This window comes from Leptidea sinapis, chromosome 17 (genome assembly GCF_905404315.1).
Source record: "Leptidea sinapis chromosome 17, ilLepSina1.1, whole genome shotgun sequence".
Classification (NCBI taxonomy): domain Eukaryota; kingdom Metazoa; phylum Arthropoda; class Insecta; order Lepidoptera; family Pieridae; genus Leptidea; species Leptidea sinapis.
Window position 1 is genome coordinate 1,395,867 of NC_066281.1, and position 128,937 is coordinate 1,524,803.

General features: G+C 36.3%; 6 protein-coding genes and 1 non-coding gene across 10 annotated transcripts; 3 read left to right on the forward strand and 4 right to left on the reverse strand.

Moving 5' to 3' along the window:
• Window positions 1-14,398: 14,398 nt before the first annotated feature.
• On the reverse strand, window positions 14,399-39,622 carry LOC126969142 (peroxisome biogenesis factor 1). Of its 2 annotated transcripts, XM_050814455.1 has the most exons (13): window positions 39,358-39,622; window positions 38,615-38,833; window positions 36,822-37,929; window positions 33,556-33,796; window positions 30,615-30,768; window positions 29,951-30,119; window positions 28,942-29,087; window positions 27,427-27,614; window positions 26,114-26,173; window positions 24,919-25,105; window positions 23,356-23,514; window positions 17,377-17,495; window positions 14,399-16,846 (listed from the first exon to the last, which is right to left on the reverse strand). In XM_050814455.1, the coding sequence occupies exons 1-13, from the start codon at window positions 39,448-39,450 to the stop codon at window positions 16,759-16,761; spliced, it is 2,931 nt and encodes a 976-aa protein (XP_050670412.1). In that variant the 5' UTR covers window positions 39,451-39,622; the 3' UTR covers window positions 14,399-16,758. The 2 variants fall into 2 exon arrangements, with proteins under 2 accessions (XP_050670412.1, XP_050670413.1); XM_050814456.1 differs by lacking the exons at window positions 14,399-16,846; window positions 17,377-17,495; window positions 23,356-23,514 and having other exon boundaries at window positions 25,028-25,048; window positions 26,103-26,173.
• On the forward strand, window positions 24,179-24,252 carry Trnas-uga (transfer RNA serine (anticodon UGA)). The gene has a single exon. It is a non-coding gene; the product is annotated as a tRNA-Ser (tRNA).
• Window positions 39,623-40,054: 432 nt separating the features above from the next.
• Window positions 40,055-57,994, forward strand: LOC126969143 (G2/mitotic-specific cyclin-B3). Of its 2 annotated transcripts, none has more exons than XM_050814457.1 (8): window positions 40,055-40,203; window positions 40,413-40,721; window positions 41,534-41,811; window positions 52,649-52,865; window positions 54,166-54,420; window positions 54,780-54,935; window positions 55,275-55,449; window positions 55,849-57,994. In XM_050814457.1, the coding sequence occupies exons 2-8, from the start codon at window positions 40,422-40,424 to the stop codon at window positions 56,010-56,012; spliced, it is 1,545 nt and encodes a 514-aa protein (XP_050670414.1). In that variant the 5' UTR covers window positions 40,055-40,203; window positions 40,413-40,421; the 3' UTR covers window positions 56,013-57,994. The 2 variants fall into 2 exon arrangements, with proteins under 2 accessions (XP_050670414.1, XP_050670415.1); XM_050814458.1 differs by having other exon boundaries at window positions 52,652-52,865.
• A 6,383-nt stretch (window positions 57,995-64,377) lies between these two features.
• Window positions 64,378-84,319, reverse strand: LOC126969289 (P2R1A-PPP2R2A-interacting phosphatase regulator 1). 2 transcript variants are annotated; one of them, XM_050814673.1, is made up of 5 exons: window positions 84,247-84,319; window positions 83,712-83,893; window positions 76,279-76,378; window positions 72,839-73,032; window positions 64,378-72,068 (listed from the first exon to the last, which is right to left on the reverse strand). In XM_050814673.1, exons 2-5 carry the CDS (start codon window positions 83,816-83,818, stop codon window positions 71,765-71,767), a joined length of 705 nt encoding a protein of 234 aa, XP_050670630.1. In that variant the 5' UTR covers window positions 83,819-83,893; window positions 84,247-84,319; the 3' UTR covers window positions 64,378-71,764. The 2 variants fall into 2 exon arrangements, with proteins under 2 accessions (XP_050670630.1, XP_050670631.1); XM_050814674.1 differs by lacking the exon at window positions 84,247-84,319 and having other exon boundaries at window positions 76,279-76,375; window positions 83,712-84,217.
• Window positions 84,320-87,666: 3,347 nt separating this feature from the next.
• On the forward strand, window positions 87,667-93,560 carry LOC126969192 (uncharacterized). The gene is made up of 6 exons (XM_050814510.1): window positions 87,667-87,817; window positions 87,887-88,108; window positions 88,520-88,682; window positions 91,847-92,089; window positions 92,626-92,854; window positions 93,241-93,560. The coding sequence occupies exons 1-6, from the start codon at window positions 87,801-87,803 to the stop codon at window positions 93,426-93,428; spliced, it is 1,062 nt and encodes a 353-aa protein (XP_050670467.1). The 5' UTR covers window positions 87,667-87,800; the 3' UTR covers window positions 93,429-93,560.
• Window positions 93,561-93,629: 69 nt separating this feature from the next.
• Window positions 93,630-95,728, reverse strand: LOC126969191 (phosphatidylinositol-glycan biosynthesis class W protein-like). The gene has a single exon (XM_050814508.1). The coding sequence runs from the start codon at window positions 95,191-95,193 to the stop codon at window positions 93,886-93,888; it is 1,308 nt and encodes a 435-aa protein (XP_050670465.1). The 5' UTR covers window positions 95,194-95,728; the 3' UTR covers window positions 93,630-93,885.
• A 1,549-nt stretch (window positions 95,729-97,277) lies between these two features.
• LOC126969122 (putative uncharacterized protein DDB_G0271606) lies at window positions 97,278-120,639 on the reverse strand. The gene is made up of 6 exons (XM_050814433.1): window positions 120,507-120,639; window positions 102,918-103,026; window positions 101,055-101,264; window positions 100,278-100,505; window positions 99,380-99,574; window positions 97,278-97,674 (listed from the first exon to the last, which is right to left on the reverse strand). Exons 1-6 carry the CDS (start codon window positions 120,515-120,517, stop codon window positions 97,513-97,515), a joined length of 915 nt encoding a protein of 304 aa, XP_050670390.1. The 5' UTR covers window positions 120,518-120,639; the 3' UTR covers window positions 97,278-97,512.
• Window positions 120,640-128,937: the final 8,298 nt, after the last annotated feature.

Consider the following 128,937-nt stretch of genomic DNA (forward strand, 5'->3'; position numbering starts at 1 on the left):
CTCGAGAACCTCCGACACGATATCCATATTGCTGAAAACATAAATGTTTGCGGCAGCCCTCTTGGATTTAAAAAATGATCACCAAATCGTTCTCTGCACCCTCGAGAACCTCGGGTACGATATCCATATTGCTGAAATCATAATTTTGTTCGGCGGCCATCTTGGATTTGAAAAATGATCACAAAATCGTTCTCAGCACCCTCGAGAACTTCGGATACGATACCCATTATGTAGTTATCATACTTTTCAGCCGCGGCCATCTCGGATTTGAAAACTGATCACAAAATCGTTCTCTGCACCCTCGAGAACCTCGGATACGATACCCATATTCTAGTTTTCATACTTTTGAGCGGCGGCAATCTCGGATTTAAAAATGATCCCAAAATTGTTTTCTGCACCCTCGAGAACCTCGGAAACGATATCCATACTGCTGAAAACATAATTGTTTGCGGCAGCCCTCTTGGATTTCAAAAATGATTACAGAATTCTTCTCTGCACCCTCGAGAACCTCGGACACGATATCCATATTGCTGAAAACATAATTTAGTGCGGCGCCCCTCTTGGATTAGAACAATGATCACAAAATCGTTCTCAGCACCCTCGAGAACCTCGGATACGATACCTATAATGAAGTTATATACTTTTGAGCGGCGGCCATTTTGGATTTGAAAAATGATCACAAAATCGTTCTGTGCACTCTCGAGAACCTCGGATACGATCCCCATAATAAAGTTTTCATACTTTTGAGCGGTGGCCAACTTCGATTTGAAAAATGATCACAAAATCGTTCTATGCACCCTCGAAAACCTCTGATACGATATCCATAATGTAGTTATCATACTTTTGAGCGGTGGCCATCTTCGATTTGAAAAATGATCACAAAATCGTTCTCTGCACCCTCGAGAAACTCGGATACGATACCCATAATGTAGTTATCATACGATTGAGCGGCGGCCATCTTGGATTTGAAAACTGATCACAAAATCGTACTCTGCACCCTCGAGAACCTAGGATACGATACCCATAATCAAGTTATCATACTTTTGAGCGGCGGCCATCTCGGATTTAAAAATGATCCCAAAATTGTTTTCTGCACCCTCGAGAACCTCGGACACGATATCCATATTGCTGAAAACATAAATTTGTGCGGCAGCCATCTTGGATTAGAAAAATGCTCACAAAATCGTTCTCTGCACTCTCGAGAAACTCGGGTACGATACCCATATTTTTGTGATCATAATCTTGCACGGCGGCCCTCTTGGATTTGAAAAGTTATCACAAAATCGTTCTCAGCACCCTCGAGAACCTCGGATACGATACCCATAATGTAGTTATCATACTTTTGAGCCGCGGCCATCTTGGGTTTGAAAAATGATCACAAAATCGTTTTCTGCACCCTCGAGAACCTCTGATACGATACCCAAAATGAAGTTATCATAATTTTGAGCGGCGGCCATCTAGGATTTAAAAATGATCCAAAAATTGTTTTCTGCACCCTCGAGAACCTCGGACACGATATCCATATTGCTGAAAACATAAATGTTTGCGGCAGCCCTCTTGGATTTAAAAAATGATCACCAAATCGTTCTCTGCACCCTCGAGAACCTCGGGTACGATATCCATATTGCTGAAATCATAATTTTGTTCGGCGGCCATCTTGGATTTGAAAAATGATCACAAAATCGTTCTCAGCACCCTCGAGAACCTCGGATACGATACCCATAATGTAGTTATCATACTTTTGAGCGGCGGCCATCTTGGATTTCAAAAATGATCACAGAATTGTTCTCTGCACTCTCAAGAAACTCGGGTACGATACCCATATTTTTGTGATCATAATCATGCACGGCGGCCCTCTTGGATTTGAAAAGTGATCACAAAATCGTTCTCAGCACCCTCGAGAACCTCGGATACGATACCCATAATGTAGTTATCATACTTTTGAGCCGCGGCCATCTTGGGTTTGAAAAATGATCACAAAATCGTTTTCTGCACCCTCGAGAACCTCTGATACGATACCCAAAATGAAGTTATCATAATTTTGAGCGGCGGCCATCTAGGATTTAAAAATGATCCAAAAATTGTTTTCTGCACCCTCGAGAACCTCGGACACGATATCAATATTGCTGAAAACATAAATGTTTGCGGCAGCCCTCTTGGATTTAAAAAATGATCACCAAATCGTTCTCTGCACCCTCGAGAACCTCGGGTACGATATCCATATTGCTGAAATCATAATTTTGTTCGGCGGCCATCTTGGATTTGAAAAATGATCACAAAATCGTTCTGTGCACCCTCGAGAACCTCGAATACGATACCCATAATGAAGTTATCATAATTTTGAGCAGCGGCCATCTTGGATTTCAAAAATGATCACAAAATCGTTCTGTGCACCCTCGAGAACCTCGGATACGATACCCATAATGTAGTTATCATAATTTTGAGCGGCGGCCATCTTGGATTTCAAAAATGATCACAAAATCGTTCTGTGCACTCTCGGGAACCTCGGATACGATACCCATATTTTTATGATCATAATCTTGCACGGCGGCCTTCTCGGATTTAAAAATGATCCCAAAATTATTTTCTGCACCCTCGAGAACCTCGGGTACGATATCCATATTGCTAAAAACATAACTTTGTGCTGCGGCCATCTTGGATTTGAAAAATGATCACAAAATCGTTCTCAGCACCCTCGAGAACCTCGAATACGATGCCCATAATGTAGTTATCATAATTTTGAGCGGCGGCCATCTTGGATTTCAAAAATGATTACAAAATCGTTCTCTGCACCCTCGAGAACCTCTGAAACCATAACCATAATGTAGTTATCATAATTTTGAGCGGCGGCCATCTTGGATTTCAAAAATGATCACAAAATCGTTCTATGCACCCTCGAGAACCTCGAATACGATGCCCATATTTTTATGATCATAATCTTGCACGGCGGCCATCTCGGATTTAAAAATGATCCCAAAATTATTTTCTGCTCCCTCGAGAACCTCGGGTACGATATCCATATTGCTGAAATCATAATTTTGTGCGGCGGCCATCTTGGATTTGAAAAATGATCACAAAATCGTTCTCAGCACCCTCGAGAACCTCGGATACGATACCCATAATGTAGTTATCATACTTTTGAGCGGCGGCCATCTTCGATTTGAAAAATGATCACAAAATCGTTCTCTGCACCCTCGAGAACCTCGGATACGATACCCATAATCTAGTTTTCATACTTTTGAGCGGCGGCCATCTCGGATTTAAAAATGATCCCAAAATTGTTTTCTGCACCCTCGAGAACCTCGGACACGATATCCATATTGCTGAAAACATAAATTTGTGCGGCAGCCATCTTGGATTAGAAAAATGATCACAAAATCGTTCTCAGCACCCTCGAGAACCTCGGATACGATACCCATAATGTAGTTATCATACTTTATAGCCGCGGCCATCTAGGATATGAAAACTGATCACAAAATCGTTCTCTGCACCCTCGAGAACCTCGGATACGATACCCATAATCTAGTTTTCATACTTTTGAGCGGCGGCAATCTCGGATTTAAAAATGATCCCAAAATTGTTTTCTGCACCCTCGAGAACCTCGGACACGATATCCATATTGCTGAAAACATAATTGTTTGCGGCAGCCCTCTTGGATTTCAAAAATGATCACAGAATTCTTCTCTGCACCCTCGAGAACCTCGGACACGATATCCATATTGCTGAAAACATAATTTTGCGCGGCGGCCATCTTGGATTAGAACAATGATCACAAAATCGTTCTCAGCACCCTCGAGAACCTCGGATACGATACCCATAATGTAGTTATCATACTTTTCAGCCGCGGCCATCTAGGATTTGAAAACTGATCACAAAATCGTTCTCTGCACCCTCGAGAACCTCGGATACGATACCCATAATCTAGTTTTCATACTTTTGAGCGGCGGCAATCTCGGATTTAAAAATGATCCCAAAATTGTTTTCTGCACCCTCGAGAACCTCGGACACGATATCCATAATGTCGTTATCATAATTTTGAGCGGCGGCCATCTAGGATTTAAAAATGATCCCAAAATTGTTTTCTGCACCCTCGAGAACCTCGGACACGATATCCATATTGCTGATAACATAATTTTGTGCGGCGGCCATCTTGGATTTGAAAAATGATCACAAAATAGTTCTCTGCACCCTCGAGAACCTCGGATACGATACCCATCATCTAGTTATCATAATTTTGAGCGGCAGCCATCTTGGATTTCAAAAATAATCACAAAATCGTTCTCTGCACCCTCGAGAACCTCGGACACGATATCCATATCGCTAAAATCATAATTTTGTTAGGCGGCTATCTTGGATTTGAAAAATGATCACCAAATCGTTCTCTGCACCCTCGAGAACCTCGGGTACGATATCCATATTGCTGAAAGCATAACTTTTTGCGGCGGCCATCTTGGATTTGAAAAATTGTTCACTTAATCGTTCTCAGCACCCTCGAGAACCTCTGATACGATACCCATGATGTCGTTATCATTCTTTTGAGCGGCGGCCATCTTCGATTTGAAAAATGATCACAAAATCGTTCTCTGCACCCTCGAGAACCTCGGATACGATACCCATAATGTAGTTATCATAATTTTGAGCGGCGGCCATCTTGGATTTCAAAAATGATCACAAAATCGTTCTGTGCACTCTCGAGAACCTCGGATACGATACCCATAATGTTGTTATCATACTTTTGAGCGGCGGCCATCTTTGATTTGAAAACTGATCACAAAATCGTTCTCTGCATCCTCAAGAACCTAGGATACGATACCCATAATCTAGTTATCATACTTTTGAGCAGCGGCCATCTCGGATTTAAAAATGATCCCAAAATTGTTTTCTGTACCCTCGAGAACCTCGGACACGATATCCATATTGCTGAAAACATAATTTTGTGCGGCGGCTATCTTGGATTAGAAAAATTATCACAAAATCGTTCTCTGCACTCTCGAGAACCTGGGATACGATACCCATATTTTTGTGATCATAATCTTGCACGGCGGCCCTCTTGGATTTGAAAAATGATCACAAAATCGTTCTCAGCACCCTCGAGAACCTCGGATACGATACCCATCATCTAGTTATCATACTTTTGAGCCGCGGCCATCTTATATTTGAAAAATGATCACAAAATCGTTCTCAGCACCCTCGAGAACCTCGGATACGATACCCATAATGTAGTTATCATACTTTTCAGCGGCGGCAATCTTGGATTTAAAAATGATCCCAAAATTGTTTTCTGCACCCTCGAGAACCTCGGAAACGATATCCATACTGCTGAAAACATAATTGTTTGCGGCAGCCCTCTTGGATTTCAAAAATGATCACAGAATTCTTCTCTGCACCCTCGAGAACCTCGGACACGATATCCATATTGCTGAAAACATAATTTAGTGCGGCGCCCCTCTTGGATTAGAACAATGATCACAAAATCGTTCTCAGCACCCTCGAGAACCTCGGATACGATACCTATAATGAAGTTATATACTTTTGAGCGGCGGCCATCTTGGATTTGAAAAATGATCACAAAATCGTTCTCTGCACTCTCGAGAAACTCGGATACGATACCCATATTTTTGAGATCATAATCTTGTACGGCGGCCCTCTTGGATTTGAAAAATTATAACAAAATCGTTCTCAGCACCCTCGAGAACCTCTGATACGATACCCATAATGTAGTTATCATACTTTTGAGCCGCGGCCATCTTGGATTTGAAAAATGATCACAAAATCGTTTTCTGCACCCTCGAGAACCTCTGATACGATACCCAAAATGAAGTTATCATAATTTTGAGCGGCGGCCATCTAGGATTTTAAAATGATCCAAAAATTGTTTTCTGCACCCTCGAGAACCTCGGACACGATATCCATATTGCTGAAAACATAATTTTGTGCGGCAGCCATCTTGAAATAGAAAAATGCTCACAAAATCGTTCTCAGCACCCTCGAGAACCTCGGATACGATACCCATAATGTAGTTATCATAATTTTGAGCGGCGGCCATCTTGGATTTCAAAAATGATCACAAAATCATTCTGTGCACTCTCGAGAACCTCGGATACGATACCCATCATCTAGTTATCATAACATTGAGCGGCGGCCATCTTGGATTTCATAAATAATCACAAAATCGTTCTCTGCACCCTCGAGAACCTCGGATACGATACCCATAATGTAGCTATCATAATTTTGAGCGGCGGCCATCTTGGATTTCAAAAATGATCACAAAATCGTTCTGTGCACTCTCGAGAAACTCGGATACGATACCCATATTTTTGTGATCATAATCTTTTCGGTGGCCATCTTGGATTTTAAAAATGATCACAAAATCGTTCTCAGCACCCTCGAGAACCTCGGATACGATACCCATAATCTAGTTTTCATTCTTTTGAGCGGCGGCCATCTTGGATTTGAAAAATGATCACAAAATCGTTCTCAGCACCCTCGAGAACCTCGGATACAATACCCATGATGTAGTTATCATACTTTTGAGCAGCGGCCATCTTTGATTTGAAAAATGATCACAAAATCGTTCTCTGCACCCTCGAGAACCTCGGATACGATACCCATAATGTAGTTATCATACTTTTGAGCCGCGGCCATCTTGGATTTGAAAAATGATCACAAAATCGTTCTCTGCACCCTCGAGAACCTCGGATACGATACCCATAATCTAGTTTTCATACTTTTGAGCGGCGGCCATCTTGGATTTGAAAAATGATCACAAAATCGTTCTCTGCACCGTCGAGAACCTCGGATACGATACCCATCATCTAGTTATCATAATATTGAGCGGCGGCCATCTTGGATTTCAAAAATAATCACAAAATCGTTCTCTGCACCCTCGAGAACCTCGGATACGATACCCATAATGTAGCTATCATAATTTTGAGCGGCGGCCATTTTGAATTTCAAAAATGATCACAAAATCGTTCTGTGCACTCTCGAGAAACTCGGATACGATACCCATATTTTTGTGATCATAATCTTTTCGGTGGCCATCTTGGATTTTAAAAATGATCACAAAATCGTTCTCTGCACCCTCGAGAACCTAAGATACGATACCCATAATGTAGTTATCATAATTTTGAGCGGCGGCCATCTTGGATTTCAAAAATGATCACAAAATCGTTCTCTGCACCCTCGAGAACCTCTGAAACCATAACCATAATGTAGTTATCATAATTTTGAGCGGCGGCCATCTCGGATTTAAAAATGATCCCAAAATTGTTTTCTGCACCCTCGAGAACCTCGGAAACGATATCCATATTGCTGAAAACATAATTGTTTGCGGCAGCCCTCTTGGATTTAAAAAATGATCACAGAATTGTTCTCTACACCCTCGAGAACCTCAGACACGATATCCATATTGCTAAAATCATAATATAGTGCGGCGGCCATCTTGGATTTGAAAAATGATCACCAAATCGTTCTCTGCACCCTCGAGAACCTCGGGTACGATATCCTTATTGCTGAAATCATAATTTTGTGCGGCGGCCATCTTGGATTTGAAAAATGATCACAAAATCGTTCTCTGCACCCTCGAGAACCTCGGATACGATACCCATAATCTAGTTTTCATACTTTTGAGCGGCGGCCATCTTGGATTTGAAAAATGATCACAAAATCGTTCTCTGCACCGTCGAGAACCTCGGATACGATACCCATCATCTAGTTATCATAATATTGAGCGGCGGCCATCTTGGATTTCAAAAATAATCACAAAATCGTTCTCTGCACCCTCGAGAACCTCGGATACGATACCCATAATGTAGCTATCATAATTTTGAGCGGCGGCCATCTTGGATTTCAAAAATGATCACAAAAATCGTTCTGTGCACTCTCGAGAAACTCGGATACGATACCCATATTTTTGTGATCATAATCTTTTCGGTGGCCATCTTGGATTTTAAAAATGATCACAAAATCGTTCTCTGCACCCTCGAGAACCTCGGATACGATACCCATAATGTAGTTATCATAATTTTGAGCGGCGGCCATCTTGGATTTCAAAAATGATCACAAAATCGTTCTCTGCACCCTCGAGAACCTCTGAAACCATAACCATAATGTAGTTATCATAATTTTGAGCGGCGGCCATCTCGGATTTAAAAATGATCCCAAAATTGTTTTCTGCACCCTCGAGAACCTCGGACACGATATCCATATTGCTGAAAACATAATTGTTTGCGGCAGCCCTCTTGGATTTAAAAAATGATCACAGAATTGTTCTCTACACCCTCGAGAACCTCAGACACGATATCCATATTGCTAAAATCATAATATAGTGCGGCGGCCATCTTGGATTTGAAAAATGATCACCAAATCGTTCTCTGCACCCTCGAGAACCTCGGGTACGATATCCTTATTGCTGAAATCATAATTTTGTGCGGCGGCCATCTTGGATTTGAAAAATGATCCCAAAATTGTTTTCTGCACCCTCGAGAACCTCTGATACGATACCCATAATGTAGTTATACTTTTGAGCCGTGGCCATCTTGGATTTCAAAAATGATCACATAATCGTTCTGTGCACTCTCGAGAACCTCGGATACGATACCCATATTTTTATGATCATAATCTTGCACGCCGGCCATCTTGGATTTGAAAAATGATCACAAAATCGTTCTCTGCACCCTCGAGAACCTCATGTACGATATCCATATTGCTAAAATCATAATTTTGTGCGGCGGCCATCTTGAATTTGAAAAATGATCACAAAATCGTTCTCAGCACCCTCGAGAACCTCGGATACGATACCCATAATGTAGTTATCATACTTTTGAGCGGCGGCCATCTTTGATTTGAAAACTGATCACAAAATCGTTCTCTGCATCCTCAAGAACCTAGGATACGATACCCATAATCTAGTTTTCATACTTTTGAGCAGCGGCCATCTCGGATTTAAAAATGATCCCAAAATTGTTTTCTGTACCCTCGAGAACCTCGGACACGATATCCATATTGCTGAAAACATAATTTTGTGCGGCGGCTATCTTGGATTAGAAAAATTATCACAAAATCGTTCTCAGCACCCTCGAGAACCTCGGATACGATACCCATAATGTTGTTATCATACTTTTGAGCGGCGGCCATCTTGGATTTGAAAACTGATCACAAAATCGTTCTCTGCACCCTCGAGAACCTAGGATACGATACCCATATCAAGTTATCATACTTTTGAGCGGCGGCCATCTCGGATTTAAAAATGATCCCAAAATTGTTTTCTGCACCCTCGAGAACCTCGGACACGATATCCATATTGCTGAAAACATAATTTTGTGCGGCAGCCACCTTTGATTAGAAAAATGCTCACAAAATCGTTCTCAGCACCCTCGAGAACCTCGGATACGATACCCATAATGTAGTTATCATACTTTTGAGCGGCGGCCATCTTGGAATTGGTAAAATGATCACAAAATCGTTCTCTGCACCCTCGAGAACCTCGGATACGATACCCATAATGTTGTAATCATAATTTTGTGCGGTGGCCATCTTCGTTTTCAAAAATGATCCCAATATCATTCCCTGCACCCTCGAGAACCTCGGACACGATATCCATATTGCTGAAAACATTATTGTCTGTGGCAGCCATCTTGGATTTCAAAATGATCACAGAATTGTTCTCTGCACCCTCGAGAACCTCGGACACGATATCCATATTGCTGAAATAATAATTTTGTGCGGCGGCCATCTTGGATTTCAAAAATGATCCTAAAATCATTTTCTGCACCCTCGAGAATCTCGGACACGAAATCCATATTGTTGAAATCATAATTTTGTGCGGCGGCCATCTTGGATTTGAAAAATGATCACAAAATCGTTCTCTGCACCCTCGAGAACCTCGGATACGATACCCATAATGTAGTTATCATAATTTTGAGCGGCGGCCATCTTGGATTTCAAAATGATCACAAAATCGTTCTGTGCACTCTCGAGAACCTCGGATACGATACCCATATTTTTGTGATCATAATCTTGCACGGCGGCCATCTCGGATTTAAAAATGATCCCAAAATCGTTCTCTGCACCCTTGAGAACCTCGGACACGATATCCATATTGCTGAAAACATAAATGTGTGCGGCAGCCCTCTTGGATTTCAAACATGATCACAGAATTGTTCTCTGCACTCTCGAGAACCTCGGACACGATTTTCATATTGCTAAAATCATTATTTTGTGTGGCGGACATCTTGGATTTCAAATATGATCACAAAATTGTTCTCTGCACCCTCGAGCACCTCGAATACGATACCCATAATGTTGTCATCATAATTTTTCGCGGCGGCCATCTTGGATATTAAAAATGATCCCAAAATCATTCTCTGCACCCTCGACAACCTCGGACACGATATCCATATTGCTGAAAACATAATTGTGTGCGGCAGCCCTCACGGATTTCAAAAAGGATCACCAAATCGTTCTCTGCACCCTCGAGAACCTCGGGTACGATATCCATATTGCTGAAATCATAATTTTGTGCGGCGGCCATCTTGGATTTCAAATATGATCACAAAATCATTCTCTGCACCCTCGAGAATCTCGGACACGATATCCATATTGCTGAAATCATAATTTTGTGCGGCGGCCATCTTGGATTTGAAAAATGATCACAAAATAGTTCTCTGCACCCTCGAGCACCTCGAATACGATACCCATAATGTTGTCATCATAATTTTTCGCGGCGGCCATCTTGGATATTAAAAATGATCCCAAAATCATTCTCTGCACCCTCGACAACCTCGGACACGATATCCATATTGCTGAAAACATAATTGTGTGCGGCAGCCCTCATGGATTACAAAAAGGATCACCAAATCGTTCTCTGCACCCTCGAGAACCTCGGGTACGATATCCATATTGCTGAAATCATAATTTTGTGCGGCGGCCATCTTGGATTTCAAATATGATCACAAAATCATTCTCTGCACCCTCGAGAATCTCGGACACGATATCCATATTGCTGAAATCATAATTTTGTGCGGCGGCCATCTTGGATTTGAAAAATGATCACAAAATAGTTCTCTGCACCCTCGAGAACCTCGAATACGATACCCATAATGTTGTAATCATAATTTTGTGCGGTGGCCATCTTGGATTTCAAAATGATCACAAAATCGTTCTGTGCACCCTCGAGAAACTCGGACACGATATCCATATTAATGAAAACATAATTGTGTGCGGCAGCCCTCTCGGATTTCAAAAATCATCACAGAACTGTTCTCTGCACCCTCGAGAACCTCGGACACGATATCCATATTGCTGAAATCATAAATTTGCGCGGCGGCCATCTTGGATTTAAAATATGATCACAAACTCGTTCTCTGCACCCTCGAGAACCTCGGACACGATATCCATATTGCTGAAAACATAATTGTTTGCGGCAGCCCTCTTGGATTTCAAAAATGATCACAGAATTGTTCTCTGCACCCTCGAGAACCTCGGACACGATATCCATATTGCTTAAATCATAATTTTGTGCGGCGGCCATCTTGGATTTGAAAAATGAGCACCAAATCGTTCTCTGCACCCTCGAGAACCTCGGGTACGATATCCACATTGCTGAAATCATAATTTTGTGCGGCGGCCATCTTGGATTTCAAATATGATCACAAAATTGTTCTCTGCACCCTCGAGAACCTCGAATACGATACCCATAATTTTGTCATCAAAATTTTGCGCGGCGGCCATCTTGGATTTCAAAAATGATCCCAAAATCATTCTCTGCACCCTCGAGAATCTCGGACACGATATCCATATTGCTGAAATCATAATTTTGTGCGGCGGCAATATACACTGATATTTCTTATTGCTAATTAAAATACTAACATTTTCTTAATTTATATCTATCTCTAGTTTTTGTTGCGTCTCATATCTTTCTTTTGCGTGAATTGGACACTCCAGTAGGACGTGTTCAACGCTTTCAGCCTTTCCGGGTTCGCATGGGCATGATGGGTTCTCTTTACACTTGAATCTATGCCAATATGCAGCGAACCCACCGTGACCCGTTAGTATCTGGGTTAAAACTCCAGTCGTCTCTATTTTTCTAATAACTTTATATGCAATTATTGCGTCCGGGAAGAACATTCTCGTCGTACCTGCAGTGTCATTGTTTTTATATCTCCAGTTCCATTTTTCAAGCGACTCTAATCGGATTTGTCGCCTAACAAATGAAACTGGGCAGAGTTCGTATTCTGGTTTCTTTTTTGAGTTAGTTGCCTCTTTTGCTAGCTGGTCAGCACGCTCATTTTCCAGTAGCCCTGCATGAGCTTTGAACCAGAAAAAGGAAACTGATTTGTTGTGTTTTTGCAAAGTGTTTATGTATTTCTTTATTTCTATGGCTAGAGGATGGGTAGTGTGGTGACTGGTGATAGTCTCAAGTGCTGATCTTGAGTCACTGTATATGCCGAAGGTGCTTCCCGGGTTCCTCTCTATTTCTCTCATAGCTTCGCGTATGGCAAAAAGCTCGGCCTGATATACTGTGCAGTAGGATGACAGCTTAAATTTTTTACTTTTGATTTCATTGTCGTCACTCCATTCGGACAGTGCTGCTCCGACTTTGTCTGCTATTTTGCTGCCATCCGTAAATATGCGCACTTGTTGATCTTTATTTGCTTCAACCTCATTTTGACTTTCTAGGCAAACGAACTTCAGGCTCATACGTTCCGCTGGGTGAGAAAGATTTGTGTAGGGCTCCCTCTACCTCCCTGTCGCAGAGTGCTGGCTGGGGAACACCCCTCTTTGCCCTATACAGAACGGCTGCTTCGTGAATCCGTAGGTCTAGGGGGAGTATCCCAGCCAGCACCAGCGCTGCATTGAGGGAAACGGTCCGGTATGCCTTGCACAACTTTTGCTCGAAACCTCTTTGTACAGCGTTTAGGTTCTTTTGAACGCAGATTTTATCTGCTGCTTCCGCCCACGCACCTGCGGCATATAAGATGACTGGTTCTACTACTGCTATATAGATGGTTCTTATTATTTCAGGATGAAGTCCCCAACTTATTCGGGCTGTTTTTGCTAATTTCTTATAGAAGATTAAGGCTTTTTTACATATATTTCCAACATGACTATTGAAAGTGAGTTTATTGTCTATAGTGAGTCCTAAGATTTTGACTTCCTTAACCATGCAAATGTCGATCCCTCCAATGTGTAGACGTGGGGTATCGTATTTGAGTTTGTTGGTAAAAGTCATCGCTTTAGTTTTTTGCGGGGCAAATTTTAACTTGTTCCTGACACCCCACGCCCGCATTAATTCGAGAGCGGCATTAGCATGGCCTTGGATTTGACTAGCGGTATCTCCATCGAATAAGACGACGACATCGTCTGCAAAAGCTTGGCAATAGTGACCGTTTCGTTGTAGTTCCTTAAGAAGCGGATCCAAGAGAAAGTTCCACAAAATAGGGCCTCCAATCGATCCTTGCACGCATCCCTTGCTTGTTGATCTCGTGACTTCTTGCCCCCCGTATCTTACATTCACCTGTCTATAATTCTGTAAATAACTGTCAATTATGCGTCTTAGGTTGATTGGGCACTTTTCTTCGGCAAGACGGACCCTGATTGCCGGCGCGCGCTGTCAAAGGCTCCCTCTATGTCTAGTGATACTATTGTGATTATTTTGTGTTGCGCTAGCTTTGATCGTATTTGGTTGATTAGGACAAAGAGAGAGTCCTCTGTGCTTTTTTGGGGCATAAATCCATACTGATGTTCACTTAAGCGGGGTAGAATGTGCCATTTCAGTCTGTTTACTATCATCTTTTCCAGAATTTTACCCATTATTGGCTGAAGTCCAATCGGTCTGTAGGATTTGGGCTCTGTATAGTTTTCCTTCCCGGGTTTCCTGAGAGCTACTATCGTTGCCTTTTTCCATATGACTAGGAAGTAGCTTAATTGCAGGCATCTGTTTGCTAGTGCGAGGAAGATTTCGAGGTCATGATTTATGGCATGTTGACATATGTCTGCTGTTAGTCCGTCAGATCCTGGGGCTTTTTTGGGATTGAAACTCATTGTGGCTACTGCAATTTCTGTCCGTGTAAACAGTGGGTCATAATATTCGTTGTCATCTGATGTGTTTACTTGCGCAGCCTGTGTCCTTATGCTTCTGTGATCTTCATTTTCAATGGTTTCGTCATCTACCGGGAAAAATGTTGTGGCTAACAACTGCGCAGATTCTGTTTGGTTATATATACATAAATACAAAATTTAAAATACATTTTAAAATAAATTTCTTCCTGAATATATTTAAAAACTTTAAAAATACAAAAAATAAAAATAAACGGATATAACTCAAGATAACGTTAACGGTTGCACTGCAGCGCCATCTCTCTTTTAATTTGACGATACGAAATAAAAGAACAAGCCATTTTAACGATATTTATTTTGTAACAGAACCAATCATAGCACCAATATAAAACATAACAAAATGGCCACTAACATAATATATAAAACATGTACTTAAAACTCAACCTTTCGTTTTAACAACGATAAATTATATATTAGGTATATGTGTCAACTAAAATTATACAATACAAATAAAAAGTATTTATATTCAAATTTGGTAAATGGGTTTAGCACAAAAGCATCAAGCTATTTACATATTTTGTGTTAGGTTATAACATATAGTACCATAGATATTGTTGGTAACAACTACCCGAATGACGCATACCATTTTTGACATTAGACATACTATGGTCTGATTTGTTTAATCCCAGAACTGAGGGATATCACTTAAAAAAAACAACAAATTGTTTAGACAGTGAGTTGTTCCAGCACCAGAGAACAACAAGAAGTTAAATACATTATTTAAATTACTTTTATCCTTCTCTTTATATTGAATATTACAGTATATGATATATTTCTGAATGTTAATAATAATAAATGTTAAACAACATACCGTTACGACCTGTAACCAAATCATTACAATAAATAATTTAAAAAAAACTTAATATTATACCATGAGTGAATAGACAAGAATAAAGAGAAGTGGCTGAGATGATTATTATCAACCCCTGAACTTTCATCACCGATTGGTCGCTTCATAAATTCTCGCGCGCAATTCAAATACCTACTTCGTGTAGTATCAAAGTGACATTTGAAGTTTCTTCTAAAAGATCAGTTTATGCCAATTCACCTTGACTTCAACGTTAAAAACACTGAGAACATTATATATTTTAAAACTAGAGTTTTGTTCGACGTCACCTTGTCGTGGATCACAGCGAAACTCTCTAAGAAAAAACCGATTCACTCGATTGTAGGAAACGTGCAGTCATTGATAAATTGACAGATGACGGTTATAATCTTGTAAAAAAACGGAGATAGCCGAATTCCACTACGTTTTAAGCAACCGTTCGCTTTCAAACTTGCCGAATTATAATTATATAATAATTATAATTATACTGTAATTACTACTATGTCAAACTTACATCAAATAACTGCATGTGTCATACTAAACTAAATTTTAATAATTACTTAGGCATTCCCGCCTCTTATTAGTATTTACATCCTCTTTGCAGATGTGCCGCAAACGAGTTAACGTGTCCGCTTTACCAATATAGCAACAGGGAAGTTAATCTTTCTACGTCTTCACTATTAACACACTAGTCACTAGTAGTTTACACATTACTGATCTTTAAACGTTTATTATTGATTTGTCCTTAAATTTAAGGGTTTAACTTAAAGTTGACTATGAAGTGTTTGTATTAGTTATTAATGCATTTAATTATTTCTACCTTAGATAATTTATACGTCTAGATAATATCTTGCTGTTAGACAACCGATGAAAACAGGCCAGGCTTTATGACTTTAGTGTGCGTGACAAGCTACGTCTTACACTCGCGGTTTGTATGACACTTTGGGTTAGTGTGCGTGTATTGCTCAAAATTGAAGCTAATTCTAAATTTAATTTTTCCCAGCTATCATAATCTATCTAGACGTATAAATGATCTGAGATTTCTACGTAACTTTTCTGCTTTTTTTGTGATCAAAAAACATAATTTTAATGTAATTAATAAAAACTCTTGTATTGATCATTTTTAAACACTGACAAATTGTATTCAAATCGCTAAACCCCGTTTAAAAAACTTGTCAACCGATAAACCCAGTCTTACAAAACTATCCGGCTTGAACGCCTTAGTCCATACTATATTTACAATATATCTCTCTCATATTTTTGGAAGGCTTTCAAAATCGTCTCAATTCACCCCATGACGTGGTTCGTTTAGTGCCGGTTTATCTGATGAGAAAATTTACCTTGTACTCATGTACCAGTGGGAAGCTCCTTTGCACAGGATGCCGGTTAGATTATGGGTATCACAACGACGCCTATTTCTATTGTGAAGCAATAATGTGTAAACATTAACGTGTTTCGGTCTAAAGGGCGCCGTAGTGAAATTACTGGGCAAATGAGACTTAACATTTTATGTCTCAAGGTGACGAGCGCAATTGTAGTGCCGCTCAGAAATTTCGGGTTTTTAAAGAATCCTGAGCTGCACTGCATTGTAATGGGCAGGGAGTATCAATTACCATCAGCTGAACATCTTCGCACTTCCTTGTAGATCTCTCATCCTATTAAGTAAATGGAGTCACAAGACTTACTTAATACTTTTATGGGATAGAAGAAATATCAAAGGAGTTACAAGAACTTGTCGTTGTTTAAATAGTTGGTCAGAAGATGATCTAACGAGCGAGATGTTGGCAGATCGCAGAAGACAGCTGCATCCGCTAGGCAAGAGTGACTCTCTGCCGCTGCATCTGCAGCGACATTGCCCGCTGCTCCGTAGACAGCGGCTCCCCACGAAACCTCTTGTAGCTGAAATTTTTGTTTGAAGTGAAAACTTGATGAAACGACAGTACAGTACGAAAGCACAACGACAGTGAAAAGAAAAACAAAACAGACACATAAATTCATAAGATACGTGGTAGGAAATGAGATAGGAACCAGACGAAGCACAACGACAGTGAAGAAGATATTGTTTTATGTATCACGCGAGTATATATCATGAATGTATTCTGACATCATGCGCACGACGACACCAGGAGAACATAAATATGGTAGCGATGGTGGTGATAGTAGTGTTTTTCGGCGGCTAATAGCGGTTGAAAACATATGCCATCCTAGCATCATGTTCCAGGACTTCATATGCAGTTTAGAGATTCATCCACAATACAGGTTTCACTTCTAACATGTGTACTTTGTACGCACGCTTAGATTGTGAACAAGCTTGAAAAAAAATTGTTATTAATTACCACCATATTATAATTGCATAACCTATTACATAACGCTAGAAGCATCATGAATTTCTAAAGGAAATTAAAAATAAATTTACTAAAGGTTCTCACATCATATCGTAGAACATTCTCTGCTGGTGGGAGAGGGAAGGTTTCGTTTCAGACAGCGCGCTCTCAATGTCTTCCTTCGATATCACCACAGACTCCAACTTCCTTTCCTCACTGCTCACCTGAAAGTTGTGAGTACAATCAGACTTTGAATTTAGATTTGTTACTATGGCAACCTACTACCGCACGTCGGCTTCAAAGAATTAACCATTGGACGCGTAGGCGAGCCCTATTCGTTTTTACCCCTCTGATCTTTATAACCTCAGTATATTATTAGTATATTGCTTAAAATGGCGCCGGCAGTGTGACGCAAGATCTCAAATGAAACATTATCACAAAAATTGGCAGATACACTGCTTTTTTGTCAGACAAGTCAGCTCTTCGTAACGTTTTGGGTTATGTGACGGATCTTTCTTTGGGTTCTTCTAGTGCGTTCGATAAAGTGAACCACGATATACTTCTCTCAAAATTAAAATTCTTTGGGATTCATGGTAATTTATTAAATTTGTAACAGTCTTATTTAAATGACAGAAGGCAGAGGGTTACTTTAAACAGGTACAATTAGTTAACCTTTTCCTACGTCAGGCGTTCCTCAGGGCTCACATCTTGGTCCAGTACTTTTATTAATGATAATTAGAGTAAATGTTCAATGTACGCAGATAATTTGAAAACCTGGATAATATTTGCAACTGGTGTAATGTACATAAAATGATTCTTAATCCGAAAAAATGTGTCCATGTCAAGATCACTAAAAACTCAGACTGCATTATATTACGTCGTTATTAATTATCCTTTGGAACAGACAACATTAATAGAGAGTTTTAACAAACAATAAAACTTACCTATTATTTTTTCTGAGATATCCGGAATCCATATTGAGTCAAAGCCTTGCTTTTCAAGCGTTTTCGATGCTAGCGACATTTATCTCCCTTCCGGTTTGTGCGTGCAGTGCCACCTAGTGTTTCTTTTACGGACTAAAGTTGTTAAGTTGGAATGACGCACAAAATCTTTTCCTCATTATTAGACTCAATGTACCAGGTAGACATTACCTGGATTCCGGATATCTCAGAAAAAATAATAGGTAAGTTTTATTGTTTGTTAAAACTCTCTATTATTTGTTTCGTCTTCGATATCCGGAATCCATATTGAGTGATATGTTTATTATCTCCTGGTACTCTTTACGATGATGCTATAATGTGTTGTTTACATAAATAAAATTAAATGAAAATTAATTAAAGTCGATATATTAATTATTGGTATACAATAATTAAAGATCAAAATATCATCTATTTGACAGCATCAAAATAATTAGATAAGGAAAGGGACTCCTGATTATTAACATTAGGAATGATTTGTTTCTGATAGTACTTCCGAAATGTGTGTTCTGATTTCCAATTTCCCGTGAGACAGAATCTGATCGATGCTAAAATTTTCTAACCAGTTTAAGGATCCAACTGCCGAACGAACTGAACCAGGTGGGGCGTTAATTCCTGTATCTTTAAGTGCTGATTTTACCCAGCCCCCTATTATTGTCCTCGTAGCAGGTCGTGGACTACGAAATGACTGTAGTTGCCTTTCTCACGGCGTTCCTGTGATACCTGTATCAGACGTCTAATCCAGTACACACAGCAGATCTTTTGGTTGGTATTCTTAAGCATTTTCCACCCGGACTGTCTGTGATCAGCCTTATCAGTTTTCGAGCCGAATACTGGCCAAAGCAAGACTGAATCACCTTCATCTATAAAGTTTCCTGAGCCTATATGCAGCAAGGTGAGATCATGGACTCTTCTGCCGGACGACAATAATAACAAGATTGCAGTTCGTTTAGAAACTTCAAACATATTATTTTCATTAGGATTGACTTTAGATAAATGACTTATAAGAATTTTAGGATCCCAAATAGGGGGTTTTAAAGATTTTACTCGTGATACCGAAATTGCTTTTAGTATATGCTTAATAAAGAAATTTGAAGATAAATTCATCGTTATTGGTGATATTGGTAAAAGTTGAAATCACGGATTTATGAACAAGTATAGTTCTATAGGCCAGTCCTTCTACATTGTGGAGGTAAGCTAAGTATCGTGCCACCTCTGTAGTAGAAGGAAATTTAAAATTTGTTGAACCCTTAGCACACCATTCTTTCCATTTTCTCCATGCTGGCGCATAAGTGTTGAGTTGATTTTCGCCAACTGGATAGCAATAAGGCTTTATCTTCTTCTGACCAATCCTCGATTACCTCTGACCACCCAAAATCAGCCACGCTTCCAACTGGATTTCTTGTATTCGAGGTGGATGCATCCACGTCCTTGTCTCTACCAGTACTATGTGAAGATTTGCAATGCAAAACGGGGCTTGTATTGCTCTGCGCTGGATGTCGGCTATCCAGAAGGATCTCGTCCATTGTGGGGCTATCAATATGTAAAGACCCTGAGCCTCGTTTAAGTGCTGCAATACCAGAGGAATCAAGTTTGGCGGGGGGAACAACCATGCTAGCCGAAAGTTCCATTGTTGACAAAACGCATTGTGAAATAGAGCTTGACTGTCTTGAGTGTCTCTCGTTACGTAACAATCCACTACATGTGCCGTATTTGATGCAAACAGGTCCACGACTGGAGTTCCCCACATCTGAAATATAATTTGAGTGGCTTCGTTTGTCAGATGCCATTCGGGCAAGAGGCCCCTTTGGCGTGACAAGGCATCTACTTCGACATTGTACCGCCCCGGGAAGTACTGAGCTGTTATGCATGTGTCCAACTCGTCTAGGAGAACCAGTAACTTCTTTGTCAATTTGAGTAATTTCTTTGACTTGGTCCCACCTTCCTTGTTGATATAAGCTACCACTGTGCTGTTGTCGGTTTGGATCAGAATGTGACATTGGGGCAATTGATCCTTCTTTTCCGATATTGCTGCAAAAACTGCATATAGCTCTTTAACATTTAAATGCCAGCGTTTCTGTGTCTCTGTCCACTGACCTTTGATCATGGATTGTCCAACCTGAGCACCCCATCCCATATCGGAGGCGTCCGTTGTTAGGAGATGGGAGAACGGGGGACTGTGAATCGGTGTCGTACCGGAGGCTGCGTTGTACCACCATTTCATTTCTGTCACGGCAGGTTCTGGCAACTGAAACGGTTGGTAAGGGTGTAGTTTTGGAAGCTGTCGACTGTAATATTGAAACGTTCGACAATGAAGCCTTCCTCTCCGAATCACAAATGTGGCAAAGTTGAGTCTCCCCAGTAGGGACTGGGCCTGTTTGAGGGACCAACTGCCTTTCGACATCTGTTTCTGAAGTGCTTTGCGGAGCGTAGCGCACTTCGGCTCTGACAAGGATCTCGTGTTGTGTTCGGTGTCCCATAGAATTCCTAAAAACTCTAATTGACGAGTCGGAGCCAGAACAGATTTGTCGAAATTTATCGTCCATCCCAGTGTCTGCATGAAGTGTACTGCAAAAGCTATGTGATCGTAAAGTATCCGGCGATTTTGATTTACGATCATAAAATCGTCGAGATATACAACGCACCTTATGTTGTGTGACCTTAGATGTTCTGCGATCCAGTTTGTCACTGTGGCAAAAGTTCTTGGTGCTGAGGAAAGGCCGAAGGGTAAGCAGGTCATCTGGAGCAGTTTCCCTTTGTAGCTCAGTCTCAGAAATCTGCGATGTTCTCTGGCAATCGGCACGTGGAAATAAGCCTGGCTCAAATCTAATTTTGCCATCCAATCTCGATTCTGTAAAAACTGTGGCACTCGGAAATGGCTGAACAGATGGAATTCCTTCGTTTTTAAAAATTCGTTTAACTTTCTGAGATTGAATATCGGTCGAACCGATCCATCCGACTTCGGGACAAGAAAAAGGGTTGAAAGGTAACTGGGAGAAGTTTCCGCTTCCTCTAGAATTTGAGACTTGAGCATCACTTCTATTTGTTGGGTCATTGGAACACTCTCTTTGGTTTTGAAACATTCCAGTACTAGACGACTTGGGGTTATTAGGGGTGGTTTCAACATAAAAGGGATGCGCATACCTTTTAAGATTTGACAGACATGCGGTGGTGCTCCAATTTCTTTCCAGATATGATAATATTGCTTTAGACACCCACCCCGAAATGCTCGCGGGTCATGCACGGCGGTTGAAATGTCTAGTCGGGGAGTCAGAACGGTGCTTTCTTGGTTTTCCATTCTGTCGTCCCCTCGATGATGCGGATCTGTTATCTGAGAATGATTTTGATTTAATAATTTTTCCTCTTTTAGAGCTGTTACGAAATGGCTTTTCATTCAGTTGCTTGCTTGTGGAAGGCTTAGGAATATTATCATTCCTCTGAGGTTGCCTAATTGAACTGTTGCTGTATCCCTGTGTTGTACGCATTGCTGATCTGGCGGCAGACAATTTCTCGGCCCCCCCAATTTTTTGAATCAAGATATTTATTTGTTCGTTATTAAACAAATACTCTGCGGATGGTGGGATTTTCCTCAGAGCTTCAGAATGATGCTCATCAGGAATTTGTTTAAGAAGCAGTTCGCGACGGTTCTGAATGGTATCAGCTCGCCTACCGCAAGCAAGTTGTATTAAATCATCCGTAATTTTCATGTTAGTAGAATCTTTATTAAACGATTGATTAATTTTTTGAAACAGTGAAGTAGGTGTTAGATTTGTTTCCTTATTTGCAGACCAATCAATTATTTCTTGTAATATTTTACCCAACTCATCTTTTTGTGTCAAAAGAGCATTCGTCATAGCAGAGAAAGAACGTTCTAAAAGATATTGGCGATATTCTTCAGTGGATTGAGAACCAAAACGTTTTAACTCGTCATTAATTTCTAGTTCTACAAATCCAGGTGTCGTAACGTATTTCTTTTGTACTTCAGCAAACCGTACCGAATTCCATTCCTTACAATTAAATCTTTAGTAGATGACTCGGCTAAAACCAGTTGATTTTTATCCTGATCGTTATTTGGGGGCACTAATGAGAAACTCGAACACGATTGAGAACCCGATGTCTGCATTGAGGGTACATCAGAATTTAATGACGTAATCGGAACATTATTTCAACACGACGTTGCAACCTCTAAACAAGATTGGTTTTTTGTATGTGAGGTATTCGCAGAATTAAACTGATTATTAATCATATCTGATTGAGATTGGGTAATGATATTTGTTAAGAAAGCAACTTGTTGTGATAATAATTCAAATTGGGAATCACTTACTTGGCGCACTCGTTTCAACTTACGAATGTGTGATTTTCCCTGCTGCTTATCGGTATTTGAACTGGATTCACTCTCCGAACTGGAACTCGATGACGAATTTTTTTGCTACTTCTTTCTTCATATCTTCTTTTATTTGAAGCACTTATATTTCCACTAATTGAATTAGGCTCCATTTAGAAGGGAGACAAAGTAGAGCTTAAATAACTTTTTTAAATTTAATTTGCTTTACTAAATTAGCTAGATCGATGTGAACGCAACGAAAAACGACGCTATAATGAGGAAAAGATTTTGTGCGTCATTCCAACTTAACAACTTTAGTCCGTAAAAGAAACACTAGGTGGCACTGCACGCACAAACCGGAAGGGAGATAGATGTCGCTAGCATCGAAAACGCTTGAAAAGCAAGGCTTTGACTCAATATGGATTCCGGATATCGAAGACGAAACAAATAATTCGTAATCTTGGTATACTTATAGACAAAAAACAATGTTTTATTCAACATATCGATAACATTACCCTAAAGTCTTGGAAAATGCTGGGTTTTATAAAACGTACCTGCAAAGATTTCAGAAATCCATTTCCAATTGCGTGTGTGTAAAATGTAGTCCATACCAAAGCATTGTAAGCTTTGGTAGTATAGATTTTAAGAGTTTGGTATCCCCAATATAATGTTACCGGCAATGTTAACTAGTTAAAAGCAATGTCACTAGATACGGTGTCCTTCAAATCGAAATACAAAATGAACTTGAATTTTGTACAGTTGTATTTTATGAGTTGAACTCACTAAGAGCGACTCGAGCTTGGCCAGCTGGGCGGTGACCAGCAGCGACTTGAGGTCTGCGGGGGAGAAGCCCTCGGTCCACGCGGCCACTTCGCGCAGGTCCACGCGATCGTCCACCGACACACTGCCAGCCAGCGTTTGCAGCACCTCGTAGCGCTGCTTCTACACGACAACGGTACAGGTCGAAGAGGTGAATGATATTCATGCAACTGTTGTGTAATAAGGGGTATTAAAATACGAATGTGGGTGGTTAATAGTATCACATGAGTGTTTTAATACCTAATTATCAACAGTTGCATATAAGACTTTATCTACACCCATAATATGAATGCTCTAAAAGATTCTGAAACAGTTAGCTTACTGCTAACATTAAAATAGACAGTCCTAGTTAATACTAGGTTACTACCTAATATCATCCAAAGGAGTGTTATTATGAAAACGGATGATATAATGTTGTACTGAATTTCATTACAACACTCGTTTGGATGATGTAATGGTTTTTAGGACATTGGGTGTTTTAATGTTGGCAATAAGCTAACTGTTTTAGAATCATTAAAGCATGAGTGTAGATAAATATTTCTACAATTCATTGATCTTCTTTTTTATGGAATAGGAGGACAAACGAGCGTAAGGATCACCTGGTGTTAAGTGATCACCGCCGCCCACATTCTCTTGCAACACCAGAGGAATCACAAGAGTGTTGCCGGCCTTTAAGGAAGGTGTGCGCGCTTTTTTGAAGGTACCCATGTCGTATCGTCCCGGAAACACCGCACAAGGAAGCTGTTCAAATGAGACTTGAACAAAATTTACGATCCATGCTTAACTCGAACGGTTAGCTCTGTTGGTAAGAGCGCTCGGACTGAACCCGAGAGGTCGCGGGTTCGAGTCCCGCGTCGTTCATAAATTTTGGTTACAAATTTAATTTGTATAATTAAACCCGGAAGTGAGGCATAACATTTTAAAATAACAAACTGTTTAGATCGTCAAATACTTTTATATTAATGTATTAATTGAAGATTGTAATAAGGGTAATAATGACAACTTATTCAAAATGCTGCACTTATTAAGAATAATTGACATAATGGAAGAAGGTGAGGGCACTGGCGTTGGGTCAAGTGATGTGAAGTTTTCACCGTCGCCCACACTCTGTTGCCACGCTACAGGAATCACATGTGAGTTGTTTCATTTTAAGTTATTACAAGGCGCTTTTATATATCATTCCAGGACTTGGTGGTACTGTACCTAAAACTTCCTCCAAAAGAGGCGGAATGATGGAGTGGGACTGACAGGACATTGAAAGCGAACCTTGTTTCAAAATTTAACTGGCTGCGCTGACCTAGCCATTCCAATTTATTATATAAATATTTTGGCGTTTTTGTCATTATAATACCAAAAAGAAGCGTGTTTAAATGAAGTCGTCTATGAGCATCCATATTTAAAGTATTTGCTTCATTGAGGTATGGAGAAATCTGTTGTCGGGCTCAGCAAATTGTACTATTTGTATTGCATTCGTTGTTGTTGCACTGTTTGGCTTAGTTAAAGTTGGATACTTGTATACGCCAGTACCTCGTGCGGCAGGCCGCAGTACACGTGCGAGTGCAGACGCCCGGGTCGCAGCAGCGCGGGGTCCAGCAGGTCGGGGCGCGAGGTGGCCACCATCACGGGCCCCGCGGCGCCGCCCTCCGCCCCGTCCAACCTGGCCAGGAGCTGGTTCACCACGCGGTCCGTCACGCCCGTCGAGTCGTGCCCGCGTCTCAAACATAACTTACATTCAGAACAGCCTAGCGACACTCTCTAAGAAAATACTCAAACAAGCAATTATATGAAACGTGCAGTGATTGATAGATGACTGCTATAAATTCAAAATATTTTTTAATGAAAATAGGATTCAAAATTCACTTATTGGACATAAAATACTACCACCCGTTCAAAATAGACTGCCTCAGACCTGAGAAGAACGTGCGCACTAAACTCAGTGTTTTTTTTTATATAAAAATATGGATTACAATGTACAATAAACATTTATAATAGCCTGAGGGTGTTCGCTTCATTCCCAGTCTGTGGTATCATTAAGAAAATCGTTTATGCTATAGTAACCTTTCCCACACAAACGTCTTTACAAATGTTTTTAAATTTCGTAACACATTTGATTAGTACATTTTCTGGGATCTTATTGTAGAAAAGCATATACATCGCCCAATAAAAGACTTACTAACTCGACTTAACCGAGTAATAGGCATCACAAGTTTATGTTTATTCCTCGTGGTAACATTCTGATTGTCACAGTTTCTAGCAAATTCTTCAATGTGCTTATGAACATATTCAACATTCTCAAGAATATATTGGGAAGCAACAGTCAAAATGTTTATTTCTTTTATTTTTCTCTTAATGAATATTTAGGACCTAGGTTATAAATATCGCGAATAGCCGTCTCCTGCATCACAAAGATGATATTAATATCGGCCGCACTGCCCTATAATATAGTAAACAACGGAGATAGCCGAAATCCACTACGTTTTAAGCAACTATTAGCTTTCAAACTTGGCCGGATTATACTTCATCGCCATATTGTAATTACTCTTTCAAACTTATGTCAAATCACTGCACGTTTCATACTAAACTAAATTTAAATCTTTACATAGGCAGTCCCGCCTACATCACAAGAAAAGGACGATATATTATCATTCGTCTGTCTTCGGAAATGCGATGATTGCCGAAAGACATTAAGAACATAGAAGCATGTCACTTACAATATACTTACTTGGGCGCCAGACTGTCGAACTCGTCAAAGAACAATATGCACGGCCGCTGCATCTCCGCTCTGAAACGAAATATAATGTTGCCACTTCTGAGGAAAATGTTGATCTTTATGTTTAAATAAACACTTTTAAAGGATGAAAACGCGTTTTATTGTGTTTTTACATTAGATTTTTGCGTAAAAGTTACATTTTTATTATTATTTTAGTTAACCCGACGTTTCAAGACCTTTCCAGAACTCGTTTTCAGGGGGATTGAAATTAAACGTTATCTTTATGTTTTTATTTATAATGCGCGATATTTAATGCATCTACTGTGATTTTTATAACACTTTCAGATAGATAACTACTTCATGGGCAGGTCGACAGACAGAAATTTCTCTTCATTTATTTATTGGAACAGTTATACCATCATACATTGTTACTCAATTATAATTACAGTGCATGTTTAATAGGTGTATACAACATTATTTTTCAACACACTTGCTGGTACAGTAAGCCTTATAACATCGTTCTTAGGGCCATAAACCGAACTATAACACACTAGTGCATAATAGAATTATCCCTACAAAGTCTAGTTAGTACCTAACTGCAAATAATATGAGAGTAAACAGAGCATTTTCAATTTAACCGGGTAATACAGTTTTTTTTTGTAACAACAAAGAGGTTTTATGTCGCTGAAAATCCATTTACATTTTTTGAATAATATCATTTCGAAAATTGTACATTCACTTATTGACCAATCTAGGCAATACATATTTTTCCTCGCAAGTATGTATGAAACTCGTGAGCAACTTGCTCACTAGACACTCGCCTGATTTACGCCCTCGCCTACAGCTCGGTCTGCAACCCGAGTCCATCGCGTCCGCGTCACTTGTATCGCCATATACTATTATCTACACACATGCTTTAAATACTGTATTAAAGATTCTAAAACAGTTAGCTTTTTGCCAACATTAAAACATCCAATGTCCTAATAACCATTACTTCATCCAAATGAGTGTTGTAATGAAATTCAGTACAACATTATATCATCCGTTTTCATGATAACACTCCTTTACAATTTAGATGATATTATGGTTACTAGGACTGACTTTTTTAATGTTAGCATGTTAGTAAGCTAACTGTTTCAGAATCATTTATAGAGGATTCATATTATGGGTGTAGATAAAGTCTTGTATGCAACTGTTGATAATTGGGGATTAAAACACGAATGTAGATATCAGTGAGTTATGATTATTAGATTCAACGGTTCTACCTATTGGTACTTGTAGGTAGAAATACCTAACTGTGTACACCTAATAAAATGATAACTTACTTATCAAACACATCTCGTACCGCCTTTTCGCTCTGCCCAATGTACTTGGAGAGTAGCTCGGGCCCTTTGACACAGATCAGTCTCATGTTGGTGAGCCGCGCCAGACAGGAGCCGATGTGGGACTTGCCTGTGCCCGGGGGCCCGTACAGCATGATGCCGCATGACTGCGACCTGAACAGCGCCGGGTACTGGAACACGGTCTCATTACCATTAGCCGCGTACTGACTGAGCGAACAGCTGCCCACGGCAAATCCTCGCTCGTTGGAACGTTGTCAGTTTTTGTCTATGCTCAAAAGCGCCTCGGAAGTTTGCCGCGCGCACTCAAGTCGGTTGCGTTTTGCCTTGTTCTACCAACGATGGAATTTTTTTCTGGTCCTAATAGTAAGGTTTTCCTCAATGTTCTGAACACAGAACTTATAATGCGAAAGGCGTTCTCCATAACTCTTTTGCTCTGGACAGCCTGTAATTTGTTTTCGTTTTCCTTTTTGTACAAGTCGGAGAAATAATATAATGGCAGTGGTGACTATAGCTTTCCGAACGTAAAGTCTCATGCAAAACTGGCTTATAATATAAACCGCGTTAGGCACTTCGACTTCATGATAAGCTGAGAGCTCGATGCTGGTTCAGCCTGACGGTGGCTCTGCAAAAACTCTATAGGCCGAGGCGGCCTACCGCGGAAAACGTCCGGGGCTTGTTCGCGAGCCATAAATTTTATTGTACGAATTGAATTTGAATGTATTTAATGACATTGTAACCATATTTTTATGAAAAAAAAAAAAGAAGCCCGCTGAGTTTCTTGCCAGGGAATAAATTGTTATTTCTTCCTCCATGTCCCACGGTACTGACTATACTTCCTTCACTTTTTCCACTTGCGTTAATACATAAAAGTGTCACGAAAGCTTTTTTATTATTTATAGTTATTTCAGCTACTTTTCAGTCCATTATAATCTGATCATGTCACACCTTAAGCCATCATTTCCCAACATGTCTAATGTAAAATTAATTTAGTATCTGGGTGAGAGAGCTATACTGGTGAATTTAGATGATTCATTGCTTTACTGATACAAAAATAGTTGAATAGTTGGCCTAAAACATTGGATAAGATGGAGCTTCATGCGAAGGGAATGACATAGATGAGTAATGACTAGATTGGTTTTTCATTTAGAAATTTCATCAAAACAGACAAACAAATCATTATAGAAATTCTAGAGATATGTGAAAATTATTTACGACATTGCTCATAAAGTCACAAACAAAATGTGCCATGGTTACAAGAGGTGTCCTCCACAGTGCGGTTTTCGAAGAACTTTCTTCCACGTGCTACAAAGCTGTGGAATGAGCTTCCTTGTGCGGTGTTTTCGGGACGATACGACATGGGTACCAAAAAAAAGTGCGTACACCTTCCTTAAAGGCTGGCCACGCCGTATGAGCGGCGGTAATCACTTTACACCAGGTGACTCGTACGCTCGTTTGCTCTTTTCTATAAAAAAAAGAGGGATGCACAGTCATCCTTACCATAATGGGCCAGAATATGCACTCAGTCAGCTGTCGCTTGACATCCTCCATACCTCCCACAGGAGCCCAGATATCAAACTGCTTGCTCTTCTCACTCGCTTCACTTGGTTCGTCTATGAGTCTAGGCTTGACGATATCTTCTTTCTCTGAATTTTTTTTAATTAAAGACACAAATTATTTTTGTAACCAAAATTTATGAACGATGCGGGACTCGAACCCGCGACCTCTCGGGTTCCGGCAAGCGCTCTTACCAACTGAGTTAACCGCCGTTCGAGTGACACATGGTTCGTAATCTTGGTGTTCGAGAGGTCCCGGGTTCGAGTCCCGCAACGTTCAAAAAATTTTGGTAACAAATTTATTTTGTATAATTAACCCCACAAGTGAGGGATATCCCTTAAAAAATAACAAATTCTTATAGACATACAATAAAAAAATGTAGAAATTTTCAGTCTCTACGAATCAACAAACTATCTGGGAACATTAAGAATTATAATTTAATATAATAATAATATTGACACACACACACACACATACACAAATTATCTTGCCCCGAACTAGGCATAGCCTGTACTATGAGTACGAGACAATAATGTTATATTTAATACAGTATACTTACTTAAACATACAAAAATACATAAGATACATCCACGACTCGGAAACAAACATCCATATTCATCATGCAAATGATTGCACCTACCGGGATTCGAACCCGGCACCTCTAGGTTAGTACTCAGGGTCACTAACTATTCGGCTATATGGTCGGGTAATAAGTACGCTGTACTCTTTTTTCTATGTTAACAGTCAAAGACGTGAAATTTGTTTGTAAATACTTTCATTTTGAAACTTATTACATCCAATAGAAGTAATATAAAGTTATTGTATAGATACATTTTTTTAGATATTTATAACACTTGATTTACTTTTATATTTTTTTTTACTCATAGGAATGTAACTAAGAACGTCTTATATGTTTAATAAGTACCTATAATAATTTTATGTAAAGACATACGTTTCTTCTTCACCGCTTTAAATATAATCTTATTGAGGTAGTCGATCACGTCCCGCACGTTGGACCCTCCCGTGTCGGCCGCCATCTTGATTACGTCATCGTCTTCCACAACAAAACAATCACGGATCTTGTCGTTCAGCAGATGTCTCAACAGTTCAGCTCGTTCTTCCTGTTTCATTAATATTTTACTCGTTACATAGAAATTGTTGACAGATAGAATTCCCAAAATAGACAATCTATATTATACGAGTATATGTAATCAAAATGGTCTTTGTTTGAGGCTCAATCACGCCTAAGCCACTGATCGTATCGACATGAAACTACCACCGTTCGATGCGAAATTTATCCTAGATGGTGTATCACTACTTCGAATTCCAATGCTCCTTTATTAATTTATTTCCTTTTAAAATTCTCCCAACGAAGCGGGCAGGAACGGCTAGTGTATATATATTATAGTATACCCAGTAGGTAGGTAATATTGGAATTTGTATTTTTTTTAGATTTATCAAAAACAAACAATTACTCAACGTGTAGTGCTTTTTTTTCAAGCTTAGTTGAAAATCCCGAAGAAGAACTATGAACAATTTCTATCATGGCAAAGGACATGGCCACAACACTACACCTCCCATACTTTTTCATTTTCGTGGCGAAGCTTTTTTATTACCTGATCCAAAGACGGCATCTCAAAGTGCGCCGTGAACAAGGGTTTCCCGCCCAAGTTCCGCAGCGTGGGATGGAGCGCGGGCATGCCCAGTGACGTCATGAGAACGCACACGCCGGCACACGTCTGCAGCAACTGTTTGATCCCAACGGCTAATCTGTAAATGTTCAAACATGACAGAGGTAGACATGGGAGCAGATACAATACTTTTTAGGGATCCGCACCCCAAGAGTATCTAACAGAAACTTTAATATTAACTTTAAGGTTTATCTATACTAATATTATAAAGCTGCAGTGTTTGTTTGTTTGTTTGAACGCGCTAATCTCTGGTACTACTGGTCCGATTTGAATGATTCTTCCAGTGTTGGGTAGTCCATTTATCGAGGAAGGCTATGTTTTTTTTTCAAAATTAGGGATCACAAGGTGTAAAATCGAAAACCTATTTTTGCGTGCGCTGCAAAAACTATTGACAATAGAACAAAATGATGTACAGGCTATAATATAGGCAATATTTTATTACTTATAAAACTATCGCGTGAATTATACTTTATATGGCAAAACAACGTTTGCCGGGTCAGCTAGTAACTGTTATAAACCTGAATGAGAGCGTATATTAGAAACTCAAAAATGACGAATTCTAAGATGGCCGCCATGAAAATGAAAAAATATGTTTTAGAAAAGAATTTGAAAAAATTACATGTACACAAATAAAATTTGATAAACAAAATTTTATGAACGATGCGGGATTCGAACCCACGACCTCCGGCGTTCCGTGCCGGTGCTCTAACCAACTGAGCTAACCGTTCGAGTACCGCCTCGTTATAAAATTCTGTTTGCTTTGTTCAACTCTCAGGTTGTGGCTTCATCTACAGGATCTACTTTACAGTTGATAACCTGCTCAACCCCAATATTTGCATATTAGGAAATTGACTTGAGATGTCGCTGTTGTAAATCTAAACAATATGTTATGTTTTTTTTTTAAGTGATAACTCTCACTTCTTGGTATAATTACGCATCAACAACATATATTTTTCTCTTTCTAACTCGCCCACACACCCATTTCATTGCTACTGGCTGCTACGATGAAATACGAAGTTGGGATTCCGAACACGATCTGCGATTTCATCAAGGGTTTGATCTGTGATTTTCAGTCAGTGAGAACATAAGTAGCGACGTATAAAAACACATTTCATGCGAGTTTTCACATTTTATTCATGACACGTTTCATACTTAGTTCGCGACAATTCGATAGTCACCTTCCGGTGAAAAAGGCACCTTGTCTTTGTCATACTATGCTACATGCTTACAAAATCATTTGTTATTAGTGCTTCTTTCTATACGAGAACATTCGAGATTTTATACTTACTTTTATAAATAGAAGAGCACCTTGGTTCGTGGATTCATTTTGTGACAGCGATTAAAGTGAAAGTTCGGCGCGATACCTATACAATCGATGCTAGTGGTATATTGGTACAGAGTATATTACTGACTGCTGCGACGTGCAATAAAATTAAATAAAATACTTTTCAAAGGATTAAAACTAGTGTAATTGAAAGTTCCATTTTTAAGCAAAACATTAAAATTACTGTTTCAATTATACTCGTTTTAATACTCTGAAAAGTTAAATGTATAACACTCGCGTTTATCAAAGAAAATACTATGTGTGATAAATTATTTCCGGAGTCAAACTGGTGTTTTCCGAACCTTGTAGTCCTGACGTAAGTGTTTATTTATTCACCCATACCCACCTTTAGCTGCAAAGTTGCGGCTGCCACTGAAGTTGACAATAGCCGAGGCAGAAACTTAGTAGATTCCCTTTTATACAAATAAAACTGAAAGTAAAATTTTATGAACGATGCGGGACTCGAACCCGCGACCAAAGAGTTGAGCAAAGCATATAAGATTTTACCAACGATATGTAACTCAAACGGTTGGCTCAGTTGGAAAGAGCGCTCGCACGGAACGCGAGAAGTCGCAGGGGGCCTACTGCTAAAATCGATATTCGATATATCGTGGCATTAGTTGTGTCGTATCCTACTCTTAGTTACATCGTATTCAGTGTCGAAACGATGATTGAACGAAACATTATTCGATATTATCGGTCCTAACCCTACTCTTAGTTGAAAATGTCAGAGACGAATATTTGAATTCGACAAACAATCAATCAAACGTCATTTTTACGATAATCTCAATGACACCTTATATGCTGTTGTTGCTATTATCATTTAAAGTTGTATAGATATATTTTCCATACAATATACATACTTAATAAATAAAATTAAAATAATTATATATGATTTACTATTCAACAGGATTTATTTACTACCAAGTAATTTAAGTCATTTTATTGATCGTTTATGCGTAGAAAGTAATGCAAATGACTGCTTGAGAAATAGGAAGTCGATGAGAAGGGTTGAGTTACTTTTTTTAACATTTTATTATCCGCAACTTTTGTATTTTTTATTCAATTTTAAATGGTCATATTATATACATTATTACATAAATTTTGAATATTTACATTTTGTGTAAATGATGCAATTGGTGGTGCAATCTGGCATGGTACTATGCGCCTAAGCTATGTTTTAACTTTTGACACTTAGCAGCGACATAGCACAGATTATACTAAGTTTGCGCATAATTCATTCACTCTAACATCGTAAAAAAAAATCAAAATATTAGTCTATGGTTACGATGTTGTTACGATAAACGATATGGAATACCAACATTTGTTAGAGTAGTGTATGTGCCATATATTCGGGTTATTATCGTATCGTTCCGAATATATCGTTGTCGATTTTGGGAGTAGACCTCCAGGTTCGAGTCCCGCATCGTTCATAAAATTTTGTTTTCAGTTTTATTTGGGTAATCAATCCCAGAAGTGAGAGTCATTTTAAAATCACTTTAAAACAAAATATTATTTCTTGAAAGTAAAAATAAAACAAACCTTTGGTAGTACGCGATATCCTGAGGAGTTGCTCCCTCCATGTTAGGCGGCACGAGAGCGTCGATGTCGTCGCAGATGAGGACGGAAGGGCTCCGCTGCTGGCACATGAGCACCGCTCTTCCGAGCACCTCCGGCACATCCTTGCGGCCCTTGAGCGACCGGCACTGCACTATGTGAGACCACAAAGTCAGCTGCTTCTGGACTGCGTGGCACAGTGCTGTTTTTCCCGTGCCGCTTGACCCTGTAACATATACAGAATAATATTTATACATATCGATATAATCGAATGGCGACACGTATCGGAAGACGCAGTGTTGCTAGGCCCCTCACAAGATGGACCGACGATCTGGTCAAGGTCGCCGTTGTTGGATGAGGGCAGCGCAGGACCGATCGTCGTGGAAATCTTTGGGGGAGACCTTTGTCCAGCAGTAGACGTCTTCCGGCTGATGATGATGATGATATCGATATAAGTATACCTACGAATTAAAAGACTACATATATATTAATAGATAATACATCAATCTTAATTCCTGTGTAAAACACTTGAAATTTTACTTCTAAAGGGTCTTTCAACAAGAACTTTGTTTTTTAATTGTGGCAAAACCAACAACATGACAGCATTGAAAGTTAGTTTTTTGACATATTATGTAGATAGTAGATGATGTATATATATATATATATATAGTAGATGCTTTGGCAATTGTTACAATGAATTCAATTTCGCCCGAAAATCGCATTAAAATTATTTAAACCCACTATGAAAATGGTGGTTCTGTTCAAATTACATTCCGTAAAATTCGTGACATTTTCGGACAACATAATCGTCCTTCTGAGAAGAATTTGGTCGCTAAATTTGAGTCGACAGGCTCGGTACAAAATGTGCCAACACCAACGCGTGTTCGACCGGGCCGTTCAACTGAAAACATCGCAGCCGTGAGCCACAGTGTAGAAAAAGATTCAAATTAGTCAATTTCTCGACGTTCTCAACAACTGGGTTATACCAAACCACCACATGGCGAACTTTGCGTAAAGATTAAGCTTTAAAGCCTTACAAGATTCAACTAGTGCAGGAATTGAAGCCAACCGACCATTCACATCGCCGTAGTTTAACTCAATTCATTCTGGAGCAACCCGCTGGTTTTTCTGAAAAAAGTATTTTTTCAGACGAAGCCCATTTTCACTTGTCAGGGTACGTCAACAATCAATATTGCCGCATTTGGGCTTCTGAAAACCCTATAGCGATTATTGAGAAGCCTTTGCATGCTCAACGTGTCACTGTATGGTGCGCTATGTGGTCTGGAGGCGTGATTCGGCCGTTTTCTTTCTAAGATGAGGCTGGAAATGCGGTAACCGTCAATCTATCGGGAGATGTTAACAATTCAATTTTGGCCTATCATTGATGACATGGATATCACTGACACGTGGTTTCAACACGACGGTGCCACATGTCACACAGCCAATGAGACGATCAATTTATTGCAAACCAAATTTGCTGATCGCATAATTTCACGAAATTCAACTGTTAAGTGGCCATCCAGATCGTATGATTTAACACCACTGGATTATTTTTTGTGGGACTATCTTAAGGACAGAGTCTATATGGAGCCAATCGAATAGATTGCAGCCTTAAAACTCAAAATCTGTGATGTGATAGCCGAAATAGACCTAACATTTTGCCAAAAAGTGATGAAGAATTGACTTCTGTCAGCGTGGTTGTGGTGGACTTTTGCCTGATATCATTTTTCATTCATAATTGCCGAACTTTTCTCTTTGTAATACAATAAAAATTTGAATCATCATCATCTAAATTTTTTGTTTTATTTTATTTTAGAAAACAAAGTTCTTGTTTAAAGACCCTTTACAATAATATTAGTGAAGTCTTGATAATGTTCATTTACTATAAAATAACATTTATATAAACTTTACACAACTTGTTATTTTTAATACCACTTATTTTTTGTTACCAAACAAATTTAAATTAATTAAAAAATAACAAATTGTTTAGAATTGAAAGAGCGACATCTGAAATCAATTTCTTGTTATGCAATTATTGGGGTTGAAGAGGTTATCAACTGTAAAGTAGAACCCATAGAAGAAGCCACAACCTGAGAGTGGAACAATTTATAAACTAAACATCACTGGTAGGTGTTAACTTTAATAATATAACTGGATGTTTGTTTCAGTATGTTGTATTATCATCTACACATAGTAAATTATCAAATAGTACACAGTATTAAACTTGATTTATCCTAATTGGCCATCATAACAAATTTACGTTAAACTCAGTTTCAGGTGGAAACCACCATATGTTAGATTATATCACCTATCAACAAGTGATCATAAGACATCTTTTAAAAACTGGCATAAATTAGCAAACTTTAATGGTCTACAATCCAGTTGATTAGGTCTGCAGATATCTATTAATTGATTTAACTTAAGTTAAAAATATTAAAACATTCGAATAAGACAAAATTACTAGTTTTTAATGCCTCGTTTAGATTGTTGGTTAGTAATTGTAAATAAAGTATTGATAAACTAGAATTGTGGGGTATGCCCCTATTTACGCCTTTATTTATTTTCGCCATTTTATTTAAGTGTTTGTAATTTGTTATTCAGTTTAATGCGAGCTTTCGGAATGTCTGGAGTGTTTTACGCAGCCTGAGATTGTTTCAAGTTTTTGTTGAAAAAGTTAAAGTTGTATTAATTAATTTAACTTTCTTAAAGTTCAAGTGAAATGTTTCAATCAATTTTCATCTCTTCGCTAATAATTATGTTATAGTTAAGAGGTTGTTTACGAGAAGAGAAGTAACAGCCAACTCGCCGCCGTGAGATATGTTGTCGTTCCTTGGGATCAAAGTATGTAGTCTAAACACAATGTTTTCCTTTTTCTTATTTAATTTTGATAATTATTAGTTTCTTTGAAAATTTCTTTTTTATAATTTAGGGATTTGAATTTAATTATTAATTTTACTATACTTCTATGTATGACTTGTATTTTCATTTATTTCATATAAGCTGTGTCCATACTGTATATGTTTTCAGTGAATTAAATATTATTTGTAATAAAATGATGTAGAGAATAGAAATAAAAATATGGTTACCAGCTCTCACATGGCGTCAATATAACACATATACATACCAAGTAAGCCTGTAATCTATTTTATTTTCATATATTATTCTTAAAACAACTTAAGTTTACTCTAAAACATATATGCACATTCAAGCTGCCTGATCTCATAATAAAATTATAAACAATGGGTACATACCAGTTATCAAAATATTACTTTTAACTTCTGAGGCATTTTTGAAACTAGCTTCTCTATAGATTTCAAAATATATATGCGAAACTACTTTTTCTACTAATGTTTGCACAGATTTCATTGATGTGCAGTAATTTTTATAATCATATTCCAAATTTGACGCCACAGGTTTTGGTATAACAAGATCAGCATCACTCAAACATTTTGCGGATACTGTACAGTGTCGGAATGATTCTGAATTCAGCATTGTGTATTTTAACCTCTCTGGCTTCAGTTTAAATTTAAAAAAACCATTACATATATGTACATTTTGCTTCACCATATTGTCATTGATGAGGAACTTTTTACCAGAATGTGTATTATCCACTACACACTTCTTAAATCTTTCTATAACTTCAGTTTCTGATTGCACTGCATCTGTATATGTTATCAAATCAATATGCTCTGGCTGTTCAGCAGAATCACCAACAATTGTTAACAACACTTTCATTCCATTCTCAAAATTGACAATAGAGTTCAGAGACTTTGGTATGAGCACAGTTGGTATATCTCTATTGTATATTTCATGTGACAGAATTCTAAATATAACATTATCTACTGACACAATTTCTACACAAATATCTTCTGTATGTTGGTTGCCAATATCTTTATCACTCTCTTCATTATGTTCTTGTAAAATTGAAGGAATAGTCTTCATTGTAGCTAGAATTACTGTCCAATCCTTATAAGAATCACCCAACAGATCGTCATGGATAAAAACAGTATAAGGATGTATTAGATTTTTCTTTCCATCACTATCTATTATTAAAGTTCGGAGGACTAAATTCTTAGGTGCATTTAGATATGGTTGAAGCATGCCTTGATTAATTAGACCAATGTTGTTAAATTGATGATTTTCTTCAGAAACTGGTTTAATAGTATCTCGCCTTTGATGGAATGTATTAAAAGCATCTATCTTAACAACAATTCTACTGTGGTTTACAAGCAGTCCAGTTTGATTAGGAGTAAACACAATTGGTAATGATGTGGATATCCAAACTATAGCTTTTTGATTTGCAACAACCAGTCTTAATTGATCTAAGATTCGTAACTGAAGAACTTCGGCGTTGTGTTCCTGAAAACAGTATAAGTACATAATTTAAAGATATCTGAATGTAACAAAATGACAAATAGTTATCCTATTTGACAAGTGTTACTCATAAGTAAATATTATATGAGTTGATGTTGATATATGTAATATTTTATGTAACTCATTGGTCAAGTTTTTGAAAAAGAGTGTCACCTTTATTGTGATATGTGCCTTAACAGAAACAATAAATAATGAGGGAGAAATGCCCCACTTAATCAAATATATAAGTTCTACTAAAAATATGTGATTTAACCCTATAAAATTGGCAGTGCCCCAGAGCATTAGATGTTACAGATACACCAAAACTGAGTGTGTCGTACGGCACACTATTCCCTCACCAAGTTCTGATCCTTATTTTGTTTATAAGATTATTAGATTTATTTTGCATGGTCTTATAGCTTGTTTCAATAGCTTTCAGATAGATTCACTCAAATCATCCAAATTATAAGCAATCTGATAATTAATACATGCAAAATAATATGCATTAATAGAATACTGAGCGCACCAAAAACACGCCGATCTGAGGCTTATTGCGCGCAATCAGTTTCCCGGAACAGAAAGCTTAATAGCACATGGTACATTATTGTTTTATATAAAATCAATAATAAAAAGGTTTATTTATATGGAATAAAGGACAGTTATTAAAGTGATTTAAATACATAATACATACCAAAATCTCTTGATCATCTGAACTGTCTGTATCAATATACAGCTCATCTAGAACCTTCACATCTCCACAAGGAGATACAAACACTTCTGAGCCCTCTTCAAGTCCCAATAGCTTGCTATGCATTGGGTTCAAGGCAATACCACCTTCATGTATATTATTACTATATACTAACCATAATGACAGTTTCTTGTCACCAAAAAGCACTTGGACACACTGTGACTGAAATTTAAAAAAATGTTTGATTAATTAATTTGTTGTTTTTAAAGTGATACCCTCACTTCAAAGATGAAAACACAAATAAAATTTGAAAACAAAGCAAGACTTGCAAGAGTTACATCTCAAGTCAATTTCCTGATATGCAAATACTGGTTGAGCAGGTTATCAACTGTAAAGTAGATCCTATAGATGAAGCAACAACCTGAGAGTTAAACAAAGCATTAAGAATGCACGGAACGCGAGAGGTTGTGAGTTCGAGTCATGCATTGTTCATATAATTTTGTTTTAAAATTTTATTGTTTAAATGATTGTTCATATATTATTATGTACATGATAGACTTTTGGGTTCATATTAACAACTATTAAACATTTAAGTAATTACTAACCAATCAAGTAATAATTAGTATCCTTGAACTATGGCTTACTGGATACAAAGGTAACATAACCTTAAAAATATATGAAATTATTATTCCAATAAAAAAAGAAATTACGCAATATTTTATATTTTTATTTTAATGTCAACTTACTTGTACATTGTTAGTGCTGTACTTTTGATTTAAATATGCAAAACAAGTCCTTTCATGAGTAAACAACACTTTTAGCCTCAATCCACCTAACATTTTTATAGCTTTTACCCACTTGAAATAGTATAATTATAATCAATGATTAATTCAGTTCAGTTGTATGAACTATAAACCAAGTACCAAATAATATCATATGCAAAGTCAGGACAAGATTGGCAAGTAGATAAATAAATAACAAAATAATAGTAAATACAAATTGGAATTTGGATCTGATTTTGACAGCAAAACGTTGACAGTTGACACGAAGTTTTGTATTCCAGATGAACTGCTTCGTTACACGATATTGTGAATATTTTTATTTAAATTTCCTAATCAATACATAAAATAATTTTTTTAAATATTTTTCCAAGCATTATTGTTTTGTTTTACTTCACCATACTTTGGTGACAATCAATTCATTTTAATAGTTTTAAAATGATACAATATAAAAAAAGAAATATTTACGACTTATAAGTAATCAAGTTATTTAATCGATATTTTAATGATAATTTTTTATTGAGCATTGATACAGTTGTACATATTAAATGTTAATTACGTTTAATATAATTTCGTAAATACAATGTATTGTCGTTGGTAGAAACGTAGCGCTGAATACTGCTCTATCATTGGCTGTTCAGTTAACCAATAGACATTCAACGCAACGGTTTTGTAAATTGTAATTTACTCTATTCGGTTGCGAGTTGAAGTAACGAATTTTAGATTTATTTTTGGTTTTGTAACTTTTCAGTGTCGTTATAACTTTAGTAAGGAACCAATTAAACGAAAAACGGCCGCAGCCGTCTAAGTTTTGTAAGTATTTCCTTCTTTGTACGGATGTCTAATGGCGCCTTGAAAGTAAAGTTTCCTTCACTTGTTTTGCCTCCATGTTAGACCTAGATTCACTTGAAATTCATGTCGTAATTTGTATTTTTTAGTTGTTGCTACCTCAAAGGTTCGATTTAAGTTTAAAATTAACTAAACTATAGTAAAAACACGTGATAGATATCGGTTATTTTCAGTTTATTGCAATGGCGCCAACACGGTTGGCACCGAAGCCGATTGGCGTCAACGAAAACACAAACGGCATCCTAAGCCATGGGATCACGACAAGGAGTAAACAGCTGGCTACTCTAAAGGGGTACAAAGATGGTCTGAAGGTGCCAAACAAGCGAAAAGCTGATAGTCCGCTGAAAGACGCCACAGCAAAACGGGCGGCTTTTGGAGACATCACCAACGCTTGTAATAAATCCTGCGTTAATCATGAAAAAGACAAAAGCATGGCACTTAAAAAAGTTACAGTTGAAAGCAAAATGCTCCCTGCAGTTAAGGTTATTTTATTTATTTTTCTAGTTTATTGGGTAGAAGATATTATAGGTAAACATTCATAAATAGGTGATGATAAAATATATTGAACACTTGAAACTAAAGTATTGCAAATAATATATCAGTGATCCAGCTGATCCCACAGTAGTAGGTATGGTACCTCTTTATAGGGTCAATGAACTTTCCCTCCAAATTTATTTTTCAGAATCTTAGTCTTATTTTAACTTCATTCATTTATTATTTAGTATTTATTTTATAATTATAATATGTTCATGACTTTTTATGCTCATCAATGCACAGATATACTAATAAAAATAGGGGGTCTCTTTGGTGATATTTAATCTTATATTATATAAACAAAAAGTAAATATCTATATAATATCACAAAAAGTCAAGTAGCTATTCCGACAGTGATGTGTATAATGTGACTAATGTGTGATGATCAGATGATGCAATACCCTCTGATGTGGGAGGGTGTTGCAGAGTACCAACTTCATATTGCCACAATTCTGTTAATTCAACAGTTACTTAGAAACCTGGCTGTGACTAATCAAATATAATAATGATAAGCTTGTTTAAGTTTGTGTTATTGTATTTTTAAAATATAAACCACATTATATTTTAAACAAACAAAAACCGAATTCCACAAGATGACAGAATAAAGGTGTTTTCACTCATTTCTGAACATTAGTAAAATAAAAATACTTCCAAAGGTTTATCTGTTCTTTCCTATGTAATCTATTACTAAGTTTAATAACTCATTTCTCTATCACAAGTTATAAAGTATTCCCAATTATATATTTTAAAAATATTGCAGAGCATCAAACCTCCAACTCTAACTTCTCTGGTAAATGGTAAAACCTCGAAAGCAAAACAACTGCATAAAGTTGCTTCAAATGCTATAGAGAGTGTCCATAAACATTTCATCAAGGATCCAGTAAAGCCAATAGCTACACGGGCACAGAATGGGATCCTCAAGAACATCACAAGGAAATCTCTGGACAAGGAGAGCCAGAATCAAAGTACTGGCTCTTCCAAATCGATCAAGAGTGATACTTCGGAACCATCTCTATACATGACAGCTTTGGAAAACAAGTAAGTAACTATTGACGTATTTCAGTGTAAAAAATTATCAATCTTATTCGGAGGGTGTGTATATCTAATTTATCCTGATTTAACTACAAATATCAAACTTCTGATTTCCCTATATGAGGCAACACCTGTATCATCTTATTATTACCTTATGTTGGTATGGTGATTTGTAACAGGGCTAATAATAATAATACTAAATGCCAATAAAACAAAATTTAATGCATATAATCTTACTAATCAGTTTTAATTAATACCTATTCTTATTATTATTATTTGGGGCAAGATAATTTGTGTAAAAAGTGTGTCGATATTATATATATATACAGTCAAAATCTGTTATAACGACATCGAAGGGACTACTCATATTGAGTTGTAACAACCGGTGACAGGTATTAATAGGAAAGATAATATGTATATTCATGTAGGAAATTAAACTGCATTTTGTTTACTTCAATACAAACATATAATATAAAAGAACAATATCATTATTCCATCATTTTTGTATGCATAAAATCTGTAATTTTAGTTTGTTTGAAACACTTCTGTCGTGCATACACATTTTGTAATTCACATTGGATTTTAATCAGCGTATCGTCACAATTTCCCTGCATGTGGAACTCTTCATTAAAAAGAACAATCTTTCGTAATACACTAAACAGCATTGAGACCGTCAATCAAAGTTGGCACTGTAAATTGTTCTTCCGAGTCTTCCTGTTCATTTTCATTTTCCTCTTGAACTTCACGTACAATATCATCCTCCGTAGCTGGTGCACAAATTGCAATAGACTGATCTACATCAATGAACTCGTCTGTTTCAGTAGTAGATAAAGCAGGTCGTAAATTTTGTGCTAATTGAGCCAAAGAAATATTGTCCTCTTCATCGTCATCAATCACATCATCTGAGGTTCTTGTTATAAGACTTGTAAGATCTTTAAAATCTGCATGACCAAAGCAGTTAGCTATAGTTTTTTGTGAAACTTTTTCCCATGCTTCCGATAGCATCAAGATGGCATCAAGAACCGTAAAGCTGTTCTGATTATTACTGTCAATGCTTTGTATTAACTTTAAAACTTGCAGTCTTCTATAATGAGATTTTAAACATCTTATTACACCTTGGTCCGTAGGTTGCAGTACAGATGTAACATTTGGTGGTAAGAACACGAGTTTAATACACTTCAGATTAGTAACAGCCGGATGAGCAGGACAATTATCAACTAAAAGAAGAACTTTCTTATTGTTTGCTTTTAATTCAGCGTCCCAGTTTCGTAACCATTTTTCAAAAATTTCAGATGTAAGGGTATGTTTTTAAAGCATCTTGGTTTCTTAGATTTCCCAATAACTAAAAACATCCTTTTACAGGATCCTGTCATATTTGCTGCAACCATGATCGTTAGTCTCGTCTTGGACATTTTTCCCCCCGAACAATTCTCTCCTTTGAATTTTAAAGACCTGTCTGGTGTCATATTGTAAAAAAGTCCGGTTTCGTCTGCGTTATAAATGTCTTCTGGACTGTAGCCTTCGCATAATGTAGGCCACTTTTGCGTAATCCATTCGTCTACAGCATCTTTATCCACACTGGCAGCTTCACCACTCATTTTCCCGCCGACAATGCCATGTCGAGCCCGGAAACGTTGAATCCAACTAGACGAGCAAACAAAATCTTCACCAAAACGTTGAGCAAAATCGTTTGCTTTTTGTTGAAGAATTGGTCCATTTATTGGCACATTATTTGTCCTTTGATATTTAAACCACAAAGCTTCCTCAATCTTCGTATGCCGCGTTGTTCTGGCTCGTTTCATTTTCAAAAAATTCTTGTCGTAAAGGATTTGAATTTTCTCCCTTCCTTTCCAAATGGTTGAAATTGTCGAGTGAGATACACCATATTCTTTTGTCAGGTCTTTGTTTGGGATTCCTTTCTCTAGCTTTGAAATAATATGCGATTTTTCTTAGATACTGATTTGTTTTCTTTTTTGCGACATGTTACAATTTTCACAGTTAACTCAACAATAATGTTTTGGTGCGTCTTGTGTAAAGATAAGTAACAAACTGACTTAAGAGATATGACGAAGCGGGCCTTGAGGCTACGGCATGCATGTGCTTTGTTTCTATGAATTACAAAAGACCCTAAACTTTGTTTACTTTTATGATAATAGCCATTGACTATTATACTGTGCCAGATGTGGATACAGTTACCTATTCAAATTGTTTACAATACAGCTGAGCCGGTCGTTCTACAGATATAATTCTCCGAAAACATTCACCAAATGTGGTCGCTTAATGCGGTATGTCGTAGTAAACAATGTCGTAAAAACCAATGTTTTAGATAAGGCGGTCATATAACATTCAGCCAGGACCTTTGATTTTGGTAAATTTAACCGGTATGTGGTTCTAAACGATGTCGCCATAATCGGTTTTGACTGTATATATATAATATTTCATCATTATTAATTATATGATATCCTTTAGTAATTTGTAATACTAATAAGTAATTGATAAAAATGGAAAATGCTAGAAAAACACTTGACATGTTAAAAAAAATGACATCTGTGAAAGTTATCTAATGTTGTTTGTTAAGTTTTGCAATTACTTTGACAATTTTAATTTAATTATACATTGTCCAAATTTTTAGTTTAGTATGAAATTGGTGAACAATTAATTTTGTTATTAGCTTTAGATTTGTCATCAACCTTATTTACCCATTTTTTTTTGTTGAATTAAACTGCTAGATCTTATGATACAATTTATCGAAAAGAATAAATAATGATGATAATATTATACATCAAAATAGCTTTATGAATTGTTAATTTTCCTCGACTTGTTACTTGTTAATTCTAAGTACAAATAATTGATAATTAATTTAATTTTTTTTATGTTACTATCACATCATCAGTATATGATTTTCTTTGATTAACGTTAGTGGTAGCACGCACTGCGAATTTTATTCGCGCGGTTTCTCCCGCAAAAATCTGTGACATATGTAATTGTATGAAACTGCACGCACTTGCGGAATAAAGCTCGCGCGAATATTTTACCGCAAGCAATCCGGATTTTTTACAATTGGGCGTGACCGCTCAGTCGCGTATTGCTTATGAGAGAAGGATGTCGTGCTCTTCGCCTTCAAACTAATCTAGTATATAAAATTCTCGTGTCACAGTGTGCGGGACCGAACTCCTCCGAAACGGCTTGACCGATTCTCATGATTTTTGAGTGCATATTGGGTAGGTCTAGAATCGGACAACATCTATTTTTCATCCCCCTAAATGTTAAGGGTGGTCCACACGATATTTTTTGTTTAATTTTTTTGACTTTATTTTTTAAATTTGTTTGATTATGAGTCAGCATTATAAAATACATACAACTTCACCCATCTACGATCAACAGTTACTTTTGTATCGCGATTTTAATATCGGCAATACAACGTTTGCTGGGTCAGCTAGTAATTATATAAATAGCATGATGATCAGAACACACACACACGCACATATTGAATTTTGAAAGAAACCATTCCAAAATTTATTACATTTCATTAAAGCTATATATACAGTATGGGACCAAGACGGTCACTTAAATGTTGATTTTTAAATTATGACAAATGACACGAACGGTTGACTCAGTTAGAAGAGCGCTGGGGCGTAGCCCTAGACGCGTAGGTTCGAATCGCACATCGTCCGTAAATTTTAGTTCAAATTATTTTTTTTAAAGTTATTTTATATATATTACTAATAATAATAAGAAATACTTGCATCCATCACTTAAACAATAAACTGACTGTGGATTGATGCCGTTACTAACAGTCACTCTTTTGTGGCTAGCTTACACAAGTTGTTTGAGTATTTTGTTGGATTTTAATATTATACACTTAAAAATTTGGCAAGTTATAAGTAATTGTGTTGTGAAACTACGATTTAAGTACAAACTAAGTAACCACAATCTATGCAAATAAATAAATATCATTTCATTTAGACTAGCTATATATACCTTAATATAATTTAAAATTCTTAAGCTGCAAATATGAAAAAGAGTCACCATATTTTAATTGCCACTTCTCCTTAGGGCTCCACTTTTACCAAATGTTGGAAAACGGCAAAAAAACATATATTAAATATGTAAAATATACCACGAGGCGTACTAGCATCACAATACATTGCCTATTATTTGCGCGATCACATATCTAAATATGTATATAGAATCATCATCAAAACCGGTCAAGCCGTAATTGAGTTATAAAAGTCACAGGCATAAATTATAATGAATAAGAAATGTAGATTCGCATCGGTGAGTAGTAAAATTTATAGTTTTCATAAAATTAAAAAAAACATATGTACAGACAGAGCAGTGGCGTCTTTACGACATTTTCTTAGGGGGGGTAATAACTTCAAGAAGTCGCCTTGTAACTGTAAGAGAGGGTTAAAGGAAAAAAAAAACAGCAAACACTTTTAATAACACTTTATTATTTGTAATTTTAAATCTCTATGTAAAATAAAAACACTTTACAAAAATAAACTTTAGGGTTTTAAGGAACATAATGGTTATTAAAAATTATTAATAGTAAAGTAACATAAACGTAATTTTTTTTTTTGTAATTTAATAAAATACGTAAGAATGATACATAATATCATAAATATAAAATAATTAATTCAACAGATAAAATCTAATTTTCTATTTTTTTTCAGTAGCAAACTTATTAATTACCGAATCAATATTAATTTCAACATTTCGGTGTATGTATAAAAGAGCTAAACTTGAAATTATTTCTTGGCCCATTGTTGCTCTCAGCCAATTTTTTATTATTCTAAGTGTTGAACGTAAAGTAAAAGTAGAACCTCCTGTAAGGTTAAGTGTAAACAAAAAGTTCGTTCTCTTCAAATTTCGGTGATAAATTCCCATTTTAAAACGGAGATTCAAATAAATGTATAATTCTTATTGTTAAAAAATAATTGATTGAAATAAATCTAACATTTTCGGCAAGATCCAACGATATTTACGAATCTAAAATTCCATTTTCTCTAGAATGGTTCAGAATAAACCTGTTTTATTTGATTTCCTGCACCAAAACAGATATTTCATAACGAGAACTAAGACAAATTTTATGACTAAAGAATTTTGTGAGAAAACGTTTTTGAGTCAAAAAAACTTGGTATACCAAGTTCTCTGACTTTTGGAAAATTAAATGCGCGGAATGGGAAAGTCGGAATTCTCGTAACAGACTTGGAAGGATATTTAAATCTGATTTTCGATACAATAATTGAATTATGACTTTGGGAACTAACTACTACCGAACATTTGATTTTGTTTTCTCTTTAAGATTCATCTATTCCATTGTTTTTGTCAAACTTCAAATTTTATTTGAGACCCGATTTTCGTTTTTGTTTCCTGATTTCTGGGGGAGGTAGTTACCCCTATTACACCCCACCCAAATATTAATTAATTTCCGTTCGCTATTTGTAGTAAAAAAAATAGTAATAATTTTTCCTCCTCCAGTATGTTTTGATACGTCCTAATAGATACATAATACAAGGCAAAACAAATATGCGCTGTTGTACATTTACATGCGTCTTGGCTGAGACCTGAGTATAAACTGACACAAATCGCGCGGATTGCGGAATTTTTACTGAATTGCGTGATTGAAACTTATTAGTTATTACTGAAAGGATGCTTCCTAAAATGTGTAAAAATGTAAAAACACAGTTACAATACACACATTTTAATCCTTTTAAAGTGTTTTATTTAAATATAATATGAATATAGCATAATTTATTCTACAGTATTGTATAGCATCACCAGCTGATTAGCCTAACCTAGCCTAAAACTGATTTCCAGTATGGTTTCTGTCAGGGTCGCTCAGCTTGTGATGTTCCTATATATCTCACCCATAGATAGGTAGAAGCGGTTGAGTTTAACATGGACTTAAGTTTTCACATTGATTATAGCTCTTACGTCTGGGGTAATTGGATGATATAATCTTCATTGTATGTGTATTGTGATCCCCAGTACCAGCTTCTTCCATTATGATAAGCTTTTGATACTTTGGCATTTCGTACATGCTCTATATATATGTATATCATGTGCAGGATGCACGCACTATATAACGGGTGCTCAAGAGACATTCACATTACATTGATGTTTGTCATTCACTAGACACCTACATAGAATGGTCTGCTGGCTGCTTTTTTTCACGAAACAAAGACTTAGGGATCTTCAGATCTAGAGAAATCATCTGTTCACCTATGCCATGTACGAGGGGTGGCTGATATAAAATCTACTTTGTTAAAGAAAGTTTTGAAAATCGAACTGGCCACTGCAAAATCATATTCTATATTTATTCCTTTTTCAAAATTATGACGCTATTTTTTTTCGCTTGCTTTTGTTTTTTTGGCGCGGCTTTGATTTCACCATGTCGAAAGAAAATTGTAAAATGATGAAATTTGAGCATTGAGCAGTGATTAAATTCCTAAGTAAAGAAGGAAATACGCCTACGCAGATCAGAGAGCGCATGTTAAAGGTGTTTGGTGATTCAAGTCCTTCTGAATTCGTCATAAAGTTTTGGTCGAAGCAATTTAAACATGGCCGTGAGAGCCTGGAAGACGACCCACGTAGTGGAAGGCCAATTTCTGCTGTTACCGCAGATAATGTTGAAAAGGTGAAGAACCTGATTCTTGCAGATCGGCGAATCAAGCAGTGGGATATAGCCAGAGATGTGGGCATTAGCAAGGAACGAGTTCATGAAATTATTCACGAACATTTGGGCATGTCCAAGGTGAGCGCGCGTTGGGTCCCTAGAATGTTGACCCCCTTTGACATACAAAGGCGAGTAGAATGTTGTCAGGCATTTCTAGACCTGGTCAAAGGTAAAGAAGAAGAGACTATCTCTCGAATTGTGACCTGTGATGAAACTTGGATTCGCCAGTGGTATCCGGAAAGCAAACAAGAGTCAATGCAATGGAAATTTAAAGGAGAAAAGCCGCCAAGGAAGTTCAAGGTTCGGCCGTCGGCTGGAAAACTAATGGCCACCGTATTTTGGGATGTCGAAGGGATTTTGATGATAGATTATTTGCCTAAAAATACAACAATGAAAACTGAATATTATGCAAACTTGCTTGACCAGCTTCGTGAACAAATCAAAGAAAAGCGGAGAGGCAAACTCAGCAAAGGTGTTCTGATTTTACAAGACAATGCTCCTGTACACACAGCCTTAACGGCGAGGTCAGCCCTGAGCAAAAACGGCTTCACAGAAATTAACCATCCACCTCATACTCCAGATCTGGCTCCCTGTGACTATTTCTTATTCAAAGATTTAAAGAAAAAATTGAGGGGTCGCAGATTTTCGACGGACGAAGAAATGAAGGAAGCTGTGACTGACCATTTTGACGAGCAAAATAAAAATTACTATTATAACGGCATGATGTCACTTATTTGCAAATGTCATAAGTGTATTTCACTTGCAGGAGACTATATAGAAAAATAAAAAAAAAACTAGCCATCAAAGTCTTTTCTTTCATAGTTAGGTAGATTACTTATCAGCCTCCCCTCGTATGTATCCATCAAGTGAGCCAAATACCATCCATGTCCGTTTAACCGCTGTTTTATAAATAAATCCACTTAAAATATTTCTAAATACTATTTAAAAATATTTTATCAGGTCATTATAGTGTGGTTTATAATAATAAGACAAAATAACAGAGATACTTATTATTCTCAGTTTTTATTAAAGTAAACAATTTGCGAGTGGAACTTTTATCTTCCATGTTATATCAAATTGAATGATACCTACTTGATATTATTCCAAGGCTGCTGAAAAAGTTAATTAAGTAAATGTCGCGCGTCGGTGGCGGGCGTAACGGTAGACGGAACTCTTACCACCACGGAGCCACCAGTTCGATCTTCGTATCCCGCCATGTAGCAATTCGTTTTTGGTTTTCGTATGTAAGTTTATTAAACGCTTTATAAGGTCGGCAACCATCTTATAACTGTTGCAAGAGTATGATTTGTTGTATGATCACATTACACTACCAGACATCACGTCGAAATGCTAAATTCCACCCGCATCACGTTGAAGTCTGGCATTCTACAACAGCGCGTTTCGCAAAAAAATTCTTGCAAAACCACGCACGCCCACTTTGTGGGATTAATTACCTACGGCTAATGTTTTCCCGAACAGATACGATTTAGGGATCTTCAAAATCATAATCCAACCGTCAAGTCCGGCAATGCATCTATTGACCCCTGGTGTTGCGGGTGTCCATGGTAGGTAGCCTCACCACTCCACATCATGGCATTTGCCCCCTCTTATATAAAAAAAAAATAGTAAATGGTTTTTTACATTACTTAAAATCTACCAGTCGGAATCGGTCCGAATTGTATTCAAAATCTAAGTTTGGTCAAGTCCTTTCGGGCGCCAATCGCGATGAAATCTGTAGAGCCGTGAAGTTATAATAATTAATGATACGAAAAACGGGATAAAACCAATAAATTCCCGATTATTGAAAATTTTTAAGCGGGAATTTAAAAATACCATCAGGTGATATATATATAGACCGAAAATAAAAAGGAAGGGGAGAAGAAGAAAGAAGGGCCTTCTTGGCTAGTCTACGTATTATTCGGTTTATAATAATTATTGTAAGCATGACGTCGTAGTAACCATCCTCTAAACATTTAAATGGATTTATTGTACTAATAATTACGGAGGTCCAGTTAAAAATAAAAATCAAGAAATATGTCAATAATTGATGATTATGTGACAAACAGGTAGGTAAGAAAAATAATCGCAAAACATTCATCATATGGGGGTTATCCTTTATTTTTGGGATCGTAGCAAATAAATCCATGTTTCTTCACCTGTTACTGTGTCCAGTTTGTATCTATTAGCTTGAGTGGAGTTGATTTGTTACTTCGGTAATTTCCTTTGCAAGGACATTGTAATAATTTTATAGACATATTTTGCGGTATGGATATATTGTATTTTTAGCCAGTTAATATTTTTCGATAAATATATTATTTTTGAGCCAGTTGATAATTTGCGGTAAGGATATGTATTATTTAGCCAGTTAATATTTTGCGGTATGTATATGTACTTTTTGGCCAGTTGATATTTTGCGGTATGGATATGTATTTTTTCGTTGAAAACGTATATCATTATTGGCAAATATCCATTTGTCATGAATACCGAGAAGCAAATTTAGGTTTCGTTGTTATATAATTATGTTTATTTATAATTATTTATTAAATCAATCCTTCATCCTGACAAGACCTATTGCGATACAGGCTTAACCTTACATATAAAAACTATCGTATATAAACATAAAATCGTAAAATAACTGTGCATTCTATGCCTAGGTACTTTTTTACCTAGTTAATCATCCTCAGTAGAGACAGGAACTACCCCAATTTGGAACCCGTTCAGTGAGCTAGCAAACAAGTCAATCCTTTGTTAGAGTTACCGGGATTACGAACAGCTTCTATCGCGTCCGCCTCATCGCGCGTCCATTCGGTACCAACAGTACTATTCGCTTTTAGATTATATATTTATGTTAGTTACTGGTCAGAGTCGGATAATATGATGTGATCAGGTTTGAACACGGACCTTGCTGTCTAAACCAACATGACATGACTCATTAAAGTTGAGTTCCTCTATTTTGGTTTTTAAATGTTGCTACCACTATATGCGAGTTCTATAAAAAGGCATAAAAGGCATTTATTTTCTCAAAATTGATTCCTTTAGAATTCTTTTTGATATATGACATAAAGCGGCCTTAGACTTTGCACAAACTTTACCTACGTAAATTTAGCTGAGTGTAATATAACGAGAAAAAATAAGAAAACTGGAATTATTACGTTTACGTAAATACGTAATTTATGTTTTCACACTTGCGCAAAGTTAATTTTCTATAGTACACTAGCTGACCCAGCAAACGTTGTATTGCCGATATTAAAATCGCGATACAAGTGTTGATCGTAGATGGGTGAAAATTTGAAGTTGTATGTATTTTTTAATGCTGACTCATAATCAAATTTAAAAAGAATGTCAAAAAAAAATTCGTGTGGACCACCCTTAACATTTAGGGGGATGAAAAATAGATGTCCGATTCTCAGACCTACCCAATATGCACTCAAAATTTCATGAGAATCGGTCAAGCCGTTTCGGAGGAGTTCAATGTTTAACACCATGACACGAGAATTTTATATATTAGATTTTATGACAAATGCTCTTATAGTTAGGTTTACGTTAATTTTTTTTTCATTTACAAATAAAAGTGTTGAAATACAATCCTCTCTATCTGGTAGTGCTGTTCATCGTAAACTTTTAGAGAACTTTATCTGTGAAACTTTGTGCCTATATTATATGGGATTGGGAAACCTTCCTGTTCAATACTTATAATAAGTATTATCACTTACCCGTCACAACACATGCAAGCTTGTGTAGTTATTTTTGTGGAGTATTTCATTAAAGCAACATTTTAAAAGTATAGGACAATGTAATCAATCACACACACACACACTCACGCATTGTTCCCGTCGGGGTAGGCAGAGACAATAGAATGCCATTTGCTTCTATCCTTACAAACCTCACGCGCTTCCTCTACATTCATTACTCTTTTCATACATGCTCGTCGGTTGCGGGTGCTTCGGACCTCTCCTTTTCTCAAAACGTCCCCAATTTGGTCGACGAATGTTCTACGAGGTCTCCCGCGACCGACTTGCCCACACACACACACTTGCCTTATATATTTGATGCGTCATTCTTTTTTCACTCATTCGCTCCACGTGTCCAAACCATTTCAGTCCAAACAATGTAATCATAATAAATTAATATTATATTTACTTTAAGTACACTTTTTGTCAGCAGCATCAATGAAACAACAAAAGAAGAATGCAAGACTATCAGTGAAAAATTGGACAAAGTTAACTTAGATGACTCGATTCCATCGCTCGATGATGATAAAGAGTCCCACCCTCAAGTTCCTGAGGGAGTGGTGGACTTTGATCTCGAGAACTGGAATGACCCATACCAAGTGTCTTATTTTGCTATGGACATATTTAATTATTTAAAGAGTAGAGAGGTAAGCTTGGCATATCACTATCTCAAACTAAACAATAAATATGTAACAATACGATTACTTTTTTATTATATACCTTATAGGTTATGGCAAGTCATCCTTAATTAGTCATAATCATGGCACCCGTTCGATGACATCAGACAAACTTGAAGTACCTAGAGTAAACAATTACTTTGGCGATAGAACTTTAAAGAAAAGGATACCATATCTGCTTAATAGTTTGCCAGACGACATCCGACGGGAACCAAACAAAAATAAATTTAAAAAACTATTGAATCAATATTTATTGTTGCAGTAACATTTGTAAAATACGCTTTAAGATTTATTTTATGAGACTCGCTCGATCCTGTAGACAAACTGTGTAAACAGTTTTACAGGACTTTGTACTGTATGTTTATAAATAAAAATAAAACGTTTTACCCACAAACTTACTCTACTAGCGTAATAGACAAAAACTTTCCTCATTACGGCGAGACTATATTTAAAATGTTAATGTGTGATAGTTTTACAGATGTGTTAGTGAAGTGTCTAGCTGTAGTGCTACTTTTGGTCAATACCTATGACAAATATTGACAAACGGCGTCATATTCACGTGTACAATATTTTATTTTCTTACACATATTTTTTGAAATGCTTATAATGTTAATAAAATAGTGTTTACGGCGTTTAAGAAATTTTATATTTTATTGCATATGTTGTACGAAAACAAACATTATTTACACGTGAAATGCTTCTTTAGTTGGATTGTTACTTTATGTAAATTTGGGTACCGCAACGGCACCTGTTTTCTACCCTCAAGCAGTTAATGTGTAAGCATTATTGTGTTTCGTTCGAAAGGGCGGCGTAGCTAGTGAAATTACTGGGCAAATAAGACTTAACATCTTATGTCTCAAGGTGAAGAGCGCATTTCGGTTGCCGCTCAGAATTTTTTGGGCTTTTGAAGAGTCCTGAGCGTCACTGCATTGTACCTAATGGGCAGGGCGTATCAATTACTATCAGGTGAATGTTCTGCTCGTCTCGTCCTTTTTTCATAAAAAAATGTATGTTAATAACGCAAAAATATAAATTTTGCCGGATTGTGTTGTACAACTACCAATTTTTAGAATTACGGAACCAAAATTCAAGTACTTAATTAAATAAATTTCATTACTGTTTATATGTATGTATACAACAACAATTAAAACATCCATAGTACCAACACCATTGTACTGAACTATATTCCCGCAGATAATCGTATGGTCTATGTGTTCTTGGTTTTAGTATTGTGTCAATATAGAAATAATAATGACTCGTTTATTTGCAGCCACTCTTTCCAATCGACGATTACCTTCAGCGAATGAAGGGCATTACGTCCTGGATGAGAGCACTCCTCGTTGACTGGATGGTGGAGGTGCAAGAAAGCTTCGAGCTGAACCACGAGACACTGTACCTGGCTGTGAAGTTAGTCGACCTCTACCTCACTCGTTCCAGTAAGACCAAGCCAGAGAAGGAGCACCTGACAAAAGAGGAGCTGCAGCTACTTGGTGCTGCTTCACTCTTCATTGCAGCTAAGTTTGACGTAAGATATGCTTCAAGTTGAAATAAAATAACTTAAACTACATTTGCGTAACAAATACTTTTTTATTTGTAAATTATTTTTTAATATCTTGACAAGACATTGATATGATACACTCCAAACACAACAGTGCAGTGCTATTTGAGTTTTCATGAAATCTTAAGGTCTTAGTAACACGACGATTGCGATCGTCATGGTGCCCTTCAAACCAAAACAAACTATTCCTTACACACAACTGCTAATAGGGTGCTGATGGTTCGTCCTGTACAAAAAAGTCACCCACTCTAACATTATATTGCTTGTCTTTGTGATCATCAAAATTATTTGATCCAATTTATCATTTTGTCTTAATTTGATTACAGGAACGAATTCCGCCTCTGGTGGACGACTTCCTTTACATCTGCGACGGCGCCTACACGCTCAGCCAGCTTCTACGCATGGAGATTAATATTCTCAAAGTGATTGACTTTGATCTGGGCATTCCACTATCCTATAGGTTTCTCAGAAGATATGCCAGGGTGAGGCTTCCTCTATAAATTATATTTCATATTCATATTATGATATGGTTGACCAAAGGTTTTAAATATTTCGAATTTCTGAAAACACTGTATATCATAATATAATATACCTGTACATATGTTTTTGTTTCACTAATAAATAGTTGCAATATTTTTTTTATAACTCATAATTAATAATAATTATTAATTATTAGTCTCATAATTATCTGACAACTACAAAATTCGTTTATTTCTCATAATATGTAGTAATAATTGAAATAGTACAGCAATAATTATTTCAAAAAATGTTAGACTACAGTTGGGAGGCAGTAGCTCAATCTATCAAATCTCTTGTTGTAGTGTGCGCGAGTGTCGATGCCGACGCTAACGTTAGCGAGGTTCGTGCTGGAGCAGTGTCTGTTGGAGTACGGGCTGGTGTCGCTGCCGGATAGCAAAGTGGCCGCCGCCGCGCTCTACCTGGCGCTGCGAATGAAATCCATCTCGCACTGGACACCCACTCTGCAGTATTACACAGGTGTGTATCTCATGTAGAACAGTGTGAAGACCACTGTCAGCTGAGCAATACAGCCGTCTTACGAAAAAAGTGGACTGTATCAAATGGAACCCGGAATAGATCCGATGAAGCTTGCACTGGCGGCGACACTTAATCCGGTTGGTTCTGGCGGTTTTTAATTCCTCTTCACAATTCATTTCGCGGCGCGTTAATTTGCGTGTTGCGTGCGAACGGGTTACTTGTGCGTGCGTGCGTCAAGGATTCGACTGCTGACACTGGTTTGCGAGCGGCTGTCGATCCAAAATGGCGCGGTCAAGGGGCATAACAGGATTAGATATGTAGCAGGGACTAAAAACTATTTTCTCCTATCACTTTTGATTTAAATTATTTTCGCCTAACTTATTTGTTTGTATGTTTCAGGATATACTTTGAAAGATATACTCCCCGTGGCACTAGCACTCAACGCAACTATGCACAAGAAGCCCAAGTCTGCCATAAGTACAGTTCGCAACAAATATTCACATACAATATTCTTCGAGGTGGCCAAAGTACCACTTGTTGAAGACTCCGTGCTGACCAGCTGAGTATTGTATGAACTTCTTGTGGGATACACTGTAAGTCCAGCTAATTAAAGTGTTCTAAGTGTTAAGTATTACAAGTCTCACAGTGACAATGATTATTAATATATGGTGTGTGACAGTGGACAATATAATAGCTCTGTATTTAATGTGAATCACATTTGTATTTTTTTTATTATACAATAGTAGTCGATAATTAACCAGCGTTTTCAGAAACCCAAATTTTTCCTTTAGTAATATGATGGACAATTAACGAAAGAATAGTTAGGATATGTTTTGTATGTAAACAATATGTTGAAAGTGCAAATGCTGATAGCAATTGTCCACTTAGGGATACGTGCCAGTTGATGCATTTAATAATTAAGACTGATGTGATGTGGTGTACTACACTAGTGTGGTCACCTAAGTTTACATCTGGGGTGACTGATTTTAAATTTAAATTGTCATTGTGACTGATATGAATCTTGTTGTGGCATGTCTCAGTAACGTTAAGTTGTAAAAAAAATATGAGAAATTCAAAACAAACAATATGTATGTGTATATGTAATCATGCTTAACTGCGAAGAAGCTATGTGTTAGACAAAGTTAATTTGTGAGAGTTAGTGTAACTATTCATTTATTAACACACATTGTAATTGTTTAAAAAGTATTTCATTGAAATAATTAAAATCATAGTCATAAGCTTACATTAAAAGTGTAAATAGTTGCAAATTATCAAACTGAGACAGTCATTGACCATATGTTATCATACCATAGATAATGTAACATAGTTAAGTTAAATGTGCCATATTGTATGGCTTTTCTGGACCACCGATGAAACATTGAGCGCGATACTTTATTAGGTTGGGTACGCTCTGTTTTAATTTACACAAACCACTTTGTGTTCACTATGATGGGCATCAGTATCCTTGTCTCATAGGATGTAGTGTTGAGGTCTTCCTATAGGAAAATTGTAGGTAATAGTGGCTTTGTGTGTAATATGTGAATTTATATCCGTTATAATATCACTCACTTTTTCTTACAATAATTTTTAATTTGTTTATGGAAAACTTGTTGAATCATCAAAATTTTTTTTTTATATAATATAATTTTATGTTGATTATTTTGTATATATTTTTTTGGATTATTTGCAACACTAAATTTTTTCCGCTTAGTGTGCATATGATTTGAATAGTCAAATCATTATTAATATGACAGAAATCTATCTTTACATAATGTCTGAATGTCACTAAGTAAATACATCAAAGCACACACACCTTTACAAGTAAATTGTGAGATATTGTGTTTGGTATTCTGTGCGAGCGAATGTTGACACAATATCCGTCAGTGTTTTTGAAATAAGTTATTTTTAAGCTTTCTTTCATTTCAATATCACTAACAATTCCAATGAATCTTTGACGGCTCGGCTTGTAATAATGATTGTATTAAGTGTAATTACACAGAAAGTAATCACACAACATTTCTGATATTATGAACTTGAATTTGTTTCTGCTCAGGTCAGTGAGCAACTATCAATATATACTTTGTAATCACTATTTATTTTGTACAGAAGAGACAATAACTAATTTTAGATAACTTTAAAGTAATATAATGTAACATTCTGATTGTTTTGTTGTCTACTCCACTTGCTTCCAACAGCAATTATGTTTTATATTGGCTATGTATTTGTATTTGGCAAACTTTGCTAATACTTATTTTAATTATTATTACTTAATATTATTATTATTAATGGATTTTGTAACGTTTTAATTGTAATTTACATAGTAATTATTGTGAGATTAATGCTGATGTCTTATGTTTTGTAATTTATCACATTTTAAAGAGTACAAATACAAAATATTGGTATGTTATTATAATGTTGTTTCTCTAATTATAAGTTTTAGAATAATTAGTTTTAACAACTGATTCTTTAATGTAACTTGTAATTGAACTATACAAATAATTGTGAGCCGACACAGTCGTGTAAATAAAAGTAATTTTGGTTTGATTATATTGGTCTTATTTACATTTTAGTGTCAATCACAGCAAAACCAGTTGTGTGTCAACTTCCTCTGAATCCTCGAGGTTAGATATAACAGAGAGTCGGTTATCAAACGATCACCGCAATGTGGATGTTTTTTCCAGTTATAGGTGCAATATTTTCCTTATTTTTTGTTCAGTGTGTAGTCCTCTCAAATATGGAGACGCATAAAAAAAGTTCTAGGTAAAAAACGTGAACACAAAACCTAGGAAGTAAATAAGATTTTTTTTTTCTTTAAATGTTGCTGTTTTATTCGCTTTCGTCCTGAGTAGGTTCCCAACAAGTACAAGTAGATTATTGTTTGCTTTAAATAATCAATGTTTTATAAATTATTCACCGTAGTTACCAACTTGTACGATTTTTACCATATTTTTTTTATTCGAATGTTGCTGGTATCTACAGTACCTACATAGCAAGTATAGTATTTCGTACATACCTAATAACATGTACGGAACTCTTCGTGGGCGAGTCCAACTGGCATTTGTCTGGTTTTTGAAGCAAAACTTCTTGAGGGGCACTCGAATTTTTTATAAGTATATCACCATTTGGGTACCTACCTAATTCTATATTTTTTTTATTTATATGTATGAATGTTTATTACCTATAAAAAATATGTTTCACAACAATTCTTTAAATATCTGGACCCGAAGATTACGAAATCACAACAATTTTCGAAACCTTTACACATAGTTACACCTGTTTCCATCACAAATTCGTTCATCACCAGACTCAGCTTTTTCACTATTGAAATATAACATTCTTGAATCTGATGATGATGATGGTGTTTGATATATAATATATTTGAAGCCTGAGAAGAGTCGTGATGCGCTTGGCTTTTTTTGTGATTTATCCAAGGCTTTCGATTGTGTTGATCACGAAACATTAGTCAGAAAACTTCACAATTACGCTATTAGGAATATAGCATTGGACATAATGACATCCTTTTTAAATTGTAGACTACAAAAGGTGGACGTCAATGGAAAGCGGTCTTTTGGATCAATCATTAAGATGGGGTTCCACAGGGCTCGTTTTAGTACCTTTTCTATTCCTGATTTAAATTAACGATCTCCCTCATATCGCTATAGATAAATATCGAATTGTGTTGTCTGCTGATGATACATCACTCATATTTATAATAATCCTGATTACCAAATTTTGATGATGTTAATAATAAAGGTTTGAAGCTTATTACTTAATGGTAATAAAACGAAGTCCATTAAATTCACTTTACCTATTTTAACAATTATCAATCGATGTACAAATCTATTACAGCTTAAAAACGAGACATTATAGTTGATATCTACCGCTGTTTTTCTTGGAATAACGTTAGATGCTAAACTCCAATGGGACCCAAGAGCAGACTTAGTTCTGCTGCATACGCAGTAAAAGGCATTTATTTTCTCAAAATTGATTTCTTTAGAATTCTTTCTAATTTCAGTTAAAACAATACCACCGCTTCGGAAACAATTATCGACCGCTTAGATATTCAGCTATGTAGTAGTAGCATTTACGACAGCTTTTTTTTAATAAAACATTATATTTAAATCATACACTCACGCCTTGCTCCCGTCGGGGTAAGCAGAGACAATAGAATGCCACTTGCTTCTATCCTTACAAACCTCACGCGCATCCTCTACATTCATTATTCTTTTCATACATGCTCGTCGGTTGCGGGTGCTCCGGACCTTTCCCTTTCTCAAAACGTCCCCAATTTGGTCGACGAATGTTCTACGAGGTCTCCCGCGACCGACTTGCCCACACACACTTGCCACATATTTGATGCGACATTCTTTCTTCACTCATTCGCTCCACGTGTCCAAACCATTTCAGCATTCCTTGTCACAACATCCTCTTTCAAACTACAGCGCGCTCGTATTACCGCATACGGAATTCTATCAATCAATCAATGATCGCATCTCAACTCCGTTAATTCTGCTTTTATGCTTCTTCTGCCATACCCAACTCTCACTCCCATACATTAACGTGGCGACAAGCACTCCATTATTTACAGCCATTCGCGCTTCTATTGGGACAGTCTGGCCGTTTATAAAGGCATGCAGCGCTCCATTCACACAGTTTCCCGCAGTCACTCTCCTTTCAATATCGCCTTCATATCTTCCGTCTTAAGAGTTAAAAATAAGTTTATAGATAATGCCTGAACAGCGACTAGAACTTTATTAAAAAGTGTATACATTTACCCTTAAAACTATTATGTATCTTATGTAAAAAAGGTTCGTTCCCTAACAGACTGATAGAACTGCAAGATTGGTTTATTTTAGTTACTTTCACAGCATTATGTTACATGGTATATTATTATGGGTTAATGCTGCTGATATTGATTCTATTTTTACGCTGCAGAAAAGAATTCGGGCAATTTGTAGTATCTAAGATCGATCTAATTATATATTGAAATTTATTTAATTCGCGTCCATTGGTTGTCGTTCAGTAGACATATGAGTTACAAGAGGCTTGGTAGCTGAAGTAGATACAAATGGTCTATCTGACCCGCTAACGTCAGGGTGTCGAATTTGCGTGACAGTGTGCGCGCGCATCGTAATAATTCACTCTGATAATTTTTCCCTAACGCGCTAAAAGAAATATTAAGTACTTCAATAAAGTCAGAAGTGGAACCTGTTGTACCTTGGCACTATGTGTACGAAATTGGAGTAGTCTTGTACCATGGTCAGTAGACAAGGTACATTTTTTTTAATTATTTCACATTCACGTAATGTTTAATATTCCTAATAAAATATAAAAGCTTTGTCTCATTATAAAAAAAGAAACTGAATAACATTCTGATTTTTTCAGAATTTATGAGTTTTTTTTTGTTAAATATGTTATTTAAACGAATAAAACGGTTTATGTTCAGAATACTTATATTTTCCATAAATTACCCCCAATTCATAGGTACATAGGGTATGTGTACCTTGACCATAAATCCCTTTTATCGATTTAGTTTAATTAAAACACTTGTAAGTATGAAATATACATTTTGGTGGTGAATACACAAATAATTGACCTTTCAAAATAAGCAAAAATCGTTTGAGTACAGTTCGTCAAATAAAAATAAAAATCTTAAAACTGTCTTAGTTACAACAGGTTCCCTATAGTTTCTCAAACAGTTGTATAGGTTATTTATTATGGGATGTAACAAAAATAAAAACTTTATATGCATTGTGATTTAATCACTTGAAAATGAGATGGTATTTCGTCGTAGCTTCGACAAGCTTACAAAAATTACAAAACATATCTAAGTAATATACAATATAGATACATGTTAGGTTAAGTTTTGATATCAACATGGAGAACTCTAGAAATATACAAATTAATTCACACATATTACAAAATATAAGCCAACTAAGTTAAAAATTTACACTTTAAATATTATAACTTAATAGCAACCCAGAATTTATTATAAAATTTAAAAAATTACAATATTATTTTCAAACTATACACAGATAAAGAATTATTGTTATAATTCCATTTTTAAAACAAATTATCATAGGATTTATACACAGACTGTGGAAGTTGCATATACCTAATCTACTAAGTATATAAATATAATACATGAATCTGAATTTGAATTTTTTTGTGAAATTTTGTGCTTTGATACCACATAACACCATTCTACGATTATTAAAATTTTTGTCTTTTTGTTTTTGTACACACAAACGACTTACACGATCATAAAAAAATTGCAGTATAGCTAGATAAAGCCATAATGGGCTACTGTATAAAATAATAATATTTGATGACTGTATTGTGCCCGCTACTTAGTGCACTTAAATTAAATATAGCTCATCTTCAGGAAATATTAAAAACTTCGGAATAACACCCAGCCTAGGCTTAATAAAAAAAAAAATGCTGTGCCCGCTACAGATCGTAATAATTATGAGAAATAAACTCCCAACATCGTGGAAAATCAAAAAATTAGAATTACTTTGTGTGTGGTAAGAATATGAGATTACGTAAAACATAGAATTTAGGTTATATATTATGCTTAGATAATTAATTTGTCAAGATAGTCTCTTGCTGTTAGACAACCGATAAAAACAGGCCAGAAATATTAGTGTAGTGTGCGTGACAATTGACTTACACTCGCGATTTGTATGGCACTCTATGTTAGAGTGAGAGAGTTGCTCTAAATAGAGGGTAGTTCTAATCATAATCGTTTCTATGTTTTCACAGCTGTCATAGTCTATCTAGACGCATAAATGATCTAAGATATTATGTTTATTGCATTACGTTGGCTATAGTAATTTGTTTTATCATTCCATGTGTATGTTAAGTTTGTATGTATGGATGTAATCTATTTTCATTTCTATGATATGCATATTTTATGTCGAGTCACTATAAGAAACGTTATAATTAACGTGACCAGGTGTCCCGTTTTGAACGGGACTGTCCCTTTTTATAATTACGAGTCCCGGTGTCCCCGTAATGAACTCTGGGACGCAAAATAGTCCCCTTTTCGGAAATCGCGCGAAAACTTGAGTAATTAGTCGAGCCAGCGGACGGCCGCCGCACTTGCCGGACGCGAGCGAGCGGTGTGAGAGAGCGAGACCGCGCGTCAACGCGACCTAAGAAGACGTGATTGGCCAAGACGTCATCGCGCGATTCGCGCGCACTTTGTTGACATGTGTTTGGCAGATTTTATTCTCGCATATCTACGACTTCTCGTTATTTGTTGTTATTAGTTTGTTGTTACTGTTAATAGTTGTAGTCTACATGAGACACGAGACATGCGCGCGTACGAAATCAGAAGCTATTATTGTAAATGTTATGGCGCCTGCAGCGATGATAGAATTAAAAAATGATCTTGATAAGTCCAACTATATTGCAATACTAAACGACGCTTCAAACCACGGTAACAAGAAAATATACCCAATTGTAGTGCGATTTTTTCAACCTTACGTAGGTGTGCAAGTCAAAATTTTAGATCTCCAAGACCAACCAGGTGAGACTTCTGATATCATTGTCAATTATTTAAACCAAGTGTTGACCGATAATAATATGACAGCAAAAGTTGTGGCATTTTGTGGGGACAATGCCAATGTCAATTTTGGCGGCCCGGCTAGACGAGGAACTAACAATGTGTTAACGAAATTGCAATCATTTTTAAAAAAGCCATTAATTGGCATAGATGTGGCGCCCATGTAATTCACAATGCAATAAAATCTGCTGCAGACGGGCTACCTTTAGATTATGAAAGTATTATTGTGAAAATATATTAATTTTTTTATATTTACACGATTCGAGTTGAAGCTCTAAAGGAGTTTTGCACCGAAACTGGAGTGGAATATCAACAAATGCTCGGCTATAGCAAAACCAGGTGGCTTGCTCTTATCCCTGTCTTGGAAAGGGTTTTAAAAATGAATCAGCCATTAAAAAACTACTTTTTAAGTATTGAAAAATGTCCCCTGATGCTAAAAAACTTTTTTGAAGATCCCACAGCCGAATTGTGGCTTTATTTTTTACATGCTCAGTCAGCAAGTTTTCATCAAGCTGTATTGAAACTTGAAGGTCAGACTGTATCGGCAATTGAAGCGGCAAAAGAAGTCAATCAACTAAAAGACAATTTGACTCAGAAACAGACCAATCAATTTATTCCATTTACGGTCCGTCAATTCATGGTGAAATTGAAAAAAAATGGTACTGATATAGATGAAGAGTTTGTGAAAAGGACAGCTACAGAATTTTATAAAACAAGCTGTGAATATTTGGAGCAGTGGACTTGCTTTCTTACCAAAGAAATGGAGATATTTTATTGAGCAGTTTTAAAAAAGGTCCCTGAATGGGAAGTCGTTCAAAAATGTCTCGACATATTAATTGAAAAGGAATATATTGACTGCAATAAGGATACAGAGGTTTTTGATGAATTTTCATTGATTTCTAAATATATTACTTTGCAAAAAGTATCCGAATGGAACAATGTAAATGTTTCCGCGGAAACTCGTTGGGTGGAAGTATTCAAACACTTTCACGCTAATTATCTACAGCATGAAAACTTTTCTATATTAATTGAATATATTTTATGTTTACCTGCTACAAATGCACCAGTAGAAAGAGTATTTTCTATGATGAACAAATTGTGGACATCTGAGAAAACCCAGTTACAAATTTCAGTTCTAAAGGCGATGTTGATATTAACTAAAGTGAATATTAAAAAAACTTGCGAAGAATTTCATACTTATTTGAAATCGTCACCAGCTATACTAAAGCAAATTTGTTCTTCTGATAAATATAAATATAACTAAGCTAACTAACTGTATAAACACTTACTTTTTTGTGAATAAAAAAAATTAAACGGTTTATATTTTTAATGACCTGAATCATCAATGTCCCGTTTTGAGTCAAAAAATAAATTGTCAAGTTAGTTATAATATATGATCAAGAACATTCCTATCCTGAATATCTAGAATTATTTACTTAATTCACAATATTATTCATAGTTTAAATGTTGACTACTTGATCAGATAAAACTAATTTCTTCCGCGAATCTTCTTTAAGAAGGAAATAAGTGCCCAACATTCTTGCTTTATGTGAGACAGCTGGTCTCAAAAGTAAAATTGCCTTTTTTATCAAACGTTTTAAAGAAATTCTGAATGTTAGTACTTACAAAGATATCTACAGAAGGGAATGCTGTTGCAAGAAAAACTTATCAGTTTCATTGTGCTGCTCCTAAATCAGTATTTATTATATGCGTTGCACTAATGTATATTGGAACATGTTGCCAATATTTTACAATCGAAGGCTATTGACCACATACGTGAATCATATCAAGAGGATTATTACTCTTATAAAAGATCATCGTAGACAGAATATTTTAGATATTTCCAATAATCCAGATGAGGCTCCTTTGCACAGGATGCCGGCTAGATTATGGGTACCGTGAAGCAGTAATGTGTAAGCATTATTGTGTTTCGGTCTAAAGGGCGCCGTAGCTAGTGAAATTACTGGGCAAATGAGACTTAACAACTTATGTCTGAAGGTGACGAGCGCAGTTGTAGTGCCGCTCAGAATTTTTGGGTCTTTCAAGAATCCTGAGCAGCACTGCATTGTCAATTACCATCAGCTGAACGTCTCGTCCCTTATGATCATAAAAAAAATTAAAACGATCAGTCATTATTCTTTAGATTCCCAAATATCTGGACTCCAACAGTGTTTTTCTAATCAAAATTTACCAGCTCTTCGTGTACTGTCAATACATCCCAGTTAGATGTTAAATATGACAATTATTGATTTCAAAAATCGCAAGATTTCTTTCTCTTTTAGAGCATGGAGCGGAATTATGGTTTGGTAAAAGCTGTGGAAGAATAAAGGTATGGAAAGAGAAAGTCTAGAAAATTTGACTATACCAATGTATTAAAGGTGTCGAATACTTTTTTCGGCAACTAAAAAGCCACACTTATTTCGTTGGAACCGTGAACAACAAGTAATATAGAAAGGTTCTTTTCCATCCTGCGACGTGTCAAAACGTGGCTGAGGTCTACGATGACCGAAAACCATATAAACGGACTATGTATGTTAAGCGTAGGTACATCGAAAATTGTCAATAAAAAGAAAATATTGCACGATAAGATTTAGAAATAAGAATAAATCATATTTCATAGAGTTCAAATGTAACACCTGACGATGGAATGATCCAGTTATAAGTATTAAGTGTCGTATTTAAGTTAAGTAACTATTTAAATTAACAAAATTATGTAACCAACTTGACATTTTTAATTATTTTGCTAAATACATACATTTCAATTGCTAAAACGAAATGTTCTTGCCTCGTGTTCGCGTCCGAGCGTTCTAATAAGCGTATACAATAGACTTTGAACATTACTGCCACAAAATAAGGTGTTAATTTGAATGAATGTTATCCGAAGTTAATGTATACGTATATACAACGCCGCTCGGACATTTTTAGGCCACCTTTTAATAGGCGAGTCTAGTTGCTTATTGTACGTCAATAAATATCGGTTATTCACGTACACAGTTCATTATTTGTTCCTTATCTTCTATTAACATGCTGAGAAAAATTTAAGTCCAGACAAAGTAGCAGGCACAGCTAGTTTAAAATATATTTAGTTACATTAACAATTTGAATGGTGTTCAATAAAAAAAATACTTATAAGTTAAGAAAGAATGGAACACACATTGTAGGCCTCCGATATAGTCCATTATTGGTGGTTATTGTTTAAATCGGGTGGAATATTAAAAGAAAAATGTAAGCTAAAAATAACACACAGAATAAGGAGTGCTGATTGATTCAGATAGTTGGCAGACAAGAATCTCAAGACCATTAAAACAGATATCTCGCATAATATTACGCGTAGCTAAGAAGAAGCTAATTAAATGAGCAACTGTATTTTGAGAAATACATCTTAAAGGTTTGTTAATTCTAGAATCCTCCATCAATCATACATGTGAATGAAAAATGAGCTCATTCAGGCCGCCCTCTTGAGGTAATTCAATACATACCTACTGTACAATGTAAATTAACGAATACATTCTTAACAATGTTAGTTTGTGGAACTCAGGGGATATCTTCATTACAATATAAGTGTCTGTAATGTAAGATATTTTATCTACACCCATGCTTTAAATCCTCTATTAAAGATTCTGAAACAGTTAGCTTATTGCCAACATTAAAACATGTTCTAATAAACATTACATCATCCAAAAGAGTGTTGTAATGTTGTACTGAATTTCATAACAACACTCCTATGATTTTTTTTATCCCTTCAAAGAGTTTCAACAAACAGCCACATACTGATTACTTGATGCGTGGTATCTGTATGAATTTCAAAAAAAGAACATTTTCGTTTACGCGCGCTCCACACTCCCAGAACGTCGCGCACCGTAAAAAAAAAGTAGGTTATTCGAATCGCCGCCATTTTTCTTCAATATTTTTATTTTTTTTGTTCACAAAAAATGAGCGTTTCATTTTAAATTCTGCAATAGAACATTATATTCGAGTGAATTTTAATTATAGCACTATACAAAATGTAAATTACTACTAAAATAAATAATTATTTCATTAATACTTACTTTATTTGTATATAATCAGTAATGGGTGATATTAGGTTACTACTAGGACTGGTGTTTTAATGTTCGTTTCCGAATCTTTTAGAGGATTCATATTCTGGGTGTAGATAAAGTCTTGTATGCAACTGTTGATAATTAGGTATTAAAACACTCATGTGATACCATTATTGGATACCACATTCGTGTTTTAATACCACAATTTTAATTACACAACAGTTGCATAAATAACTATAACACAACGGATACATACTTTACAATATAAGGTATGTTACACAGTGGATAAAATGCTTCACTACGTAATAACACCAATATTGGCATCACTTATTATAACTGAAATAACATTACAAATTATTTATATATTCTCCATTGGATGTTGCTATTAAGCCAAGATTAAAAGTATTCTACAAGTGTTTGTCTTAAAAAAATGCTTATCAGAGCCGAGTTAAGAATAGTTTAAATTATTATTAGGAAGTAAAACGTTATTCGTGCAATATTAGCCTTTATAAACTAAAAAAAATAAAATTTTGGTATATTTGCAAGAAAAACATTTACATACTGTATAATAATGCAGTAGCACCTCTTAATGTGGAACCTAGCTAACTCAAAAACCTCCAATAATGTAAAATCTTCCCCCCAAAATCTCCATTAATCGAAATCTGGCCTGAAATATATATCGAAATAATTAGTAGGTATATTATATAATCGACTGCCGAAGACAGCAAGCGTCGCAAATATGTCGGTCACTTCGTCCGCAGGGCCCAGAGGCGCGGAGAATGTACAATACGCGCCTCAATAGAGCTACTGGAAACCACTGGCATCTATTTAGACTTCCACCACCAACAAAACTAAACTGACTTATTAAAAACATTCAATTTTGCAATTTAATTTATTATGACGCTTTTCATTGAATTTTAACATATAACACACTCGTCGTCGAATTCGACATGAAGACGAATCGAACGACGATCATTTTCTCTACTTCACCACGTACTTTACTAGAACAAAGTTCATTCTCATAGTAATTATGAAAGAATCTGCAAACCATAAATATAAACCTTAATAACTCCAAAACGAACAATAAAACATAAAATTATCATAAAATCTGTGACAACTCACTGTTGCATAACAACATCCAATGAAATCTACCAATATGGTATAATCAAAACAATACTTATTCAGTGAATAATGAACACAACGAAAACAATTATTACAAACGAGCCCGCTTAAACATAACAATAATTGATTACACAATTAACACATTTATACATGCTTAAAATAATTTAATTACATATGTGTACAATAAATGTGTTTAAAACGCGCTTATGCTACTCAAAGGCCCTATTCAGACAGGCGAATGATAGCGCAACGTTTGATTCGCGTCGTTCCTGGTTAGGCTTGTCAACAAGTTCAAAAACGTTATTGATAAAGCTCTTTAAAATATGAGCCATCTCATTTGTTTCGGAATGTCTAGAAAAATCTATCGAAAGTAACTCAAATACTATTAATATTTAAGTTATTTTGAAGTAGAATTAATAAAATGTATATAAATATTTTAATAACTTATTATAATCAAATAATTGTTAAACATAAAAAAATTAACACAATTTTTTATGTGTATATACATTCGATACATTTTTCTAGGCACGTTCCGAATCGAATAAGCCATCGCTTATATTTTTGGGAGATTTATTAAAAATTAACACGTTTTTTATCTTCTTGACTAGCCTAGTTGTTCTATCAATTATATTTATACGCAAATCTTGGTAACTAGCACAGTCAAATCGATGATTTTATTAAGTTCAAAGTTATCTATCAATACTAATGTAATAAATGTAGCTATTAATGCTATTCGCAATTAATTACTAAAAATAATAATATAATCAATCCATACAGCAGCATTTCGCACAATAACAATAGACGCGAACTCGACACAACGCGCATGTTTATTCGCCGGTCTGTCAGGGCCGTTCATTAAATAATTTCCTAGTAATGATATAAAATGAATGCATCAAGAAACATGGATCTTGAATTCTAAGGCGGGATGACGCGAGCATAACTGCTCCGTAAACTAATTATAATAATGGCTATATTCCCTTAAATATTAATCTATACACATCACCGCGTTCAACGGGAGAACGGACCTTAATATTATATTACTATAAAGTTGATGCTTTGGCTATAAAAGGGCACTCGCTTATTCCTAGACTAAGTCGTTTCGTGTTCGTAATTAGGAACTTAAGCCGCGGGCTACTCACTTACACCGTACTAAAAACCGCAGAAAAAATCTATTTTTCTCTCTGGTTTCCTCATTTGGTACAGAGGGAATATCTCTGTTTATAATAAATATTACCGGGTAAGATTTAATCAACGACAACAACACAATTACGTTATTTACCCACCAATACCAACCCCATAATTACCTCAAGTAGTAGGTACCTAGATATTTACGCATTTATATACGAGGGACAAAAATTTAAAACTTCACTGAATTCAAATTTAAACTTTTTAATAAAATGGCTGCTATTTAAAAGTTCATACCGTGTGATACAATGAATTCGACGAGAGAAACGATTTGCTCAATAATTATTACTACAGTCTTATGACTTATGAGGCAAAGCATTAATCAGCAACCAAGTTAATATGACTTCGATTGACATTTTATGAAGAAACCCCCAAACCGTCGCCACTGTTAATAACTGGTTGCAATGTATAATTTGCCTAATGATATCTGCGGAAGACGACGTTTTACGGCAACCTAAACAGCGTGAGTGCTGTCCACGACTTATAATTCGACGATTCACGGAGGAGGATCGACATGGACTGGATTGGTCCGTGAAACGCTTGTTGTACCGAAGGTACCAACAGGGGTGACTTGAACAATGTGTTTAATCAAATGCGATGTTATTAAGTTATTAGGACTTTCTTAAGACATTGTGAACTTTATTTAAATCTTCGCCGCCGGTGAACACCGCGCTTTCCGTTTGTCTACCGCGCACTAAGAGCGCAAATTCTCAGTGATAGACAAGACGGGACCGCGATAGAATCACCCTGATGACAAATTGATGAACTACGATGAACGAAGGCCGCAACACCGATTAATCGTTAGTGAAGCCGATGTAACTTTAACTTCGAGACTGTAAACATTTGTATTTTAAAATTTGCCAGCAAAAGTAAAAAAGGGGATAAGATGATTCATTGGAAGCATGGGTCAATTTATGCTGGAGTATCAAAAGACTAAATGGTATGTCAGTTTCTGGTGTTTGTTCATCATTTGCACTGGAGAAAGTTTGAAAGGAGAATGCTTAGTGAGATGAGATTAATGAGAACTTCATTGGCTTGCTGTTCAATTAATGAGTAAACCGCATGTCAGCTTTAAAATAATAAACAGTAACAATATTATCCCTCGCATTTTAAGTAAAAATAAATATCTGGCACTATAAAAGAGAGACAAAACGCTGCACGGTTTAGGCGTTGTATCGAGCATTATTTTTCTTGTCACACCTTTTCATTTGAAACTGGAAATTAGTTTTTGAATTTGTGTGACGTCACCCAGATTATTATGTGGATGACACCAATAAGGCTACCACCGCTAAACTATTGAGCAAATAACGAATGCATGATCATGCCACGCTTTCGTCACAATACAGTAATAGAACAGTACTTTATCTTCTTACTAAAGCACCCGAATCGACGCACGCACACATACACACGATTTACACAATCTTGGGAAGACAAAATTATTGAGTGCCACGCCGTGTACCGCCGAGACTGGTCGCTGTCCGAGTTAAATTAGGTTCGCCGCGCCGTCTCCGTCGTCAATCTTTTTGTATGTACCAACCCTAGCGTTCCGGCCAGACGTAGGTATAAATTTCAAGTACAGCGCTGAGTTACGCTACTGTTCTAATACTTGTATTGTGCCATCATCCCTATATCTCAAGCATTGTGTAGAACGTCCATTGTTGTCGCTGATGTACGAAGTATATGACTGAAGGAAGTCCACGTACAGGCAATAAATGGTCACGTGGTTAGAACTAGACATAAAAACTATTTCAATGGCAATACATTACAATAATACACTATTGACTTCTTATAAAAATTGCAGTTTCAGCAATTTGTGTGTACATCATTAAATTTCAAACATTGGTTCTATCGCATCGTATATTCGTTTCATTATCTGCTTGTATTTTACGTACAACGAACAACTTTTTGATGCGTTGACGAACAACTTTGTTTTGTATATTATATTTAAGTAAAACGCTCGGAAAGATTATTAAAAAAATGAAAATTAACTGATTCATCTAAAGTCTGGATGAATCAGAGAATAAACTATTTTATACGTGTCATTTATTACCTAGAACGTCGCATCCATTGCGTGATTTGTTTTAACTAAATTTGCACTTATCTATTTGTGTTCAGACTAGGACCAAGTTCCAATAAGGCTTCAAGTTCCTAAGCTGTTCCACATACAATGCAACGGTAGTTCATAACCCGGTCAAATCTAAACATATAGGTATATCCTGATAGTGTTGGACTCATCTAATGCTCTTATAACTTAGTGGAAATCGAACCAGCGACCCACATCTACATGGTGTACCAACAAGCCTATCGGGCTGAATGGCTTTGAACTGGAGTCTCCAATAATAAGACTAAACCATTCCAAAAATTTTGACTGTCTATTCCGTCACCTCGGACGGTAATATTAGCTGGGGCTGGAAGGTTTATGGTTGTCTTGATCATGGTTCATCGGCTGACTGCTCGGTGAGACCGGCCTGAAGGTGCACTCCAGGGAATCCGAGTCTGGGGTACCGGGGGTGGAAGGTGTTAGTCTGCCAGTGCACATACGTTTCGACATAGAGTTCTCAAGGTCTTCACAGCGTCGCTTCCCCACCAGTACGTTGGGGCGGCTGACGGGGCTGAAGCTGGACGCTCGCAGCGGGTTGGGCGAGAGACTGCGGCGGGTGGTGAACTTACGCGGAGGAGATGGTGATACCACTGTTGAGAACCTGCCCACAAATTTACACTTGAACAATGTGTAATTGCTACAATGTTAAGCTTACGTACAAAATCTGCTAACATCCTAACTGTAAAATTTATGTCCTAAATTTAGAATGAAGAATAGGAAATATGATCAATTGCATTAAAAATCACCTACTAAAACTTAATTTTTCCCAACTATTATGATTTTGATTTTTGTCAACAATGCAGTGGCACGTGTCCTCATTTAGCTTGTTTATTATTAAAACTAAAACGTTTTCAAAAATATCATCTTTTTGATGCTATAAAAGTGATAGCTTTGCAGTCAACAGCAACTGATTACGGTAAATAAATAATAATATATAAATTAAAATATGTAAAGTCTCGGTTCGGTTTTGTTTAGAGACTGACTCCAAGCAAAACCGAACAATACATCAAAATGCAAAACACCACCAGCGTCACGTTGACGTCTGGCATTCCACAAAGTGGCTGTGCGAGGCAAGAAATTTCTTGCAAAACGCGCGTTTTGTGGAATCAATTATGGGCTGCTATTTTCCCGAATCGGTACGACTTAGGGACTTTCAAGAAAAGAGATACTCCCACCTTGAAGGCCGGCAACGCATCTCTTGACACCTGTTGTTTCGGATGTCCATGCACGGTTGCCTCACCACTCTCTATCCCGTGAGTCTCTCGCCCGTTTGCCCCCCTTTATACAAAAAAACGGCAAAACTACTTGGCGGCAGACAATCTCGTCCTGGTCATAACGTTTTGTGGGTTAATATTTGGTGGGGTCGCTCACCTGGGCAGCCTGGTGGGTGAGTGCGCCAGGCCCGCCACGATGGTGAGGTCCTCGTACGACTGCCCCATCTGCATGGCGGTATGCACCTCCCTCTCATGCGCTACCTCCCGCGTGTTGCTCACGTCGGCGCATTCCTCTGCGCGCAGCTGATTCACGCGGGGCGTTAGCCGCCGACCGCACGCGCCTTGTGTCAACTATATTACACCACATTATTACTAGTTATGTAGATTTTCTTCAATAAAACAATTTTTACGTGCAATTGTAAATTTAATTCGAACTTTATGTATTTAATGGATCTGATAATGTATTGTATTGAGATGACTAATGTTGCCCACACGTCGTGGCCGAGAGAGCGATCAGGCGAGCCACCTCGCACATTTTCCCCTCTGGATCCTGGCTATGTGCTTGTGTCTCAAGCGTCGCGGCGATATGCGTGTGCGTTGGGAGCGCACACACGTTCCGATTTGTGGAGAGGAGCGTTAACACTAGTGGCGGATTTACCAGCAGGCCGAGTAGGGTGAAGCCTAAGGCGGCAAATTTTTTATTTCGATTTACAACTTGAAAAAAGAAATTATTATACACACTCAAAATACGAATTTCCAAAATTGGAGAGAGATTAAAATATTTAACAAAAATCGAAATATAGTCCTATAAACAGTGCTAAATAATAAATATTTCAATATCTCTGCGTAAACAATTGCTAAACGCTTTATTAATTATACAATAATGATCATGAATTATTAGAATAACACAATAGTGATTCGAAATTTAGCAATTTTTAACCGACTTCAAAAAAGGAGGAGGTCTTATCATGACTGCTGAAGCAACTTTGAACCAAATCAAACCAAAAGCTTATTGGTTTAAATTAATTGAATAACTGATATTAGAACGATTGCGACTTCGAAAATTTTTGAAAACTTGCGAAAAAATTCCTTTCACAAAATATGAAGTTAAACAATTTGCTGATTAGAAAATAGAAAAACTGGAAACGGCGGTAATGGTTATTATATGGGATGTTTTTTGGAGAGAATAAATAAACTGAATGTCCAAATTCAGACTTCTAAAATAGATTTAACTTCCGTTGTTGATCTTTACGAATCACTCCGTAATTTTTTCATAGTTGAACGTGAGAATTTCAAGTACTTCGAAGAAAAGGCGATCGAGTTAAGCTTATCGAAATAATATACAAGAGAGGTGAAAAAAAGACAACCATAAAGAAAAAAAAATATTTGAAGAAACCCCTGATGAAGATATTGGAATAGCTGCGAGTGGTTACTTCAGATCTAACACGTTTCTCGTTGTCATAGATAGACTCATATCCGAGTTAGAATAACGGCAAGAGGCTTATCACAGATTTAACGAGAAACTTTCATTTCTTCCCAAAATTTTATTACAAACAGTTCTTACCAACAGTTCTGACGGAAAAAGCCAGGTTTTTAGAAAAAATGTATCCTAATGATTTAGAAACAGACTTAACACTAGAATGACTTAATTTATTTAGCATCTCTCAAAGCAGGTCTAGAGGAAAGGACTCATCGGCGGTTTTCAACATTACATAATCTATAGTATCAACAACGGTTTTTTCGAAAGAAACGTAAGCTTGTTTTTTAAAGTCTACACCGCTTATAATAATGTTAATATCTTAAGCTGAATCTTTAGATAACATTAGTATAGGCATTAAAATTTGCAGATATATGAACTGAATTGAATTAGGACTCAACTTGTACTTCTGTTTGTACTATTGTGTATGTATTAGTGTATATATTCTCTGTTGGTGCAATTAATAAATAAATTATGAGGGTGGCATGTTCACTCTGTGATCACACCGTCAATAAATAAATAAAGATAAGAAAGTAATGCTGTCTTCAACAGTCCGTTCGTTGTCTGAATGCGCATAATGTGCCAGAAAGGATAAAAATATGTAGAGCCGACAAATAATAAAAAAATAATTCATTTCCAACAAAGAATTTAATATGAACGACGTTAAGGATCCTTAATCCTTATAAATGTATGATTCTAACTCGCACTTGACTGGCATTTCATTCATGCCAGTTTTTGCCACTTGCCATGCGGAATTCACGTTTCAGTGTCGGTTTAGACGCTTCTTGCTCATAGTGATGGGAAGGACCCACAAAAAAATCAGCGCATTCAAATGTACATATCACACTAAGTGTTCGGATTGCGCAATGATATGTCAAAAATTACTTTATTTACGGCGTTTTATAGGAGATAGGAATGTGATATACATATTATTATGATAACACAATCAAATATCGCAATTGTCTCGCATTATTTGAGTTATAGTTTTAAACTTTCGCAAACATTTGCAAACATTCAGCAGTGCTTCAGTGGCTAAGCTTAAATTTCGTTAATTTAAATAAAAAAAGTGATATTGTACTATACGTTAAAGACGTGACACAATGGAATGGTAAAAAAAATATGGTTCCAGAATAATTTAAATTGTATATTGTTAGTAATATAATAAGTCCACCTGCCTTCAACCAAAAACGCATTAAAATCCCTTCTTACTTTCAGGAGATACGATGTCACGGACAGATTTTGTGATAAATATCAATTTTTAGAAGTCACTGACACCAAACTTCCCTTAATAGTTAGAAGTTAATTCATATGAAACAGTTTGGTTTTATTAGTTGTCGTTTATTTACGGATGCAGGTGTTGATAATGTGGATTTTGAGTCCTGGGAGGAATTACAAAATGCGTTTGGTATGTTCTGTGATTTATCTAAGGCTTCTGACTATTTTCAACATTCAGCGCTGGTCAGGAAGATACGTCAGTATGGAGTAAAAGAAACTGCGCTCGATCTACTAATGTGATATTTAAATAATAGAATTCAGAAAGTCGACGTAAATGGCAGGCAATTACCTGGTACCCCCCACAATATGGGGATACCACAAAGGTCTATACTTGGACCGTTCCTCTTCCTTATTTACATTGATGATGTGTTACGAAATTCAAAAGAATTGTTAGAAATTTTAATGTGGTAAATGCTATCTACTATAACAAGATGAAAAATCTGATAAGCTCAGATAATTTACACGTCTAGATAGAGCCTCGTGCTGTTATGCAGCGCCAACAGGCCAGTTTTATTACTGTAGTGTGCATGACAAGCTACATCTTGACTCGCGATATGTATGGCACTTTGTTTTAGTATGCGTTCGTTGCTGAAAATAGAGGTTAACATAACAATTCGCCGCTATTTTTTCGACGTCTTCACAGCTGTCACATACTATCTAGACGTATAAATTATCCCAGGCTGATAGCAATAGTAGAGTTCTGCCTCGAGAAACAAAGAGACCTTAAAACTGAATTTATGGAAGGAGTAGTGCATGCACTTCCATAAGAAAAATACAAGAGGATCCCACTAAAAATAAGTCGCCCTCCTGGCCTAGTCCTAATCCCTGCTATAATATGGACTTACAGGTATATTGATAGCAGCTGATAACGGACTGCAACTAATGCTGTTGCTCCGAGTCCGCGGCAGGCTATTGTTGGAAAACATGCTGAAGAATGATGTACTTCTGGAACAATGATATATATATTATTAATTTAATATAAAGTAAAGTAAAGTATGTATTTATTCATGACAACACATTATATACATAGTAAATTTAACAAATTAAAAATAGGATGTCATGAAAAAAACCCACTCAGCATTATTCGAATTGAAATAAGGATCACCCCAATTCCAACACTGATTTTCAGTAGGTACCTACCAAGTCGACCTGTTGACAGCAGCCGTAGACAACACAGTTACTTTTGTTATAGTAGTATAGTACAAAAAGAGAAGAGACTAAAAAGATTGAATTATAATGGGAGTTTTAAAAGTTTATAATATTAAGTAAATATATATATATATATATATATATGATATATGTATTTTGTTTTTTTTTTTAATTTATTATTGAAGCTGTTTATTTTCTGGTTATTATTATTTCTATCTCTCTGAACACTTTTGTTTCTCTAATAGAAGATATTTTAGTTTAATATATTATTTAGTTTTTTTATTGGGTTAACAATTAAAACAATGGTAGATCTTCATAAGAACCGTTTCAATTTGGTTAGTTGCAGTAATAAAACTGATAACAAAATTTTATAAACGATGCGGGACTCGAACCCGCGACCTTTCGCGTTCCATGCGAGCGCTCTGGCCTGTCAGGTTATCAACTGTAAAGTAGATCCTGTAGATGAAGCCACAACCTGAGAGTTGAACAAAGCATGCAAGATTTCATAAACGATAAGTCACTCCAACGGTAGGCTCAGTTGGACAGAGCGTTCGCACGGAACGCGAGAGGTCGCGGCTGCGATACCCGCTTCGTTCATAATATTTTGTTTTCAGTTTTACTAATGTAATTAATCCCAGAAGTGAGGGTAATCACTATAAAAACATAACAAATTGTTTAGGTGCAGTAGCTAACAACTAAGAGCTTTAGGTGGTGTGGTGTTATAGTAGTCTATGTGACTATATATGTATAATGAAGGGCGGGAAGGTTAAAAACGTATTTTTGAAACGACGACCCTTAGCTGGTCTTCGACTGCGTATATCGACTTCTAGAAGTCTCCTTCTGACAGTCCATACGCTAACACTCACATTTCTAACATCTTCAAGATTGTTTTTGATGTTATTGTAGGTAGACTTCCGATTTCGTAAAGCTTAGCTCACGATATATCCCGGTCCTCTTTTCAAAGAACTGGTTTCTTGAAACCTAGTCCAGGTCCTCTGAACAGTGGAACGACACCTAAGCGTTCCGACATATAACATTGAGTACATCCTTCTTGAAGAAGAGTCACTATATTACCAGCGATAAGTAATTATCTTGTCTGCCATACGATATAAAATTTGTCACGAAAAACCAATTTAACATCAACATAAATTCATTACAATTACAAAAAACTCTTTTTAAACTGCACAATATCAACCCCGAAAAACTTTGGGCAAACACTCGAATCCAATAGAATATTTTTAAATAACTTTGAAATGTTCAAATTTGGAACATTTTATTTTACCTGCCAGTACTTTTTAATACGTAGACAATTTCTAAATAGTTGCATGCATAGAAAAGCTGTTTTCTTTAACATTTTCCATAGTTGTCAGAAAATATTTTGGTGTCCGTTTTTTTCTGCAATTCTGTTTAGAAATACTACAATCTTAACTCTTAAACATCTTTCAGGAATTTCACTAAAAATAATTTGTAAAACGATAAAACTGTGAACGTTAATTACAATAGAGTGGCAAGAGTTTCTTTTTACTTCTTCTCATTAAATCTCAACCTTTTACGAAGTGGTGGTAAATAGTAAAACGTTTAACTTTTGAAATTAATAAGTGGCCTTTCCCTTGACATTAATGAATAAAGTGATTTTGATTTAATTTAATACTTTTAATGTTTATACCCATACATATAAGTTAAAACTATAGATACCTTCTTGTACTAAAGGTCTGGTAAATGAAGCTTCTAAGCCAGGGGTTAGAAAGTAGTTTTAGGTGGGGTCCGGACACTGTGGGAAAATTTTAACGTATAAAATATAATAATGAAGTGCTATATATTTACTGTATGGTTTCAAATTAAATCAGATTTATAAAACACATGGCCTAAAATTAATGTGAGAAACTGAACCGACAGTCTTAAGCCAGTTTTTTATAGTTCGGTTTGCTCTTCGAGAAGAACAACATATTCGAATTAAGTATGTCTTCTAGGGCGTTAATCTCGAACCCATATTTGTTTTTCAAAAAATTCATCTTTGAGAATAATATTTCACATATGTATGTCAATCCAAACATTGTGGCGAAATTGGTAGAGCTATTTTTATATAATTTTCATATTTTTCTTTATCATATTTAGCTTTAAAATATTAAATAAAAAAATAAAGATATAGTATACACAAGGGTGCACATAGTTCGACGGACAGATAACCGTTGGGGCAGAAACCTTCAATAGCGACCACGTACTGGAAGACGCAGTATTGTAGGCTAATAAGATAAGATGGACCGACGATCTGGTCAATATCGCCGGAATACGAAGGATGAGGGCAGCACAGGACCGCTCGTTGTGGAAATCTTTGGGAGAGGCCTTTGTCCAGCCTGGCTGATAATGATAATGATGATCAGGGGCGTGCATATGATATAGGCAATTAGGCAGTGCAGTACAGTTAAAGTCAATTTAGTTAATTTAGTGGCGTTTTTTTATTACCAAACTTCTATTGAACACCCACTCCACAATTTTGCCTTACACTAGATACTAAATACCTGCGGTAAGCAATCTTTGCTTTTTCCAAAGCTCAATAAGACACTGTTGACATCGTGCGCGTATTTAAATTAACTTTATAAATAACCAAGCGTTAAAAGTAGTTTAAAAAGTGCAAATACATATAAAACTAATATTAACATTCTTGGGTAATATAAGAACTAAGTGTTAAACCTACTAGCATTAAAAAGTATAAAATACGATACATCAAAAGTGGCTCATAAGCCGTTCAGAAGTGGGCATCAAGTCGTGAACAGTGAAATATACTACTGTTGTGTGTGAATATTCATCAAAACTAAGATAATTACCTATTTTCAAAGTAGAAATACCAATTCTATTCAAAATCCCATGTTAATGGTCCATATGCCATTGTTTTAAAACAATAATTGTCAACTATAAACTAATGACAAAACTACTTGAAGTTTCTGACCTACTACCCAGTACCTAGTTACTAACCCTGATGATGATACAATATTTGGCGGTCCGAGGTTCGACCTATCGCAGTCCACCTGTTGCCGATAACTTAAACACCTAAACTTATCTAAACCTTAAACACTGACTTGAAAATACAGTGAGCAATTATAAAGGTCTTATTCAAACATTAAAATAATTATATATATTTAAAAGCATCACATAAATGTAAAGATTACACATATAATAAACACACACCTACAGCATGCATTATCAAAAATAGCTTTGTTATCAAAACACATACCAACAGCACAATAACATTAACTACAAACATTTAAATAATATAATTGATTCACAATAGTCTTTACTTCACTATATACTATTACTTCAGTTATTTATATAGTTTGCATTATAATAATAATATTGACACACTTTTTACACAAATTATCTTGCCCCAAATTAAGCATATATAGCCTGTGTTATGGATTACAAGACAACAATATATTTAATACAATATACTTACTTAAACATACATAAATTCATATAAACATACATATAAACACACATTTAAACATCCATGACTCGGAAACAAACATCCATATTCATCATATAAATGCTTTCACCTACCGGGATTCGAACCCGGGACCTATTATGTTCTATAGTATATTGCTATGGGGTAATGCACTTATGATTTTTGTGCTGCAGAAGAGGGCTATTCACGCGATTTATAACAGGTCCTAAAGAATCATTGAGAGCAAAATTTAAAGAAATAAACTTTTAACAGATGCCTCTATAATGTTAACACCAGGACCAAATGTGAACCTATTATGTCTACTACTCGGCTTAGTCTACCAGTAGGAGACTCCCTTGCACAGGATGCCAGCTAGATCGTGGAACCACAACGGCGCCTATTTCTGCCATGAAGCAATAATGTGTAAATATTGGCTGGTGAAATTACTGGGCAAATCAGACTTAACATGTTATGTCTCAAGGTAACGAGTGCAATTGTAGTGTCGCTCAGAATTGTTGGGGCTTTTAAAGAATCCTGAGGGGCACTGCATTGTGATGGGCAGGTCGTATCAGTTACCATCAGCTGCACGTCCTGCTCGTCTTGTCCCTTATTTTCATAAAAAAAATCGAATTTAGTCTTTTGTGGAGCGAGTGTATTACGAAATTCTACACAATTGTTAAAAAGCGTTTGTGTTGTAAAGGTTACTATAACATACATGACTTTCTTAATTATACCACATATTAGGAATGGAGAGATCATCCTCAGGTTATTAAATATTAAATTTTATTGTATGATATTACATTGTCACCATATTTTTGTTTTCTCAGGTCTGAGGCATACTATTTAAAATGAGTGGTAGTTTTAGACTTTCAATAAGTGATATCATATCCAATTTCAAATATAAATAATAATATTAATATGTATATATAATATCATATCAATAACATATAAATCATTGCATTAATTACACACACATTTCAAATTTTCCAACATGTTTGAATTGCTTTCTTATGATAGACAATAAGTAGGGGGCATATATTTTATTAGAGGGGGCAACGGTTAAGAGGCTCACGGGATGGGGAGAGGTGAGGCAACCGCCCATGGACATCTGCGAAACCTGGCGTCTAGCGTTTCCAGCCGTTAAGGTGGTAGTATCCTCAATTCTTGAAGATCCCTGAGTCGTATCGGTTCGGGAAAACATTAGCCGGTAATTGATTCCACAAAGTGGTTAAAAAAACTCTCCGTGATATTAGTAGCGCGTAGAGATATGAAATCTAATATATAATAACTATATATTTTGGTTGTTATCTGCGTACAAACGATACCAGGGGGCAAAACAGAACTCAGAATGACAATCACATAATCCTATCACATACAAATTTTCGCCAAGATCGTTCAAGCTATTTTAAGTTATAAAGGACAAGTAGACACATAGACACACACATTAAAAATAGATAGGATAAGTGTAATTGAGTCGCAAAACGTTTCTTGAAAAGAAAAACATCGAACATAGAAGATACGCTAATCGTACGTGTTGCTAAACAAGACCCATTTAAAGTCTCCAACCAGATTAAAAATGAAAGTTTTTCGCCTGATGACCCTAGAAACATCTCCTCAAAACTGAAACGCCGAAGATTAGTAGAAGCCAAATTGTTTGGGAAGGTTTCACGAAAGAAGAAGGTAACAACACCGAAAAAAGGGTTAATAAGGAAAAATATATTAATTGGACGGTACGAGAATGGAAAATAGTTATATTATATTCAGATGAAAAAAAAATATTCAGACGGATAGGGCTATGTTAGACCTCTGGTTTATTAGATGCTTTTAATTATAAATACACAAGGAGCATAGTTAAGGTGGCTACAACATCAAAGTATGGGGACAATTTTCCGGATGTGGAGTTGCACCTATTCGAAAGATTGTAGGTAGAGGACATAATGATTTCCTACTCTGACGACCATTAATCTGTAACTTGGATCTTTCATGGTAATGACCCTGAACACACGCCCAACAGTGTCAAATGCCTTATTAGGGAACAGTGTACTTCTGTCTTAGACTTGCCTTCAAATAGACGGGAGTTTAAACCCTTTTGAAAATCTGTGGTATATCGTTAAAAAGAAAGTTTCGAACAAACGCAACTCCAGTCAATAAGAACTCTTTGAAGCTTTTGTGGAAGAATGGAACTCAATCCCCTGCCATGTCATTGCAGAGCTGTCATTAACAATAAAGCCTCCGCAGTTAAATAATAATTATAACAATATTTATTCGCCTTTGAACAGTATTATGTAAGCAATATATTACAGATTACTTATTCTTAAAAATGATATAAGTTGTTACTGTATTATTCTGTTGTTTCTTATTAGATGTCCATTACTATTGATTTCTAAAAAGACATTTAGCTGTTTGTACAAAATTTTATGTTAAAATGGCAGTTGTTAAGTAGTATTTTTGTTTGTTTTTCTAATAAATGATAAGGCATTAAATATATTTTATGCAAATTGTTGTTTCATTTTAATTTCCAAATAAAAAGTGCTACTACAAAGTTGCTACAAATCTTGTATAATGTTTAAGCTCATGTGGTTGCCCCATTTAGTACTCTTTACGATACCTAGAGGAACAACAATTGAGCAACAATTGCCAGTACAGTTTCCGTCAAGGTCGCTTTCCTTGTGATATTTTTGTACAATACCTACCCATAAATGGGAACGAGGGGTTGATTCGAAAGCACAGACATTAGCAGTGAGTCTGGGCATAACCTTTGATCAAGTTTGGCTTAAAGCACTCATAGCTTTTTGGCTGATCGGAGCACCAAGGATTTCATTGACTGTGTATGCTCCGAATTAAAACCCATAAACACTTGACCAAATATTTGCTGCAAATTATCACGAAAAATTATAGCACAAATAGCCTCCGCAACTTAACCAAATTGGTGCTAAGAAAAGAACATATTGCTGATAGTATCCAGGTTTGTGTCTGTATGTAGCATAACTAAGTACAAATTTAAATTTTTATTTGTATAAAGTTTTAAGACTTAATTTTCAAAGCGAAATGAGGATACCTTAATACTGGCATTTATAATTAAAAAGGAAAATATTTAAATCACACATTTATCCTTGAGTGAAATGAGGCAAGATAAAAATTTAATAAAGGAACTTAACAAACTGATTTTTTTGCTTGTCTGATTCCAAAAACATTTATTGCAAGTCTCTGAATGTGAGTGGGTACCATAGGAGACTATTTAAACCAGACCAAAACTTAACAAATGACTTGCAAATTATTATTATGATTTACCTTACAAACTAAAAAATTTATAACATGCTAAATGTACAAAAAATAGATCTTATTATGGCAACATTAAAACAAAAAGTTTATTGTATCTACAGGTAATAGTTAATTAACTATATATCTACCTATAAAAATAAATAATTAAATAGCTATAGGCGTGTTTTATATGATATTTTTATGATTTTTATGAACTAATTAGCCAAAAATATAAACAGGTTACAGAGGATTTAACATCAACTTATGTTTGTGTATCTATAAACGATGTAGTCCAATTAGCAAGCAAGTTATTTCATGAATAAATACGCACATAGCACCCACGGGCAAATTCATCAGCAGCTGTCAAAAATAGTCAATCAGTGCAGCAACTTAACAACAAGGTACGTAGGAGGTGTATCAGTACATTACCTGGGAGTAGCACTAGTAGTGGGCGAAGTGGCTGTTGTTGAAACTGCCTCGTTAATCAGAGGAGCACTGCTGCACCTTTTCAATATGTTAGGAGTGTCCACATCCATTATCTTACACCGAACATTCAATGACGTTTCGTGTTGTTAAATCGCATGGAGCGCCGATCGCCGACACGATATCAACTGTTTATATAACACTGTAAGTGCACTTAACTAACAACTAAAACACTAAATACTCTACTAAGTGGGATACACACATGTCGTTTTTCATATATTTACAAATAAATACCTAGTAAATAAAAAATCAAAATCTACTCTGAAAAGTAAAAAGGCACGAAGCAAGCTGAGCTGACCTGTCAGTAGAACGTCAGTACTCAGTAGTATGGTAGTATCCTACGAATGTCAAATTATTTGTCAAAGTCGGTTGGTAGGTACTAAGGTACATAAACTATATAGGTACATATCTATGAAATTTAATGGGTGTTTTGAATGTCTGTCATCAATTTCGTTGAGTTTTATTTATTTAGACTGTTTACCTATTACAGCACTAGAGCGCATTATGCGGCATAATGCTCAACGTTGAGTGTTCCAACTACAGATACGCTTCGCACAATCGAGCACTCTCAAAAGTACTGTTTTTGCGTGATGCGTAAAATAGATTCCAACTCAGTTGCAGAAAATAAACGTGTTTTTTCTATTAGTTGGCATTGATCCAAATTATATTTACTACCGGTAGTAATATTGTTTATTGTTGAAAAATTTTTGAAAGCTTTCGTTTCGTCGTATTTCTTAGAAATAATAAAACTTAATTCAGACTGTGTTAAAAAAAAGAAAAGATGGATAAAGGTACAAATTACAAAAAAATGATTTAAATATTTTTCGTTTATTGTATCTTAGTTTGAGATGATGGTCTTGTTACCAATGCTCTAAATAAATAAAACTAAAACTAATGAAGGTTGACTATTTAATTTTATATACCACATTTAAAATGAGAATAGTTTTATTTTAGAATTCAAAACACCAATTTATTGAACAGAAATATACTTTTGTCAACATTGCAAAAGCTTTTGTTTCGTCGTATTTTTTAGAAATAATAAAACTTAATTCAGACTGTGTTAAAAAAAAAGGAAAGATGGATAAAGGTACAAATTACAAAAAAATTATTTAAATATTCTTCGTTTATTGTATTTTAGTTTGAGCTGATGGTCTTGTTACCAATGCTCTAAATAAATAAAACTAAAACTAATGAAGGTTGACTATTAACTATTGAAGGTTTATATACCACATTTAAAATGAGAATAGTTTTATTTTAGAATTCTAAACACCAATTTATTGAACAGAAATATACTTTTGTCAACATTGCAATGGCTTGATCGAATCATGAGCATTAGTAACAAGACCATCAGCTCAAACCAAAATACAATAAAAGAAGAATATTTAAAAATCATTTTTCAATATGCTCGATTACCTGAAAAATCTCCGTTAGATTTATGGGCAAAAAATTATTGATGTAGACTTAGACCTCCATTTTATGAGTACTTTTTAATAAATTTCTCTTTATCTCTTCGGTTGAGTTTCAAATGATAAACAAAATAAATAAAATTATGTTTTTGGTTCCAACGTATTCGTTCTGGAAATTTTGACCTTCAGAACAAGTGCCGTAGACGACCGGAGAACGAAGTGGATAGTGAAAAATTGAGAGAGCAAACCACAACATGCGTAGACTGCTGATACATTGCTTTACAGGCATAACAATGAAGGGATTTTAAATCGGATCATTTACATTACGTGTCACCTGCCTGGAGAACCTGGAGAAGCAGTTTTACCAGTGGGAGGCTCCTTTGCACAGGATGCCGGCTAGATTATGGGTACCACAACGGCGCCTATTTCTGCGGTGAAGTAGTAATGTGTAAGCATTACTGTGTTTCGGTCTGAAGGGCGCCGTACCTAGTGAAATTACTGGGCAAATGAGACTTAACATCTTATGTCTCAAGGTGACGAGCGCAATTGTAGTGCCGCTCAGAATTTTTGGACTTTTCAAGAATTCTGAGCGGCACTGCATTGTAATGGGCAGGGCGTGTCAATTACCATCAGCTGAACGTCATGCTTGTCTCGTCCCGTATTTTCATAAAAAAAAGGAAAAAAAAAGCAGTCAAATCATGCCCAAACAAAAATTGACTCAAAAAAGTGAGTGTATGTTGGACTAGTGCCAGTGACATTCATTATAGCTTTCTAAGATCTGGCCAAACGATCACAGGAGATATCTTTTATCAGTAACTGCAAACAATCATGAAAAAAATTGCTGCTAAACAACCGGTCTGGCCAATCGCTTTAGGCCAATGCTGCTTAAGGACAACCTTAAACTACACACTGCAACATACGGGCGCTAAAGTAACTTTAGGTATGTTACTCCCATAGAAAACACCGATTTCATAATAATATTATGTACGATTTATCTTATACTTTTAATATCTTATCTTATATTTTTTATGGATTACAAATCAATCGATTCTATCTAGACGATATAAAATTTTAGAGCAAGAGCCCACGACGGCCTGACCTTTGTTATTTTATAAAAGTTGAAAGTTATTCTGTGCATGTAAGAGCGACGAAAGACTTTAGAGTTTGGGTTGTGGTTACTTGGGCAGGTAACAGGTACTATAGGTTATAAAACAGTAACTACCTACTTGTAAAAATTGTTAAAGTATAAGGCTCATTTTTTTTTATTGAAGTGAAAACTTCTTTAGCGGCGTTGAGCACTTTTCTATAATGTTACTTGGGCACTATTAAAAAAATGTCACCTCAATAGCCGGACAGCTTTAATGGTTTTTAGATATTGCCAGACACATTGAAAGTCCGCTGTAGGTGCTTAGCACGAATGCTTAGTCGATGACAATCTTTTAAAATATCCAATAAAAAAAATAACTTTATTACATTCATAGTCATGTTATAATACAGTAATTATTTTATTATTATAAAATGACTTATGCTGGGGTATCTCAATGGATTTAAAATATGTATACATTGGTACAACTGGGCCATCGAACGGTCCGGTAGACGACTAGCACCACACCACAATGAACCGTCAACGAAGGGTTCCGCACTAGCTGCACTGCTAAGGTCTTCCAGATACAGATCTACTATAGATTTTAATTTTATATAAAGTCAATTTTTATATAAAATGTACGGGACATCGAACGGTACGGTGCTCTTACTGATTTGAAATCTAATTCATGTTCTAATTAAGCATCAGAATTATTCGGGACCGAGTCTCATTATGCTCTGTAATTGGAAAACTACCTGTGTGGAGCGCGCGAATGAGGCGCCGCTACCAGTAGAACCACCAGCCACCCTTGCCACGTCCCTCTACCCCCGCGCTCACCTCACCTCCCATACCCGAGTTTTCACGATGATCTCTTATCCCCGATACAAAGTAAGCGTTGGAATTTGAATGAAGTCGATTTCACTAGATTATATCATTTGTTAGGTTCGATAGACGAGTGAACTGTACAACTCAAATGATTTAAACATTAGTATACTCAACTCATCTTACAGTTAATTTTATGTAAGATACACAGTCCTAGGCTCCTGAACTCAGTATAGTTGTAATATGTCCCAGACGAATACGTAGAACATCGGTTGCGACTGGCGACTACTGCTGATGGTGGTGCCTCGCGCACGCACGGACCTGCTACAGCGCGCACCACTCACACGCACACAGAACTCTATTACTCTGATGAGGTGATCAACGCGATGTCCGAACAATTAGACATCTTCTCGTGTTCGCTGAGTGAACTCACTAGAGCTGCTTAATGCACCGTTTGTGTTCAATTAGAATAACATTATCGAGTTACTTAAGTTTTCTTGTTCCTAAATATATTTTATATTTTTGAATTCTGGATTCCATTAGGATAAAATAATTAACTTTTCTAATATAAAAGGCACCACTAGTAACCGAGCTATAAATATAAAAAAATATTTGTTGTCAACTCAAAACATAAACATTAAACAAAACAGTAAACAATGTTCTGCTGTATTATGTACATAGTTAAAACGAAAGATATTAAAATATTTTAAATTCAGAAGTAATATGTATCTAAGAAAGAGGTAATATTGAAATATGATTATGATATAAGGCATCTCATAACAGTAAATTTATTAATCTATTGTTTACAGAACAGTCCTTAAATATTTAACAGGCTTAACTCTTGGATTAGTTTTATATTGTGAGTGGTTTATTTATATAGCCCAGCCACTTTTCTGGAACAAGTTAACCTGTGACAACAGCATTAAAAATGATCGGTGCACGAAGATTTTGTTCATATCTGATCCACAAATACAAGGTGACAATGCTGTACCATCTCCAATTGGAGATATTCTTAATTGGGATAGTGACAGGTGAGCTGGATATTTGTAACATTTCTGATATTGAATAAATACATACAGAAGTGAAATCTAAAGGAATTAATTTTGATAAAATAAATGACTTTTACAAGCAATTCAATTCTTCCTACATTCATATAGTTTGATAAGCTTGCTCCCCTGAAATAAGGAACATAAGCTTAATATTCACATCATCTTTAGATGGACAATTGTTCGAAAATGGAGAAGTCTTATTAATTTAAAGTTGGTCACTTATCCATGTAAGTCTGATTAGATTGGTTCTATACTTTACTTTGTAATTTATTCTTAGTATCAGATCAGAAACATGGGCTTGAATGCTGCAAAACTGGAGGTCCATACCTTAATTGAAAGAATCAAAACCAATGCTGAGTATGTTATTAAATATACCCTTATATTCTATTATAGATATTTGCAATCAACATATAGAGTTGTAATGAAGCAATTCAAACCAGACATAATTGTATTTATGGGAGATTTAATGGATGAAGGTTCAGTTGCCACAATACAACAGTTTCATGGATATGTCAAAAGGTTATCAAATATATTTGATACCAGTTACCCAGTGGTGGTAAGTGATTTACTCATACAAATCAATGCCGGCAGCACATTGGCCTCTGGTATGCAGATATTGATGGTTAGCTAATTCAAATAAAACACTTTTAAAGGATTGAAATGTGTGTAATAATAACAAGATGTTTCAAGAACATTCCAGATCTCTTGAATTGAATCTGGAAAGGTCTTGAAACATCAGAATAACTAAAAGTATAATAAAAATGTAATGTTAATTACAAAAAATTTAATGTGTTAATATGTAATGTTTTAATCCTATAAATGTGTAACACTCATGTTGATCAAATGAAATACAATGAGTAATTCATTAATTTTGGTCCAAAAATGACACATATGAATGTCAGAGCTGTATTTTTATAATTAACCACCGGCACCACTTTCAATACCTTTAATGAGCAATTATGCCTGACTTAATGACACTCCTTTAAATCAATATTCAGTTGGATTCCTCAAAATACAAATGTTTCAACTAAGTTAAAGAAAATGTAAGTTAGTGAGTACAGTAGATGCATCAATCCATATACAAATAAATAATATGTGATGTATATAATAATATGTAAGTATTATGTTATTTAATATCAAGGAAGGGAACAACCCACCCCACAAGCTATATTTAAGTTAGCACAGAAGAGCCTGGCACTAGAACTTTACAATGAACTTCTTTTTTTTTATAAGAGGGGGCAAACGGGCAAGAGGCTCATGGGATGGTGAGAGGAGATGGCTTGATCGTCGTTTGATTCGAACCGCTCTTCATTGTATGCGGTCAAATGGAAGAAGCTGGTACTGGGAAGCACCCGCCCAGAGGTCAGCACAGTACTCCATGTGAGGCCGAATTCGGGCCTTATAAAGTTGCAGGCGCAATGAAAACATTGTAGGGGATAGCACGCAGCCTTGCCCATAAACGCTGGTGTCCCAGCGTTTATGGGTTTTAAGTCGGAGCATGCACCGTTGTTAACAACCTTGATGCTCCGATCGGCCAAAAAGCGAACCATTTGCACAACTTCTCGGGAAGCCCATAGGATAGCAGTTTCGCTATAAGCGCTTTATGCCACACCCGATCGAAGGCGTTCGCTATGTCAAAACTCACCGCCAACGCCTCTCCCTTCGACTCAACCGCTTGCGCCCATTTATGGGTGACTTATGCAAGAAGATCACCAGCTGCGACCCTGACGGAAACCGTACTGGCAGTCGTCGATCAGCTGGTGCTCCTCTAGGTATCCCATGAGCTGGCGGTTGAAGATCGACTCCATTACTTTGGGCAAAATGGACGAAATGACAATGGGGCGGTAGTTGGACGGATCCGAGCGTACACCTTTCTTGGGGATCGGGTGCACTAAAGCCGCCTTCCATAATTTCGGGACTACGCCTGATGAGTAGGAGAGCTGGAAAAGACGGGTAAGGACCGGCGCCAGTTCCGGAGCACATGTCCGCAGCACTATCGGGGGAATGCCATCGGGCCCGCTCGATTTGTGAATGTCCAAGGTGAGAAGCGCCTTTAGCACGGCGCCATGCCGGATTTTTACCTCCGGCATGTGTGACTCGCACCGCGGAATATGCGGTGGTGGTGCACCTTGGTCATCCAGAGTCGGTTTGGACGCGAAGAGGGAGCTCAGGAGATCAGCTTTCTCTTTCGCGTCATGGGCCAGCGAGTCATCATCCCTGTGCAGTGGTGGAATGGCTGGCTGGCAGAAGTTTCATTGGACAGCCTTGGCGAGCGACCAGAACGCACGAGTTCCCGAGGGAAGGCGTGCAAGTCTCTCGCCAATGTGCTTCGACTTCGCGTAGCAATAACTCTTTTGAAGGACCTGGAGGCATGATTGAAGTATTTTTTAAGTTCGCCGAATTTCACATCCTTAGATACCACCGCATTGACCCAAGCCTGATAGCACTCCAGCTTTCGGCGAGAGGCCATTTTGCAGGAGCGGTCAAACCGTGGTTGGGACCTGCCACCGATAGGCACAGGGGAGGATGGAATGAAGAGTTCCATACCTTGCAGTACCACATCAGCAACAGCGTCAGCAGCGGCATCTGGATCACCCGGCGAAAAACAGAACTACCTTCACGAGTAGGATGCATAAAAACACCGTATCTCGTCCCACTCTACTGACCTATAGTGCCACACGCGGCGACAGCCTAAGAAGCGGGGCCGTGTTAGGCGCGTGATCGGCACGGTGCTCCGGATCAGGCAGTGGTCCGACGATCCCAATGGATGTTAGGTCGACAGAAGGTCCAACAGTGGAGGTGTATGATCTTGCACATCTGGGATTCGCGTTGGCGCAATAACCAGTTGCGACAGACCATATGCTAAGGCGAAGTCGTGAACAGATCTCCCTGCATGATCGGTGGTACGTGAGCCTAGCCATTCGGCGTAGTGGGCGTTAAAATCGCCAAGAAACACGATCTCTGCAGTGGAGATATGCTCCAACACGGAATCTGTAGCCATTTGGATGTGTTCGAGGAGCCGGTCAGTCTCTGCGTTACCGCTATGGGACCTATACAGGCATGTGTAGATTCGCGGATGGTCATCGCAGTCTACACGCAGCCAGATGATGGATAGGTCCTGTCCTTCAAGAAACAGACATCCTCCCTGACGTAAACGCACACGTCAGCCCGTGGTATAAAGGAGTGTTCCAAATTATACCCCGGGTATGAAAGGTAAGATGAATCAGTCAGAGAGGATATCTGTGTCTCGGTTAAAAAGAGCAGGGCCGGCTTCGCCGTCTCCAGGTGAAAGTGGACGGCATTTAAATTTGAGCGAAGCCCCCTGATGTTGCAAAAGTCCACAGAAATGTGGAGGAGGGTTTGAACCTCCTGCTCTGTTTGCCCCGAGTCAGCACAGATTTGCCCCCTCCAGAATACGCGGGGCAGCCTGGGCAACCAGTACTACAGGCCCTAATTGTGGACGCCCAGGGACGGATTCTTCATTATTAAATCAAAAATAATAAACTTACATATTGTGGCTGCTTGTGCTTTAAGCGGAATTTTGTTACAATCCACACTTCATATTAACAATATCATGAAGCTACTAATCATTTAACTATATAATTTAATATGATCATTTGTAGTAAGAATGATAGAAAAATGAGATGAGCAATAATAGTTGTTTGATTGTAGCTCACATAATAGAATATACATGATAATTATGTAATCCTTGCATTTTAGCAAATCTGGATCCCAGGAGACAATGATATTGGAGGGGAAAATGAAGTTGTAAAGCCGGATAAAGTTCTGGAGTTCAACAAAGTGTTTTCTCAACCGTCTGTAATATCTTACAACAATATTTCCTTTTACAAAGTAAATGCTATCACACACTCTATTCCACAGCCATTAGATGAAGGTGATTTAAATTACAAAATAGCGATTTCACACTTTCCTGTGCTCACAAGGACAGCATATGCTAAAAAGGTACTGACAAATATTACATCTTGTTATAGACTCATTTGTGAATTTAATTCTAGTTCAAAGATCATTAAATTAAGCCTTAGCAACTTAAGGTGCCTTTCCATGCAATGATGGTAGAGACTACTCCAACCAGAATTTCTAGATGATTGAGATTTGCTCTAGTACTGCTAAGAATAACTTTTTTGAAAGTTGGTTACCTTTCCTGTCCATTGATTAGAAAAGTATCCCCTAGATACTCCAACTTGATGCTAGCTTTACTCTTGCAATAAATGTTTCTGATGACATATTAGAATTTGTGGTAAAGGCTTTTATCAATTTTATTTTAGTAATCAATGAAGGCTTTGGTATGTTTTTCTTGTATTATTTGTGTGCAGTGCTTATTATACAACAAAAAAAATATGTACTTATACATACATATTTTATCACCAATTGAGTGAGCAGTTTTCAGATTCAATCCTAGAACAATTTCATATTATCTTCTCATGTTTTATGAGGTCATAATCTATATCATCTTGTTTTGAAATTTATTTTTATTTCAGGTGATTAATGCTTTACAGCCAGATATATTCTTCTGTGCACATGATCATGTATCAAAATATGTGCAACACCAACATGACTTTGTTAAAAGTAGAACACATTTGCTCCAATATAAAGATCCAGTTTTGGTGTTGCCACTTGAAAATAATGAAAGTATTTATGAGATATACACACCAACATGTTCATATAGAATGGGAACATTTAAGATTGGATTCGGAGCTGCTGTGATTGGTATGAATAGTTATCGAATATTTCTAAAACCCCTATTCTAAACTGTGAAGAAAATAATCAAATTTCTTTGAATAGTTATTTTTTATGAAGTATTTTTTTTATTGATTTTCTTTTCCATTGTTGATATGATTACTCATTACTTCTTTTATAATAATCTTTCTCATGCCCAAAATAGGAATCTAATGTGGATATCCTCATTAGATATATTTTTCTTTTATTGTTAGTAAGTGAATTATGGCTAGCCTTTTTTTCTGTTTGTAATTAATTGCAAAAAAATGTCTCCATTTAGTAAAATGGGTATAATTAAGATTATTACAGGATTTTTTAATCTTTAAACCTAGCCTTGTGTGTGGAAATACTTGATTAATATAAATTTTCCTTTTCAGATAATGATCATCTCAAGTATACTGTATTCTGGTCACCATTGAGGTTTCCCTGTCTATTTGTTTATTTACTGTTGTCTATTATAGTTTTTGGGTACACTTTGTTTATCTGTTTTATGAGATTATTTTCAAGGCTTTGCCACCACCTTCCTGACTCTGAGGACACCAAACGTCTATTGCCACAGGTGTAGTGAGCCAAATTATATTGTCCATTTCAAAACCAGGGTATTTATTGTTGTTATGTATGAAATTTGTACTGAGTCAAAGTGAATCATTTTTAGATATTACCAAATGACTTATTTTAATAAACTTTTATTCCTCAATGTATTTTTGTATGTATAAAATCTTAGATCATTTTAAATATGCCTAGATAGACTATGATAGCTGTGAAAACGTCAAAAAAATTGATTTAAGAAATATTTTGATGAATTCACACACATTAACACAAATTGTCATACAAATCGCGAGTGTAAGACGTAGCTTGTCATGCACACTCAACTAATATTCCTGGTCTGTTTTTATTTGGTTAAATTAAGACTAAGCACTCTATCTAGATGTGTAAAATATTATATTAGAACAGAAAAACAACAAAATGGATGTACAAAACTTTATATTTAAATTAATTATATAGTTCCATAAAAAAATTGTTTATAATTTACAGCCAATTTGATTTAGGTAAACAGTAATTGTAATGGTAAATAACATGTAAATATTTAATATCACTATAGTAGTCATAGGAGATATGAGCATTGTTTGGAAAACAATATTTATAAATCCTGTTGAAAGATTGCATATCAAGAAATATATAAGGCCATTGTTGTTAATGGCTGATAATACCAAAGGTGTTTTATATATTAAAATATTCTCCTTATCACAAAGGCATATTTCAATAGAATAAAATACAGTGAGAATGATTAATAATATAGATAAAATAAATAAACAATATCCAGCATTTGCTAATGTTCTTGATGTTGGCTTGATTAAATTGATGAAATATGACATTATTATAATTGAAGCAGACAATGTTGTAAGTTTAAATAACACTAAGTTCCTATTTTTATCATTTATAATTCTTTTTAAGTGAACAGAAAATAAGTACATAGAAACATATCCAAGGTTCGATGAGATCCCTTCTCTATTTGCATCAACAAGATTAGAACGTGGTATCTCACTGAATACCCAATCTTGCCAACTGTGATGCAGAAGTAGTTCATGTAACAGAAGCATGACAAGGCTTAAGAACAATACTTTATTTGATAATAATAAAAGTACTGTTGATAATAACTTACACACTGCAAGAGTGAAAAAGAAATTCCAATGAACACCATATTCAGTCACATGTTCATGATAATCTAATTGCTTAACAGACACATATCTTCCTAATCCTAATATGAATAAGATGCTAATAAATTTAATGTTACTCCTCAGCACATTCTTAAAATTGTATTTCTCTAAATTCTTGTGTACCAGACCACTCATTACAACAAACAAACCAACTCCTGTGTCCATGAGACTATAACCAAACCGTTCTGTTTTAGCCAAGTTTCGTGGAAAGTGCTCAAAGTCAACTGCTAGGATACACAACCCAGTTATCAAATATGTCAGGCCTCGCATGCTCGATATTGATTCAAGCTTAAGATTGTCACAGTTTTTTGGTAGATTGATTTTTTTGAAGTACAAACTGTTACTATGAATATTAAACATTACTATAGTAAAAGCCACAATATTTAAAAGATAAATGTATTGGGATAGTAATGTATGTGCTAGTATTAAGGGCACAACTATAACTAGATAATCTACACCATACTGGAGACAGTTGCTTTTTCTCTTTTGTAATGAACAGACAAGTGTACACTGTACAGTGAAAAAGATGCAAAAGAATGTATGAAATGCAGTTGTCCCATGGTTGTTCCTCATAAACGATTCATGATAGGTCTTATATTCTGATGAGTTCATGGCCTCTAAAATGGCTATAACTATTACTTGCAAATATCAATAAGACATTATTGTTTACAGGAATTGCGAACTTATGTCTATTCATCAGCTGGATTTTAAAACCTTTCAAGTACTGTCCAAGATTTTGTCAAGAAGCTTCTATTTCCGTCGAACAATATTCGATACTTTAGCAATAGCTTTAAAAATATATTAATTGCAAATAACAACGATTACAAATCAAAGAAATATCACAGTTCACAACTGTTTAGTGTAACATACGTATTCTTTTTTTATTATTAACTAAATTTTACAACTTTATTATACCACGTCATGTAAACATGATTGCTAGAATGTTATCACTTGTTTGATAATAAATTTTTATTTACAAGATATTTTACTCCAACAAGTGAGTGCCAAGTGGCCCAAGTGCTATTTCCCTCCTCACGAGAACTTATGTAATAAAATAAATTTTGTAAACACACGTTTAGGGATTCACATTCCGCGAAAACAAGCAGCCTAGCCTAGCCTAGCACAGAACACTGAGCGATTCACTCGATTGTATGAAACGTGCAGTCATAGATTGACAGATGACGGCTATATTCTTGTAAAAAAAACGGAGATAGCCGAAATCTTAGAAAAATGACACTATAGAAGTAGTCTCCGCTGCCCCTTTTAGATAGCAATAGTTTTGACAGTAGTCATAGGTGTTATCATATTATTAATATGATCAAAATTACATCTTATGACACGATGTCACATACTCAACCGATAATTGGAAATGTTAATGAAGTAAACTCAATAGCGAAAAGCATGTACTGATAATTATATATTTATTAAAGGACCATAACTTAACAAAAGATAAGTAATATTATGAATGAAATTTCTTTATTCATTTAGGTACAATTTGTACGCTTATGAAAGCCGAGTTTGTGTTGAATCGTGGAATTCGGCCGCTCGAATCAACCCGAACAGCTCGTCAGAGCACTTCCGGTGATAAATGCGGTAGAAGATGCAGAGAGAACCCACATCTCTACGCAATGCCAAAGAATCAAGCCGAGGAGATAACGTGATCTTCGATGATTCGAGCCGCTCTTCATTGTATGCGGTTAAATGGAAGAAGCTGTTACTGGGGAGGCTTACCTCTGGGCGAGTACGCCCAGAGATGAGAGCAGTACTCCATGTGAAGCCGAACTGAACGCTGCTCGATATATCGACGCCAAGTATGCCAATACAGGCTGTGGCAGTTAGAGGAGTGATCTCGAATCGAAGGGATACGACAAAGGGAGACTGTTTAGCGGTGAACACACAAACTTGTGTCTTCTTGGGGTTGAATTGGACTTAATTTTGTTGGTCCCATTCCGAGACTTTAATAGAAAACTTATTTTCACTAAGATGAATTATACAGTATTAACGAAATAAAAATTAACTAAATTCAAGCAAATAAACCTTTGACTTGGGCCCAGATAAGTTCGCCCGGATTATACTGGCAGTAGTACGCGGCTAATGATGGTATGACCCTTCTCGTGGGCTTATATAATCTAAGACATACGTTGGAGTACTAGGTTTGTGCAGACCAACGAGTCTTAACAATTAATTTTTGAGCATAGTTTCATTAGCCTCTATTCCTTTTTCTTGAAGCCATGCAATCATTTCTAATTTTCTGTTTGCCGAAGTTGGTGGTCTGTGCTTTTGGACCGAGTGATATGCATTATCCACAAGACTAGACTCGTTCTAGTCTATTCCTCTGCTTTTCCCGGCTCGCAGCGGGGATTCCCCGCGAAAGCAACACAATACACAAGCTATACATTAGTAGACTGAATAGAAGCATGTATAGTTATGCCAATAATATCGATCACGATCATGACGTAAAAATTATTTTCGGTGTTTTCACGGTTTTTAAGTAATAATACATAAACAACCTGGACCGCAAAAAGCGCGCGTAGACGATGGCCCACGTCGCCCACGCCTTAAGGCGCCTCTGTTCCCAGCTACCATTCGGACTAGTCTATTTAATACCCGTAGGTACATGCCTCTTTTGCTTTAGTAATTTTAATAAATGATGTTTGGACCATAATTCAATGAATAAATGAATTAAAACGCCTGTAATTTTATGATTAATTTTATTATCTTAGCTCTAGCAGACTAGCTTACAACTAATTTGTAACTTAAATAAATCAGATAGAATACTTTATTTTACAGTGTCATAAATAAGTAATTTAATCGAAACTTAACTAAGTTTCAGTGAGTAGTAGAGATTTAACTTTAACGTTAAGCATTTGGTAGAATTATAAAGTAATGGGTTAAAACTACCAAGATGGAATATTAACTACTTAAAGTTAATTAACGCTCGAAATCATAAGGGCGCTGTGGACGTCTTTGGACCAGAGGAATGTTCACCTCTTCAGCAGATCTGAATATATTTTGTTGCTGGTACTGAGGTCTTTGTAGAGGATGCTCTTGTAACTGTTGTTGCTGAGGACGTCTCAGCTGCTTCTCTTCTTCCTAAAAATACATAGCACGTTTAAATTATATTATTATCATGAATATCATTGTCCCAAGTCACTGTATTAATCTTTATTCTACACTAATAAATGGAGAGCAGGTTTTTTCCTTCAGTTATACTGCGGAAACTACTGAACCGATCGGAATAATAATACCTATGCCTGTACCTTAACATGCAGCAGCGAAGAAGATTTTAGTATATTATGATATGTTGGTGATTACTTCTCCAGAACCTAGTAATCGTCATTGTCAAACTAAAATCGGCTAAAGTGTAAAAAGTAAAGTTAAAAAATAGTCACAAAAAAAGTTGCTTAGCTATTGTTGAACCATGCGCTGTGGTCAAAATCTTGTAATCTCAAAAAAGTGTACGTATAGCAGGTTTTGGTTTGACTACAACGCTATATTTTTCTTAAATTCGCAATACAAATAATTCAGTCCATGACATTTCATTATATATGAAAATTATTCATACGTTGACAATTAATATAGGCAAAATGACATTTGCAGGGTCAGCACTTGTAATAAACTAATTCATTGTATAGTTCTCATTAATTCATCATCAGCCGGATGACGACTACTGCTGGACAAAGGCCTCCCCTAAGGACCTCCACGATAGTCCTGCGCTGACCTCATCGAATCCTCCAACAATCCGCAATCCTCTCAATTTCCTGCGTAATTTTATGAAATCGTTTGTAAAGAAATAGATAGGCGCGGTCATACCTCAATATCCACAAATTGGTTTCTTAGAGAGTCGATTACAACATAACGCAGTGAAAATATTCCGACGCAAAAAATACAGTACACAAAGAAGGACTTAAAGAAAATTTTGAACCGCATAGAATATTTATATATAATTTGAAATATCCAATAATTTTTTTTTAAGTTGCTTCCCAAAAACAAACTTTGGAGTCAAAAATCTATAAAAACATTCTTTTTTTTAAAGAATTTAATAGTACGAGTATTAGTACCTTAAATCGAACAATTTTTAATTGAATATGTAAATTTTGAATAAACAAAAGAAAAACACACATGATCAACACAAATATTGTAGCGTTTACAATCCTAGTCAGTCCGCGCCTTAACTTCTATGTATTTCATGAGTTATTCTGTGCAGATTCTGGGCGCGTTTTTCGCTATCTTATTCCATGTATAGCTTTTTATAAAGAGCAATAAACAATAATTATATCTTAACTAAGCATCTAATCGAAGATTATAGTATTATACTCGCATCATTGCGAGTCATCTAGTGCAATTTCTTGCAATAACATGAGATGTGCGCGAAGGTAAAATAATATAAAGGCCGGCCACGCTAGTGTGATATTTCTTCTCACAAGCACACAGCCGGAGTTCCAAAGTTCGAGTGTCCTTAGGAGACGCCCTGAGACTGTTGTTGCGTAGTCTTTGCGGCCTCCACGGCCCACGTCCTATGTCGCTGTAAAAGCCTTCAGGGCCGACAGCATAGAGGAGGTTTTTAGTCGGTAGGGGGTGTACCCGAATCCGACATATGGGCCCAGTTTCGGGGTCTTCAATACGTAAATGTATTTTCCTCCTCTACCAAAATAAAATGTGATTTCTCTGGTGTTGCAAAAGAATGTGGGCGGCGGTGATCACTTAACACCAGCGTACGCGCACGCTCGTTTGTCCTCCATTTCCATAAAAAGAATGACCTATGTTGGTCGAAACATAATAAGTACGAATTAATTACCTCTTCCTCGTCAAAGCGATCATCCCTATAGACCTCAGCCGGGTAGTACCTGTCGGAGTACTTGAGAGCGAGGCTGGGCTTCTTCTGGACCTCCGCTTCGTTGATGGGCTTGTACAAGTACTCGTTTACGTAATGGTAATCAGATGATTTTTGGCAAATATTTTCTTGGGTTGGTGGCATACAAATCAGGTGAACCTGCAACGTGATTGGATAGTCGCCTTATTTAAGAGTCACAACAAAGTAATTGCTAAAGTTTATTCATAAATTGAATGTCCTGAAATTCAAGAGAAATATTTGCTGCATAAGATGCTGGCAAAATGGATAACACAGTGGCCCTTTATTCCACCGGCAAGCTGTATGGTTTATCTATCTGTTTCGGTTTGAAGGGTGGCGATTTTAGTGAAATTCCTGGGGCAATTAGACCTAACATCTTATGTCTCAAAGTGGCGAACGCAATTGCAATGCCGATCAGATTTTTGGGAGAATCCTTTTTTCAAGAAACCTGATCGCCACTGCCTGCGCATCACTTACCTACTATCAGTTTATTTATGTATCGATATGTGTGATAATATAGACTTTCGTCATAAAAATTATCGCTTCGATATACCTAATCTGAGGGTCAAATAGTGAAATATTAAATATCTCTTGTAACTTTATTTGAGTGATTTTTAATCTGTAAGTGCCCTGGAGTCTCGAAACCGAAAAATGTAACCACTAATTACGTTTCACGTCATTGTTTTATAAATTTTAACAGCAAAAGTCACCCTCCTCGCCTAAATTTTTCATACTAAGCGTCAACAAAAATATTTGTGTTGGTAGGTATATCATTAATGAAGCCGCCCAATTTTTAAAACAATTTGGAATGAATTGCTTAAATATAAATGTTTGTAGCACATACTTGATGGAAAGTGAATCCTTCTGGGCATATCCAGGAGTGCTTGACATTGTCCTGGCAGTAGTGGAAGACCTCACAGCCGAGGTCCTGGTCTGCATAGTACCCCGTCTTCTTGTTCACGCATTCGAATTTCGACTCCTGCAGTAATTGCGAAAGACGATCCGGTTCTTCCTTTTCTTCTAGTTCTTCTTCCTCCTGTTGCTGGAGTTTCGCTGGCCGCTGTTCTTGTTGCTAGAAGTAAAAATAATATTTATATTTGGTACTTTTCGTTTCATGTTCCGCTGCAGATGCCATGAAGTTTCTCTCAATTTGTGTTTAAGTTGCTCTGATATTATAGTATCTGTTTATATTATTATAAAGATTACTATCCGGTGAGCTAAAGAAGGAAACAGTATAGAAATCTGCTGTTCTTAGAACTTTTTTGTGTCTATTTTTCTATATTTTGTTTATCAGTGCACATTTCCAAAATAGTGGAAAGAGTAACGAGGTAGATTAGAAGAAGACACAAAGCCAAGGTATATTAATAGTAGAATAGGTGTATATATAAGTAGTAAATGCAATTTTTGTTTCAATAAAATCTGACAACAGAAAGAGTTACCGTGTTTTGAGATATGTGAATTATACATTAAAATGACTACTTTATTATGTTATGTTATTCTATACGAATTAAAACATTATTTAATAAAAATGTAATTTTTTTCATGTTTTCTTCTCAGCTGAGTCGCGATAATGAAGCCATAGTTTTATACTTAGGTCGTACAGATGTCTTAAAGCATTTACCTTCCTATGCGGTGGTCTGACGGGCGCTTGCTGCCGCTGTTCCTCGACGTAGACCTGGCGCGTGGGCACGATGAACTGCTGTTGCTCTTGCTGGGGTCGCTGCTGGTAGCCCGCCAGCTCAGCCAGGGACGGCGTGGGCCGGAAGCCGCTTGGCAACGTGTTCGGGTACGATGACGGATTGTATGCTCGCGGTCTCAAGTTACGGGACTCCTGTAAATATGATCAAATTGGGTTTATGTCAAACATAAGGAAGCCGGTAAGTTTGGGTCGGACACTATCAACCAGGTAAAAAAGCACATTTGCAAAATTATTTATTGATTTATTTGCACGACGGGTGTTTTCAACGCGGTCTGTGAGCTTAGCATGGTAGTCCATAAACATTTAGATTAGCGTTGAGAATTAATGTTAAAGTCACCTTTCACACCACCATGCAAATTCGAGACCCTTAAGTTATTTGGTCAATGACAATGGACGAGAATTAAATAAATTTCTAATGGTATGAGCTGTAAAATAAAAAAATCTTAATGTGTCATTTTATGTAAAAAGAGTATTTTAGTTTACCTATTCTAATGGTGTTAAAGATTTTAAGAACACATACCTGAAATATAATACTTTATTTTTGTATACGATTGGCAATCCTATTAGTGACATCAGTGTCAATAATTGGAATGATTTATGTAACTTTAGACAGGTACTTACTATCACGACCAGCAACCGCTAAAGCAAGGTTGGCGATGTGATTCGTTTGCGATTTCATTAACTGTTATTATTAATTATACCGGAAGTTGGTGAATAAGAGTTAAAATTCTATTATATTTATTAAATTATTCTAAGAATGAATATTCTTGGTTTAATCCATTCGATAGCGAGAGTGAAAGTGGTGCTTGCATATTGGCTTTGTACCGTAATGTGAATAAAGCAAAATAACTAATATGAAACACCTATATAGCAAAAAGAATCAGGTAGCGAAAGTATAACTTTCACATCGAAAGGTATTCAAGAGGCAGGAGCCAATTCAATTAAATATTTCCAGTATTATATAACTTCGTGTAATCGAACTGGTTTTGCAAATCGGCGAACTATTTTACGAATGTGTGTCACCTCGTGGGAAAATATAAATTATTTTAGCTTATAATTTAAATTATTAACGATAAATTTGTAGCTGTTGAGCTCAAATTGAACTGTCATTTGACAAAGAGGATGTAAATACTACGTAATAAGAGGCGGGACTGCATAATGTAATAAATGAAATTTAGTTTAGTATGAAACGTGCAATCATTTGACATAAGTTTGAAATAGTCGTAATTGCAGTATGGCGATTGGCCACGAAATATAACCTGGCTAAGTTTGAAAACGAATAGTTGCTTATGACCTAGTGGATTTCGCTATCTCCGTTTTTTACAAGATTATAGCCGTCATCTGTCAATCTATCAATGACTGCACGTTTCATACAATCGAGTGAATCGCTTTTTTCTTCTAAGAAAAAAGCCTAGCCTAGCGAAATACAGAGTATTTCGCTAGGCTGTCATTTGACCTGAATGTCTTGGTCCTCTCATCACTGTATCACATAAAACTAATATGTATTTTAATTCTTATCGGCCTTACAAATAAACATGGTATAAAGATATACCTGATAATAATCCAAGATTAAGCAAAATGTTGACTATATCGCTGACAGCACTGTCAATTTAATGATAATTCGGAAGTATTTCGAATGTCAGGCAGCCTTGCAAATAACGTTAAACGTCCGAATAAACCAATCTTATCAATTGGTAAACTTAAGTAAAATTGGTTTATACTCAGATATAACGTTATAGGTACCAAGTCTATTTTTAAGGCCGTATGAGTTGTGGTTTACAATACCTCTTCATCTAAAGGCAGTTCTTCATCTTCGTCAAAGTTCGCGTCAGGAACGTCGTCTTCTGAAGCCCACACGGTACTCACAACCATCAATCCTATTAAGAAACCCCACCTGAAAATAAATAATATTTATCTTAGATTTTGTATTATGCTTTACAATGCTTTGTAATCTATTATAAGTATAAATTATTAGGTCATGTTAAAACTATTTTATAACAATTCGCGACAAGCGTCATGCACGAGTCAGTTGGCTATCATATCATAAAAAGAAGTGATAGAAGAATATGACCAGAGTAACACATCACAAATTGACTTATGGCGTAGCATACCACAAAAATCTTGATCCGAGAAGGATATTATGTGCCATCGTGCTACTAATACGCAGCAGCATATGTAATTCCTTAAAGTAACACAACTAATTAATATGTATCTCTTTATACAAAATTTAATTTTAAGTTGAAATTATAACATTTTCATTTTTATAACAACAAGATCACGTCCACATTGCTAAAAGCCGTTAACGCTCCTGTTATTCCTCTGGTATTACTCCGAGCATAACCCTCTACATTGCCCTCTGAGGCTCTGAGCGACCATGAGCTTTCTCATCAGGCCCATACTTAGCGAAATAAAGACCTTATTAGAATATGGAATAAAAACCCCAAAAAGAGGTAATTGTAAGTAAGTATATCTTTATTTGGAACAGACACTACAAATACAGATAGACATTTAGAAATTATAATAACAAATAATATGAAAAACTTATCTAAATAATTATGAATATAATATATATGCCTAATCTACTTAAAACTAACATACATCAACAACCAAAGAAAAAACTAAAGTAAGGCTTATTCTATAATCTATATCAACTTATAAGGTAGTGTTTCCAGGGTTTCGTCCCAAAAAAGTTTCCTACTCAGCATTTTAGTTGAGTATTACCCTACACTGATTTTCAGTAAGTAGCTACCTTCAAGAAGGCGGCCGTCGCGATTACAGCCACAAGTGCTTCGACTATTAAAGTTAAAAAAAAATTATTAGTAAATGTTTTGCATCAACCAATAGGTCATTTAGCATTAAAACAAGTCATGATTGAATATTTTCTTATTAGATACTCAATCTATTTAAGCTGTTCATTTGTAATTTGAGTTTTAATCATCGGAAGTCGTTGAAGCGTTTAATTATTGCGTTTTGTCTGCGTCTGTTCACATAATATCTGAGCCAACATTCCTCTGTTACCGCAAATAACAATTTTAGTAACAATAGCCGATAAATATCGCAATAGTGATCTCATTGTGGATTTATATATTTGCACTTTTGAAACGTTTAGCGGACATTCTCTAGGCCCTATTTGTCAATCATTCAAGATAAGAAGACGATACTATAATGAGTTTCTTATTATACCTACCACAGATTGCAGCGACCGCCTAAGGCTATTTAATAATAAACTTTATTTAAAACAAAAGCCCGCAGATTTCTTGCGCCCGTTATTGTCAGGTCTGAGGCATATTTTTTGGAATGGGTGCTAGGTTTTGAAGTGCATAAGAGATTTTAGATCCTTTATTGAATTTGAAAGATACAATAACAGCATACACTCTAAGTCTCAGAGACAGATTGTTCGATACCAGATTAATTATTTACACTTTAAGAACTTTTGTCTTTTTTTCGTTGACTTTTTTTATGAGAATAAGGGACGAGACCAGCAGGGCATTCAGCTGAAGGTAAATTCTTGAAAAATCCAAAAATTCTGAGCGGCACTACAATTTCGCTCGTCACCTTGAGACATAAGATGTTAAGTCTCATTATCCCAGTAATTTCACTAGCTACGGCGCCCTTCAGACCTAATAACGGCAGCATAAGCAGCCGTTGTGGTACCCATAATCTAGCCGGCATTATGTGCAAAGGAGCCACCCACTCGTCTGTAGTTTCATCGTAATAATTTATTTCTGAGTTTCACTGGCGGGCCTTGATAAGGTTTATTTAGAAGGTTATTTCCAGTATAAGTATTACATTACCTAATGATGCATCACACCTGTTAGGTAGGTACTAGTTACGGAGAATCAACAGCCACTTGGTAAATAAGTTGCCACTAATCAAAACAACAAGAATAAACTTTTATCAAATCAAAATCAAATCAAAGCATATTTTTTAGAATTACCTACTTAACAATCTACAACAGCTAGTATTTTTATAATAATACTAGCTGACCCAGCAAACGTTGTATTGGCGATATTAAAAAAAGTAACTGTTGATCGTAGATGGGTGAAAATTTGAAGTTGTATGTATTTTTTAATGCTGACTCATTATAAAACAAATTAAAAAATAAAATAAAAAAAAAATGTCGTGGCGTCCGATTCTCAGACCTACCCAATATGCACTCAAAATTTCATGAGAATCGGTCAAGCCGTTTCGAAGGAGTTTAAATACAAACACCGCGACATGAGAATTTTATATATTAGATATCTATTTGTACCAATGTAGTTCCTATTCTTAAGACTAACAATGACCTTATGACGTAATCTTAATTAAATATCAGCATTAATTCAAATGCTTGTGGTTATTGAATGCCTATTTAGTTAGAATCACCAACTATATTTCATATTTTGTCACAAAGACAACGTTGAAAATTTTATTCCTCAATAACCACAATAAGAACAGTGCCCCCGAAGTGAATTGTTGGACAGAAGAAGAGAAGAGAAAAGCTTAAAATCGTTGAATTGGGTTTCGAGGATTAAAAGCTATTCAAAGAGGTTCAAAGATTTCTGAATATCTACATTAAAATATAAATATTTGGTGCTATAACTTGACCCAATCGCGTACCTATCGCTATAGTGATTTTGATTTTTTTTTATTCTAAGTCTTAACCACCACTGCCTATGCTTAACCATGTATACATACATACACGAGCAGGAGATATGCGAGGGAACAGCGGGTCGTCATTACAAAAAATTTCATAATTGACAGCTGTTAAAAAAGGCATTTAAGTTAGTTCTTCATGTGCCTAATCTGCCTACTTAATACATAGTCTAATATCTATGTAGGTATATAATATAATACTAATATTGACACACTTTTTACACAAATTATCTTGCCCCAAGTTAAGCATATATAGCCTGTGTTATGGGTTACAAGACAATGATATATTTAATACAATATACTTACTTAAACATACATAAATTCATATAAACATACATAAATACATTTAAACATCCATGACTCGGAAACAAACATCCATATTCATCATATAAATGCTTGCACCTACCTATTCGAACCCGGGACCTCTAGCTTAGTACGTAGGATCGCTAACCACTCGGCTATACAGGTCGGCTATGCTTAGGTTGAGAAAGGATTCAACCTTTCTCAGCAATAATGTTTTATCATATAGTTTGATCTTAAGCATTTTCTTTATATATGTATTGACGGGCGTAAAATTATCTTGGGGAGAAATATTATTGCTCAACGAAGTTTTGTAAAGTGGCGGGCATTTCATTAATTACATGACAGACACGAGCTAATGACTTAAGACCAATTACTTAGCTTCCTTACAACATATTGTTATGAAGTTTGGGTCACTGTGACTGCATTAACATGTGTGTTGTGTTGTGGGTGTCATGGCGTAATTCGCGCCTCCGGAGAAAGCTTGTTATATTTACAACATACTTAACTTATGCAATGAAGAGCATGATTTACGAAAAATTATTGAAACTGGTAAATACGTTCGTGTATGGTGGTTCCATTGGACTCATGAAAGCTCAAAATATGTTTATACTGACTCAAATTTTGTAGTACTTCATTTGGTTATATATAATATCTATACTATTATAAAGAGTTAATATTTGTGAGGTTTTTTTTATGACAATAAGGGACTAGACGAGCAGGACGTTCAGCTGTTGGTATTGATACGCCCTGCCCATTATACAATGCAGTGCCACTCAGGATTCTTGGAAAATCCAAAAATTCTGAGCGGCACTACAATTGCGCTCATCTCCTTGAGAAATAAGATGGTAAGTCTCTTTTTCCCAGTAATTTTACTAGCTACGGCGTCCTTCTTACCGAAACACAATAATGCTTACACATTACTGCTCACTCACTCACGGCAGAAATAGGTGCCGTTGTTTTTAAATTCTGTTACTAATGCAAAGCTACATTATTTGTGAGTATGCATATATATATATAAATCCGAAAAATGAAAAGACTTATTCTTGGTAGTCGGATTTGCTAAGTCTTAGAAGATACGGTCGAACGAAATCGGTTTTTACGAACGTTTCCTTAACAATGAGAGATATTATATGATTGTTTTGTATATGATATGCATGGGGCAGCATTGAAACTCCAACTTACATGCTGCTAATCTGGTAAATACGGACGTAGTCGGGGGTAACAGCTAGAATATAATATGGATAGAAGTAGACTACAAGTTCCGAAGTTAGTACAAGATGAAAAACTCGGCAAGGAAAGAAGATAAGTAATTTAGCAACCGAGGTTGAGGTTGGAAAAGTGGTTCTATCTCGAAATAGTTTGGGAATCCCTACTTTAAACTTTAAAGAACCCTTAACAAACTCGGTCAAGCAACTATTTCTAATGTAATAATTGTATAAATTACACCCAATAAGGTCGTGTGTGTCCATTCGTAGAGCGAAATACGAATGTAACGAGTTCTTGTGGAAGAGAATAGTTTCATTCGATAGCTGTGAGATAACTAAATAGCTCTAACATTACCAGATTTATAGAAGTCACGTAATAGCAACATTCATACTAAATATAAACAATTTTCCATTCAAATTCCGTATGTTACATGATAGTTGAATGCAATTGCTCTAAATTGTTGCAATCTTGAGTTCGTTGTTGATGCATTTGTTGGTTAAGTAATTAACAATGCGTATACACATATAACAATTTGTAGAATAATGATAATTATTTTTAAGTATAAATTTTGATATTCAATGTTTAAATTTAAGCATGCTGTGCACGCTTTTAGTAAACAACAAAATGGATGAATGATGTAAATATTGCAAACTGTATAAGTCCTCTGATAGTTTGAAGTGTAGACAATAAGCAACCATCGTATTCTAGGTCTTCGTCTATCGGTGAAGAAAATATAGGTGTTTACCAGTGGAAGAGTTCTTACATTTCCATCTGCCTCTGTAGAATCTTAGTAGGACATATCACCAGAAAGATGGCCACTACCTCGAACAACTGATGGTTACTGGGAAGGTCGACGGACGACGCCCCAGAGGTCGCAGCCCTATAAGATGGTCTGACCAAATCCGCACATCTCTGGATATTGGACTTCATGACGCACTGCACGTAGCCAAACACAGAGACAGATGGCGAACAATAGTTCGACAATAGTCAAAAAGTTGAATCCACAGAGAAATCACGATCTTCAGCAATGAGGAATACGACGCGAGGAGGAGGAAGGAGGAGGGTTTTTACACAATATGTCGGCTGGTACTTACACGGTACCGCAGTACGGTACCGTGTAAGCACTATTTGAGTTTGGGTTTGCAGGGCGCCATTTTGATACCGCTTAGAATTTTGGGATTTTCTTGGAATCCGGTACGGCATTCTAACGGGCAAGGCTACTCACAATTAGGCAAACGTCTTACCTACTCGTCACTTTTTCTCATAAAAAAAATCATTTTTTCACAAAGTTAGATGAGGTTCAAGTGAGAAATGATCACTATAAATAATTACAAGGATATCCCGGCAAAAGGGCAGATGAAGATACTGATGATATTTGAAAAAGTAATACAGGATGTCAGTTAGTGACCGTGGCGTTCTACCTGTGCTACTTATTTCGCCTTAATTCTGCATCAATAATTAAATATAGGTGATTGTGTCTACAACCTCATAAATAATTATCAGGGTTTGAACTGACGACCCGACCAGACCGCCACTAAATTATTACGTGCCTAGCTACAAGCCCGTCAAGTTAAATTAATGCTCACGTCTCGACATAAGTTCAAAGATCTTTAATTCTCTAATCTCTCTAGCTATTCTAAACACAATAATATTATGTGCACAACGATTCAATTCATTTCCTTAACAATGGTGTAATTTTGTTGTTGTCTTCGACACCTTGAACAACTCCGAAATTTTTATTTATATTGTTAAACTGTCATTGTTATCGTCAGTTTTCGCAGTATTTTCCCGAAAATCATATGTATGAAGAGCCTTTAGTGATAGATAGAAGGATCTAGATAAAAGGAATAACATTGACAAAACAGTAATGGGGTCATCAATTTACTACAGACCTACCAACAACTATAACTATAATAGACAACCAAGATGACACCAGGGGATAGGTTTTCTAGCAAGGTAGGCATTGTGTATCTAACTAGTCGTAGTTGAGCTTTAGAATATGAAAAGATTGCTTACCGTAAGTATTTAGTGTATGGAAAAATTTTATGAGTAGGTGTTAAATAGAAGTTTGGTTATAAAATATTTTTATGAACGATGCGGGACTCAAGCCCACGGCTTCCGGCGTTCCGTGCCAGTGCTCTCCCAACTGAGCCAACCATTCGAGTGACGTATCGTCATAACATCTTGTATGCTTTGTTCAACTCTCAGTTGTGGCTTCATCTACAGGATCTACTTTACAGTTGATAACCTGCTCAACCCCAATATTTACATATTAGAAAGTTGACTTAATATGTCGCTCTTGTAATTGTATATGTATATATTTATTTATGTATATTTTTTTATATCTATTATGTATATTTATTTAGGTTCATAACGAGGTAGGCACCGCTTAATTACCTGTATGATATGCACGCCCCTGGATGACATAGTCTCCGCTGAAGTAGCGTTGGCTATATTGGCCCTGCGACCAGATGTGGACTTTTGTCTTTTTGATCAAACAGTGGCGAAGCACGGTTGTCCAGAGGCCTCATTGCGTCGATGCGAGATCTCAGATCATGATTTCACTTTCAGTTACGCAACGATTCGCTCTCGGCAAAGCGGAAAAACGATGCAACTTTGACATTTTAAATTGTTTCGTGAAATTTTAAATTATTACACTGCTTTAATTATTATGACATCGAAATGTTGGCACTTGCTCACTTCGAGTACACTGGAGAGTAACTTTCGTTTACTATAAGTAATTGAACAGTGAATGCTTTATTTTTCATGTTATTAAATTATACCTGAGTATTTCAATATTGACTAAGTATTCTAATGAAGAAGAAGCGACAACGATCTAAAGTAAAGAAGTATTATGTAACAATTATAGCTATTAACTTCAAACAGTTAGCTGTAATATTTCTTCATTACAGTGATCGATAAGATATTCAATATAAATTAAATCATTTATTTAAGTATATAGAAAAAATATATACAAGAACAATGTATGTAAAAGTAGAAACCTTAAGAAATATAATATGATAACTAAAATATATTATTAAAAGGAGTCCCTTTAGGCAAGGTTTCGAAGATACTGGCAGCGTTCCCTCTTTGAATAGCTAGACTAATTCTTTGTCAGAGGTAGCTGCCAGCTTTTCGGTCTCGACTAACCTTTTTGCTATTTCCTAAGTTTTATAAATATTTACACATTATTTTTTTTATGGAATAGGAGGACAAACGAGCGTACGGGTCACCTGGTGTTAAGTGATCACCGCCACACATTCTCTTGCAACACCAGAGGAATCACAAGAGCGTTGCCGGCCTTTAAGGAAGGTGTACGCGCTTTTTTTGAAGATACCCATGTCGTATCGTCCCGGAAACACCGCACAAGGAAGCTATTAGACTGACGTGACGAGCGCAATTTGTAGTGCCGCTCAGAATTATTGTGTTTTTCAAGAATCCTGAGCACTGTATTGTAATGGGCAGGGCGCATTAATTACCATCAGCTGAACGTCCTGCTCGTCTCGTCCCTTACTGTCATAAAAAAAGAAAAAAAAACATAATGGCAACATATTATCACGCTAAATGCAAATATGCAATGACGACCTGAATAGTCGAGTAGTTAGCGATCCCACCTACAAAGCTAGAGCCGGGACGGGTTCGAATCCCGGTAGGTGTAAGCATTTATATGATGTATATGGATGTTTGTTTCCGAGTCTTGGATGTTTTATGTATGTTTATATGAATTTATGTATGTATGTTTAAGTAAGTATATTGTATTAAATATATCATTGTCTTGTAACTCATAACACAGGCTATATATGCTTAACTTGGGGCAAGATAATTTGTGTAAAAAGTGTGTCAATATTATATTATTATTATTATTATAGTATTTTTGGTGCATAAAGCTTCGACGCACACAACGTCAGAGGGCGCAGCTAGTATTATGTAAGTAGTAAACCGTACTCTCAATCAGTTATAATGTGACAGGTTGTCGGTTGTTGATTGGCACACCCTCCGGTACTCAGTGTGTATGGACCAGTATCGATATGTTTTTATTTTGTTACTTGATCGAAACAAGATATTTATGTGTCGTTAAATGACCGCATTTACTTTGGTCTTGTAGTGATGTAATAACTACATGCCGTATTACAAGAACTTTCTCTGTATAAAATTTACGGTAGGCATAAAGTATTGGTACTAGTAGTATTGAGGTTTTAGCAATAGTTACAGTCGTTGTTTTTTTTTAATGAAAATAAGGGACGAGACGAGCAGGAAGTTCAGCTGATGCTAATTTATACGCACTGCACTTTACAATGCAGTGCCGCTCAGGATTCTTGAAAAACCCCAAAAATTCTGAGTGGTACTACAACTCCGCTAGTCACCTTGAGACATAAGATGTTAAGTCTCATTTGTCCAGTAATTTCACTAGCTAGGGCGCCTTTCAGACCGAAACACAATAAAAACAGGCGCCGTTGTGGTATCCATAATCTAGCCGGCATCCTGTGCAAAGGAGCCTCCCAGTGGTACCTGGATCACTACGCAATAAAAAGTTGTAGGAGTTATTACCAAGTTACCTACGTAATATTTTAAGCAATTTATATTCATTAAGTACCAAATTTTGTGAAAACTTTTTTAGCAGCGTTGAGCGCTTTACTTGGGATGAGTATAAAATGTCAAACTTGCGTCAGGACACGTGGCCTGATAGAAAATCCGTAAGACAGTCGTTGAAATAATGGATGTAAGTTGATTTTCTGTGAGATAAACTTTTTAATGTAAAATAAATGTAATAGTTCTGAAGTGTTAAATTTTTTATGTAATATAAATTATCATTTTTGTCTACGATAGCGCAATAAACGAATATTGTATTTTAACCACATAAATGCTAGTCCTTTCATACTGATAAATAAAGCAATTCGTGCGACATTATTCCCTAACCATTCCAAGGGCTCCGTGGTGAGAGTCAATTATCTATAGCGTTGGTAGCGCCTTAAAAATTATTTGGTGCTAGTATTTGTTGAATACACTCCAACAGTTTAATATCATAACTAAGTATGAACAAAATACAGAAAATAACAGCACTTTAACTTTATACTAGAGCGCCCGAATCAACGAACGCACACATACACATGATTTACACAAACAAAACAATGATTGCCAGGCCGTACATCGCCGATACTATTTGTTAAATTGGCTACACCGCCCGCATTTTACTTTTTGACCCGACCCTAAGGCCCGGTATCCACCAAAGATGAGAGGAGAGGAGATGTATTTTAATAACCAATCTGATTTCCTTAATCCACATCTCCACGTTTCCACATCTCCTCATAGCTCGTTGAATGAAAATGGATCAAGCGAAGAGGAGAGGAGATGTCTAATTTGTCTACAAAATTTTGTGCTCCGTGTAGGCGAGCGGCCCCGCACACCCGAAAGCGTTGCTTTAAACACAGCTCACATCTCCTCTACGCTCTGGTGGAACTAGCCTGACAGCTTCGCGGCTTATCTCCTCTCGTCTCCTCTCCGCTTTGGTGGGTACCGAGCCTAACGCTCCGCCCCGACGTAGGTGTGAATATCAAGGGAACCGCTGAGTCACGCTACTGTTCTATTACTGTACTGTGGCATGACGTCCGATATTGTGTCCTATTCTAAGTACTGTTCAGTTAAATCGGACTTGGGTCAATGAAATGCTTGCATAATTTAAGGAGTTTTCGAAAACATAACAGACACTAGGTCAGGTAATTTGAGAGTACAATGAGAGATGAAATCGTTACAGCAAGGTCAGCTGGTCGAGGCGTGCATCACTGAGCTTGTCCAATCGATCGAGTCGTGAGATCAGATACTAACAGCTGGCTTATTGTTCCAACATTCGCTGTGTCACGTTTTATTAGTGGACAAAACGTGTTCTGACTGACTTGATGGCGATGAGTTTGGCAATAAGTTAATTAAAAGTAGATTTGGGTATGGCGGGAGCATTGTTGACTGTTGTGACTAATTGTTTGATTGATTTACAGTATTCTTGATGGAATGACCCAAGCTACCAGGGCTTGGGTACGGAAAAGGGCTCCTTCTCATGTCCAAGTTACGTCAGTTGGTGCTGGGGCTGCTGCTTCGACTGCCGAAGACAGCAAGCGTCACAAATATGTCGGTCTTAGTGAGTCTTACATCTTTGTGCCGTTTGGTGTCGAGGCACTAGGCCCGTGATGCTCAGAGGCGCGGAGAGTGTACAAAGTACTGGTCTAATCTATCTACGAGCCTCAATAGGGCTACTGGTTAGTTGTTAACCCAAGCGCTGGCAGCTATTTAGGTCAACGGATCAGCCTAGCTATCCAACGCGGCAACGCTGTCAGTATACTTGGTACACTTATTCCCCGTAATAATAGTAACCGCAGGTAGTAAATATAATTATAAGATTTATTTTGTTTGAATAAGCTTACAGTATAAAGTCTTTCTTGGTATTTTAGCCATTCTCTCAAAATTTCATATTAGTGACATAATCTACTGTTCTAATATATGTATCAACATAAAGCTGGCCTTTATTAAGTGCTGTTTATTTTCTCTCTACCATTCAATGACGTTCTACCATTAATTATTGTCTGTTGACAGATGAGTTTTTTTTTATATATAATTTTTAAGTATTAATATTAGGTATATTATTTAGGTAAAATATACAAGAAATAAAACATATTTTAAATAAATTTTCTCAATACAAAAAACTCACATTACACCTTTATGTATATTTTTTAACTGTTTTAAACACCTAAATAATTGTATTTTACTGAAACTTTATAAATATTGAATTTAGGTACAATATGAGTTTCTTGCGCCCGTTCTTCTCAGGTCCGTCGACAGAAGTCTAATAAGTGATTTCAAATACTATTTTGATTGTTTCAAAATAATAATTTGAAATTTACTAATTTTTTTTTATCATTTTAGTATTCTTACGCCATCTGGCTTATCTGTTTTTCGTAACTGTCTTAACAGGTCAAAATATTTATGAGATCACATCTAACGTTTAAGTTCGATTGCGTGACTAAAATCGATCAGAAAACTAATCGTGTGAGCACGCAATTACATTCAGTGTTGCGTAGTTGAACTTGATCTTGATTGCGATTTTAATCTGCTGCTGCCACAGTAAAGGCTTGTATAGGCTTTTCAAAATATTAACCCAATGAAGTTCTACAGTCTATACATATATAAGGACATGTGACATATCATTCGCAGTCTGATTTCGGAACGCCAAAAGTGTGCTTAAAGACAAAGTAAGCACAGTGTTCTCTTTGTGTGTTGACTGTCACTGTCCGAATCGGGTTCTAAATTCAACGTAGGTACGTTACCTGAACTGACTAACGGCCGTTCCCAATATTCAGTCTATCTCTTATTTGAGGTCAAAATCGTAACCATCGTTGACTTTTCTGTCCCAATAAACTTATCGATGGTAACTCACCTGATCCAAGCACGCCGTCTGTCAATGGGACGACGTATAGCTTACCAGCGATAGAAGTTTGTATGGAAATTGCAATGCACGCGTCCCAATATAAGGCGATAAGAATGACTTATCGGGTATATTGGGACAGCTTCAGATTATTGACAGCTAATTACTGACAGTAGAAGGTAGTAATGTATCTTTAACTGTAGATATTATATTGGGAACGGCTGTAACGGCCGTTCCCAATATTCAGTCTAGAATCTCTTACTTGAGATAAAAATGGTAACTATCGTTGACTTTTCTGTCCCAATAAACTTATCGAAGGTTAAGGTGAGTACCTTATCCGTACACGCTGTCTGTCAATGGGAGGACGTATAGCTTACCAGCGATAGAAGTTACTATAGATAGCTAATTACTGACAGTAGAAGGTAGTTATTTATTATGTTTAGGTAGGGAGTGGCCGTTAAACGATAGTTATGATTTATATCTCAAGTAGGAGATAGACTGAATATTGGGAACGGCCGTAAATGTCAATTTATTTATTTAAAATATCATACATTGCTGCTTATTGACCAAGAATATTTTAAACAACTGAGAGTAAAGTGCAAGCATTTTTTTGTGTTTTGGTTTGAAGGATGCCGTAGCTAACAAAATTACTGGGGTAATAATAAATGATAAATGAGTCTAAACATCTTATGTTTCATAATGACCAGCGCATTGATGACACCGCTCAGAATTTCAGGGTTTTCAAGAATCCTGAGCGGCACTGAATTGTTATGGGCGGGCGTAACACTAAAGGACCATCAGGAGATGGTATATATGGCTACGACGATATTAAAAAATAGTAGATACGTTATATATAGGTTCCTATAAAATAATGGTCTGCACTGCACACTGACACACCGAAGTGATGTAAAAAGGATGGCGTAATTAAAATATTAACCAATAATAACCACTTTGCGTTTTCAGGGTGATATGATATGGGTATCAAAAAAGCGATAACAAATGTGTTATCGCTTTCTCCTTTAAGGACGGCAACTCTCCTGTAATTCCTCTGGTGCCCCAAGAGATGGTGGGCGACGGTGATCACTTAGCACCAGGAGACCCGTACGCTCGTTTGGCCTCCTTTTCCATTAAGAACGGTACCTACACGTTCCTAAAAGTCCGGTAAAGCTACTATGATTCTGGTTTTAGAAGAGATTTTGGACGGGGGTGATGGCTTAACATCAAGTGATCCGGAAACTCTTCCAAAATATAAGAAGTCAGCTAGTGAGTGAGACTAGACAAGTAAGTATAAACAAACGGTACTCCTTGTCAAAATATACCCCAATTACGATGTTTTCCAGCCAGGCTTGATCCAAAATTAACAAACAGAGGTGAGAGAATGCTAAGAAATGAAAGAGAAAGAGTGTGAGTGACGAGGTGAGAGAAAGAGAAGGAGACCTTTCCTACGCTGTATGTGGACAAAATGCACATACTAATGATAGACAACATACCAATAATCCACATAAGTATAATCTAAAAAGCACATTGACAAACATTAGTTAGGTATGACTATTCCCCAACATATTCGAATTGGCCATCTTACTGTTGGGCGGGAGAACATTTTTAATCCAAAACAAGGTGTGGCAAAGATAAAACTAACACCCACTACAGTATCACTATTACAGTCACCCCCGAATATCAAGGCTTCAAGATATTGGTCAACATTAGCGTAAATTCGTGTAATTCACACCCACATGCAAATGTAACTAGGTATTGTCTAGGTTGGATTTCATAATAACCAATATTGTTTTGTCTTTTTAAGATGTCATTGTCATTCATATAACTACGACATCAGCCAGTAAAGCTTTATCATTTAGAAGATAATCAGTAATCATCATATTTGATGATCAGGATTCTTCTTCTTATTAGAAGAAGAGATTTGACATTCCTACGTATCCCCGATCCAAGAAGGTTGATTTTTGGTGGGATATGTATAAAATATAATATGTAATGAGTTGTTTTCCTTGTAGACCATAAAAGCATGATTTCAGTAAAGGAATTCTGGAATACAGACCTGAGTCACCCTTAGTCCTTAGCTTGCATTGCATTTTCGGAGACTTACTGTATGTTTCTTCTATATAGTTAGCTATGTTCTATGAACATTATCACCATGTATATAAGAATGTAATAATAAATTACCAGTGGGAGGCTCCTTTGCACAGGATGACGGCTAGATTATGGGTACATTTCTGCCGTGAAGCAGTAATGTATAAGCATTATTGTGTTTTGGTCTGAAGGGCGGCCGTGCTAGTGAAATTACAGGACAAATAAGACTTTAAATCTTATTATGTCTCAAACTGACGAGTGTCATTGTAGTCCCGCTCAGAATTTCTGGGTTTTTCAAGAATCCTGAGTGACACTGCATTGGGCAGGGCATATTAAATACCATCAGCTAAACATCCTGCTCGTCTCGTCCCTTATTGTCATAAAAAAATATCGAATGCTTCATTAATATCACAGATAATTTTGTTCTACTACATTTGTTCACGCTTCAGTATTTTATGACTCAATAAAATTTTTAGTGAAAGTTTGATTACAGATATATCCTCGAGAAACTATGGGAAGGAAGTGATTATTTTGCGCGCGCGGCACGCGATTGAGGCAGTAATCGCCAATAAATACATTAACATTGGAACTGCACGCTTCCTTCAATATTGCGTGACGGTTAGGTGCTGCCTATTCGCCGATTATTACATTAATTATGTTCGCATATGTAATAATCTGTAATAATATGACTGGAGGCAATTAGAGGTTGGTGTACGTTTGTACTACAGCAGCGCTATATATCTGCGCCGAGCGTAATTTTAAAGCTCTCTCTATTTTCGTAATCTTAAGGACAACAGAGAATCATAATATATATTATAAATTACAATATATAAACGTCTTATTCTGAAATTTTGTTTTTGTGTGTAAATAACCGTTTGTTGGGAAATGAATAAAGTACAAACGTGTAGTTAAACATTGAATGTCAAATCAATATTTATTTACGGCCGTTTTCAATAACGTCTCTAGTTACGGATACATTGCTGTCACCGTTTAATGACAAGATCTTATCTATCCATAGTTATGTCCAATATAGTTATAGTTGTACGTAGTGATTAAATTCTCTTTGGTTACAGTCCAATGGTCCAATAGTCGATAGGTTATTGAAATGTAAGTAAGTGTAAAAGGATGGATTTGTCTACCTTTAGTAAGTTAAACTAAGGATAGATAGGTTATTGAAAATGGCCGTTATAAACTACATTGCGTAAGTTTACTATGATAAACATTCAATATAATTTATAGGTAAGAAAAGCGCTACAAAGGAGATAAAGCTATATAACTCATTTGTTCTCTCAAAATTGGTAACTGAACAAAATAAACTTGCAGCATGAATTTGTCTAAGAATAGGATTACGTATTATGACAAACAGTCATGGAATTTAGGTAATAGTAACAATCCATGATTAATAATTTAACAAGCTAACTGGTTTAATAACTAGTGTAATGGTCTGAGGCTTACAAAATCAGGGACAATAGCGAAACAAAACTGGTAACCAACAACGAACGCATACAAACGCTCTGAGCTAGGTACTAAGATGTCATCACTTATTTTGTCATGTAAATGAACTTGTTTGGGCATGGGATTATCACACACATGAGACAAAGAGAACTATGAAGACAATACCACCATAGCAGCCTATTCTTAATGTAGGCTGCGCATACATAGCTTTAATTTATTGTTATGTAATTGTTTAGTCGCAAAGAAAGAGTTAAGATTTCCCAGTTAAGTCTTCAATAAAAAAATTGATCGAAGTCTTATTCAGATAATCTAGAATCATTATGGTACAGGTCTTTCTCATTGCCATTAAATTATTTTGCATATTTCAGCATTGTATGTATAATTTAAATCAAATTCCATCGAGACGATACCGACTCTGTGTTTGGTATTAATGATCTGGTAGACAAAATATTATAGTAATCTTAGTAAAATTTGCTAATTTATTAAGATTAAGGTGCCAATTTGATTAAAAGCAATTGGTTATGCTATGAACAAGTTCTACTTGTAAATACATTAGTCATCGTAAAATGATATTCAATGAAAACAGTCTCAATTAAGTTTTTACTAAGGTGCTTGAACTTGATGCGTTTCTTGCAGCGGAACTTAGAGCGTCCGCTAATGCGATGGGAATATGCAGTTCAAACAAAGTGCATAAACCAACAGAATTGGAGAAAGTGATCGATTTCACGTTCTCATTAGAAATTAATGCGGATGATATGCGAATTTGAATTGGTTTCGTCTCGCCGACTTTTGGATAAGTATGACGTAATTTTGGTTATGTATTTTTGTAGAAAGTTTGACGGAGCTGTTGATAATTAGTTGGCTAATTTGAAAGATAATAAGATTGTGCCAATGAATTGAATTGTTGAGTGTTGCAAATCCATGAAAATAGATCTTGTCGTTCATGTGTTTGACGTTCCTACGTTTGATAAACTTGTTCATGGTGGTCCCAAATTAACATTGCGATAAATGGGTAATTGGACTTGATAAATTTAATTCCCACTGGATATTCCGTAGTATTTTAGATAGATATATACTTTTATAGCGTTCTATCATCTTCTGTGTAGTAGGTTCATAAGACTCACTCACAAAAAGCGAGAAGTGACGTGGATATAGTCATATAATCCTGGTGGGATGAAACTCGACACATCAGCCGATAGGCACATACTAGAAACCTACTTTTACAACTGGACCATCGAATAATTGGAAATACTGTAGACTATGACCACAGATATCTTTTTATTATTAACTTTGTATGCGTTGACACATTGGGATTAATTATGTTTATTAATATAGATAGATGCTGATTACGTTATTAAATCATAATCTATGACAGTTTTAATTTTTTTTTATAATAGGTAACTTATAAAATAATTTGTCTTTTGTTTAAAATTAAGGTACCTGCACTAATTTAAAATACCTAACGTGTGCAAATACTTTTTAATTAATAAATTATCTAAGGCTTCGGATAACAGTTTATAAAGCGATTATCATTGCATTAATTATGCATTATTTTTATTTCTTTACAACTTATCCGTAAGAAATTTTCCATTTCTATTTTTCCCATGTAGGTATATAAAATTATTAGTACCAGAATAAATATTTCACTGGTTTGACTATTTTATGGGAGAGGAGGACAAACTAGCGTACGGGTCACCTGGTGTTAAGTGATCACCACCGCATTCACATTCTCTTGCAACAGCTGAGGAATCACAGGAATGTTGCCAGCCTTTAACACGCTTGTCATGCTAATGTAACAGAGATAGTTACTACTATACGTAGGTCTGCGAATTTTTCTTTTTGTTCTTTCGCCAAGCAACAACTAAAACCATTCTATTTTTGATCTAGAATAAAAATAAAATAACAAATTTAGTTCATCGCATCTTGCGCAAACTTTATACTTTGTTGTTACCTACAATAACCATACCCCAGTTAGGTTCAACACTTTGATACATATAGTAACAACCTACCTCATGAGGTATGCAATTTTGGTACTTATAAGATTTAAAATAAAAAGTAATTTCAACCACTTTTAAATACTTCTAAATTATATTAGGTAGCACAACTATAGAATGCTTAAACCAAATTTTAATTACAATATGGATTAAAACTAGCAGATTCATGGAACTGAATTTTTAACCGTTAATGAAATGTAAGTAGATCTAATAAAAGTGAAATAACTGTTACGTCTAGTTACATAAAACCATAAACAAAAGAATTATATACGAAATTATATTTACCTCATTTTCATTTTTATTTCACGCAAATTATCCGAACTTTAATTATTGCACTTAAATAATAAAAGCGCGCGAAACAGAACGTAATGGCTGCACGGGGAACACTGCGCCATCGGCGTGCTTTCTCCTGCTTTATAAATTGCATCCATTCTGCTCGACGGGGGAAGCGAGAAAAACATCAATTTGGCAATGTAACGCGATAGTAATGAAATTGATAAACTATAATTATAAATTGATTACTGAAGTGTGAAGCTGCTGTACAGTTTGTATGGATTCCATTTTCGTACTTGAAATATATTCAATTACGTTGGTAGAGCTTTTAATAGATATTTTAGATGATTCATAATCTTAATATCATAAATTACGTGACACGTTGTTTGTCCGCGATGGACTCCTAAACTAATGAACGGATTTTAATGTGGATTACTTCATGGAGTGCAGTTTAGTCCAAGTCCAAAAGAAGAGTTATTAGTTTTTGGCCATACTTTCGATTGGCATCATAAGAGTAGGGGTGATTTTTTTTACATTTAAGTCGGTTCGATTCCCAGACGAGGCAAGTAATTTTGAGAAAGTCTTTGAATGCAGAATTACTTACTTTTAAAAAATAACATAAAGTCTTCTTTCATTAAAATAGCCTATCTTCGATATTTAAGGTACTTTCCCTTCATGTCCCATAACCTTGGGACACCCTGTATATTTTGATGTTTTATTGTCCATAATATGGTCAATTTTCAAACTTCAAGACAGAGAGAGGGCGCTGCATTTGATTACAATTCAATCAGGTACCAACTCAAGTAGGTACCTAATTTATAGCAAGCTACCAGTAATTTTTTTCCGTAATACACTGGCAACCCGAAACAGCTTTTCTTCTAATGCGGGATTGATTGATTTATTGATTGTCGGAGGAGAGCAGCTCCGATTACTAAACCAAGGCCTTAAAGTATAGGTACTTTAAGGCCTCGGTTAAAGCATAGCCTAAAGTATAGGTAGGCCTAGAAATGCATCAAGAAACTAACACTTGTTCACTTTTGGTATTACAAACCGTCCTCTTTGCAGGGTCCTGTATGGGGTACAAAAATAGCCGCCCATATAATTCTTGAAGGAGGTAGCACAACGTCACTGCCAGGGGTCATCACCAACACCAAGGATCTGCTGGGCTTCCTTATAAAATTGGGTTGGCAGGAGTAACGCCGTTAACCCATCATTCAAAATAGGCAAACAAATTCACAAAATTTTTTGGGTCTTCAAGAAGGTCGCACCAAGCTAGACAGCTTAAAATATTTTTTATAGTAAGATTTTCAATTAAAAAAAATTGTGGTCCCTAGACCTATTTCCACATATATGTAAATAATAGTGGAAGAGCTCCAAGTTTGAGGACTATTTTACTGAAAATTTACTTTTGTTAAAGGATCTTTTTCAAAATTTAATAAACATTATATTTTCTTGGCCAGCTCATAATATTTTAATATCTGCATGACCAACTTTGTCCGATGTCTGTTGTTTATTTTTTACTAAGATCATTTATACGTGTAGATATACTATGACAGCTGTAAATTCATCGAAAAAAATTGTGTTTAGAACTAACCTCTATTTTGTCAATTAATGCACACACATACAAATCGCGAATGTAAGATGTAGCTTGTCACGCACACTAACACAAAGTGTCATACAAATCGCGAGTGTAAGATGTAGCTTGTCACGCACACTAACACAAAGTGTCATACAAATCGCGAGTGTAAGATGTAGCTTGTCGCGCACACTAACACAAAGTGTCATACAAATCGCGAGTGTAAGATGTAGCTTGTCACGCACACTAACACAAAGTGTCATACAAATCGCGAGTGTAAGATGTAGCTTGTCACGCACACTAACACAAAGTGTCATACAAATCGCGAGTGTAAGATGTAGCTTGTCACGCACACTAACACAAAGTGTCATACAAATCGCGAGTGTAAGATGTAGCTTGTCGTGCACACTAACACAAAGTGTCATACAAATCGCGAGTGTAATTTGTAGCTTGTCACGCACACTAACACAAAGTATTATACAAATCGCGAGTGTAAGATGTAGCTTGTCGTGCACACTAACACAAAGTGTCATACAAATCGCGAGTGTAAGATGTAGCTTGTCACGCACACTAACACAAAGTGTCATACAAATCGCGAGTGTAAGATGTAGCTTGTCACGCACACTAGCACAAAGTGTCATACAAATCGCGAGTGTAAGATGTAGCTTGTCGCGCACACTAACACAAAGTGTCATACAAATCGCGAGTGTAAGATGTAGCTTGTCACGCACACTAGCACAAAGTGTCATACAAATCGCGAGTGTAAGATGTAGCTTGTCGCGCACACTAACACAAAGTGTTATACAAATCGCGAGTGTAAGATGTAGCTTGTCACGCACACTAGCACAAAGTGTCATACAAATCGCGAGTGTAAGATGTAGCTTGTCGCGCACACTAACACAAAGTGTCATACAAATCGCGAGTGTAAGATGTAGCTTGTCACGCACACTAACACAAAGAGTCATACAAATCGCGAGTGTAAGATGTAGCTTGTCACGCACTTTAAACTGATATTCCTGGCCTGTTTTTGTCGGTTGTCAAACAACAAGAGACGTATTAATTATAGCTAAGATTTTTTAATTGATGACAGTTCACGCTTTGAGATAGAAGGTTCCAAGAACTAAAATTCACGTGTAAATATTTTAAGTCTGTAATCTGTTGAAAAGAGCTTCACAAAACAAAGAGTCCTCTGTTCATACTGTCCATACGTCCGTTAATCATCGATTTGAATGATTGATCTACTAAACAGTTATTTATTTAAGTTCCACCAAAACAGGATACACGTCATATCAATTCATAAGATTATAACACAAAGTCTAAAAATCGTGTTTCTGCAATTACAGATAAAACACATCATGCGCATAAAAATACAAACAATTTAATTCATAAAAGGATATTGAAGTCTTCTACGCTGAAATGTCAAAACAATATAAAAAGATAAATTAATTTCAATGTTACTCCAAATTCAATACATATTATAAAATATACTGGTCCGCCGCGTCTGTCTGTCTGTTCGCGATAAACTCAAAAACTACTGCAACAATTTTCATGCTGATTTCACCAATGCATACTGTGGTGCTCGAGGAAGGTTTACATATCTGTATACATTAACGCTATTTGTTGGAGGTGTCGGAAAAAAATAACCCGTCTGGGAGCTTTCAACGAAAATGCTGTCCTTAAAGCATAAAACATAAACCCTTTGAGATATAACATATTTTGCAATAATAACTGTACATCCATTCGCAAACTTTAAAATTGGCAGTTATAAAGCCGAAATGTAGAAGCTGTTAACACAAATACGATATTAATCTTTATCACTTTATTACTACGTACATTTTATAAAATCATTCAGAAATACGTTTTTGTTCCATTTTTAACTAATTAACTTTCATTATACATTTCCTACGGCTCTAGACTACTTTATTCTCTAGAACTTACATCATATTTTTCTATTGACAGAACAGCGTCGGTCCGGTCAGCTAGTAAGTATTTAATAAAATACAATACTTATACAATATATTTTGTCAGTGCGTTCTTTATTAAAAATTAGGTCATAACATTTTCCAAATCAGAGTGCCACTGTAACTCCGAAAATATTTATAGGGCGCTTGTTTGAAATTATAGTGTTGTATTGTCGCACCAGTTTTTTCTGTTCTGTGTTATCAACAGCCTATTCAGTATAATACCACGCCATAACAAAAAATAAAAAGCAAGATGGCAAATTCCAAAAAGACCGCCATGCATAATAAAAAAATCAGCTAATAAATATTTTATCAACTTAAATGAATTTATACGATGGTTCGGAAACCTGCATTAGCTAGTCTGACTTATGTACCTACCCTATATTGATATTCATACTGTCATACATAAACCTATTTTTACGCCCGCGTTGAATGTGTGTCGCACTTCCTCAGAAACTATTAAAAAATATACTTAAGCCACGGACTAGTATAAAATCTTTTTTACTCGTCCGTGACTTAAGTATTACGTTGTAAGTCATGGGACCCTCAGCAGATGTGAAACATCTCCATGAATTTAAAATTAGGTACCTAATATCGATCAAACACTAATAAAAGAATAAAAAAATATCAATACCATCTCTGATTGGTAAAACAGCTATTGCTCAAAATCGTCATGGAGTGGCCCAGGAACTTTATAAACGACTAGATTTTAGCCGCGACTTCGTGCACGTGCAATAGTTGCTTTAGGCAGTATTTATTATTTTTAATATACTCACTTTGCACATAATACATACAAACTGGTGTGGTTAATACATTTTTAAAAGCTACCAACTATCCAACTTTTATCTCCCTTTTTTACCCCACACTGGTCTCAAATTTTAGAAATACTAAAACAAAATTTTTTATTTATTTCTTATCATGTGCCTAAATACTAATTTTCATGGTGTTATGAAGATAATGAAGAACTTTCATAGAAACTTCCACCCCCTATTTCAACCCCGCCATGCCTTTTATTCGCTATAAAAGGTAGCCTATGTCCTTTCTCAAGATCTTGTCTATCTCGGTTATAAACTTCATCAAAATGGGTTCGGTAGTTTACTCGTGAAAGCGTAACAAACAAACTTACATTCACATTTATAACATTAGTAGGGATATGTAGATATTTATTATTGACGTAATGATAATTTTGCGCGGTGGCCATTTTGGATATTAAAAAAAATCCTAAATGCGTTCTCTACTACTACCCCGAAAACTTAAGGAACGATATCCATTAATGTACGTGGTGATCATAATTGTATGTGGCGGCTACCTTATAGTTTAGAAATGATTATAAATTCATTCGAGAACAATTGAAATGTTTCACATTTCTTCGATTGCTTTCTTTTGTCGTCATGGTATCAGTAGGTAACTCGAAAATTTTTGGGATGAGGGACGCGTTTGCAATTCCGCCAAAAATAAGTTATTTTTCGGTAGAGTTTGTGATGGAATGAAACTAAATTTAACAAAACTAAAAATTGCCACAAATAGTAAATACTTCTTTATCTCCAATTAGCGGGAAATTTTTGCTTTAAAATTTTGATATTTTATGTCGTAAAAACTATTATCCGTTACTTCTTCACACAAAATTGACGAAACGGTGCTTCATTCGGGACCATTAATCTGCTACTACTTAAATAATTTTGGCTCTTAAAAAATACGCAAGGAAAGCAGATATAATATTTTCAAAAACACGGGAAATATATTTATGAATATCTTATAAATAATCTCAAACAAAAAAATGAATCGTCTAAAATTCATATATTTTTCTGATAAGCATGAGCTTTAATGTGTGGTATTAAGGGTTATTTGATTTTGTCACTCCGTACGCATTGCATATGCATCTCTCTACCTTGTGTTTCATGTTATGCTTTCTGTACATCTTACAACACGTGGGGCAATTTATTATGAGGAGTTTACTGTATATATCTTTTAAATTAGTTCCTTTTTTTAGTTTACTGTATATATATGTAAGGATAAAATTAAACTTTATGCAAATCTGTACCAATCTAAATTTGATATTTTTAAATAGTGGGTACCGTTTCTGATATCCAATAGCATGCGGTATAACATAATACTTTCAGAGTGGTTTCATACTTGACGCAATAACAATTTGTAATGTGGAATAATGATTAGATATTTTAATCCCTGCCTCTTGATGTGGATATCAAAGTTTCTAACAGCAATTACATATTATTACATACTCAACACGAATTTCCTGTTTTGTGTGGATTTTTATAACAAAATTTAGTGTTTCCTGTGTAAGTTGGCCATTAATTGTAACTATGTAGTCACGCCCAGTCACCTTTTAAGAAGCAACATCCAATGCCTAGACTAAAGTGAAAGTTAATTCGCATTTTTTTAAAATGTATTAATCTATATAACGGATTATTTTAACGTGATTTTCACTCACTTCAAAACGCCGGATTGAAGTTAAACTTTGCACACTTATTAAGCAACAATGGCATAATAATAATAATTGGACGTTATTCCAGAAAAACGTTCCAAACCACAATCATGCCGAAATTTAATTATTAAGAACACAAAACTGATCACGTGATTCATATTAACGGACTGACAAAAGATGGCAACCTGTCACTCTCTAAATGATATCATGAATTCCTTAAAGTGTGATGTTTGTGGCTTGGAACGTTTTTCAGGAATTACGTCAAATTTAAATACTCTGTCCTCTTCTTATAAGCTTTGTATGTTCTTCATATTCTATATATATATATATATATATATATTCTATATATAAGATTGGCTTAGCAAAAAACCTCGGGTTCATTTGGAACTTTGCACATATCAAGGACCAATGTCAATGAAATAATTTAAAAAAGTCTGTCTTACTTTTTTTTTGCGATATCTGCTAGTGTCTTTGTGCTAAAGCACTTTATTTATTCATGTGGTTAAAAACCATACATGTGCTTGCTGAGGACATGCGCACACCAAAAAGCTAATTGTTCTTTGCCATGAATGTATAAACGTTTATAAGACTGAAACAGCAAACAAAAATCTTAAAAAAGATCTTAAAAAAAAAATCTCCACGCTTTTTGCACAGAGCAAGGATGGATCTTTATACCTATTTGGTTTTCTATTAAAGCGCGGTTTTTGTTTTTTTTTAAGTTTTTCAAAACTATTTTATATCCTTCATAATATTTAAAATATTTGTTGTAGTTGTGTGCTTTGCCGGTTAAGACATTTTAAACGTCTATGAGTGCGGTAATTAGAGCCACTTTCCTCGGCCGCTTTGCTTTCGGCTCATCTTGAAAGACAAAATTTATGGTTTGTTTTTAAAAATGTCAGGATAAAAATTCCTGTGATTTTCTTTCAAATTCCTTCAGCACGCAATTGATAGTATGGACGAGATCAGTATCATCCAGATCTGTGCATCAAATTTCAAGAGTGAGGAGATCATCAACGTCAAGACGCTCCTGTACGAGGATTTGATGAAAACACACCGGATGCCGTCCCGCAGGAGGGATGAAAGGGGAGAGAGAAGTCTTCAGGATATGATAAATCTCCTGAAAGTGACCGATCTTGACGTCGTGCCGTCTTTTGTGGCAAGGAACTTGAACAAGTTACCACCCGTCACCTTCGACCATGTCGACGTCTCCAGGTTGCTGCAGGACATCACTAACCTCAAGGCAAGCCTGGCAGAAGTAACACCATCAGGGACCTGCAAGCTGAAGTAGCGACGTTGCGGAAAAATACTGTTGTAAGTAAGTCAATAGAGGCATTGCTTCGCTAGCATGTTTTGAATCAGCGAAATTCGACTCGACACCGGCCGCTGTCCCCGCATGTGTAAGCGGTAATGTACTTGCCGCCCGTCCCTCCCCTCCTCCCCTCTCGGAGATGTCGCCTGCTGTCGTCACGTCAACACCTCAACGTGACTATGCTGCTGCCATCCGCCAGCAACCCAGAAAGCGGACAGCACTGAGGACAGAAAGTGGAAGCGGGCACGCCCGCAACAAACCCGCTTGTAGAACTGTGTCGAAGGGTCTGACCGACAAGGATGGCTTCCTTAAGGTGGAGCGGAAGAAGAGGAGGCCTCTAGTCATAATCAATGTGGCACAGCACCGTTAGGACATAACCAGCTCCTGCGTCCCGTAGTCCCATCGACGTATATCGTGTCTATCTACGTGTCTCGCTTTCACAACTCCACCAAGGCCTCCGACATTGTTCAGTACTTGGTGGAGATGACAAGGTTCCGGTTGGGGGTCGAAAAGTTGACGCGTCACGCAGTAGAATTTAACTCTTTTGTTGTTCGCGTCCTGACAGAACATATATCGACCTTCTTGGACGTGAAGCTGTGGCCGTGTTTCGCAAGTATCGCGGACGTCACCGACCGCCGGAAGTTACCGAACCCGCGCCTTATGTGAGGTGGTGTCGCCGCGAAAATGTGACGTAGATTTAAGTTATGTAAATAAGTATGTTAGATTATAAGGTATTTATTTTATGGGCCTTGTAGCCTGAAATAAAATGATTTATTATTATTAATATGGGGCTGGTGCCTGGTCGTGGCCGTGGCTTCATCTTTACAGTGGGTGAGGCTGATACAACTACGGTGAAACTAGAGGTCGGCGTCTAAACGGATGTGTTTGGCTCGGAATTACGTCGCATGTGACGGGGAAAATGTGACAAATGGGATTGAGTTTGTTAGGTATTATATTTTGTTATAAGTATAGGTTTTTTTACCACCCGTCCACCTTATGCTGCTCTTTCGTAGAATTACTAATTAAACTATACAATTAACCTTGGTAAATAAATTAAATTTAAACCTACCAAAGAAAATAAATTTGTAATTAGAAGTATCATCGTCACTATCTGGATGTGTTGAGTTTGTTCAGAGTGTGGTTTTCAAGGGTCT

Coding starts and splice junctions, on each gene's coding strand:
- LOC126969142 (XM_050814455.1), bottom strand. CDS start 39,450: ATGTTAGGTGGATTGAGGCTAAAAGTGTTGTTTACTCATGAAAGGACT. Junction 29,088..29,950: donor TAAAGCGGTGAAGAAGAAAC/GTATGTCTTTAC, acceptor AAAAAAATTCAG/AGAAAGAAGATATCGTCAAG. Junction 25,106..26,113: donor TTCGACAGTCTGGCGCCCAA/GTAAGTATATTG, acceptor GTTATGTTTGAG/ACGCGGGCACGACTCGACGG.
- LOC126969143 (XM_050814457.1), top strand. CDS start 40,422: ATGGCGCCAACACGGTTGGCACCGAAGCCGATTGGCGTCAACGAAAAC. Junction 41,812..52,648: donor ATGACAGCTTTGGAAAACAA/GTAAGTAACTAT, acceptor ACTTTTTGTCAG/CAGCATCAATGAAACAACAA. Junction 52,866..54,165: donor ATTATTTAAAGAGTAGAGAG/GTAAGCTTGGCA, acceptor GTTTATTTGCAG/CCACTCTTTCCAATCGACGA.
- LOC126969289 (XM_050814673.1), bottom strand. CDS start 83,818: ATGGATGTGGACACTCCTAACATATTGAAAAGGTGCAGCAGTGCTCCT. Junction 76,379..83,711: donor ACTACTAGTGCTACTCCCAG/GTAATGTACTGA, acceptor TCATTGTTCCAG/AAGTACATCATTCTTCAGCA. Junction 73,033..76,278: donor CAGCTGCTATCAATATACCT/GTAAGTCCATAT, acceptor GGTGTAATATAG/TTGACACAAGGCGCGTGCGG.
- LOC126969192 (XM_050814510.1), top strand. Junction 88,109..88,519: donor CTTAATTGGGATAGTGACAG/GTGAGCTGGATA, acceptor ATTCTATTATAG/ATATTTGCAATCAACATATA. Junction 92,855..93,240: donor ATTCGGAGCTGCTGTGATTG/GTATGAATAGTT, acceptor TTTCCTTTTCAG/ATAATGATCATCTCAAGTAT.
- LOC126969191 (XM_050814508.1), bottom strand. CDS start 95,193: ATGAACTCATCAGAATATAAGACCTATCATGAATCGTTTATGAGGAAC.
- LOC126969122 (XM_050814433.1), bottom strand. Junction 100,506..101,054: donor TCAGACCACCGCATAGGAAG/GTAAATGCTTTA, acceptor TTTTACTTCTAG/CAACAAGAACAGCGGCCAGC. Junction 99,575..100,277: donor AAGGATTCACTTTCCATCAA/GTATGTGCTACA, acceptor ATCACGTTGCAG/GTTCACCTGATTTGTATGCC.